At 43.9% G+C, this 144,179-nt stretch overlaps 2 protein-coding genes across 3 annotated transcripts; one reads left to right on the forward strand and one right to left on the reverse strand.

The window, feature by feature from the left end:
* Nucleotides 1-6,091: 6,091 nt before the first annotated feature.
* On the reverse strand, nucleotides 6,092-90,658 carry ANO8 (anoctamin 8). The gene is given in 19 exon segments (XM_032208397.1): nucleotides 6,092-7,387; nucleotides 7,389-7,593; nucleotides 7,596-7,746; nucleotides 14,618-14,728; nucleotides 23,706-23,837; nucleotides 26,380-26,571; nucleotides 28,349-29,095; nucleotides 31,556-31,630; nucleotides 33,148-33,203; nucleotides 36,455-36,581; nucleotides 38,361-38,513; nucleotides 39,782-39,943; nucleotides 50,284-50,411; nucleotides 52,474-52,590; nucleotides 57,103-57,199; nucleotides 59,094-59,232; nucleotides 63,461-63,593; nucleotides 76,430-76,540; nucleotides 90,237-90,658. Coding segments are annotated over 19 exon segments (3,264 nt in total). The 5' UTR covers nucleotides 90,346-90,658; the 3' UTR covers nucleotides 6,092-7,068.
* An 11,460-nt stretch (nucleotides 90,659-102,118) lies between these two features.
* On the forward strand, nucleotides 102,119-130,839 carry GTPBP3 (GTP binding protein 3, mitochondrial). Of its 2 annotated transcripts, XM_032238782.1 has the most exons (9): nucleotides 102,119-102,297; nucleotides 107,534-107,760; nucleotides 114,483-114,569; nucleotides 114,687-114,889; nucleotides 118,167-118,239; nucleotides 119,329-119,472; nucleotides 123,419-123,584; nucleotides 127,241-127,531; nucleotides 130,083-130,839. In XM_032238782.1, exons 1-9 carry the CDS (start codon nucleotides 102,230-102,232, stop codon nucleotides 130,312-130,314), a joined length of 1,491 nt encoding a protein of 496 aa, XP_032094673.1. In that variant the 5' UTR covers nucleotides 102,119-102,229; the 3' UTR covers nucleotides 130,315-130,839. The 2 variants fall into 2 exon arrangements, with proteins under 2 accessions (XP_032094673.1, XP_032094678.1); XM_032238787.1 differs by lacking the exon at nucleotides 119,329-119,472.
* The last annotated feature ends 13,340 nt before the right edge of the window (nucleotides 130,840-144,179 follow it).

Consider the following 144,179-nt stretch of genomic DNA (forward strand, 5'->3'; position numbering starts at 1 on the left):
TCAAATTATGCATGTGCAATACTTTGTAATCTAGGAAATATAATTTGGTTTAAGTGGATTCTGCCCCACTGGAGAATGTACTCTGTTTATTTCTCAATTCTAAATGTAGAAGTAAAGTAATCTTTTTACTTAATTTGATTGGAATTTTATATGTATAAGGACTTTATGTGTCCAGAAAACTCAAACGGTGCCTTTGTAGTATACCGTCAACACACTCAACTTTCTTTGTCAGCGATGGCAATATGACTGTGGAACTGGGAACGTGGCCTGCCCAATTCATAGCTGTACGATGACATAACGCAAAGCCAACCAGAGCCTAGTTTCAAATTACAGAGTGAGAACATCAGAATTGAGATGGTAGGCAGCTCATGACTTCATTTTCTTGTTTGGTTGTTGTGCATCAATTTCACCTTGTGAAATTCTTTTAGCTTCCATTTGGTAGACATCTATAACCAGAATATGAGTGGTTTGGTTTTGACTCAACAACATGCCCAACCAGGCTGTAGATTAATGGAAGAGGGGTCAGGTAAACCCAGGTGTCTGTTAAAATATGGATTTTTTATGTAAAGTGAACCCCAATGAATGAATAGGCATGAAAGGTCAATTTTAGGGCAGGACCATTCTGGAAGATTGTCTCTGTCATTGCTAAAGTCAAAGGGATTCAGTGGCTAAGACACTGAGCTTGCCTATCAGAAAGGTCAGCAGTTCGAATCCTTGGGGCCGCGTAACAGAGTGAGCTCCTGTTACTTGTCCCAGCTTCTGCCAACCTAGAAGTTTGAAAGCATGTAAAATGCAAGTAGAAAAATAGGAACCACCTTAGTAGGAAGGTAAGAGCGTAGCGTTTAGTCATGCCGGCCACATGACCACGGAGATGTCCTTGGACAGCGCTGGCTCTTCTGCTTTGAAACTGAGATGAGCACCATCCCCTAGAGTCAGGAACGACTAGCGCATATGTGTGAGGGGAACCTTACCATTATCTTTTATTCTGGAAGAGTTGTCGTTGCTAAAAGTCAATGCCAAATTGATAAGAATATAATCAAAATGGTGAATAGATTTCTTTCTGTGGCTCCCAAGATCTGAGAAATCTCTGATACCTAAGGTAGGACTGCTGAATTAAGACTGCAAACACAAGAACCAGTAGATTATAGCAAAAATTAGTGGCTGCCAAGAATTGTGGCAGTTAAGACCTAGCATCTGGCTGTATTTTAGCAAAATGATCCATGGTGTTAACTCTAGGATTGTCTGTGTACACCTAAGCACCTTTCATAGAACCCATAAAATCCCATGGGTCATCGGACATTTTAAGCAAACCCTTTAATTAAGGAAATGGGTGGTAGGCTTGCTGACTAGTAGACATGGATGGAAAATTGCATTTGCATGAAGGACTTAACATCCCTCGTGTCAACCTTTTTGTGAGCAAACAGCCTTTTCCCCCAAAGAGATTTTGTGAGAGCACGTGCCATATTCTCAAAGTTCAAAATGTACCCTAAAAGATCCCTTGCTTAGCCCAAGAGGACGAAGCCAGATAGCTTTTAGCTGGATCAGGGTCACCAAAGGCTATTTTAAGCAGTTGCAAAGTGTAACTCCCGCAACATGGAATTAACACATGGTTATATTTTTAAAAGAGCCAGTTTGGTGCAGTGGCTAAGGACTCTAGGCTAAAAAAATGGGAGACTCTTGGATGCCACCTTAGGCACAAAGCGAACTGGGCAATCTTGGGCCCATCACTCATCCCTTAAAAAGGAGGCAATAGCAACTACATCTGAAAAACCTTGCCAAGAAAACTGCAAGGACTACTCCACGCACATCAGTGGTGGGTTTCAAAAATTTTTGGAACCTCTTCTGTAGGTGTGGCCTGCTTTCCCGGGTCCACTGGTGGAACCTCTTCTAACCGGTTCGGTAGATTTGACGAACCGGTTCTATCGAACTGGTGCGAACCGGTTAGGAACCCACCTTTGACGCACATGTATATACACATTTGATTCACACATATACACATTCTAATACTCTCTGCACGCACATAATCAAATTAAGTTTCAGGAAACGTATTTTAAAGCCTCTTGGAAGCCTTACTAGTGCCTTAAAAAGTAGAATTTTCAGGCAGTGGTTGCTTTTACATACTGCACTAAGTTGTAATGTGGCTCCAATTTGGCACAGCATTTTCTGTGGACCAGCCAAAAGCCAGTGGCCCTGTTCCGACTGAGGCTTCCCAAGAGCATGAAGCAAACTCCCCACAAAAACCCCTTTATTAATTTGATGTGAATTCTGTTCATTCACATACAGCAAAGTCTTTCCAGGGAGGATTTACAGTGACAGACCTTATTGGAGGTCTGGCTTGGAGAGCTGACAAGTCTGATATCTTGGCAAGGAGTCTTGGAGTCATGAGCCAATTAATCAATCTAATTGTCTCCTGCAAACTCCACTCTCCTTTCACTCCTCTTTTATTTCCTCTGGGAGGGGCCATTCATCGTCCACCCGTGGCCTTACTCCCAAGTCAACCCTGTTCTTTAGCTGCTCCCTTCATCTGGCAACTCTGCACATGCGCACAATGGAACAGGCTCCAGCTGTTCATCTGCCTCACTGATGTCTGACTCTGAAGGCAGCTGATTACTGGCATACGCCTTTGGGCCCCTCTCTGCCTCCGACACAGAGCCCTCATCAGAGCCTTCCCCTGACTCCAGAACTGGCCCATGTTCCTCCTCACTGTCCGAATCTGCTGCCAGTTCCACTGGCTGCTGGTGGGCCACAGCAGGCCCTTATAGTCACAATTTATATAATCAATATATAGGGATATGCTGAATAAATCAAATTTGATAGGTTTCAGATTAGCCGCCCAGAGTCGCTTGGGTATGAGATGGGCGACGTATACATTAAACGAGATCCTCAAATCTCCTTATAATGTATCCTCTGAGTGCAGCAAAAGTTATGGGTTGAGTGCCTTGTGTAAATAAATGCTGAAGAAGCTGCTGGTGTCTGCCCCTCCCTACCCGACTTTTTATTCCTTTTGTTGAAATATAACTTTATTGCATTTCTGCCAAATTTACAAAAATATGACAAAAATAACTTAAAAAGAAAATTGAGATTCTCCCACCCTCCTTTGTCTCCTTGCTCAAGTCACAGAAATAAATTAGAATGCAGCAAATCAATAACTTAAAAAAAAATAGTCCCCTTTGCTTTCCTCCCATTAAAAAAAAAAAAAATCCCCTCTGGCACAGTGAATTGCTCAGGAGAGTAAGACATTAAAGAGACCAGTGCTTTTGTAGGTACTCTGAGGTCCATATCTGAGTGTGGGTCTGGGGTGCTGCAGAATTGGAAGAGGGCGTGAGAGGAGGAGAAGGAAGCTTTCCTGCCCACCTCAAATCCCATCTGGCTTGGAGGGGTCTCGGTGTGTCCAAATCGTGCCTTTCTGTGAACTGCCCCCCCGTTTTGCTAAGCTTTGGTTGGCTGGGCATGGCAAATATGAATGAACACCGGCTGGGTCACTGGGGAAAACACCTTCTGTGGTTAGGCAATGAAGAAGCACGAGAATGGATTGATTATAACCGTTCAGCAGAATGAAAGTGGCCCGTTTTGAGCTGCTAGGGAATGACACGCAAGCAGGTTAAGTCCACCAAGAGAAGAGAAATAATTCTTGGTGTCACAGCTAAGAGCTGCGAGTGGGGTCGATTCTCTTCTGCCCACTTGATAGAAGACAGAAAAGCCACGTTGAAAACAACCCACACGTGTCCCGGACGAGTCCAAGCAAGCCAGCATACCAGTCTTTCTCTCCTGGTTTTATTTCCTTGGCACCCATCGAATGGAGCTGGCATCCAGCAATGAACTTGGTAGCTGCTAGCGTTGTGTTATTGCTCTTGCGAAACAGCTTGAAAGTGATGCCACCGCAAAAAAAGAGAGAGAGAGAGAGAGAAAAAGCTTTGAGCATCAAAGCCATGCAGGTCAGTCCCCCTTTTTGCCATTCTGGCGTGGGTGAAAATACGCTGGGCCAGCACTTGGCTTCACCATCCGGCAAAGGAGTGATTCAGAGGAGGAGAGGAGGCATCGGAGCTCCTTATTGAGTCCCCCCCCCTTTTTTTCCCTTGGAGGATTTAGTGGTCGAAAATCCTCTGAGGGGCTTTTTTTCAGGAACAGGCCAGAAAGGTGGCCAGCACCTGTTGGAAATCCCTCTTCCAACCTGATCACTGCAATGGCTTGTGAGGAGCAAATGTATTAGCAGCAGTCAGTTTATGTATTGCGGTGGGTGGCAAAGTGCTCCGGAGAAGGATGGGGTTGTGTATAGAAGACAAAGAGAAATCCCTTCCTTTAGAGAGTCACTTCTTTTCCATCCTGCAAAGCGCCCGACTCCTTTGGACTGGTAAAGAAAAGACAAAGCAGTTTTCCTTTAATTTTGGGGAAGTCGACAAAAAGCTTGAGATGCTGCCTCCGTAGATCTCTGGTGCTAAGCTTGCCGTTTCCCCGCTCACTTAAGTGGGGTGGGTGGGAAGCCAGAGGCCATGCCTGCTTTCTGCAACAGCCTTCCTGCCAACAAAACTACGCTCAGAGATTCTGCAAAGCTGGAAATCGAGGGATGCTGCTATTTTTGTCCGCTGGGGGTTCAATTGCCCTTTTTTTTTTAAAGGAACAAAAAAAAAAGACAGCAGGTCTTTTGACAGTGATTTGCATATTAAAAGCAGCTGCCAGATTAGAGGATTTCTCCCCCCCCCTATCCAGACCAGTTGTGAGAAATTTAGGCCAAAAGTACAAATCGACACTGCCTGATTAAACATGTTCTGCCCCACCCCATTTCCAAAGTGTTAGAACATCCCTGAAGGTGATAACTAGCTATTATCTACTTGGGGCAGATTAATGAGAAAATTCCATTCTCCCTATTTATTTCAATATGCATCCTGGCTTTTCTATCTTTTAGCTTGGGGGGGCTCAGCAACCCACCGCTCTGGAGCCGCATGTGGCTCTTTCATCCCTCTGCTGTGGCTCCCTGTTGCCAGTCGGTGCCACAATTTTGAGAGGAGCTTCCGGGTTTGGGGGTGGGGGGGCTGAAGCACGGCGCGCCAGGAGAAAACTCTATGGGAAGGGATGGGTTTTCCACTCGGCTCCACGATTGATAGGGCTTTCGGTTAGGACAGGTAGAGGAAAAGGGACACTTGCGCTAGGAAGAGACTCTATGGTGGGGGAACCGGACTTCCAGTCGGCTCCAGAATTGCACAGGGGGCTTCCGGTTAGGAACCTTTGTGGCTTTTTGAGTGTTTAGGGTTGCTGTCGCCTGTTTTAACTCAAACTCTTCCCTCTCAACTCAGCAAGTGGGCGCACCTAAATATTTAAAAAGCCAAGCGGGGCTGAACTGGTTAATATGGTTAATACTGATAAAGAATTGAGCAGGAAACCTCTGGTGTGGAGGTTAGGCGTGGAATCTGACATGAGTTCTTTCAGAAGGCAGCAGCAGTAGTCAACTCTTCCCTATTCTGGCAAGGCCAGCTGCGTGGATTTCTCATTGAAGTCACTTAAAAAATCAGCTCAATTTACAGGTGATCCTTGCCTTACAACCATTCATTTAAGAACTGTTCAAAATTATGGCACTGGAAAAAGTGACTCGTAACCAGCCATTACACTTAGGGCTGTTGTAGCTGCCTTGTAGTCACTTGTGCACTTGGCAAAGACCATCTACTCACGACAGTTGCTGTGTCCCACAAGATTATGTGATCACTTGTGACCTTCACAGAGGGTTACCAACAGGCAAAGTTAATTGGGGGAGGGGAGACACGGGACATGCCAGATTCGCTTAGCAGTTGTGCGATTTCCTGGATGACCATGGCAAAAGGTGATAAAATAGGGCGCGACTCACTTAATGACCATATATCACTTACTGATGGAATTTCCAATCCCAATGTGACTGTAAGTTGAGGACTACTATATCTGTTTTTCCCCATTAAGCGGCAAATGGAGAAAAATTTCCTTGGCGCAGCTTGTCACAGGTCAAGGTCCTTGTTGCAAATATATATATATATATATATATATATATATATATATATATATATATATATATATATATATATATATATATATATATATATATATATATATATACTTGTCTCAAAAACAAAAAAATTTTTTGGGGGGTTGGATCGACTGATGTAGCTTCTGAATCGTGTCTCAGAAACGTGAAAGTCACTGTGGGTTTTTTTTTGTTCAGTTTTAGTGCAAGAGATGTCAATCATGCATGGACAATGGTTCCAACCTTCCCCCTCCCCTTCCAGCCTCCTGAAAATCATGTGCTTTGCTGCCCCACGAGGCTGTTCTTCAAGCAGAAATGGGGGCTGTGTGGGGATCACCTATGATTTAAATGGAAGGAGGGGAAAGTAAATGCAAAGCTTCCCCCCCATCCGATTCTAGTTATTTGTGGCTCTCTTCGAAATATTTACATCCAAGGAAAAGGCTACACTAGCTATGGCTGAAATTCTATCTAATACCTGAAGCATAACTGGAGGGAAAGTAAAAACACTCCGATGAAGATTAATGGCGTTTTCAAAAGGTTTGTGACTTCTTAAACAAGAAATTGCACCAAGGTTTGTTTTTTTTGCAGTCTTGTCCATCCCTGTTAAAGAGGGAGAAGCATCTGGGAATTATGTGGGTTCAAATTTAGAAAATTAGTTTGAGCCAGGATGCTTCCTGGCCCAAGCTCTAATAAAATGAGGGGGAAAGACACGTAACACAACCTGTTAAAGGTTAGTTGAAGTCCCCTCTACCTTCCGCTTCGTATCCTTCACTTCTAACTTGCAATGCTTTTTTTCTTATTCTTGGGGCGTTCTTGGTTGAACATCTGACTTAGATCAATAACCACCAATATCAGAACTGGATCTCCGGGTTGAAGCCATCAAAACCTCCCTCGAACCACCTTCAACTTTCTTTTCCCCAGTGTAGATCTCTGGAAGGATTGCCCTGAAATTGCTGGGAAAAGGATTGATAGACCAAGCAGAACACTCCCAACTCAACGCAGAGGCTGCCCCAATCCTGCTTGAGGAACCAACCAGCAACCCACGCCTTCCTCTTCCTCCCTCTTTCCCGGCTCTCAACACTCTAACAATCTTGGTTAGAGTTTGTGGCTCGGCCCCTCCTCCTCCACCACCATGGTTCGGATCTCCAGGTCCTCAGACACTTCCTCATCTGCCAACCCGTTGAGATGTGATCTGCTGGCCAAAGGCTTTCGCCTGCATCTGCCGAAGGGCCGGGCCGTGGCGGGGATGGTGCCCCATTGCCCCCTTCGGATTTGCTGAAGTTGAATAGTTTGCTGGGGTTGAAAGGCTTAGTGGGTGACTGCACCTTCTCAGTGTTGGCTTCCCGTTTTGTCTCTGGGGACTTAAGGAACTTGAAACTAAGGAACCCAGGTAGTTTGTATCAGTACTAGTGGGGACTGGGGTGAACGGGCCGTCCCAGTGCCAGCTGCCCCCGTGCTCCCTGATAAAAACTTGCCCTGTAGAGGGATGATCTGCTTGAGTTTCAGGACGTTGTTGGTGGCCAGGAGGGAGCTGGGCCGTTTGAGTTTCTCGGATCCGTGGCTCGACCCTCCTGAGCCCTTCCTTTGGGCTGACTCTTCTCGTGTCCAGGATCCTGCCCACCACCATTAGCCTTGCCTTCCTCCCGGCTGCTCTCACGTTCTTTCCGGGCATGATATTCGGCGTGGCGCTGACGCTCCTCTTCCTCCCGTTTACGACGCTGTTGTTGTTGGAAGTGGTGCTGGGCCTGTCGCTCGTGCTTCTGGGGAGGAATAACGATACAAGGATTAATTATCTTACCAATAGGGAACTGGAGGCTAATACATATGCAGAAACTGGGTATGTCTAGTTTAATGAAAAGAAGGACTAGGGGTGACAAGATAGCAGTGTTCCGATATCTCAGGGGTTGCCCCAAAGAAGAAGGAGTTAAACTATTCACCAAAGCACCTGAGGGCAGGACAAGAAGCAATGGGTGGAAACTGATCAAGGAGAGAAGCAACTTAGAACTGAGGAGAAATTTCCTGATCGTTAGAACAATTAATAAGTGGAACAATTGCCTCCAGAAGTTCTGAATGCTCCAACACTGGAAGTCTTTAAGAAGATATTGGATATCCATTTGTCTAAAGTGATGTAGGGTTTCCTGCCTAAGCAGGAGGTTGGACTAGAAGAGCTCCAAGGCCCCTTCCAACTCTGTTATTCTATTCTATTCTATTCTATTCTATTCTATTCTATTCTATTCTATTCTATTCTATTCCATTCCATTCCATTGTAGCTTCCCACACCTTCCCCTTTCTCCCCTGAAGAGTCTGTCCTTTTTCACACACCTTTCTCTATCACAGTGTTTCTCAACCTTGGCAACCTTCTCAACATAGCTGTCTGGGGAATTCTGGGAGTTGAAGTCCACAGGACTTAAAGTCACCAAGGTTGAGAAACACTGCTCTATCACCTTTATTTTTTAATACAGGTGGTCCTCGACTTACAGCAGTTCATTTAGTGATCTTTCAAAGTTACGATGGCACTGAAAAAGGTGACTTATGACCGTTTTTCACACTTACAACCAATTTGGCATCAAGATTTGGATGCTCAAGATTTGGATGCTCGACAACTAATTCACATTTATGACAGTTGCCGGGTTCCTGGGTCAGGATTCCCTTTTGCAACCTTCTGACAAGCAAAGTCAGTGGGGAAGCCAGATTCACTTAAGAACTGTGACAAGAAAAGTAGTAAAATGGGGCAAAATTCACTTATCCATTGTGTCAGGTGTGCCTCCTTCAAAACCCAAGAAAGGAAACTCCGAACTGCATGGTTTTAGAGAAAAGGTATTTTTACTGGATATGAAGGGATAGCAGCAAAAGAAAAGCAAGATCTGAAGCTAAAGGAACAAAAATTACCATATTTTTCAGACTATAAGATGCACCGGGGTATAAGACACACCAAGATTTCGAAGAGGTAAGGAAGGAAAAAAAAAAGCTTTTGCCTTCCCTCAGCTCCCAGCAGCACTCTGCAGGCTTCAGGAGGGCTGAGGGAAGGCAAAAAAGCCTCCGTTTTTGTGAAAAATGGCCTGTTTTTCGCCAAAATGGGGGCATTTTTGCCTTGCCCCAGCCCTGTTGAAGCCTACAGAGGGTTGCTGGGGGCTGGGGGAAGGCAAAAAAAACCCTCCATTTTTGCAAAAAACACATTGTTTTTCGCAAAAATGGGATGTGGGGACGGGGCTTCAGGAGGTCAAAAATGGCTGTATTTGGTGTATAAGATGCACCAACATTTCCATGCTCTTTTGGGGGGGAAGGTGTGTCTTATACTCCGAAAAATACGGTATATATTGAAAGTATTCCAAAATCCCTCCCCCCAAGGACCCAGGCTGACTGCCCAATCCCCAGCCCCCATGGTGTCATATTGGGCTCATCTTCAGATGGCTTCATCCATCTGGTATTCTGGGACGGTTGAATTTGACTGGGCATAAGGGCTCCTCTCCCCCCGGTTACTATGGCAGCCAATAGCAAGCAAGCAAGCCAAATAGAGGCTGATGCAATGTCTCACTTAGTGACAGAAATTTTGGGCTCAATTGTGATTGTAAGTCGAAGACTGCCTGTACGGGTCGTCTGTAGGCATGTTTGCTAAGCGAGGCAGGTTAAGTGAATTTTGCCCCATTTAATGCCTTTTCTTGTCCCAGTTGTTAAGTGAATTACTGCACTTGTCAAATTAGTAACATGGTTGTTAAGTGAAGCTGGCTTCCCCATTAACTTTGCTTGTCAGAAGGTTGCAAAAGGGGATCACGTGACACCCCCCTCCCCAAGGGAAACTGCAACCGTCATAAATAAGATTCAGTTGTTCAAGCATTTGAATTTTGATCACATGACCATGGGAATGCTACAATGGTTGTATATATGAAAAATGGTCATAAGTTACTTTTTTCAGTGCCATGAAAAGTTCAAATTGTCGCTAAATGAACTGTTGTAAATCAAGGAGTATCTGTAATAAACTATCATCCCTAAAGATGATCTGGTGGGGCAGGGATGTACACTCTGAAAAATAGCATGCACCATCCTATAAACTACCATTATGCTCTATACTTTGCTGCTTAAATCAAATGTAATGATGGGTAATTTGCAAATATGTAAATGGAATTATTGGGGAGTGGGAACAGCTAGTTGCAAAATACTACAGGAGTGGAAGAGATTCTTTTCATTTGAGACAACTGGGAGGTAATATCCCTTTGGTCTGAGCCAGTTTAAAAGAGCAAAAGGATTGTAAGCCACCACCACCCCTCCGCCGCCCTTAGCTTACTCACTAGTAAATGGAGACTTAAGTACCCATTTCCAGTTTCCAGGAACTTTTTTAAAATAACAATTTTTTCCTTTCAATAAATCTAGATTCCTTTCCAAGAATCTAGCTTTTTATTATTATTTATTTCTTTGAATTTATTATCTGCCCAACTCCAATGGACTCAGACTAGCATACAAGTAATCCTTGATTTACATTTGACCTGGGTACTTGAGAGACCGCCTGCTGCCAATTACCTCCAACAGACCTATTAGATCCCACAGATTAGGCCTCCTCCGAATTCCATCTACTGGCCAATGCCGATTGGCTACCATCAGGAGGAGGGCCTTCTCTGTGGCTGCTCCGGCCCTCTGGAACGAGCTCCCCGTGGAGATTCGGACCCTCGCCACCCTTCAGGCTTTCCGCAAAGCCCTTAAAACCTGGTTGTTCCGACAGGCCTGGGGCTGACAGGTGCCCCGCCCCCGCTCGAATTGTGTAGTTGTTGAGTGCCTTTTAAATTGTTTGTAGTTGTTTGTCCGTTGTCTTTCCCTCCTGTTTGTATTCCCCCCCCTACTTTGGTTTGTAAGCCGCCCTGAGTCCCTCTGGGAATAGGGCGGCATAGAAATGCAATAAATACAAATACAAATACAACAGTTCATAATAGTGATCTTTGAAGTTACAATGGAACAGAAAAAACATATGACTGTTTTTCACACTTACAACCATTGCAGTATCTCCATGGTCACATGATCAAAACTCAGACATTTGGCAACTGGTTCATATTTATGATGGTTGCCTTGTCCCAGAGTCATATGATCCACTGTTGTGACCTTCTGACTGGCAAAGTCAATGGGAAAGCCAGCTTCACTTAACAACCGTATTACTAACTCAACAACTGCAGTGATTCACTTAACAACTGTGGTGAGAAAGGTCATAAAATGGGGAAAAACTCACTTAACAATTGTCTCACTTAGCAACAGGAATTTTGGACTCGATTGTGGCTGTAGGTCGAGGATTACTTGAACTTGTACTTGAAAAACCATAACGAAACAGCTTAAAAACACTTAACCCCGGTCCTGCTGGAGGAGCTGATGTCACAATGACACAGCGTGCAATCTTGGAGCTCCAAGATCACAGTCGATACTTTTGCCACTGGACAGTCCTTCTGGACCTAAATTGTCCCGAAGAGCTGGAGATAGGGAAGAGTACATCCTGCTGATCTCAGGGACACCGCAAAGTCCCTGATTGATCCAGGAGAATCTCTTTTGGCCAGCGACAAAAGTGCAGCAATTGAAGCTGCTGAAGTTGGGACAGCTCCGGAATGGGAGGAAAACAGAAAGAGAAAGTGTGTCCATCTAGTGAGGAAATCTTATTATTATAAAAGAGATTTCCCCCCCAAAAAATTAAAACTAAATTAAATTTGAAAACAGAAGAGAACAAGCGGTGAAATTAAGCTACATTAGACAGTGCATTATCCTTTTTTAAAATTTTCTTTTACGGATGGAACTTTTGCAAATGTTTCCTATTCTTTAAATTGAACGGATTAATTTTTCTTCTATTACTTTTTATATTCTGTTTTTATACCTATGGAATAAAATCTTTTTCCTTATTTTTATAATTCTGGATTGGATGGTTTATTTTCTTTTGCTCCATTTAAGAATTTTGTTTTCTTTAAGCCTGGAATATAAAGAAGATATAAAAGGAATACAAAGAGGACTGTAATAACAGAGGGAAAGAAAGTAATATTGCTACTTGGAGGCTGGAGGCTTGGAAAGCTTGGAAATATTGTCTATTCTTTTTTCTCTTTGATAATTTGATTTTGCATTTCAAGGTTCCTCAGCTTGTTTACAGAGAGTGATAGTGAGAAGAGCATGGCACAACATGAAAAAGAAACTTTAACATTGCAAAAGATTATGTTTGAAATTCAAAAATTATTAGAAGTAACTAATTGAGAATTGAGAAGAGATTAGAGAACATAGATCTTAGAACAGCAAAATTTGATGGAAAAATTGAGGATGTTCATCAAATGAAAAAAGGGGAGGTCAGAGTTCTAAAAACTGAAGGAAAAAATAAAGAGACAAGAAAATTGTTGATACTGACGATACTGATGAACTGAGAGTGGTTGGAAATGGAAAGAGTGGAATATGGAAAGAGGAGATAGATGGACTGGAGCTCTACCCCAGATCTCAAAGTATAGAAGAAGAAAAGAGAGAAGAATGGATGGAACTAAGGAGAGAAATTTTGTCAGAAGCACTAGTGATAACCAAAGATAAGCTGATCGAAGAAGCAGATGGAGAGTTTTGAGCTTATACAAGATATGCAATAAGCAATAAGTTGCGAAGAGAAGTCCATACAAAACTTAACCAGAATATTAATGCCACAAATGGCAAGAGACATAAGACAGCACTATTCCTGGAAAGACACAGGTTGATATAATGAAAGCTTATAATAAAAATTAAGTCAATTTAGTTAAATTTAGAGCATCATGTATAAAATGAAGTGATAATGGATACAGTTAAATAATTGATTGATAATGAAAATAATGCATATATATATATATATATATATATATATATATATATGTGTGTGTGTGTGTGTGTGTGTGTGTGTGTGTGTGTGTGTGTTTTTATTTGTGCTGATAAATCAGCACAAATAAAAAAACACAAATATAACAAAGGCAACAGTAAAAATGTTGGGTTTCTGTCGTGATGGACTCTTGTGACGAGCCGATTGACAGATGATGGAAGCAGTTAGCTTCCTCCCATAATTGAGGCTTACCAGGGGTTGTAAAATCATATATATATATATATATATATATATATATATATATATATATATATATATATATATATATATATATATATATATATATATATATATATATGTTTGATAAGAGGAAATTTGATATAAATTGCAAATGGGGACTACGAAAGGAGGTTCAGAAACTCTGTTATTAAATATAACCAATTTTTATATAGAACATGTTATAAAGATGTAATGTTATTGGATGATACTGAGAATAGCTAATGGAATGCCATTATGTGGTCTTGCTTTAAATTTGAAATATTTTATATAAAAGGATGCAAAAACAATTATAGTCAAATGAAGGTTGAGATATGATGATACTAATATATATAAATATACTTGATTTAAAATGTATGATTAAATATGAATTGTAGGTGATGACTGTGGAAGGGATGCATGGAAGTTTCTGTAACCAATTGACACACTTTCTACAATTTGTAATGGAAGATGGTTTTGTGGTGTTTTTGTGTGTGTGTGTTTTGTCTGTGTTTATTCAAAAATAAAAAAAATTCTATTAAAAAAAACACTTAACCCAAATGGATAACCAGACTAAAGTAATCTTAAAAGTAAAAATTCCCCTCGCATATATGTCCTAGTCGTTCCCCACTCTAGGGGACGGTGTTCATCTCCGTTTCAAAGCCAAAGAGCCACAGAGCTGTCAGAAGATGTCTCCATGGTCATGTGGCCAGCATAACTAAACATCAAAGGTGCATGAAACACTGTTATTTTCCCACCAAAGGTGGTTCCTATTTTTTCTACTTGCAATTTTTAAAGTTCTTTCGAACTGCTAGGTTGGCAGAAGCTGGGACAAGTAACGGGAGCTCACTCCGTTATGCGGTGCTAGGCATTCAAACCGCTGAACTGCCAATCTTTCTGATCGACAAGCCACTGAGCCACCGCATCCCTTTAAATAACATTATGGATGACAAAAGTCAAATAGGGATCCTAGACAAACCTCAGATCTGGAGCTAAAGCTAGGCTTTCAGAGAGGGGGAGGGCAGCCCTTATTACTATAGGATGCTGCTCCAGAGGATGGGGTTTTCTTGACTGCAAGTTCCTGTTGAGGTGGGACAGCAACACTTTGCACTAAATGCAATATAAAAGCTCTAAAAAACGGAACTCAGGTTGGCCTTGTAAGATAGGCTGGTATTAAGCTTGCAAGTTACCTAATGGTGAGCCAATGTGTATTTACAATGCGTGTCCTGGACTTATGACCAAGATTTCTATTGCTAAGCCAGACAGTTAAGTGAGTTGTGCCCCATTTTACAACTTCTGCCATAGCTCTTAAGCCAATCATTGCAGCCTTAAATGCATCATGTGGTTATTAAACTTTCCCCATTGACTCTGTTTGTCAGAAGCCAGCTAGGAAGGTTACAAGTGGTGATCGTATGACTCTGGGACACTACCACTGTCGTAGGTACAGGCTAAGTGTATACACTGCTCATACTGGTTACTCCCTTCAGTTGTAACTTGGAATGGGCACTAAATGAATGGCTGTAAATTGAGGACTACCTGTATTTAAAAGAGAGAGAGAACTCCATGTTGTGCATCTCTCTTGTGAGACTCACCTTAAAGGCTTCCCGCCTCTGGTATTCAAGCTTGGCCATCTCTTCCGCAACCCAGGCCGGGACATCAGGAATTGCAACTTGGATGACATATTTGAGCAAAAGGGCAAAATGCTGCGGAGAGAAGAGAGACAGACTGTAAAGAGTAAGAAAGATGACTTTGACGGAGGTACAGAATAACAGAATAACAAGAGTGGGGAGAGACCCTGGAGGTCTTCTAGTCCAGACCCCTATTCAAGCAGGAGACCCTATACCAGGGGTCTGCAACCTTAAACATTCAAAGAGCCATTTGGATCTGTTTCCCACAGAAAACACCGGAGCCACAAACCTGGTGGGTGTGGCCAACTTGACATCACTCATTCCCAACCTGTCACATGTACCAGCCATTCCTACCCAGGTTTTGTGGCTCCTGATGTTTTCTGTACCTCTGTGTGTCTGTGGCTCCCGGTGTTTTCTGTACCTCTATGTATACATCTCCATCTCTCTCTCCCTCTCTCTCTCTCTCTCTCTCTCCCTCCCTCCCTCCCTCCCTCCCTCACACATCTCTCTCAGGCCAGGCAAGGAGTGACTGGAAGGGGAGGGTGAGGGGCGGGGCCAGCTGGTGATGGGTTCAGCCAACAGGGAGCCCAGAAGGGGGACTAAAGAGCCGCATGTGGCTCCGGAGCCACGAGTTGCCGATACCCTCCCTATAACATTCCAGACAAATGGCTGTCCAGTCTCTTTTTTAAAACCTCCAGTGATGAAACACAACTTCTGAAGGCAAGCTGTTCTACTGGTTTATTGTTCTCACTCTTACGAAGTTCTCCATATTTCCAGGTTGCTTCTCTCCTTGATTAGTTTCCATCAATTGCGTTTTCTAGTTCTGCCTTCAGGTGTTTTGGAAAATAGGCTGATCCTCCTCTTCTTGTGGCAGCCCCTCAAATATTGGAACACTGCTGTCATGTCACCCTTAGTCCTTCTTTTCATTAGGCTACACAAGGTCTGTCACCCAAATGGCCAGGGGCGAAACATAACTTATCATAGAAACTGGTGGAAAAGCCAAGAATTTTAGCTGCTAAAATACGTCCCCAAAATTTGGTTCAGCTTATCCAAAGATGGACTTATTCACAACTACCAGTATATACTGTAATTCTTTTAAAAAGTGCCTGTATATCTCTGCATTCCATATGTAATTATGATTAAAAGCTCATCTGTGGGTAACCTGGCCCTCATATTTTTAACCAAAATACTATGGGGGGGAAAGTGCCACCCATGAATAAGCCAACTTAAAAAATGTATGTATGTTTTCATCTTTATCATTGGCTTATCTACAGTTGGTATATTTTTCATGGTATGTTGGTTAAAAATGTGAGAGTTGGTTTATATGTAAACATGCATAGAAAGTCCAGCACAAACAGATCATATTTAGGCTTAGATTCTTCCCTAATTCACAGGAGTATAAGAAAGGGAGCGAGGTATAGAACCTATTTCAGTCTTGCAAAATTCTACTATAACAGTCAATCTCAACAAAGGAGTTTTAGCTTTTCTCTGGAGCTGATTACCTAGGCTGGTAGTGGAATGGACAGAAAGGGGCAGAAAGCAAGTTGTGTTCACACACACAACAATAGTAAAGGTTCCCCCGCACATATGTGCTAGTCTTTCCTGACTCTAGGGGGCAGTGCTCATTTCAGTTTCTAAGAAGGAAGAGCCAGCACTATCCGAAAACGTCTCCATAGTCATGTGGCCGGCATGACTAAATGCCGAAGATGTACGGAACACTATTACCTTCCCATCAAAGTGGTTCCTATTTTTTACATCCTTTCGAATTGCTAGGTTGGCAGAAGCTGGGACAAGTAACGGGAGCGCACTCCATTACGCGTGCTAGGTATTCGAACCGCTGAACTGCCGACCTTTCTGATCGACAAGCTCAGCGTCTTAGGCACTGAGCCACACAATACAGAACAACAGGTTCTGTCAGAAGAAATGTATTTTTGGAGGGAAGATAGAAAGTTGGAGGGTGGTGGAAGAAAGAGGTGTATGGAGAACGGAAGAGGTATATTGGGCTTTTATTTTCTGGGGCATTGTCGACAAGAGGAATTGATGCAATTACTGTTTAATACTGTATGGGGTATACATGTGAGTGTATGAAAATGAAAATAAAATATACTAAAACCTTTAGAAGAAATGTATTTTTTAAGATACTGTTACCAAACTAGAATCAAGAATTTTGTTCCATTATAAGAGAGGGTTTTTTTTTTACTTTTAACCTCATTTGTATATATAAAAATTTACATAGCAAAATGAGCTATAGGAAATAATAAAAATGCAAGGGCCCTTATGACAAAAGGTCATCAGACATTACCTGCAGATGCCATGGCCTCTGTTACACCTGTAACCAGAGAGAGTCCACATCCCTCCAAAATTGCTTCAATGGAAAATTATGTTTGTAATTTTTAATGGGCTGAAATTTGAAAGGTCTCAGACCTGACCTCTTTACATTTACCGTATTTTTTGGAGTATAAGATGCACTTCCCCCCAAAAAACAGGGTGAAAATTTGGGTGCATCATATACACCGAATGTCAACCACCCGCTGACCCCTACCCTTTGGCCTTGCCTCCCAGCAATTTGCCTCCTTGTAGCAAATAGCAAACAGCCTGCTTCAGCTTCAGCACAGCCTGATTAACACAAGCAGCTGATTGTCGGTTGGATCGGCCTCCTGACCATCAGCTGTTTCAGAATGCGGGGATTGCCATAGCCTATTGCCGCCACCATGTGCCCCATTTTTGTCCTCCACATCCCATTTTTGTCCTCTGCATGCCCCATTTTCCGCCCATTTCAATCCCTGCCACCCAGAACAGCCAGAAAATGGGGCGTGTGAAGGCCAAAAATGGGGTGTGCAGAGGCTAAAAACAGGATGTGGAGGCTGAAAATGGGGTGCGTGGAGGCAGCAAAAGGTTATGGCAATCCCTGCAGCCTGAAATAGCTGAGACCCGACAATCATCAACTTGTGCTAATCAGGCTATGCTGAAGCTGAAACTGAAATGGGGCTGTTTGTTGTTTGCCGTAAGGAGGCAAATTGATGGGCTGAAGAGGCAGATTCCCCTCCCCACGCCTTGTTTTCTTCCTCAAAAGCTAGGTGCGTCTTATACTCAGAAAAATACGGTAATTAATATCTGGTATCACTTGAGATCTTATACTAACTCAAAGTGAGACTGCTAAACTCAGATCTGGGCATAATGTGTAGTTCTGAGACAGGAAACAGATTGTTATTCAGCTGCTTCTAAGTCCTCGTGATGTAACAGATGTCACTTCAGCAGAGCTGTTCAGTAATCATTAGACTTTGAGGTCTTGTGAGATGAGTCACCAATGATGTTATTTAATCTTGCGGTCTTTTTTTGGCTTTTCTCCATTGCCTTCAATGCCTCCAGACATCATTGGATCCTTGCCAATGACTTGTCCTTTGCATGATATGTCCAAAGTATTCCCAAAGATACTTTCAGCTCCCACTTTCCAAGTTTTCTCCTAAGACCTGGCTCAGTGCCCAAGCACCAGGGTCAGGATGTCTCTGGGGATCTTGCAATGGACTGTAGTAAGGAGGTGGATCCCCAGGAGGGAGGGGAGGAGTAAGAGAGGCAATATTATGTGTGAGAGAAAGAGGATGAAGATAGCCTCTCCCTAATACAGGCAGCCCTCAACTTAAAACAGTTCATTTAGGGACCTTTCAAAGTTACATCATCATTTTTTTTAAAGTGAGTTATGACCATTTTTCACACAGCCATTGTGGCATCCCCATGGTCACATGATCAAAACTTAGCCGCTTGGCAACTGATTCATATTTATAATTATTGCAATGTCCCGGGGTTATATGATGACCTTCTGACATGCAAAGTCAATGGGGAAGTCATATTCATTGATCAGCTGTGTTCGTAACTCAACAATTGCAGTGATTCACTCAACAACTGTCGCAAGAAAGGTCATAAAATGGGGCAAAACTCAATGTCTCATTTAGCGACATAAATTTTGGGCTCAATTGTGGTCGTACAGTCGAGGACTACCTGTGGCTCACAGAGTATATTGCAGATGCAGATAGTGGAGTCTTCAGTCTGGTAAGATTTTTTTTTTGTCTATACGTGTAAAACAATAAAGAACTCAGCTTGGAAGAACTGCCTGCCATGTGTCATTCTTGGAGGTGGTGCATTGCGACGATACGACATGAGATCTTGGAGTTTCAGGATTGCTGTTGATATCTCTGCCGCTGGACGGTCCTTTTGGACCTAAACCGTCCCGTAGAGATGGTGATAGAAAAGGGCACATCCTGACGATCCCAGGGACACCGCAAAATCCCCGGTAGATCCAGAAGAAGCCCTTTTTTCAGGCCACAGAGAAGCAGCCATTGATGCTACTGAAAGTTGGGAAAGCTCCAGAATAGAAGCAAAGCGGGAGAGAATTGTGTCGAATAGGTGAGATAAATTTTATTATTAGAGAACACCCAAAAAGTTCAAAAGTAAAATTAAAATTGAAGACAGAAGAGGTTAAGTGGCGATATTAAGCCTGAGTCAAACTTAGTGTGTTATTTTTTTTCTTTTTAATCTTTTTATTGATGGAATTTTGACAAACGCTTCTTACTTTTTAAACCGGACTGGTTTATTTTCTTCTTCTTCTATTTTTCTTTTTTTAATACCTATTGATTAAGACTTTTTTTTCCCATTTTTTTCCAACGTTCTATTGCATTTTCTCCTTAAGAACTTTTCTTTTTCTCCTTAAGCCTAGAATATAAAGAGGGGAGTAAAAGTAGAAAAAAGAAGTAACACTGCCACTTAGAGGCTTGGAAACATTGTTTTTCTTTTCTTTCTTTAAACATTTGATATACATTTCAAGGTCTTTTGAGTTTGTTTATTGAAAATGATAGTGGGAGGAGCACGGATTGTTTATACAGGTGCTCCTCTGGGGTACTATCAGTAGTTGGACTGGAGTGAAAAGAAAGCCTTGACTTGAAAGAGAGAAGATTGCAGTGAATTTGTTTGGAACTTAATAAAAAAGCTTTATTCTATATAGTGGCAGTGTTTGCTATCTGGAGGAATGTTGCAGCACGGAAAAGAAAAGGAAGTGACATTATAGATGATTATGGAAGAAATTCAAAAAATACAAGTAAGAACAGAGAGCATTGAAAAGAGAATGGAGAATATTGAACAAAGAACAGAAAAAATAGATGAAAAAATTTACTTATCAAATGATGATGAAATAGGACAGATTTCAAAAAATTGAATAAAAAGATGAACAAAAAGATAAGAAAATTGGTGATATTGACAGCAGATTGAGTGTGGATGGAAAAGGCAAGAGTGGAATATTGGAATGGGAGATTGACAGATTAGAATTTTACCTCAGATTCCAGAATATAGAAGAAGGGAGAAAATTTGGCAGATGTAATGATATAAATTTTGGCAGAAGCATCAGTGATAACCAAAGGGAAGTTGATGGAAGGAACAGACGAGGGGTCTTGAGTCTTTACAAGATATGCAATGGAAAACAAGTTGCCAAGAGATGTCCATATAAGATCTACCAAAAAAGCAATTAGAATACAAATACTACAAATGGCAGGAGATATAAGATTGCACTACTATTGGAAGGATACAGGATGATGTAATGAAATGCTATAATAAAAACTAATTTAAATTTAAACTTAGAATATTATGCATAAAATGAAGTAATAATAGTTATAATCAAATAAATGATTAACAATGATAATAATGCATGCATGCATATATATATATACATATACATATACATATATATATATATATATATGAAAATACCAATGCAGGAGGAAGTTATTCATAAAATAATGGAATGTGCTGAAATAAGTAAATTGATATTTGAAATTAGAGAACAAGAAGATAAACAATTTTATAAGATATGGGATTTATTTTATTAATGGTTAGATAAAAAAATATGGAAATGAAAGATACTAGAGAATGTTATCAATACAAGAATAATAGAATGATACTGAATATAACGTAAATATATATTATAGATTGAAGATGATGTAATGAATTGTTATAATATAAATGAACCCAATATTTAGTATATCTCGTTTAAAATGAAGGAATAATAGTGATAGTCAAACAAATGAGGTATAATGATAATGTATACATATTCAATTTGATATTATGTGATTCATATAAATTGCAAGTGATGACTATGGAAAGAATGCACAAAAACCTTGCAACCAATCAACATTCTTGGTTTAAGGTCTGATATCAATCTAACCAGTAAGCAAGTTGCCCAGGGGTGGGATTCAGCCAGTTTGGGCAAACCGATAGTTCCAACGATCAGTTGAGAGCGAACCGGTTCTCTCTGACGATCAGGTGGGCCCGCCTATCCTTGTGCTTTGCTTATCTATATCCTCTCAGCTGATTAGCTCCGCTCTGCCGTGTCTCATCTGTGTTACTTCCCAAGCAGTAACGTTGAAGGTAAATTGTGGGGAAATTGTGCATGCATGCACAGCATGCGTCACACAATCAATGAACCAGTTGTTAAACCGGCCGGATCCCACCATTGAAGTTGCCTTTCTTCTCAAGAACGCACTGTCTCCCTCCTGGGTGTCCTTCCCAATTCTGAATGCAGCATTTTCATCTAATTGTTTTTGTTGTATGTATTGTTGAAGTCTGGAGCGTACAATCTTGAGCGTTAAGCTGAATAAAATGAGGGCAACCGTTATTCCTGGCTTTAATCCAGCAACATATTTATTTAAAAGAGTTATACGGCTGCTCACCTTATGCACTTCTGAGTGGCTTACCACAAACATAATAAACTACCAATAAATAAAACAATCATCTGTGGGATTCCAAATCTTTTCCTACTGGTTCTATGAGAGAGTGCTTTGCACGCACGCGCAGCACTCAAAGACCACTCTCGGTGTAAGCGGTGGTGAGCTGAGCTGTTGTTTAGCTCAGCTGAGGCATGGAAATCTGCTTACAATAATACAATACCAGAGTTGGAAGGGACCTTGGAGGTCTTCTAGTCCAACCCCCTGCGTAGGCAGGAAACTCTATACCGTTTCAGACAAATGGCTATCCAACATCTTCTTAAAGACTTCCAGTGTTGGGGCATTCACAACCTCTGGAGGCAGCTGCTCTGCCACACAAATCAGCTGAGCTAAAAAACAAGGGAATATAGGACAGGGAACGGTGGGAGGGCGGAGCCAGCCAGAGGTGGTATTTGCAGGTTCTCCAAACTACTCAAAATTTCCACTACCGGTTTACCAGAAGCAGTCTGAACCGGCTGAATACCACTCTGAAAACAATAATTAAAAACAATAAAACAAAAATCCTGCACCGTAATCATGATGTTTATTTATTTTATTATTTATTTAATTAGTTTGTATGCCGCCCACTCTTGGAAGACTCAGGGCGGCTTACAAATAAGAAGGGAAGGGGGGTATAAAAAATAAAAAACAATTAAAAATTCAACAACATTCATGACTTAGGATGAGGCTGGATAAATCCACAGCCCCAGGCCTGCCGGAACAGCCAGGTCTTGGTCGCTTTGCAGAAGGCCGGAAGGGTAGTAAGGGTCCGGATCTCAACGGGGAGATCGTTCCATAGGGCCGGAGCAGCTACAGAGAAGGCCCTCCCCCGGGGGGTCGCCAGCCGACATTGACAGGCAGATGGAATCCGGAGGAGGCCTAGTCTGTGCGATCTAATAGGTCTCTGGGAGGTAATTGGCAGGAGGCAGTCTCTCAGGTAGCCAGGTCCGATACCATGTAGGGCTTTAAAAGTAACAACTAGCACTTTGAAGTGTTTCCGGAGACCAATGGGAAGCCAGTGCAGCTCGCGGAGGATAGGTGTAATGTGGGTGTACCTAGGTGCACCCACAATCGCTCGCACGGCTGTATTCTGGACTAGCTGAAGTCTTCGAACACTCTTCAAGGGCAGCCCCATGTAGAGCGCATTACAGTAATTCAGTCTTGAGGTGACGAGGGCATGAGTGACTATCCGAAAGGCCTCCCGGTCCAGATAGGGTCGCAATTGGTGCACCAGGCGAACCTGGGCAAAGGCCCCCCTGGTCACAGCCGACAGGTGATGTTCTAGTGTCAGCTGTGGATCCAGGAGGACTCCCAAATTGCGAGCCGTCTCTGAGGGGCGTATAATTTCACCCCCCAGGCTAAGAGATGGAATAGCTGGACCATCCTTGGGAGGGAGCATCAATAGCCACTCAGTCTTGTCGGGATTGAGTGTGCAAGCTTGTTCGCTCCCATCCAGACCCTGACAGACTCCAGGCACTGGCACATCACTTCTACCGCTTCACTGAGTTCTACCGTTTCTACCGCTTCACTGTTAAGTATCAGCACGCCTTCTAATTGTCCTCTGTTCTTTCTCAATGGTTGGATGAATATGAAATAAACGGAAAATAAAGTTTGGCAAGTCCACCAAAGAAATAATACAGGTTGTTCTTGTCTTACGACCACAATTGAGCTCAAAATCTCCACTGCCAAGCGAGACTTTGAGTTTTGCCTTATTTTATTATCTCTCTTGCCACAATTGTTAAGTGAATCACTGCAGTTGTTAAGTTAATGGCTGTTCAGTGAATCTGGCTTCCCAAATGACTTGTCAGAAGGTCGCAAAAAGTGATCACACGACCCCGGGGGAATCTGCAACCATCATAGCAATAGCAATAGCAGTTAGACTTATATACCGCTTCATAGGGCTTTCCGCCCCCTCTAAGCGGTTTACAGAGTCAGCATATCGCCCCCACAGTCTGGGTCCTCATTTCACCCACCTCGGAAGGATGGAAGGCTGAGTCAACCTTGAGCTGGTGAGATTAGAACCGCTGAACTACAGATAACAGTCAGCTGAAGTGGCCTGCAGTACTGCACCCTAACCACTGCACCACCTCGGCTCTTGGAAGGAGGGAGGGAGGGAAGGAAGGAGGAGTTGCCAAGCGTCCAAATGTTAATTATGCGACCATGAGGGTGCTGCAATGTCGCAAGTGTGAAGAACGGCACTTTTTTGGTGCTGTTGTAACGTCAAATGGTCACTAAATGAATGGTTGTAATTCAAGGACTGCCCATAGAGGAAAAGAAGAAGAAGCAGAAGCCAATCACACTCTTACCTCTAGCACCACCACAGAGATTATAGCACCTTCTGGACTCAGCCATGGAAAAAGACGTTGCAGCTGCCCACATTGGCCAATCAGGTAACAGTTCACCACAATGGCCAGGACCCCCATGGCCTCCATCACTTTCTGCAGAGGTAGAGAAAAATGCCTTTTTTTAAAAAAAAAATGAAGCTCTTTCAGGAACTGACTTGAGAAGAATCCTTCTCTTCTTTTAGCAACTGGGAAAGAAAAACTCTACAATGTACAGCATAACAAAAACAAACTTGAGGGAACCCACAGAATGACAGGCAAAAGGGCATGTCCTTCAAACAATATACGGGACTCACTGCCACACGATACGGCAACGGCTACAAGCCAATGATTTTCACCAATTGTATCCAATTCCATTTTAAATTATTTTTTAATCAGATTTCAATAATAATTTGTGCCTGGAACTCTGCAATTTGATATGACGCAAGAGCTAATCAATAGAATAAACTAACCAAAAGGGAGGAAAAATAACATTCATTTGTGGAAGAGGAGCAGTGAGCTGTCAATCAACGGCTTTCAGGTAAGTAAACAGAGTTTTCCTAATCAGGTGCGATTTACCTCCAAATACAGGTAAACCTCCATTTACACCACAATTCAGATTAGAACTCTTGTTGCTAGGTAATGTCATTAAGTGAGTCATTATGTGACCGCACACGAGTGTCATGACTTTTTGCTAGTGTTGTTAAGCAGATTAAGCAGCCGTTAAGGGAATCCAGATTTTCCCATTGACTTGCTTATTGGAAACCAGTTGGAAAGATGATAGATGCTGATAGAGCCGAGGTGGCGCAGTGGTTAGAGTGCAGTACTGCAGGCCACTTCAGCTGACAGCTATCTGCAGTTTGGTGGTTCAAATCTCACCGGCTCAAGGTTGACTCAGCCTTCCATCCTTCCGAGGTGGGTGAAATGAGGACCCAGACTGTGGGGGCGATATGCTGACTCTGTAAACCGCTTAGAGAGGGCTGAAAGCCCTATGAAGCGGTATATATAAGTCTAACTGCTATTGCTATTGCTATCGTGAGAGCCCGGGACACTGCAGTTCCAAACACCGCTAGGCTGTTGGTGCAAAGCTAGTTTGCCCCCTGTGATGCAACGTGGAATAGCATGCATGTGTGAACTAACAAGGTTGCCAGAACTACTCTGTGTTAAAAAGCATGGTAGACTTTTCTGGCTATGGACGCCATATGCTTTTAAAAATAAACCTGCAGTTGTTATTAATATAGCTGGTTGCCAAGCCTCCGAATCATGTTACCATGGGGAGGGGGGCTGCCATGGTGCAGTGTGACCACCATTTTAACTTCAAATTGTTGCTAAATGAATGGTCGTAAATTGAGGACTACCTGTATCAGTTTGTCCCTGGCCCAGAAGGGAGGGACTATTGCCTTCATGAAAGTTGGAACAGAGCAGAAAAGAACAATAGAATTGGAAGGGACCTTGTTAGGATATGATAATGAAGAAAAGGGAATAGGAAAGGATAAGTATAAAATTATAACAGGGTTTGTGGGAATACCACCCCGAAAATACACCAGTTCAGAGCTGAAAAGAGACAAGCACAACAGAAAAGGAAAGGAAGAAAGTAGGGGAGGAGGAGAGGAAAGGGGAGAGAAGGAAGGAAGAGGAAAGGAGAGGAAGGAGGGAAGGGATCGAAAGAGAAGGAGGGAGGGTAGGAGGGGGAAGAGGAAGAGAGGAGTAGGGGAGAGGTAAAGGAAGTAGGAAAAGGAAAGGAGAAGAGGAAGGAAGAAAGAGAAGGAGGGAGGGTAGGAGGGGGAAGAGGAAGAGAGGAGTAGGGGAGAGGTAAAGGAAGTAGGAAAAGGAAAGGAGAAGAGGAAGGAAGAAAGAGAAGGAGGGAAGGTAGGAGGGGGAAGAGGAAGAGAGGAGTAGGGGAGAGGTAAAGGAAGTAGGAAAAGGAAAGGAAAAGGGGAAGGAAGAAAGAGAAGGGAAGGAGGGTAAAAAGAAAATTAAACATAGGGTGGTGACAATACAAAGTAGGTGTATGGGATGGTAACAAAAACAACCTGGGATATATATCTTAACTTTTTATATAGAAAAACAAACATGTAAAAGTGATAAAGATAAATAAGAACAATAATTATGTATACCTGTAACTATATATAAGAGAATGAAAATAAAAAACCTTTTACAAAAAACAAAAAAAGAATTGGAAGGGACCTTGGAGGTCTTCTAGTCCAATCCACTGCTGAAGCAGGAAACCTTATACGATTTCAGACAAAGGACTGCCCAATTTCTTCCCAAAAAGCCTCCAGTGATGGAGCCCCCACAACTTCCGAAGACAAGCCCTTCCACTGGTTAATTCAGTGGTGGGTTACGACCGGTACGCCCTGGTACGGGTATACCGATGTCTGCTGGGAGCACCAGGTGCCGTTCCAGTACGGTGCTCCGGAGGGCCCACCTGCCCGCCCACTCTTCTTACCTGTATTTGACCCAACCGGGCCATTTGCGCACGTATGGTGCTTGCACAACGCTCTGCCGAGCAGCTGGAGCATCATAGGTGGTGGGTATGCATTCACACGCTGTGCACGTGCACATGGTGGATGCCCGGCCCCGTTGAAGCGTACCAGTTGCAACGGGATCTGGAACCCACCACTATTAAATTGCAACCAGATGGAAAAATGAGGCTTACCTGCCACTCTCCAATGCTTTCCACCCGCTGCCCGAAGGGCCGTTGGAGCCCCGTACACAACTTGAAGGCATCGCTCCGGATTTCAATGATATTGTTGATGAGGGCACACATGGCAGCCAAGGGAAAAGCCGACGAGAAAAGGACCACGTAGCCAAATTGGATGAACATCTCCTGGTAATCTTGAAAAGTGTCCTGGGTTGGGACAGGATCAAAATGTTGGGATGTCTTGGGTGTGCATGCGCAAGAGAGAACTACAAAGCTCATGCAGCACTTCATTCATTTGTTCTTTTCTAAACTTCTTTTATCCCGAAGTTTAGCACTGGGTGTCTGAAGTGGCACTGTTTTCTTTGGCAGGAAGAAGCTCCGAAGATAGAAAACATGAGTCACTTTCAGAACTCACTGTCTTTTGCGGGGAATAGGTTTTTAAAAAAAGGTCCAAATACCAGTGAATTAAATGATCAATCAATAATCACACACAATAAACACACCGTTTCCCTGAAAATTAAGACCTGTCCTGAAAAAATAAGCCCTAGCTTGATTTTTCTAGCAGATTTTTTTAATTATTTTTCCCTTCTACAACACCTTGCAGTCATTATATCAACATTCTTATGTCATCATACCTGTACATGTATATAATATTTTGCTTCTATATTTACACACCTTTATACACAGTTCTATATATATATTTATATATTGTTTTTTGGCTTAATTAATTTTATTCTTGTTTTGCAGCCATTTGTACCAATTGTTCCAAATTTCATAATATTCCGACTCTTCTTTATCTTTTAATTTCAGTGTTAATTTGTCCATCTCTGCACAATCCAAAGTTTTTTAAATCACTAATTCGCCCGAGGGGGTATTATTTTGTTTCCAGCATTGGGCAAATGCTATTCTAGCTATAGTTAGCAGATGTGTTAATATGTACTTAATTTTCTTTGTATATTTCCCTTTGATTATTCCCAATAGAAAGATTTCGGGTTTGTATTTTATCTGTTCTCCTGTAATTTCTTGCACCCATTTCCAAATTTTTGTCTTTCCAGGCAGGTCCACCATATGTGATAATAGGTCCCTTGTACTTTTTTACACTTCCCTAGCTTGATTTTTACACGTGTGCCTTACCTCCAAAATAAGCCCTAGTTAAGACCTCATCCACTCTGGGTTGCACGGGGTGGGGTGAAGCACATGGGTAAAAATGAAGCTAGGGTGGGGATGGAGGGGGGTGGGTGGAGCTGCCCTGTGAGGCAGCCAGGCCTCGCACACCTCAACACCTGCCTTGCCTTGCCAGCCTACTTCTTCTGCATCTGCTTGTGCACATCACCCTCAGCCTACGTTTCGCTGTCAGAGGCCTTCAGGAAAGACTCTGAGAAATGCGGTCCGGATTTATGTGCCCCCTACCCCCTTACTTTGCCATCAGAAGTCCTTCAGGAAAGGCCTCTTAAGCTGAGAAACAAGGTCCGGATCAGAGGTGGGTTCCTACCGTTGGGCGGCGTGGGTCGCTGGAACCGGCAGCGACCCAGGCCTGCCACGCCCCCGAATCAGTTCTCCAGTCGGCACCGTCAGTGGTGCCATCTTGTTTTTAAGTTCTGTGCATGCACAGAACAATTTTAATTGAACTGCGCATGTGTGCTCACAAGCAAACCGGCAGTAAAGCGAGCCGGAACCCACCCCTGGTCCGGATTGATCTGGAGCTCTGTTATCAGCTGCACAGGCTTTTCCTGAAGGACTCTGATGGAGAAATGGAGACTGGGGGCGGCGTGCACAAGCGGCGACAAGCAGCTGCAGAAGAAGTGGGCCGGCAGCGGGCTCCTGCTGGGCGGGGCTGTCGCCGCGAGTCAGTGGAAGACATCTCCTGAAAATAAGACCTGGTGCCTTTTTTGGTGGGAAAAATATATATAAGACTGGGTCTTATTTTCAGGGAAACACAGTAATAGTCTGCTTGCCTAGTCAGAGGAGCACATCTGGATCTTACCTCATATTTTTTCATGCAGCTCTCCACTTCGGCTTGGGCAAGCTGCGTGATGTAGTTTTCCTCTGGGGGATCGATCCATGAGGATCTGGCATGTCTTCGATTCTCATACCCCTCCTCCTCTTCTTCTTCCTCGCCTTCTGTGAGGTTCTTGCCTACCCGTGGCCTCCGAGTCCGCATGGTAACAGCTGGCTCCTTAACTTCTGGTAGGGCCTTAAACGGACTCTCTGAGGCTTCATCGCTCTCATCATCATCATCGCATAGCTCAAAGACAGAGGAGGGGTCCATCCCTTTCTCCACCATGGTGGGACTACCTTCTTCCAAGAAACTCATATCCTCTAAACTGGGTTCGCCCGTCTTGCGGTCAGCTTTTTCAATGAAGCTCACTTTTTTCAGCTTCAGCCCACAATCCATGATACTCTCATCTTCTGAGTCCGATTCCTTCTTCTCCTCGTCCTCTTCTTCAGGCACACCACAGCCTCCATTGAGGCATTTCTTCTCCCCCTTGACGGCCCCCTCTGGGGCCTCGTGGATTTCTGGCGAGTCATCATGCCTGGGATGCCGAGGGTTGGTGCCACACGAAGGGGTGAATGTGTACTTCTGGGTAAGCAGGCGGAAGAAGGTGTGGGTCACCTCCCGAATGTTTTGCATACTGAAGTCACCACGCTTGAACTTGCTGTATAAGTGTGGCTGAGAGACTTCCTTAATATTCTGCAAGAACTGGCGGGTAATGAGGAGTGTAGCCAGCATCTGAAAGAGGCAGGAGGGAAGAGTAAAATATCTTGGTATTAGCCCTTCAGTACAGACAAGACTAGGAAGCAAAAGTCATGCAAGTCAATGCTAGCTTTATCGTGAGGTTATGGTAACAGAGTCTTACAAGTCTGAATGTTCTTGGCACCCCCTTCCTTCCCTCTCTTTATCTTACAGAATAACAGAATTGGGAGGGACCTTGGAGGTCTTCTAGTACAACCCCCTGCTCAGGCAGGAGACCCTATGCCATTCCAGGCAAATGGTTGTCCAATCTCTTCTTGAAAACCTCCAGTACAACTTCTGTAGGCAATTCATGCCTCTGATTAATTGTTCTAACTGTCAGGAAATTTCTCCATAGTTCTAGGTTGGTTCTCTCCTTGATTAGTTTCCACCCATTGCTTCTTGTCCTGCCCTCAGGTGCTTTGGACAATAGATTGACCCCCCTTTTCTTTGGGGCACCCTCTTAGATAATGATCTGAGGTTAAACTCCTAAGTCCGCACTACCTGGATATAATAAAAAATAAAGCAAGAACTTGACAGGAACCGAGGTGGCGCAGTGGTTAAATGCAGCACCGCAGGCTACTTCAGCTGACTGCAGTTCTGCAGTTCGGCTGTTCAAATCTCACCGGCTCAGGGTTGACTCAGCCTTCCATCCTTCCGAGGTGGGTAAAATGAGGACCCGGATTGCTGGGGGCAATATGCTGACTCTGTAAACCGCTTAGAGAGGGCTGAAAGCCCTATGAAGCGGTATATAAGTCTAACTGCTATTGCTATAGTTATTAAATAACAGGAATTAGATGGAAGTCTTAGAATAAAAATTTAGTTGAAACTAACCTGTCTTTAGAAAGTCAAAATTAATCTAATATTAAGCATGCAGTTGTGTGCAAATTTAGGAATTATCTTTCTTGCCAAGCTGTATTATTATACCGTGCAATCCTGATCTTAGTTCTGATTGTTTGGAAATAAATTAAGCTTCTGCTATCAGAAGGTGGTCATAAGACTGTAGCTTGCTATATGTGATTTCACTTGGAAGGCTGTTTAAGTCTTATGATGGAGCAGCACTTTGGATGGAAGGCAAAAAGATACTCTAGAGCACAGGTGTCACACTCGCGCAGTCATGTTGCCATCATGTGACAAATCGCGACATTTCCCCCTTCCCAGAGCTGGGGTGGGCGTGGCCTGTGTGTGACGCATCCTGTCCATAGGGCGCCAGTTTGACATCCCTGCAGAGGTGCTACTCTTTCAACCAAACCCATTTCCCTTAGTATCCTATTTCTCTGCAAAGGAGAACAACCAGGCCATTCTGCCCAAAATCAGAGTTTCTTGAAAGAATTGAAGGCAGGTGTCTTGTGAGCACCCAATTACTTCAAAACTCCTGTTTGCTTTCAATTCTGAAAACCTTTTCAGCCCCCATGCCAGTTTCATTATTTTTGGCCAATCCTAAGTAAATCTTAACAGGGTGGCTCAGTGGCTAAGACGCCGAGCTTGTCGATCAGAAAGGTCGGCAGTTCAACAGTTTGAATCCCTAGCGCCCCATAATGGAGTGAGCTCCCATTACCTGTCCCAGCTTCTGCCAACCTAGCAGCTCGAAAGCATGTAAAAATGCAAATAGAAAACTAGAGGCCACCTTTGGTGGGAAGGTAACAGCGTTCCGTGCGCCTTCAGCATTTAGTCATGCCGGCCACATGAACACGGATACGTCTTCGGACAGCGCTGGCTCTTCAGCTTTGAAACGGAGATATAGCACCGCCCCCTAGAGTTGGGAACAACTAGCACTTATGTGCGAGGGGAACCTTTACCTTTACCTTTTAAGTAAATCTTGCTCAAAGCTGTAACAGAAAATTTTTCTTTTTGGGGAGTCATGGGAAAGCAAGCCTTCTTACAATGCATTGGATAAAATAAATGGGATTAAATCTGAGGTTCTGCAGCCTGCTTATTCCTCCTCACCCCCACCCTTCCATACTCCCTCCATCATCAGGATCCTACTTTGGAGATGCCCAGATGCCAGGAAAAACTCAGCAAACTCTTAAAGGAGATGAGAAAGAGGTGAAGTTGGAGAGTGATGGAGGGAAGGACCGCGTCTTTAAGCTGACGCACAAGGCTTTGGAAGAGAGAAAAGATGAGCAGGAGCTGTGGAGGGCAATACGGACAAGACAGAGAGACAGAGACAGAGAGAGAAAGAGAATAAAAACCATGAAAAATTAAAAGAACCCATAAAAAAAAAGGATGGAAGAAAGAAAACCATGTTAGGAATGGATTCAAAGTGGCTGATAGTCCTTGGATTTCTGGAGTGCAACTTTTTTGAATACCCCGGGAACATTTTTGAACCTAAACATATCCTGATAAAAATGGCACATTTATCTGAACCAATACTGTTTCTGGTTGCAATAGAGCCCAGTGCAATTTACCCCTTTCCCATTTTCCCTTGGCTGTCGCCCTCCAAACTCACGATTGCCATACCTCCTTGAGGCGGTCCATGTCTTTGAGGTAGAATCCAATGTAGAAAAGACTTAGGTATGAATTTACAAATTGAAACTGTTTGGAGAAGAGAGAAACAGAAAGCTGTAAGAGAGAGAACTGATGTAACAAGACTAAGACTAAATGTCTATGGAGATTCTCAATCATCCAATTCATGGTTGTCTCAAAGGTGCTTTTTTCAGGAAGCAACTGGACTTTCTCGGTTTTCTTTGAAGATGTTTCGCTTCTCATCCAAGAAGCTCTGAGTGGATGGTGGGGAATGGAAGGATTTATACTCCTTGCAGACAGCTGGTCAAAAAAGAAAGCAAATGACCAGCTATCTGCAAGGAGTATAAATGCCTCCATTCTCTACTATCCTCTCAGAGCTGAAGAAGCTTCTTGGACAAGATTAAGAAGCACCTTTGGGACAAGATTAAGGCTGTCTCATTGTTTTATCTCTAGCTTTGGGCAATTTACCATGGGGCTGTTGCTGAACCATTGAACAAAAATAGCACTGCTAAAATCAAAACAAGACGAAAGTTCATTGAGAATAAACAGTCCAAATAAAGGAAGAAAAAGTGTGCATTTTTGCACACCGCATCACCATCAAAATTTTGGTGGGTAAGTATGATTAGCAGCATTAAATAGCAGCATTACAGGTAGTCTTTGAATCGTGACCATAATGGAGCTACACTGTGACGGTTGTAAAGTGAGTTGGTCACATGGTTTTATAAACTTTTTTGGCAGCAGTCCTTAAGAACATGGTGGCCATTAAGCAAACACAGTGGTTATTAAGGGAACGCTTGGTTTGCTATGGCCTAGTTTTGCCAAAAAACAGAGGTAAGGGCCGTTTGGGTTTTTTTGTAAAATAGGCTGCAAACTGCCAGATTTGTGACCATCTGCCAAGCACCTGAATTTTGGACATGTGACCCTAAAGGAGGCTGATCATCAGAATTTCAAGTCTGAGTCATAGATCGTGGCACGACAAAACCGCGCTCGACTAAGCCGCGCCCGATTAAACCGCGTCACTGACGTCATCAACAGGGCGACAACAGCGAGCGTGGAGAAAGAAGGGCGCTTTAAATAGTGCTTTGAAAGCAAGCCGGTTCAACTTAAGGTAAGGGTTAGGTTTAGGGTTAGCTTTAGGGTTAGCTTTAGGGTTAGGTTAAGGGTTAGGATTAGGTTTAGGGTTAGGTTTAGGATTAGGTTTAGGGGGGTTAGGTTTAGGTGTTAATTTTAGGTTTAGCGTTTACAGCGTGCTTCTGTCTCCACACTGTTGTCGCCCTGTTGATGATGTCAGCTACGCGGTTTCGTCGAGCGCGCTTTAGTCGAACGCGGTTTTGTGGTGGAACCATCATAGATATCTTCAGGATAGTTCCATCAGACCTTCAATTGGTCCCAAAGCAACCAGTTGTAGGTTGAAGACTACCTGTAATCTTACCAACTGAGGGACCTTCTTGCCAAGGCTCACCAAAGAAAACGGAAGCCATCGAAAGGAAGAGGTTCCTGTCTGGAGAAGCTCATTCTACTGGATTTTTGAGACTGTGTCCTACTTTTAGAATTGGAACAGAAGCCTTCAAAAAGGCTCGACTTACCAAGACCATTTTGATGATGAGGTGTTTTTCGTAGGCACTCTGCAAGCGATAGTTTTCTGCAAGGAAAAGGAATGAGGAGGAGGTAAAACGTGGCAGTTTGGAGGGGTCTTTTCTAGAACCAGAATAAACTGATTTCTCAGTGGCAGCAGTGAACCTAAGCAGGGTTCACTGTGGTAAGATGGACAGCCTATAACAGTGATGATTGGCTTATTCAGCACCGAGTGCTGAAACTGGAGCATGTGCCGATGCACCGGAACCTGGAAGAGCAACTAGTGACCATACACATGCCCACAGAGAGGGCTCTGCATGCCACCTCTGGCACAAGTGCCACGGGTTCGCCATCCCAGGCCTATAAATTTGATTTTAAAAAAAATTGATAAACAAACCTCTTTCGGTACCGTGTGTCAACAATGTACTGGCAATCCTGGAAAAGATTCTCTGAGGAGTAACCATCTTATGGCTGAGAATTTGATATGGGCCAATATCTGCTGTGTAAGCAATGGCGTCTTAAAAGTCTGATTCCCTAACACTTGGCATTTCATGGTGGCACAAGAGTGACCCTTGACAGGTACGGTCAGGCTTGCCAGGTGAGATCCAAGTGGGCTCATCCAGTACTGTATCTTACACCAGGCAAGTGCCGTTGAGAAGCTCAGAAGAAATGCATAAAGCGAGGGTCCTTTCCAGTTCAGCCTTAGCTTCAGGGGTCACCTGCAATGCTTCTCTGTCTTTCATAACTGAAGTCTCACCATTCTATCAAAGAACGTGAGCTCTACCAAGTCAGAAACAAAAATTCCACTTCTCCCCCCGCCCCTCAAGAAACAGAATTTCAAAGCACTTATTATCTTCATTGGCTACTGTAAGTTTGGCATGGCAATCAAACTGTTGAAAATCATTCCTACAGCTATACCCCTAAAACAGGGGTCTCCAAATGTGCCAAATTCTGGGAGTTGAAGTCCACAAGTCTCAAAGTTGCCAAGTTTGGAGACCCTTGCCCTAAAGCAGTGGTTCTCAACCTTCCCAATGCCGCGACCCTTTAATACAGTTCCTCATGTTGTGGTGACCCCCAACCATAAAATTATTTTCGTTGCTACTTCATAACTGTAATTTTGCTACTGTTATGAATCGTAATGGGTAATATCTGATATGCAGGATGTATTTTCCTGTCTTTTCTCCACATTGGCCTCATGGACGAACCACGGGAACGTTACAAAATTTAACATAATTAAAGCATAGTGATTAATCACAAAAACAATATGTAATTATATATTGTTAAATATTTATTTCTAATTACAAATAAATGAAATTTTGTCTTGAAGCATGATGTAGCATTGGTAACAGTCTTAATATAACAACAGTAAACTACGTTGCTACATTTTGCGACAGTATGCACAATGTGAAATAGCAGAGCATTGTTTGGTGCATCCAACTTGTTGCACAGTTGCACAAAATGTGGTGAAACTCACTTAACGACACTCATGCTTAGTAACCAAAATTTTGGGCTCAATTGTGGTCATAAGTTCTCTTTCTTTTTCTTTCTTTCTTTTTTTCTTTCATCTCTCTCTCCCACTTTCTTTTTCTTTTTTTCTTTCTTTCTTCCTTTCTTTTTCTCTCTTTCTCTTTCTGTCATTCTCTCTGTGTCTGTCTGTCTGTCTTTCTGTGTATCACTCTGTCTCTCTCTCCTCCCTCCCCCCATCTCTGTCACTCTGTGGGTATGTGTGTTTCTCACTCACTGTGTGTGTGTGTCTCTCTCTCTGTCTGTCTCTATCTCTCTCCCACTCTCTGTCTCTCTGTGTGTATCTCTCTCTGTCACTTTTTATTTGTATGTGTGCCTCCGTCTGTCTCTAACTCACTCACTTAATCAATCACTCTGTGTGTATGTCTCTCTCTCTGTGTGTCTCTCTGTCTGTCTGTCTCTCCCTTCCTCCCTCCCCCTCTCTGTCTCTGTGTGTGTGTGTGTGTCTGTCCTTCTGTCTCTGATTCCCTCCCTCTCTGTCTCTCTCTCTCTCTCTCTCACACACGCACACACAAATAGACACAGACACACATACTGTGGTCACCTTGTTGAGTGTTCCAATCACATTTGAAACACTCAACCACTGGCCTCCACTTATGATTTTTTGCAGCATTCTGCAGTCATAGGACTAAAATATATGGCTAAAAGTACCTGGCAGCAGCATTTTTCCCTGGGGGGCTCCGCAGAACATCCCAAGACCAATGCCACCACATCTCCCCTCTTCGGGGACAGGTCCTCTTCAGAAGGACGAGGCCCTGCTGGTCCCCCTCACGTTCTTCATATTCCGGCTGCAGCCCCACACCATAGAAAACATAGGCACGCACACGGGCCACACAATTACAGCCCGGAACAGGACCAAGGCCCCTCTCCCAACTGGCCCTTCCTCCCTTGGAGGGCTTTGGAGGGCTTTGGAGGGAAGCTTCTGCAGAAGCCCGGGCAAGTGAGAACAAGTTCCGGCTGTTAACGAAGACTCCGAGTCTGTAATTGTGCCGGGGGTAGTGGTGCGTGCGCCTATGTTTTCCATGGCGTGGAATCTCGCCAAGGTTCTGAGCGACCGGTGATGACTCCGGAGCCCATCTGGGAAGACGAGGAATGCGAGGGGGACCCTGCCCCCCGCAGATAGACTCCAGAGTCATCAGTGGCCGCCCAGAGCCTTGGTCTCAATTGTGGTCAGAGGTCGAGGGCTATCTGAGTGAGTGAGTGAGTGAGTGAGTGAGTGAAAGAGAGTGAGTGAGTGAGTGAGAGAGAGAGAGAGAGAGAGAGAGAGGGAGAGGGAGAGAGGGAGAGAGAGAGATGGGAAGAGAAAGTAGATACTAGCACTGCAATACCTTGCTTTATTTTGGTTCCTAATCCCACTTATTAGGTTGCTCCAATCTTAGATTTTTAGTAAGTACTGCTAGAATGCTCAGCATCCTTGGTTCACAGCATTCAGCTGGAGACTAGCTGCATTGTCCCCTTTCTCTGCTCTTCTTTCTCTTGTGGGCCTTTCCCCGATTTAGGGAGGAAAGTTGCATAGCATCTAGACCAGTGTTCCTCAACCTTAGCAACTTTAAGATGTGTGGACTTTAACTCCCAGAATTCCACAACCGGCATTCCTTGCTGGGGAATTCTGGGGGCTGAAGTTCGTACATCTTAAAGCTGCCTAGTTAAGAAATATTGATCTGGACTGCTTTTGGAAATTCCCAGATTTTGTGCATCTCTTGCGTTGGACACAATCAGAAAGTTTCCTCGGATCCATTTAAGGATTTAGCTTAGTTTTCTTTGGATCGGAAGATATGCAAGGTGGATATTTACCCATATCATTTAGCCAGTAGGCAATTTTTCTGTAGATTTCATCACAGACTGTGACGATGACGGCCAGCATGATTTTGGGCAAGAAGCGAACAAGGCGTGGCAGCTCCTTGATGCTCAGCACAAATTCCTGGTCAAGGAAGAGGAAGAAGCAGATTGGAGAGCCAGGATTAGATCACAACTGATAAATACAAATGCCATTTGATAAAGGCAGCGGGTTCCTTATTGCTACCAATTCCTATTGCTCAATTATTTCTGTTCTATGAATTTAAGCATTTTCTTTAAAAAAAACAACAATAATTCATTTGACTATCAACAAAGCAGTCCACAGATAGTCCTTGACTTACAACCAACATAGAATTGTGAATGCCCCAACACTGGAAGTATTTAAGAAGATGTTGGATAGCCATTTATTTGAAACGGTATAGGGTTTCCTGCCTAGGCAGGGAGTTGGACTAGAAGACCTCCAAGGTCCTTTCCAACTCTGCTATTGTATTGTATTGTATTGCATTGCATTGCATTGCATTGCATTGCATTGCATTGCATTGCATTGCATTGCATTGCATTGCATTGCATTGCATTGCATTGTATAGAATGACGTGATGAACATTCAAGTGCTTGGCAACCAGCATGTATTTATGATGATTACAGTATCTCAGGACCATGTGATCTCCATTTATGAACTCCCCAGCTAGCTTCAAACAAGCAAGTCAATGGGGAGAGTTGGATTCATTTAACAATCATCTGATTCACTTAATAACTGCAGGGATTCACTTAACCACCATTGCAAAAATGGTGATAAAATTGGGTGAGACTTATTTAACAACAGAAATTCTGGTCCCAGTTGTTGATTATTTCTGTCTGTCTGTCTGTCTGATCCTTCTATTCTATTCTATTCTATTCTATTCCATTCCATTCCTATCTTTTCCTATCCTATCCTATCCTTTATCCATCCATCCAATTTACATTCTGCTATTTCAATCATGATTCTTAGTTGGTGAAGAAAACACATTTAAAATATTGCCAGTAAACTGTATAAAAATAACATCTCCGATAAAGTAACCATATAAGCCAATCAGCATCAATCAATAACATCAATTACTAACACATATCCACCAAATTAATCCTGCCATCTAATTACTAATCTAATTAACTCAGATGATATCAGCTCAATCTAGAAATGCTCCACAAAAGAGCTCAACTTAAGTGTTTTCCTAAATGACAGCAGGATGGAGGCAAGTCGAATGTCAACAGGGGCTGTTCCAAAGAATGGGTGCAGCTCCTAGCTTCAGTTCCTCTCATTTCCCAGAAACAGCTCACTACTTACTGCTTTTCCTGAGCTGTGCAGGCCAGACCTGAACCACTGCAAATGAATGGTGTGAATTGCACCAAAAATTGGCTTTTTTGGCAGCTGCTGCACACTGCTGGCTGATATATTTAAATGGTTGTCCACTAGGACTCCAAGATCCCTTTCACAGTTATTACTATTGAGCAAGGTACCACCTTGCCGAGGTGGCACAGTGGTTAGAGTGCAGTACTGCAGGCCACTTCAGCTGACTGTTATCTGCAGTTCGGCGGTTCAAATCTCACCGGCTCAGGGTTGACTCAGCCTTCCATCCTTCCGAGGTGGGTAAAATGAGGACCCAGACTGTGGGGGCGATATGCTGATTCTATAAACCGCTTAGAGAGGGCTGAAAGCCCTATGAAGGGGTATATAAGTCTAACTGCTATTGCTATTGCTATACTGTACCTGTGCATTTAGGTTTTTTTGCCTAAATGTAGGCTAGGGCAAGATAAGGCCAGCCTTGCGTGATGGACAGCCAGAACGTCTGATGAAAGCAGGAAATGAGAAAAGACCCTGGGACTGGATTGTGGACCCTGTCTACCCACAATGCCAGGAACACCTCACCTGCAATTCGAAGCAGCCCAGCATGGTAAGGAAGACAAAGGAGAGGCAGAAGATACAAATGGGCAAGCTCACTAAACACTGGAAGAGCAACCGCTTCCAAGGCGGGTAGTAGAACTCTTCCGTGTTAGTCACTGGGCTGATGCGCTTCACACCCTGCAAAGAAAGGAGATACAGATTAGCAGAGTTGGAAGGGACCTTGTAGGTCATCTAGTCCAACCCAAGCAGATGCTACACCATTTCTGACAGATAGCAGTCCAGTCTCTTCTTGAAAGCTTCTAGTGATGAAACTCCCACAACTTCCGAAGGCAACTTCTGTTCCATTGGTTGATTGTTCTCACTGTCAGAAAATTTCTCCTTATTTCTAGGTTGAATCACTCCTTGGTCAGTTTCCATCCATTATTGCTCCTTCAGGTGCTTTGGAAAATAGCTTGACCTCCTCCTCTCTGTGGCAGCCATTCAAATATTGGAAGACTGCTATCATGTCTCCCCTGGTCCTTCTCTTCACTAGACTAGCCATGCCCAGTTCCTGCATTGCATATTTTAGCCTCCAGTCCCCTAATCATCCTGGTTGCTCTTCTCTGCCCTCTTTCTAGAGTCTCAACATCTTTTTTATAGTGTGGTGACCAAAACTGGATGCAGTATTCTAGGTGTGGTCTTACTAGGGCTTTATAGAGTGGTATTAGTACCTCCTTGATCTTGATTGTATCCCTCTGTTAATGCAATTTAGGATTGCGTTGGCTTTTTTAGCTGCCACTGCACCCTGCTGGCTCATGTTTAATTGGATGTCCACTAAGACTCCAAGATCCCTCACACAGTCACTGCTATTAAGCCTGGTTTCGGATGACAAGGTTGACATCGCCAAGACTTGGGGGACTCTTGGGGGATTCTTTGGGGACAGTCCTTAGCCTTGTTACAGGACCAAGAGAACAACTGCAGATAATCTCTGAGTTATAACCATAGTGGAACAGCCCACTGTGGTCCTAAGTCGTAATGTTTTTGTTACTCCTGCCATTGCGACTTGAGGTGCACCTGAGGATTTTGGTCCACTTTCCATCTGCTGGCACTCTGTATTTCCCAGTTCTCAAGTTTTTGAGGGTTAACTAGGTTAGAGGAGAGACTGGATTTAGGCCTTTAGGCAAATCTATCTCCCTAGCCTTGATGTTTTCTCACTTTTGCAAGTAATAGGTACCCAGTTAAAATCATAAGGAGTAACATGCTGGACACAACAAAGGCATATAAATTGAATTGAACAGAGCAGAGAATCCTGGGCTAAATGAGAGGTAGACAATAGGATGGCTATGAATGCTCAGATATCTGTGTGACATGCTTAGATTTTATCCATGGACCTGGGCAGCACAAGTAATTATTATTTTTCAAACTTGCATTTTCTTCTTTTCTGAGCTAGATCAGACATTACTGACCCGGAACTGCGGCCGAGGCTCTTCGATGGATTCTGCTGGTGTGTCCAAAGTTCCCCATTTGTATGCAAATTCGGCTCCTCGGCGTTTCCACTCCTCCAGGAACAGCGTGGACCAGATAACATTGAAGATGGCAAATATAACAGAGCAAATGTCCCGGCTGGTCTAATTAGGAAGGGAAGAGATGATTAATGGAGAGCAAAGAAAGAGGGGATTTCCCACTGTTTTAACAGCTTCTAAAGAAGGTTGTTTATCCCAGCTATCCATCAATCAGAAAAGTCAACTCCAACTATTCTCCCGGGATGAGAATGTCACCAATAAAGAAAAATATTGGTAGCTCAGGGTTGCTAGTCTAGCACTGATGTTAGATGTTAGTTTGGGTAGATGTTTTTTTGGGAGATGTTGGTTTTGGTGATGAAACATCTGCAAGAAAACAGCCAAGTTCAAAGATAACATTAACAACAGGGGTGGGTTTCAATTTTTTTTAACTACCGGTTCTGTGGGCGTGGCTTATTTTGTGGGCGTGGCTTGGCAAATTTATGTTTCAGATTGGAGATGGGAAATAAAATACGCTGTAAAACTTCTTTTTAAAAAGGCCGAAGAAAGCAGGAACTCGAGCCGTGCCAAGCTGAACACAGGAGAGCTGGAGGGTCTGAAGAGTGCATGGTTTTGTTTGCTGCCCGTGAGCTCCGGGGATGGGGGGCAGCAGCTGACGGAGCAAGCCAATAATCAGCCAGTTGCCAAGTACCCTGCTGATGGGTAAACTCACAAGTAAACTGCAGATTAGAGGCAGCCGGCAGATCCTAACATGCTCGCTTGGCTGCTCACCCCTCCACTGGAGCTTGCAAGCAGCAAACGAAACTGCTGCCTCCTGCCTCCGTGCATTGAGGAGGCAGGGAGGCTCAATCCCACTTAGGAGGTGGTGGTTGCGAAGCCTCGGGGCTCCCTGAGCAGCCCATGCTGCTTTCCTGTGTGTAGGCTCTAGGAGGCAGTTGTGTGGATACACATGGCAAAGACGAGGCAGGGTGAGCATTAGAACGAGCAGGTTTGGGGGCGTGGCCAGCCAGCCCTCACCACCAATTTGGTGACCCACGCCCAATTATCACTACCAGTTCTCCTGAACTGGTCCGAACTGGGAGCAATCCACCTCTGATTAACAACCAGCAATCTTGGCCTGAAGTTTAACCAAAATTTATCTTCCGATGATGGCCGGCCAGCCAGCCAGGCCTGGTAAGATAGGAAGGGAACAGCCCTTCCCTCTGCACCTTTTCAGTAGAATGCCAAGCATTTCTTTTCAAAATATTCCTAGCACAAAACGTCAGACGTGTCTCATTTCAAGTGTGAACGGTGCTGCTTTGAGCATAAGACTGGTTCTGGCTGCAAATGTAAATGGTTGCATCAATTCTGTTTTTGAGCCTGAAATCTTTGCAAAATGTTCCAGACAGTCCATTCCACTCAAAACAGGATGCTGCAGTGCACTTGAAACATTTCAGAATGGGAACATTTCACCCACTCTTTGGATTTGACATCTCAAGATGATCTCCTTTGCACAAAGAGGTTCCTTTTGTCGTTAGTTGTACTCATATCTAGTCATTAAACACACACACACACACACACACACAAACACACACAGTATATACTAGCTAGCCAATAACCCGACATTGCCCGGGTATTTATTTATAGGGGGAAAATGTCCGGACCAAATGTAATTTCTAATGTTGGATTTCCCCCCTTACCAGAGGGAGCCCCCTTGTGGAGTATGGTGGAGCTGTTACCATGGCAACTCCACTGTGCTTTACAGTAGAAGCCATTTTACGGCAGTACAGTAGAAGCCATTTTAAGGCACGGCTGTATCTTAACAGAACACACACACCGGGGTTTTTTAAGAGTGTCTTACCCTCACAGTATTTGTTTCCAGAGAGTAAGTCATCTGTGTACCAAGTTTGGTTGTAAATGCAGAGTTATTCTGGAACACATACACATACACACACACACACACACACACACACACACACACACACACACACACACAGATAGATAGACAGACAGACAGACAGACAGACAGACAATCTATTTTTCTCTTTCTCTGAAGCCAAAAAAATAGGGACTGGCTTGGTGGTAAAAATCCTTAAGGTTGGTTGGTGATCAGAAGCATTGTGGAGGATACAGGAGTTTACCCTAATAAAGGTAGACTGCCTTTGAAGCTGGAGGGTGCATTGTTAGCCATGGATACTGGTAGCCATTGACAGAGAGAGAAGATCCCTTTTCAACAGATCAAATCACCCATCTGATCCAGCATCCTATTTTTAACAATGCTCAGATGCTTCCCAGAGGTTCATCAACAGGAAGGAAAGTTACAGACTTAGGTAGCTTTCATTTACTTAATTGGTTATGATGACAGTTGGTCCTCAACTTACAATGGCAATTGGGATCAGAATTCCAGTTACTTAGCAAGGCGGTTGTTAATCCGATTTTATGACGTTCTTTGCCACAGCTGTTAAGCGAATTACTACAGTTGTTAAGTGAATCATGTGGTTGTTGTACAAATCCAGCTTCCGTTAGAGACTTTGTTTGTCAAAAGCCAGCTGGGAAGATAGCAAAAGGCTGACACATGATGGTCACAAGGCAAACCATCATATACACACATGCTGATTGCCAAGCACCCAAATATTGATCATGTGATGTGACTGTGGGGATGCTGCAATGGTTATAAAAGCAAGGACCAGTTGTAAGTCATTTTTTCCAGTGTTGTAGTAATTTCAAATGGTCATTAAAAAAATGGTTGCATATTGAGGACTATTTATAACTGATTGTAGAAAGTTAGCACCCATCCCTCTCCTAGAAGAGTGAAATATTTTAAGAAATATTCATATTATTTCCCCTAAGGAAGAAATGGAGAAACATGCTCTTAGAAAGCAATTGCCTCCTTTCTTAATAGCCCTCAGCAGATGCCAGCACTTAAGAGATCAAGAGGCAGATAGCTCTAGTCATAAGCCAATAAATACTGCAGGTAGAAATCCATCCAAGACAGGACATTTTGAAATTCCCTGAAGCAAGGTCTGAACAAAGGTAGGATTAGCCCTCAGCCACAATAGGAATACCCCAATGCTCCTTCTTTGCATCGGCAGTCCGAACCTCAACCAAACTTAGCTCAGACAAACATGACCCCTACATGACCCCATGGGAGTCTGACAACAGCCAATAGAGTAATGTTCTTGCACAGGAACAGGAAGTTCAGGTGCAAAGCCCAAGAGAAGGTATAAACAGCCCCCATTCTCAACTCCATGTGGTCAGCTATCCAGAATGACATGTGCTTGGTTTTTCTGCTTCATCAATAAATGGACCCTCTTTCCAATCAGCCTCCAGCCTCCATTTTGTCTCCAGTGCCTTTCTCCTGGCTTGGAACTAGAGCAGATGGATATTTTTTCCAAAGATGTTAGATCCATCCTCCGTTAATGTCTGATCATCATCATCATTTGGCACTGGATTTTTGTACCTGTCCATAGGGAATGGATAGGTAAAACATAGAAGAACTCATGAACTTATTATGGCATTAGCTGCCATGGGTTGAATTGGGGTTCTTTGGTTACATTTTTAAACATCGAGAAATTACAGAGAAAATGTCAAATGATCTCATTGAATACAGGCAGGTAATCTGAATAGAAGATCCTGGCAGGAATTACAAATGGCATTTATTGTTTCTGCAGTGTCTTTCTTCACAGAGAAACAAAGCTTTCTCACTGTTAGAATAGTAGAAAGTGGGACTTAGATATGACACAGTAAGCTCTAACTGATCCCAAACATTCCCTGTTCTATTTCTGCCTAGCTTTAAGTGGTTTGCCAAGTATGATTGCATTTGGAGAAGGAAGATCTTACAATCTTGCCTTAAGTGACACAAGTCTTGAGTTTACTGTAATACACACCACATAATGGTATGCTCAGAGTCTCAAGGAGTCACAACTGCACCACGTGTGCATTCCTTAGCTATCAGGTGGTTGATTAGCCTCCATGTCTATCCAGAGAGAGGCTGCTAGTTAAGAACTGAAAGAAGTCTTCACTTTAACAGCTGAAAGCCAAATTGGATTCTAAAGTGAAAGTAATCCAGCTACGAGATGCTTGTAGCTTATCTCTTCCTTTAAAAAAAAACAACAACCACCCTCACTTGGCAGAATATGACATCAAAAGATTCACAAAGAGTTCAGGGCTTGGATCATATTACACCCTTATAGCCCTTCTACATTCCTAGCCTATTTAGTTCCAGGGCCAAAGAAACATGGTTTTAACCTTTACAAGGTTAAGACGGGGCCAACCCAGGGATTAGTTGCATCCATCTCAGCCTGCCAGAATTTTGTCATCAGTTGCTCAGGCCCATTAGGATTCTTGGGGGTAAAAGGAGATGACACAGAATGTGTGGTGACATCATGCCCAAGCCACTGATTTCCATACTTGCATGCAACATCATGCAACAACTACAGGCTGTTTTAGAGTTGCCCACAACTGCCTGTTTGTGTCGCTGCAAACATGTGTTGCAAAGAGTTGGATGGGCAGGTATAGGTTGCAGGTGGCTGCAGTCGGGTCGATGCACACGCCTCCCCAATCCCAACTGTGTGTGGCATGGGGTGTGCGTCCTGCATGCTGATTGGTTGATCCAACTTCCTGTTCTGTGCTTTGCTGTTTCAGTGGCCTATGCAACCATCCCTGAGTGACAGACGCATACGTTCCCTGATGTGTAGTGCCAGGGAAAGTCAGGAAAGCCTGCCTGAGCCTTTAATATAACATGTATTCATCGTGACATCCAGAGGTGGAATTCAGCCGGTTCTGACCGGTTCTGGTGAACCGGTAGTGGAAATGTTGAGTGGATTCGGAGAACTGGCAAATAACACTTCTGAATGGCCCCTCCCCCATCTATTTGCTGCTCCCAAGTCCTAGCTGATTGGAGTCCCAGCTGATCGGCTGGATCTTCTTTAGTTGTCCTACACAGAACGGAGTTGGAAAGCAGGTTAGTGGGGTGAGGAGGGAATGGAGATTTTACAGTATCCTTCTCCTGGAGTAGGGTGGAAATGGGGATTTTGCAGTATCGTTCCCCAGCCACACCCACCAAGCCATGCCACACCTACCAAACCACGCCCACAAAACTGGTAGAATTTTTTAAAAATCCCACCACTGATGACATCACAACGCATCCTTCTAGTTCAGTGTTTCTCAACCTTGGCAACTTGAAGATGTCTGGACTTCAACTCCCAGAATTCCCCAGCCAGCATTTGCTGGCTGGGGAATTCTGGGAGTTGAAGTCCAGTCATCTTCAAGTTGCCAAGGTTGAGAAACACTGTTCTAGTTCAAACTCCTGGCCCGTGGGCCAAATGTGTCATGCGCTGGCCACACCCACGCTGAGTTTAGCGAATGGGGGAATGGTCCCGATAGGTCACGTGACATCCTCCATGACGACATGAGTTTGTCACCCCTATTCTAAGTTTGTAGCAACTGTCTATGTGCTGAGGCCCAATTCTATGCTCCTTCAGCTAGAGGTCCTATCCAAATAATCTTTGGATAGTGAGAAGGGTGGCCTATAAGTTACTATTACATTCCTGCTTTCACATCCTTGATATTTTCCCATCAAAGCACTACCTGTTGATCTACTTTCAGTTGCATGCTTTTGAACTGCTAGGTTGGCAGGGATATAAATTTCATAAATAAAATCAATAAATAAAAAATCTTGGGGTGGTGAGAACTGGCCATGGGGTCTTTTCCATTAATTTTCTAGAAATCTATTCCTGGAAAGTTATGCATGAATTCTCTGGCTTGTTTTAAGGCAACCTTAAGAATTTTTCTTTAATTATCCTAACTGGGATTTTTACAGGAGTATTTTATTCTATTTGTGGTTTTCATTAATATCTTATTTGTTATACTTTTATAGCTCTGGAATAACCAGAGTTCTATTAGGTTTTCTAAATAAAACCTAATAGTTTGTCACCCCTATTCTAAGTTTGTAGCAACTGTCTATGTGCTGAGGCCCAAAGCTGCTCTGGCAAAGATAACTCTGAAATGCAGCCAATAAAGCACTGAATAACAGCAATAAACAGTTCTAAAGAAAAAGTACTGATAATCCTCGATTTACAACTGTTTGTTTAGTGACCATTCGAAATTACAACAGCACTGAAAAACCTATGTCCATTTTTCTCACTTACGACCACTGCTGCATCTCCATGGTTATGTGGCCAAAAATTCAGATGCTTTGCAATAGACTCGTGTTTATGACCGTTGCAGTGTCCTAGGGTCATATGATACCCTTTTGCAACCTTCTGACAATGGAGAAGCCAGATTCACTTAACAACTATGTTTCTATCTTAACAACTGCAGAGATCCACTCAACAACTATGACAAGAAATGTTGTAAAATGGGGCAAAGGTCAGTTAACAAATGTCTCGCTTAACAACAGAAATTTTGGGCTCAATTGTATTTAGTATTTAGTATTTATTAATATTTGTATGCCGCCCTTTTCCCTGGGGGGACTCAGGGCAGCTCACAGTTCAAGGGAAGGGGGGGACAAACCAAGTTACATATAGGACAATACATCGTTAAAAGCACAACATTCATACTATTCGGGTACGGTGAAGGTCTTTAGCCCCAGGCCTGTCGGGACAGCCAGGTTTTAAGGGCTATGCGGAAGGTCTGGAGGGTGGTGAGGGTACGAATCTTCACGGGGAGTTCGTTCCATAGGGTCGGAGCTGCCACAGAGAAGGCCCTCCTCCGGGTAGTCGCCAGTCGACACTGGCCGGCGGATGGAACTCGGAGGAGGCCTAATCTGTGGGATCTAATTGGTCGAGTGGAGGTAATTGGCAGAAGGCGGTCTCTCAAGTACCCAGATCCAATACCATGAAGGGCTTTGTAGGTGACAACTAGCACCTTGAAGCGTATCCGGAGATCAACAGGTAGCCAGTGCAGCTCGCGGAGGATAGGTGTTATGTGGGTGAAACGAGGTGCACCCACAATCGCTCGCGCAGCCGCATTCTGGACTAGCTGAAGTCGCCGAATACTCTTCAAGGGCAGCCCCATGTAGAGCACATTGCAGTACTCCAGCCTAGAGATCACAAGGGCACGAGTGACTGTTGTGAGAGCCTCCCGGTTCAGGTAGGGGCGCAACTGGTGCACCAGGCGAACCTGGGCAAATGCCCCCCTGGTCACAGCTGACAATTGTGGCCATAAGTCGTGGACTACCTGTGTGGCCAATGATGATGATGGCAGTTATAGCTGAGCAACAATGTTAGGATCGGATTACCCTTCACAGAAAGAGGAAAAGAAAACTTCTATTTCTCTCTGCACCATCCTTGGACAAGATGGCTCCTCCTATTCAGAAGCTAATGATGCTGAAAATGCTGACGCTTCAGTCTCTTCCAGGTTCTCCTTTGCAATTCCTTGGCTAACAGGATTAAGGGCTTCTTGGCAAGAACGAAATGGAAGCATTAAATGATCATGAAGCAGGAAATAAGGTGAGCCTCCAGACAAAAACTTGTAAATGGAACGTGAGTGTTCCTATTCCTTTTTTGTTAGCATAGGAATTGGCAGCCTTTGTAGGAATCTAGAGAGGACATCTAAGTGACAGGGTGGATGGGCCTATATGTGCATAGAGCAGAGTTTGTTCATCCTGGGGACTTGAAAATGTGTGGACTTCAACTCCCAGAATTCCCTAATCACTATGCTGCTTGGGGAATTCTGGGAACTGAGGTCCAGATAGGTGTCAGACCTAGAAGCCATCTTTTACATTGGGCCTTCACGCCTTTCACGTTTTCTATTGTGGAAAAATGGGAGGGGGGATTATATAGAGTATGGGTGATATATAACCATAATAACATTATTTTCTCAGAGAGTCACCGGCAGCTGCAATGAGGTGACTGGGAGGCATCTCCAGTCTTGGATGGTGCCTGATTGGGCCATGTGATGGACATGTGGGTGCTAGGCAGGGACTTGAACTTACTTTTTGGGTGGGGAAAACTTTCAGATTCGTTTTTCCCCAGATGTGCCAATATGACATCTCTAATAAAGTGGAACTTTGAGGAAACTCAAGTCTCAGAATTTTCTTTTGCTGGGGGTGTTACTTGGAACCCTGACAACAGGTACTTCTAAACTTATGACCATTCATTTAGCAATTATTTGAAGTTACAACAGTGCTAAAAGATATATGGTCCTCACACTTAGGAGTGGTCTTCACACTCAGAATTGTCACAGCATCTCTGTGGTCATGTGACCAAAATGTGTTATTTATAATGGTTGCAGAATCCCAAGGTCACATTATCATCATTCGCCACCTTCCTAGCTATCTTCTAACAAGTAAAGGCAATGGGGAAAGCAGAATTCTATTAATGACTGTGTCATTAATAGGCCTGCAGCCATCTTTTCTTTTGGATCTTTGGCCTGCCACACTTTCTATTATTCTACTATGCATTTTCTATTGTGGGAAAATGGGAAGGGGGGTTGAGTTAGATGGTATGTAGCCATAACAAAATTCTTTCTAGAAAGCCAAGGTCATCCTTTGTCTTTGCACCTCTGCACCTGACCGGATCTGGATGGGTGGAACTGCCAGCATGGCAATGGAAGATTGGACCATGTGATGGACTTTTGGTTGTGGGGGCAAGATCTTGAACTTTCAATTGGGTGAGGAAAACCGGGAAGCTTTCAGATTTGGGTTTTCCCAGATGTGCCAACATGGCTCTCTCAATAAATTGGAACGTTGAGCAATACTTTGCCTTAGATTCTGATTTAGTTTTGAATGCTATTTGGAACCCTGACAGACTGTGTGATTCACTTAAATGATCACAGTGATTTGCTTAAGGACCACAGCAATATACACACACACACACACACACACACACACACACACGTGTGTGTGTAGTATTTGTGCTGATAAATAAATAAAGGGAGACTAGTATAGATCTATTTCAAGCTATTTAGCTCTCATCAGCTAGCCATACCCTTACTGGGATTCGAACCTGGGCTATATTATATATTAGGCAGATGTGTTAACCACTAAGCCACAGGCTCTGATCCGTTATCATATATCATAAAATTGGTTGTGACTCATTTAATGGCCATTTTGCTTAGCCACAGAAGTTCCAGTCCCATTTGTGATCATCAGTGGAGAAGTTCGAATTCGAGTTTAATAAATTTATATGCCGCCCAATCCCGAAGGACTCTGGGTGGCTTACATAAAAACAATAAAAGGAATACTAAAAAGTTTAAAAAGTAGAAGACAAGACAAGTGAAAAGAGATACAACATGCACTCAACTTAATGGGGCTGGACCTCATTCAAGAGATCAACAGCCCCAGGCCTGCCGGAAAAGCCAGGTCTTAATGGCTTTGCGGAAGGCTGCGAGAGTGGGGAGGGTCCGGATCTCTGGGGGTAGATCGTTCCATAGGGCCGGGGCAGCTACAGAGAAGGCCCTCCCTCGAGGAGGCGCCAAATGACATTGTCTAGTTGACGGCACCCGGAGAAGGCCCACCCTGTGGGATCTTATCGGACACTGGGAGGTGTGTGGCGGAAGACGGTACCGTAGATATCCAGACCCTAGGCCATGCAGGGCTTTAAAGGTGATAACCAGCACCTTGAAGCGTGTTCGGAGTCCGATCAGGAGCCAGTGCAGCTCGCGGAGGATAGGTGTAACATGGGTGTATCTTGATACACCCAATATCGCTCACGCGGCTGCATTCTGGACCAGTTGTAGTCTCCGAACGTTTTTCAGGGGCAGCCCCATGTAGAGCGCGTTACAGTAGTCAAGTCTTGAGGTGACGAGGGCATGAGTGACCATTTGAAGTGCCTCCCGGTCCAGGTAGGGCCGCAACTGGTGCACCAGGCGAACCTGGGCAAAAGCTCCCCTGGTCACAGCTGAGAAATGATGTTCTAGTGTCAGCTGTGGGTCCAGGAGGACACCCAAGTTGCAGGCCCTCTCTGAGGGGTGTAAGATTTCACCCCCAGGCTTAAGGAGAACCATTTGCATCTTCAAGTTGCCAAGACTGAGGAACCCCGGCATAGAAATAAAATAGACAGATAAAGATAAGTTCTTCTTCCACCTGTCTGCATGCGTTTGGATTCTGCCATAGGCAGGTGAATATGGCAATTTTAGGCAGCGTCAAATCTGTCAAAAGGAGCCTTTCCATTCTCACAATTTCCAGCATTCTGAACGGAACTTAAATAGTGTTTTTCTCCACCATTTACATCTGCATGGATCTCACTGATAGCAAAGAGGGAGGGGAACTGGATGTCCAAAGGTAGCAGGGGCAGTAAGAATAGTTTTAGGGACAGCTATCCACCTCTCTTGTAGATCAGCATTTTTTGGGGGGGGGTTCCTCTCTCTGCCCTTTTCCCACTAAATTCTTAAAGGGCGTTTGTTTTTCAAACTCTTCCGCATAATCTGCTCCCTTTCAGGATGCCAAAACACAAACAACCATTTCCTTTTCCACCCAGCCTTCCACTCATGCCATCATGCCATTGCTATGCCCTTCAACGCCTCACCTGATCATTCTCTGTGAAGGTGTAGAGGAGGGAGCCAAGGACAGCAGGGTATACCATGGCTGATGTGTAGAAGCCCAACCATGCGAAGTACATGGCAATCTTCACCCCAAAATAGTCACATATTTCATCTGGTGGAAGAAGAGGGATAGTTTCAGGAGAACATAAGAACAAAACTTGAAATAAAAGGCAAAATTACTCTTTCCTGAGACTGTGCTAGTACAGAAATCTCTCAGTTCAATCAAAGAGCAAATTACATTTCATTAATATGACAAAGGGGCAAGGAACAAGACTGACCTTTTTCCTCAGCTGAGGTAGTGTATACCAGATCCAAATGACTATCCAACCCATCAATCCTATCTCCATTCACTTTCCTAATTGTTTCTAATGCCCTGGGACTTTTCAGCTTGAAAACTTTTTTCTGGACAGGTACCGCGAAAGCAAATTCAGAAGTACAAGTAACCTTACATTTAGCCCATCTGGACTATTACAAGGCATCTATATGGGGCTGTCCTTGAAGATTGTTCAGAATACAGTAACCATTCTGTTGACTGCAATCACAGGTAGTCCTCAACTTACAACCGGTCACTTGGCTGCCTATAATTTTTTTGGCTTTTGTCAGTTGTTTGCTGGTTACTTGCAAAAAGGATCCATTGTGTAAAATGGATTCATTTAACGACCATCACAAAAAATGATGTAAAATAGAGTCTGGCAACATAGCAACCCACTTAACAACTGCAATGACTTACAACCAGAATTTGGGTTGTAAGTTGAAGACTACCTGCATTTATATGAAGGATGTGACTCCCACATTACGGTAGCCTCAATGGCTGCCATTCTAGTCTCTAAAACATTTCAGCCAAGTTGCCAAGGTTGAGAAATACTGGACTAAATTGATGGGAATGTGACAGCTGCTAATATCCTTCTATACTAAGGACACCTTTAGGAGACAAATGATACAGCCTAACTGGGAGTCAAGCTAAATTCTCACAACCACGGGGCAACATCCAAGCTTGTTTCATGGATACAATAGTGAAGTCCTTTGCCATCAATGTCTTCTGAAATATTTTTAGATTACCCCATCTACAGTAAATACCACCCAGCTTGCTTTTTTTGAAGTCAGCCAAGTTCAGGGAGATGCTACCACCTGCTGAGATTTTCTGACAACTTTCTCCGGGAGGCAAAGATTTCTCTCAAGAGACTACATACCATACTTCTCTGCCAGCATTTGCACTTAAAACTTCTCTACCCATTCTTTATGTTCCATATATTGGGTGACCATAGGAATTTAATAGAGAGGTAAGTATTAACTTTTTACTAACAACTACTTTTTGACATATTAGTTTGATATCTTTATATTATGCTGCTTCCCAGGCACTTCTTGTGAGATAGGTGGCCATAAAAGTAAAGAAATAAACATTTTACCAAGGTAGATTTGCTTGATTTATATAAAACTTCACATCATTCTCCCTCTTCCAAAAAACCCTCTGTATTTTCTCAGCCTCGTTTACTAATCTTTATTCTTTGACTATGTTTTTTTAACTTTTTTTTTCTCTCTGTCCATCTTTCTTCCTCATCTTTTGCAGAAATAATTCACTTCCAACCTCCCCCCCCCCACCGCATAATTCGCAGCTTTTTTCACTTCTGGTGAGTATCTTTTTTCATATTTTGTATGAAGGCAACTCCACACACTTAGAAAATGATGTACATCTTCTAGCTATCATCTAATACTGCTACTGTACAATGTTTGAATTGCAAGGTCTGCATAGCCAATAGATGGCAGCAGAGAGATCCAGAAAAAGCAATCCTTTACTGCCATCTTGTGTTTGCCTGGGTTATAGCAGATTTGGTTTTCGGAGCTTAGTGAAATCTGCATCGTAAAATGCTTATGCTGATCTGGCTCAGCATGAAATAAATTTAGTTCCTTTACCACCTTTACAGAGAAATGGTTCGGTTCAGATCATGTTAGAGAGTCAGGGGCTTTGTGCTGGGCAAACAATAGCCCTGGGTCACTTAGGCAGTTTATGATTTCAAATGGGGGGAAAATAGCATTAATTTTCAACTCTAATAAAGCAAAACAAATCTCACAAGCTACTTTAGTAGAATGTAGGGAGAAAAAAAAACCCAGAAGTACAGAGGTAGGATCCTAATCAATATTCTAGGCAGAGACCTATGCGAGACAAGGGTCCATACCCAAAGGCTGGGCTTCACAAATGGCTTGTACCCACGATTTCATCAGCCGGTTCAGAATCCGTTGCTCGTGGATGGGGAAGACTTGCTGGAGGATACCACGAGCAGCCAGCTCAGGGACTGTGAAAAGAAGAAAGGAAGAAGAACGGAGCAGAGCAACAATCCAGAAACCTCTTTTTTAGCTCTCCATACTAACCAGTTTAAATTTTTTTACTACCGGTTCTGGGGGCGTGGCATGGTATGACTTGGTAGACGTGGCAGGGGGAGAATACTGCAAAGTCCCCATTCCCTCCCCACTCCTGTGGGAAGGATACTGTAAAATCTCCATTTCCACCCCAATCCAGTGGAAGGATGATACTGTAAAATCCCCATTCCCTCCCTACCCCATTAACCTGCTTTCCAGCTCCATTCTCCTGTGCAGGGCAACAGAAGAAGACCCAGCCGATCAGCTGGGACGCTGATCAGCTGGGACTCGGAAGGCAGCAAGTAGATGGGTGCGGAGCTAGTCAGAGGTGGTATTTGCTGGTTCTCCAAACTACTCAAAATTTCTGCTACCAGTTCTCCAGAACTAGTCAGAACCTGCTGAATACCACCTCTGACACTAACCATAGCCCCCTGAGCCCCATTCCTTGGCATTAGCATGGTCAATCACATCCCTGGGCAGAGAGCTACCATGCTAGCAATAGGCCACGAAACAGACTGAATATGGAAATGCATTCCAAAACAAGAAGAGAGCCAGCCTTTTGAGGTGGAAGGCCCATTCAGACTGTTGAGGATGTTCCCTGAGCATTAATGTCAAGGAGCTACAATGGGCTGTGGGTGTTTTTGTTTATTAATAAAATAGCAGTGATTTACTAGAAGGTAAACAGTGAGGCCTTTCCTCACTGTGGTTCCTCTTCCTGCCCTCAGAGGGTTCTGGATTGTCCTGTTCTGCCTATGTTTTGTTTGCCTTACAGGTGTGAACTCTTTCAAACAAGAGACTAATCCCACTTACTCTGTTTATTTTCTAACTACGCTCAAGTCAGGCCCAGAGGCAAGCTTGGTCATATGGTGCATGAGAATAATCAATACAACTTAAGCTTGATCCAAGTTTAAATAACACAATATGTAAGAGGAACAACTGAACTCAAAATGTAAAGAGAAATAAAAGAGAAAGAGAGAGAGAGAGAGAGGGAGGGAGAGGGAGAGAGAGAGAATAATAAATATGAGATGTGTGTTATGGCCCTCAAACAGATCATATCCAAGTGTTCTGGATGTTATCCAAATTTCCTTTGTTTGTTCAGTTTATAAGCTGCCACAGTCAAGTGTGCCAATCTAGGCGTCATGCAATTTATTAGGACAATAAAACAAGCAGGAAACGTGGCAAACCGTGGGGGGGAAAATGGATATATTACTATATTGGGAAAAGAAACACCAAGAACTAAGGAATAACAGCCCATAATCAGTACGGGGTGATAAAATTGCTTTCCACCATGGCCTGCTGTATGTGATAAATTTTAAGGGATTTTCAAAACGGTAGCAGTATTAGGATTAATTGTGTGGCTTTTGGAAGGATAAGCAGGGTCCCCCCTCCTTTAATCTCTTTTAGAGGGCGACTGTTTTAAATTCAACATCATCTTCCTTTCAAGTCCATACTAATATATATATTTAGGATATATTATTCAGTGATCAGGGTGTCTGCATAGTGCGGTGAAAAAAGTCAGGATGAACAAAGCTCTCGTCTTTTTATGTATCTTGATGCTTCTGACAGCAATGATTAAGATAGACTAAAATAACATGTGTGGGACCTAATGCTTGGTCCTCTTATAACAGTGTTTCTCAACCTTGGCAACTTGAAGATGTCCGGACTTTAACTCCCAGAATTCCCCAGCCAGCAAATGCTGGCTGGGGAATTCTGGGAGTTAAAGTCCGGACATCTTCAAGTTGCCAAGGTTGAGAAACACTGTCTTATAATAACCAACGTATCTTTATTAATTCCCCCTCATATTCCTCCCTCACATTTATTCCATTTCCATTTCTGAACAAGGCACGATTCCTGTGTAATTTCTTTCTATTCCGTGCTATTTGGTTTTCTTATGTGCAAATACAGAATAGTCCTCAATCTATCATCACAATTGGGATTAGAATTTCCATTGCTAAGCCAGGCAGTTGTTAAAGTGATTTTGTGACCCTTTTTTCCAGTTGTTAAATGAATTGCTGCAGTTCTTAAGCGAATCATGTGACCATTATTGGAAGCCAGCTGGGAAGGTTGCAAATGGTGAGTCCATGACCCCAGGATGCTGTAACCGTCATAAATACATACCGGTTGCCAAGCACTCAAATTCTGATCACATGATGCTGTAGTGGTCGTAAGTGCAAGGACTGGTCATAAGTCACTTTTTTTCCAGTGCTGTTGTATCTTCAAAGAGTCGCTAAACGCATAGCTATGAGTCAAGGACTATCTGTACTGTAATCATAATTTCCAGCCATTGAAGGACAACCTTCTCTGACATTACAGCACCTTTATCTTTTTAAGACAGGGAAATCAAGCTCAAGGCCCCGGGGCTGGACGTGGCCCATAGGTGCTTAGATCTGACCCATGGGGCTGCCCTGCATGCGCGCGCCCCTGAGCTCCATTTTCACTGGCAAAGGTTTGCAGGAGGCCTTCACAGCCGAAAACGGAACTCAGAAGCCCGTTTTCACTGGCAAAGCCCTCGACCCTCCATAGGCAACCCCGACATGAGTGACATCAAGCTGGCCATGCCCCCGTGCCCCCCCCAGATCAAACACAACCCTGATGCTGCCCTCAATGAAATCGAGTTTGACACCCCTGTTCTAAGGCTGCTTTAAGCTATCCAGCACCTTATCTAGCCCTACTCCACCCCACCTACCGCACAAATTTCAGGGAAATTTGTATTACCTGGTTTCTATTAAATATTTAAGCGACACCTTAGCTGTCCAAGGGTGAAGGAAGGCGAAGACAAATGTTCTTCTGTTAACTCTCTTCATTCTCCTACGTTTGTAATTCTACACTTTGCCCTAATTAAATTTTCGCTTGATTAAAATTCTTTCCAGCATGATCAATTTGAGGGACAGCTTGAACATGGGAATTGGGGGCAGGGAAAAGTAAGGAACAAAAGCATCTAATTTGGCAAGTGAACATTAAACGTTCCTTTTAAAAATGGTCTTGATCTACGATTCAATTTACAAGGTGCCCCTTAGGAAGGAAGGAAGAAATGGTGCCTGTCTCAGACAATATGTTCGGCTAAAATTCCAATTACAGCAGTTTTGTTTCAAGGTCGACAGATGAGGATTTGAGAGTTTCCCTTCATAGGGCCAGGTTTGGCCCAACTATTCTAGCTGCTAACCCTAATTCAACCACTTTTCTGTTGAAATAAATCACTGATGAGACAATCCAAATTAATGGACATGAGAATGTCCAGATTTATGAGATTAGTTATTCTTTTAATTTGATGCAGCCCTTATGTCCCCTTCTGGCTTTTTTGCAAAGTCTCGAAGAAATGGTTTTACCAAAAAGCACGGGGAGCAGTGGCTGCACCAATTGTTTTGATGAACGGGATAGTCTTCACTTTGTGACCACAATTGGCCCCAAACATTCTGTCATTAAGTGAGGCAGTCATTATGTCAGTTGCAACCAGTTTTACAATGGTTTTTTGCTGTGTTCATTAAGCAAATCACAATGGTTATTAAACGAATCATGCAATTGTTAAGCAAATCTGCCTTCCACTATTGACTCTGCTTGTTAGAGGCTGGCTGATGATCACATAACCCTGGGATGCTGCAACCATTATAAATACCTGCCGGTTGCCAAGCTCCAAATTTGAGCTCCAAGCTCATGTGACCAGGGGGATGCTGCCCTGTAGGTGCGAGGACTGGTCATAACTTACTTTTTTTCCCCAGAACTGACATAACTTCGAAAAGCAGCAAAATGAATTTTTGCTGAGTAAAGGACTACTATGGGCTGTACATTTTATGTATTTAGTATCTATTTTATATGATTTTATATTATTTTCCTCTTGTTTACAGTGCTTGTTTTTACATTTGTTTTAAATAGAATAGAACAGAATAGCATAGAATATAGAATATAGAATATAGAATATAGAATATAGAATATAGAATATAGAATATAGAATATAGAATATAGAATATAGAATATAGAATATAGAATATAGAATATAGAATATAGAATATAGAATATAGAATATAGAATATAGAATAGATAGAATAGAATAGATAGAATAGATAGAATAGATAGAATAGAATAGAACAGTATATAATATAGAATAGAATAGAATAGAATAGAATATAGAATAGAATAGAATACATATTGTCACTTTGAATGTGCACTAATCAGCATACATTAAAATGAAATTATGTTAATTGTTGTAAGTCGTCCAATATCATACATGTGAGAAGGGTGGCTATAGAAATTTGAATAGGTAAATATTCAGTTCCAAAACTAGACTTTGCTAGCATTGAGCAAATGTAAAGTCGTGGCACAGAGAAGATTCAGCATGGCAAGGAAACGTGTGCAAACTCTCCCCCCCCCCCCAATTCTCGTTTTAACCGGCAGATGCACAGCACTGAGTACATCCCATCTGCTGCCCACCCCCCACCCCGTCCGCAACTCACTGATTGGCTGCCCTTCCAGGAAGTGGATGTTATGTAGCACTTCACCCTGCTTGGCCCGTAGGTTCTCCAGCCAATACCTGATGATGTTTTGGCGTTCCTAAAAGCAGGAAGGAAAAGCCATGAACAGTTTGGGATAACAACCTCTCATTCAAAGTCATGTCCATGACTGGACAGTGTCTCTACAGCTCTCTGGAAAACCATTAATTCTCTCCTACTGGATCACAATGTTCCAACCAGCTGTGAATTGGGACACACAACTCCAACCAAATCGAAGACAGAAGACAGACTGTTCCAGGACTGAAGAAATAACCCCGCTCAACAAAGCTGTCCATGTAGGAAATATGGCTTTGTGTGGTGCAGGTCTGATCTGATAAAGCTATTGGGAGCAGCAGAGTGCAAGTATGGGGGGCAATGGATAGGGATGAGCTATAACCCTGCTTGGCCCGTTTTGGTACACAGCACAGGAAAGATCAGGAGTCAGAAGGGGAAGTCCTAAATCAGGGGTGTTCAAAGTTGGCAACTTTAAGACTGTGGACTTCAACTCCCAGAATTCCCTAGCTACCATGGCTGGTTGAGGTATTCTGGGAGTTGAAGCCCACAATCTTAAAGTTGCCAGCTTTTGGAGACCCCTGCCCTAAATGGAAAAAAAAAAAACCATGAGCGCCTGATGCTCCCATGGGATCCCAGAAGAATGAAGAAAATTTATTGAAACCAAACACTCAAAAGTGGAGATTGTGGGGTAAGAAAGGAGAGCCAGAGGAGGGTGTGTCAGTGTGCACTCTGTGTTCAAAACGCATCCAATGACTGCAAAGTGGGTGAATTCACCTATTAGTCTGATTGAAATTTTGTGCTAATTAGGCTGCCAGATACGGAAGTCTGGATTATGACAAGCTTAGCCATGAGGCATCCTTAGCCTTGAATGACATTCGATTTCGTTTCTGCTGAATTTTATTGAATTGCACACTAAATAAATACCATCCTGTCAACATGATCCTCCCTTTTTGCCTTCAATAAACATGGCAATTTATGGGCAGTGTTCATAGCAGGGGTGGGCTGCTACCGGTTCGTCCGGGTTCAGGAGAACCCATAGCTAATGTTATGGCCAGTTCGGAGAACCTTCAAATTCCAACCCTGGATGGCCCCCCTTCTCACCCCTCCCCTTCCCTCCCAGGAGTCTCCACCCGGCCTGTTTTGGATGCAAGATAAGGGCAGGGCCCGCACGGAGGCTCAGGAAGGGGGGGAAACGGGCCTCCCAGGAGTTCTGGAAGGAAGGAAATGGGCCCATTTCCGACCTCTGGACGGCCTCGGGAGTCCAAGGGAGGCAGTTTTCGCCCTCCCAAAGGCTTGAGAAAAGCCTTGGGAGCCTGGGAAAGGCGAAAACACACACACAAACACCGCCATGGTGCAGGAGGCCGACTAGGCCATGCCCACCCAGCAACCGGGAAGAAAACCCGCTGCTGAAATTTTTGAAGCCCACCCCTGGATCATAGAGATTTCAGATGCCTTGTCCAAAGCTTTGGGGGACATGAATGCAACACATAGCCCCGGGTCTTAACCGAGTTCATGGTAGAAAGAGAAACGGAGGGCCATTAGCTATAAGGACTCTACAGAGCCTCCCTGCAGAGTGGCAAACTATTAATAAAAAACAGCTCCTTGGGGACAGATCAGAGAGGTCTCTGGCCTCCTTTCCAGAGAGCACTGAAGTAATAAGTCTTTGTGGAAACCAGAGTTTGTCTGACCCAGCAAATCTTTAAATCAGCCCAGCAGGATTGTCTGTAGAGATCTTTAACAATCAATGGATTTTCTACTGGTACCAAAAAAGAAGGGGATTTTCCTAATAAAGGAGAATATTTGTAGCTCAGGTTTGACATGAGGGTTCCTTGGTGTTCTCTGAGCCTCGCTTGTTTTCTTGCAGGCGCTTCATTACCCAAACTAGGTAACATCATCAGTGCCAGGAGATTTTCTCCTCTTCCCTGCCCCAGAGGACTCACCTGAGAAGTGAAAAAATAGAGTTCATTTTCTATGTTCTCGTAGATGTAATCTTCCTCGCAGGAGAAACTGTGCATGCCACCCCCAAATTCAGCCTTCACAGGCTTCCGCAAGCCAATCTCGTCTGCCCCCCGGAGCAAACTGCCAAGAGAGGGGGCAAACAGGAGAGTGAGAAAATAGGTTCGCCCTGGGATTTCTCATCTCTCCAGCTTTTGATTTGTAGAAAAGATGATCTTGGTAATTGAAGTCTGCAAAAAAAATGTTAGCTGGTCCTGGAATTCATGTCAGTAGTTTTTTGCTGACCAAAAGATGGGTGAAAAATATTTCAATTCAGCAATTGGGGGGGGGGGGGAAACCATACCCTTCCAGCTGCTAAACTACAGTTCCCAGAATCCCTTTTCCTTCACTACACTGGCTGGAGGTCCTAGAACCGTGATGGAGAAACTATGGCATGCATGCTAGAAGTGGCACGCAGAGCCATCTCTCTGGGCACGCCAGCTGTCGTTCGTTGCTCCTCCAGGTTTCGGCATGCACATCCATGCTGGCCAGCTGGTCTACGCACGTACAAGAGTGCCAGAACCTGGAAGAGCAGCTCCCTGGCATGTATGTGCATGTGGGAAGCTGAGCTTCCAGTTTCCAGCACATGCATGCCCTCCGACCAGCTGGTCTTCACACAGACATGCACACCAGAAAGCGGAAGACCAGGTGATCAGTGCGCATGCACCACGCCAGAAACCTGAAGCTCAGCTTCCCGTCTCGCACATTCGTGCTGGAGAACTGCTCTTCTAGTTTCCGGTGCTACACCCCCCCCCCCAACGCACATTCCTGTTTCGGCACTTGGTGCCAAAAAGGTTCACCAACTCTGTCCTAGAAGTTTAAAAGAAGGATCACAATTTCTGCTCTAACCTTGTTTTTGGTTTTCAACATTTGCCGGAATAATGTGGTTTCTCTCTGCCCAGAGGCACCTGACAGTGAGATGGGTAGCATATACATTAAATAAATAAATAAATAAATAAATAAACAAACAAACAAACAAATAAATAAATAAATAATATGTCCTGTAAAGACTGGACTACAACATTAAACATAGTAAGATCCACACCACAGTGGTGGGTTTCAAATTTTTTAGAACCTCTTGTGTAGGTGTGGCCTGCTTTGTGGGAGTTGCTTGCTGGCCATGTGATCGAGTGGGAGTGGCTTGGCAGTCATGTGACTGGGTGGGCATGGCCAACTTGTAAAATTTGGTGAAACTCACTTAACAACACTCTTGCTTAGCAACCAAAATGTTGGCTCAGAAACTCTGGCATTTAAAGCACGCAAGTCTTAAAGCTGTCAAGTTACAAGACCTTTGCACCCCTAACCCTTTAGAAAAAAAACCCAGGGGTGTTAAAACTTGGCAGCTTTAAGACTTGTGGACTTCAACTTCCATAATTCCTTCTCCAGTCATGTTGGCTCAGGAACTCTGGCATTTAAAGCATGCAGGTCTTAAAGCTGTCAGGTTACAAGACCCTTGCACCCTAACGCTTTAGAAAAAAAACCCAGGGGTGTTCAAACTTGACAGCTTTAAGACTTGTGGACTTCAACTCCCAGAATTCCTCCTCCAGTCATGTTGGCTCAGGAACTCTGGCATTGAAGTGTGCAAGTCTTAAAGCTGTCAAGTTACAAGACCCTTGTACTCCTAACCCTTTAGAAAAAAAAACCAGGGATGTTCAAACTTGACAGCTTTAAAACTTTAAGGTTTAGATAGGACTCTTAGAGGTGGGCAGGGCGATTGGTGAGCCAGCCAATCAGTGAGCGGTGGGTGGGGTAAGCGTGGTGCAGACGGGCGGGGGAAGGAAGCTGGAACCAGTTCTAAATGGCATGGTAGATTTGTGGAACCTCTTCTATAGAAGAGGTTAGAACTGGCAGGAACCCACCCCTGATCCACACCTACGGCTTTATGGAACTCAGCGAGTAGTTTTACTATTTTATGTTTACTCTGATTAAAGAGAAACTGGACTCAGCAGATGAACGTAGAGAGGCCACAAGAATGTCACAGATTATATTACCTACAGTAAGTTGCATTCTGCACTTTCCGGGTTGGAAATGCACCTGGAGGATCATTGACAACGTAGAGTTTTGGCAACATACAGCTTTCTCAGAGAAACTGTGGAGCCCCATATGGAGAGGGGGGAAGAGGTTCAAGAGCTACATGCTAAAATCTCTCAGGTTGTATCTAACAGATTAGAACAGTGATGGTTATTCTTTTTCTAAAGATGCACCAAAACTGTTTGTGTGTGCGCTATCGCGCATGCCCACCCACCTGCACATAGGCAAGCGACTCCCTCGCACAGGGGGGATTTTTGTGCTCCCCAAGCTCCAGAGGCTTCCCTGAAGCCTGGGGAGGGTGAAAACGGCCTACCCCGGCCCTCCAGAGGCCGGGGGAAGCCGTTTTCTCTCTCCCTAGGCTTCAGGAAAGTCTTTGGAGCCTGAAGAAGGCGAAAAACAGGCCCAGTGGGCCAACCGGAAGTTTGGAAATGAACTTCCGGTTCACTCGTTGGGCCTGTTTTTTGCCCTCTCTAGGCTTCGAACGGCTTTTCTTAAGCCTGGGGAGGGCAAAAAACGGCCCAACCGGAAGTTCTAAGTATAAACTTAGAAGTTTATACAGGTAGTCCTTGACTTACAACCACAATTGAGAACAGAATTTCCATTGTTAAAGTCAATGGTTAAGTGAATCACACCCGATTTGATGACTGTTTTTTTTGCCATGGTTGTTAAGCAAATCACTACATTTCTTAAGTGAATCATGTGGTCGTTAAGCAACTTTGGTTTCCCCCATTGACTTTGCTTGTTGGGAAGGTAATGAATGGTGATCACATGACCCTGGGGTGCTGCAATTATCATAAATACATGCTAGTTGCCAAGCAACCAGAATTAGATCATGTGACCATGGGAATGCTGCTACATTCGTAAGTGTGAGCACTGATCATAAGCCACTTTTTCACTTTGTCATTGTAATTTTGAATATTCATTAAATGAATGGTTTAAAATAGAAGACTACTTTATAGTTTTGTTTGGCAAGATTCTGTCCATTAGGTATAAGAACATGAAGAGTGGAACTCAATCGGATTTTGCTATGTTGTCTCTGGGCTTGGGCCTGACACTGTCCTACATTAAAAGACCAGGAAAAAATATTTTTTCAGCCATCTTTCCTGAAGGTCTCACATTTTGCCTGCCTGAGTTCTTGGGTTCAACTCCAAGCTCTTCAGATTACAAGGTGATAGCACAGAGATGGTCTCTAGAGGCCCTTGAGATTTGTTGATGTTAGAGAAGATAACCCTGGCTCAAATAGAGTATTACAGGTAGTCCTTGACTTAACAACAGTGAAGGACTACCTGTAATATGTAATATTTATGACTGTTCAAAGCTACAGGGCTGAAAAAAGGGACTTACGGCCACTTTTCACGCTTACGACCATTGCAACATTCCCATGGTTACGTGATCAAAATTCGGACAGGCGGCAACTGACTCATATTTATGACAGTTGCAGTATCCCCAGGTCAGGTGATCACCTTTTGCTACCTTCCGACAAGAAAAACCAATGGGGAAGCCATATTCACTTAACAACCGTGTTACCAACTTAACAACTGCAAGGATACGCTTAACAAATTGGGCAAGAAAGATAGTAAAGTAAAAGGGGCAAAATTCACTCAACAAATGTTTCATTTAGCAACAGAAATTTTGGGCTCAGCTGTGGTCGTAAGTCAAGAACTACCTGTAGTCAGATTCTGTATAAGCCTGCACCATGCAATACTGGAAAATATATCCATTTTCATGGTTTTGCTCCATCTCTTTAGACCAGGGGTGCCAAATTCAAGGCCCACAGGCCCTATCTGGAGGGTGCTTAAATCTGGCCCATGGGGCCAGCCGGGAAATATCAAAGGACTGGCCCGTGAGGCCTCTGCCAGCCAAAACGCACTAAGGGACGTGTGCGGGGAGGGGGGCACGGCCCATTTTTGGTTGGTAGAGTGCTGCTGGAGGTTGTGGAGGCCCAAAACGGGTTGTACGGGAGCCTCGTGGGGCCCATTTTTGGCCTAGTGCTGCAGTGGCCACCCCCACCCCACTTGGGTTCTGCAGGAGGTATCCTCCCAGCCGGCCCACAGAGGAGAACTACAATGCTGATCCAGCCCTTGAAGAAATCCAGTTTGAACTTCAACTCCCAGAATTCTCCAGCCAGCATGCTCAAAGGTTGAGAAATACTGCTTTAGATTAGCCTTCTAGTGCCTCCTCCAGCAGTAGTTAAACTACTAGGCTATCTGAGTCTTTACTGCCCATCTACTCCTGCCAACTTGCCCATCTATCCCTCTTGCCAACCTCCAAGAGGACTTACCTTTCATAAGTTGCTGTGACAAAGAATGCATAGACCCGGGTGTGCTTGTGATGCCGAATCTGGATGATGAGCTCTGGGATTCCCAAACGGATGTGGTTCAACAACCATAGTAATGTGTGGTCATCAGTTGTATCTGGTAGGATGAAACACAAATGCATGCTTTCTAATTATGCAAAAACTAGTTGCACTTGCAATCTTCCTCCAATTGGAAGTTAATCTCATTCATTCATTCATTCACATACTGCAAGCACTCACGACAAACATAAAAACGCACACCAAACACCCACATTCATGGTTCCAATGCTTTGGGAAAGAGTTGGAAACCTATTACTCTCAGGATCCCTCATTATTAGCTACGTTGCCTGGGCCTTCTGGGGATTAGAGTTCAGCTATAATTAGCAGGCACCGGTTAAGTCTGTCCCGTGTCATAAATAATGCTCAGTATGACATTGGGTAAGACTAACACTCCCAACACTTCACATAATTTGGTATACTAATATGGTGCCTCGATGTCAGTAACAAGCAACCTAATCGGCGGGCATCCATTCACGTGGCAGCCCTGCCACAAATTCTCAAATGCAGAGATGAAGATAAAAGTGCTTGACATGATACACATGCTGAACAACTTCTGAAACGACGCAGAGAACCTTCTTCCTGGTTGACATCAAACATATCTCCCGTGGATAGCCACTTCCAAGGGTCTGTGCATCAAAGTCGGCAAAATGGCAGTGTCACAATTCAAACTGGATTTTATTGTGACACTCTGTTCACCATCTTGCCAGTTTGGACACCGTAACCCAATTTTTCAGATGCTGCTGACTGCAGAGGTTGTCTTATATACTGAAAATCCTTCTGGGGTTTCAATCAGCCCAGAAACAAAGTGGCAATCAGTGAAGACTGTGGTACTGTGTTTCTCTGAAAATAAGAGCTATCCTGGAAATAAACCTTAGCATGATTTTTTACACATGCACCTAATATAAGTCCTACCCCCCAAATAAGCCCTACTTAAGCGTCTGTGAAGCTGGTTGCCTGTCTGTTATGTCTAGTTGCTCACAGTGCCGCCAACACGAGATGCAGCGAGGCAGGTGGGAGGGAGGGAGCTGCCTCACGCACCCCACACTTGAGAGACCGCCTGCTGCCAATCACCTCCACTAGACCGATTAGATCCCATAGATTAGGCCTCCTCCGAATTCCATCCGCCGGCCAGTGTCGACTGGCGACTACTCGGAGGAGAGCCTTCTCTGTGGCTGCTCCGACCCTCTGGAACGAACTCCCCGTGGAGATTCGAACCCTCACCACCCTCCAGGCCTTCCGCAAAGCCCTTAAAACCTGGCTGTTCCGACAGGCCTGGGGCTAAAGAACTGTTGCCCCCGTCTCGAATTGGTATGACTGTTGTGTTTTAATCATGCATTGTTTTTTATGTCGTTTTAAATTCTTGTTTGTATCCCCCTTCCCTGGTTGAGTTGTGAGCCGCCCTGAGTCCCCTTCGGGGGAAAAGGGCGGCATATAAATAAAATCAACAACAACAACAACAACAACCATGTCCTGCAGAAACCCATGTGGCCAGCAGCCCATTTCTTCTGCTTGCGTGTGGCTGCAACAGAACACCAGTGCAACAACTACAAGTCAAAGCAGGTGTTGGGGCATGGATGGCCTGGCTGTGGGGGCCCTAAGGTAAGCCGGTGCAGGGCATGTGGAGCAGCTGCACCGTTACCTGTCTCATGATGGCAGCACTAGCACACTGCGCAGCCTCCTACCCTGTTGGGCCCCGAGCAAGCAGAAGAAGCGAGTCTCCCTTACATGGAAAAAAGTGACATTCCCCCAAATATAAGCCCTGGTGCTTATTTATGAGACAAAAAAACCTATAAGACCGGGTCTTATTTTGGGGAAAACACAGGTATTTTAAGATAGAAGCTAGCCACCTCACTTGCTGTTGCTTGCTGCATTCACTGCAGTTTTCAAATCATGCATTAAGTAATTCCCACATCAAAACTGACACATTTATTGCATCAGGCCAATGACTCTATCCCTGTCCAGGAATAACTCGCACATCACCCCAAGTGTGGTTTAGTGTCCAATGTCAAAATCTCCTCTTTTTCATCTGGCTACACCTAAGCTAAAATCTGCCAGCACGGCCAGTGCAGAATCTTTATTGCTCACTAGAACTGAACAGTTAATTGTCTTCTGACAGTTTTAGTTGCTGCTAACATGTTATAACCTTCAATGTCACCTTTTCCTCCCTCCTTTTCCACAGCTTGCAGGATGCTCTCCTTTCTGCTTCCCATCTCGTGCAAGTCACAGTGGATTATTTACAGTGTCAGCACTCCTGTCCTAGGCGATTCCAGCTTCCCATATATTTTGCTGCGGTAAATATCCAGGATCAAACCCATCTTCACTATGAAATTCATTGATGGACTTGGGTGTTCTGACCTAGGCTTCACCAAATCACGAAATAGACTCCTTGTCCTGAAAAAAAACCCTTTTTATTTGGCTAGTGTGAATTCCTAGCATTCACATCCAGCAAAGTCCCGGCAAATAGTCTTTCAAGGGTGAATTGCAACAACAAACCTTATCAGTTCTTGGATAGTTGTCAGACGGATAGTTTCCAGGCGTAACGCTGTACAAGGAAATACTTGGCAAGGAGTCTCTCAGATAAGCAAATCTTCCAACTAATAATACGAACTAATTGTCTCCTGCAAACACCACTGCCCTTTCACTCCTATTTACTCCCTATGGGAGGGGCCATTCAGCATCCCCTTGTGCCTTTACTCATGAGTCAACCTCTTTTCCTTAATTGTTCCCTTCTCCCGACAGCTCTGCGCCTGCGAACATCGGGAACAGGCTCCAGCTGTTCTTCTGCCCCACTGATCTCCGACTCCAAAGGTAGCTTATAACTGTTAGATGGCCCTGGCCCCATCTCTGCTTCTGATGCAGAGCCCTCATCAGAGCCTTCCCCCAGACTCCAGGACTGGCCCATGTTCCTCCCCAACCTCCTCACTGTCCGAGTCTGCAACCAGTTCCGCTGGTGGGCCACAACATTGGGGTCATTCCTTGTCTCTCAGCAAAACCTGCCTCACAGAATCGTCACCGTGAGCAAGAAATGGAGAGAGAGTTAGGCACATAGACTTTCTTGAATTCTGGGAGGAATGCCAGAATATAAATCTAATAAGATTGGTAGACCAATAGTGAAAATAGTTTTAGGCTCACTCCCAAAGTATGTAGTGATAGTGAGTGAGTACAATCCAATTAATAGCAAAGTTTTATTTTCCCAGGACAGTGAAAATAATTTCCATGAATCATTCTATTTACTGGCTCCTGTTGCTGCTGTTTAAAACCTGCATGTGCTTTTCTGATGCTCTGATGTAGTAAAAAGAAAAAAAACAAACACCTGGCACATTACTTTTTACTCCAATTCTCTTGCGCAACTTTGTGTATTTCTGTCTCTCTTGAAGTTTTTAACTATCATGTGCCTATGATGCTATTTAAGTCCAATTAATTAACTGCTGGGCCACATATGATCTTGTTATGAGCATAGCTGAGATGATTGCAAGCTTATTTTAGTGAAGGCCAGCTATCAATATGAATACAAAGAAGATTAAGGTCATTAATAAGCATACAATAACGACTATGTCCTTTTAAACAGCCAGCAGTTCATGCCATTAGTCATAAATTATTGTAACGATATTCCATCTTTCTCTACTTAATGGATTTTCTGAACTATGAGGAAAACACAGGGGAGAAACAGAAGAAAACAGAGGAAAGTTACAAGAGAAGGGAGTGGTTTCTGGGCCTCATAAATTAATATAACTGCACAATATAATTTATGAATACTGACACTCTGGGCAGATTTAGATAACCTTCTAACTTAGGATAATTAAACAAGAATTGCTGTGCTCACATATTTTGACCAAATAAACCATATTATGGTACAGAAGGATCTTGACAAACTTGAACATTGGGCACTATATAATAAAATGAAATTCATTGGTGAAAAGAGTAAGGTTCTACATTTAGGTAACAAAAACGAAATGCACAGGTACAGTATAGGTGGTACCTTGCCCAACAGTAGTAACTGTGAGAGGGATCTTGGAGTCCTAGTGGACAACCATTTAAATATGAGCCAGCCGTGTGCAGCAGCTGCCAAAAAAGCCAACACAGTTCTAGGCTGCATAAACAGAGGGATAGAATCAAGATCACGTGAATGTTAATACCAATTTATAATGCCTTGGTAAGGCCATACTTGGAATACTGCATTCAGTTTTGGTCACCACGATGTAGAAAAGATGTGGAAACTCTAGAAAGAGTGCAGAGAAAAGCAACAAAGATGATTAGGGGACTGGAAACTAAAACATATGAAGAACAGTTGTAGGAACTGGGTATGTCTAGTTTAATGAAAAGAAGGACTAGGGGAGACATGATAGCAGTGTTCCAATATCTCAGGGGTTGCCCCAAAGAAGAGTTGCCCCAAACTATTCTCCAAGGGACCTGAGGGTAGAACAAGAAGCAATGGGTGGAAACTAATCAAGGAGAGAAGCAACTTAGAACTGAGGAGAAATTTCCTGACAGTTAGAACAATTAATCAGTGGAACAGCTTGCCTCCAGAGGTTGTGAATGCCCCAACACTGGAAGTCTTTAAGAAGATGTTGGATAGCCATTTGTCTGGAATGGTATAGGGTTTCCTGCCTACGCAGGGGGTTGGACTCGAAGACCTCCAAGGTCCCTTCCAACTCTGCTATTGTATTGTAATTATAAAACTATGGATTAACATAATGCCTTGGTTCCAATCAAATGTTAAGAAATGAATTCTGTTCTTGTAGCACAATAGATCCCGCATCACCAAAGCCCATTTTAGTCTGGTGCAGTGTGTCATGTGAACTCAGAGTTGCTGCGTTTTCTATCACACTGTTTGAACACATTTTATAGTGAATAACTATAACTGATCTAGTTACAGAGAGTGCAGAATTTCCCATTTCATTATGAACAGGGACATATCTCTTCTTTTATACCAGCAAATCCATGGACATAATAGCTAGTTTAGTCCTTGAATCCATACCAGCTTTGTAAATTTATGTCACGTTTTACTTCTAAATATGCATACCAGCTTCTTTTTACAATGCTTCTGTTTAGGGCTGTGATGGTGAAGCTATGGCATGCGTGCCCGAAGTGGCACGTGGAGCTATGTTGGCTGGCACGCGCAGTGTTGCTCATTCCTCTTCTGGGTTTCTGGCATGCATGCGTGCACAATGATCAGCTGGTTTTTGCGTATGCGGCAGTGTCGGAAACCGGAAGAACTAGTCTTCCAGTTTTCATTGTGTGCATGTGTGCTGGCCAGCTGATTGTCACATGCGCATGCGAGCCACTAACTGGAAGGCAAGCGGGCCGGGGTGCATGCGCACACCGGAAACCAGAAGTTAATTTCCCAGTGTGCGCATGCCCACTTGGCAGCTTCTCTTCCAGAATGTGTCCCCGCCGAGCATGCACGCACATTCCCTTTTCAGTACTTGCCAACACTGGTCTAGGATAAAACACGTACCTTGTTAATTTGTGAAAATATCAGAATACTACATATGCTTTTAAATGAAATCCGGCCCAAGATGAATGAATGTTTTTAGAGATCTATGTTAAGGCATAACATGGAGTATCTTGATTTGGTATTTAATATAAACCTGTTTGGTAGATGCTAGTCTCTGGCACCCAATATTTGGACTCCAATCTCCCCCTGCCCCATCCCCCATGAGGTTGGCCCCAAACATTGCAATTTTCCAGAAATTCCTTAAAACATGACTTTTTCAGGATCTCTGTTGATGGGCTGCATCATGTATAATATTATGATATGTTCCTTTTGTCACCTTGTTATTTTTATTTATTTTTAACTGTTTTAAACGGCTTTGGTATAATGTTTTTTGGGTAGTCCTCAACTTACAAGAATTTGTTTAGCAACTGTTCCAAGTTAGAACAACTGTCAACTCTGGCCTGACTGAGGCCATTTTGGAGGCTTCAGTGTTGCCACAATGATGCTGAGGGATGGGGAGGGGGGGACTAGAGATAGCTGCAGTTTTGTAGCCAAAACAAAATAATTTCCCCTGGGAACCAAGGACATTGCCACAGGTGGCTGAAGAGAGGAGGAGTGAAGTTTCCAAGCAACCAGACAGCACCTTGATTGGACCATGTGACTGATTGTTTGGGAAAGAGGGAAAAACTTTACTTTTAATTAGGTGGAAACTGTGGGAACTTTTAGAGTCAATTTTCACCAGTCTGTGCCAATATGATATATCCAATAAACCTGTTCTTTGAAGAACCTGCTTGCCTTGGAGTTCTGTTTGCTATGGGTGTATTACTTGGAACCCTGACAGCAACACTGAAAGAAGTGATTTACAACCAGTCCTTGCACTTACAATCATTGCAGCATCCCCACGGTCGTATTATCAAAATTTGGTTGCTTGGTAACTGACATATATTTACAACTGTTGCAGCATCCCGGAGTCGTGTGATTGCCATTTGCAACCCTGGCATCAAGTTTATGCCAAGCAAAGTCAATGGGGGAAGCCGGATACACTTAACGACTGCATGATTCACTTAACAACTGCAGTTAACAATTGCTTGTTGCAAAAAGTTCGGAAAATGAGGCAGGAGTCACTTAACAGTCACTTTGCTCAGCAAGAGTTCTGGTCCCAACTGCGATCGTAAGTCAAGGGACTACCTGCAATTATTGGTTTTGTTGCAAGCGTATGCTGCCCAGGCTCACTTTGTGTGAGATGGGTGGCCATATAAATTGGATTGATAAATAAATTAAAGATCTTCTGTGAGTGAATGCATGAGGAATTCTCTCTAGGTCCAGATGAATCCACTACCATGGATAAAGTGAAAGATGCTAGGAGTTGAGAAATCTTTGGTGCTCTCTGAGCATGGTTATTTTCTTGCAGACATTTCATTACTCCAACTAGGTAAAATCAACAATGCTCTGATGATGTTGCCTAGTTTGGGTAATGAAAGGTCTGCAAGAAAACAACAAAGCTCAGAGGACCCCTCATATCAACTCTCAGCTACAAATATTCTCCTTTGTTGGTTATTTTAAATGTCTGTTTTGTATCTGTATGTTTCCTTTCCCGTTTTGAGTTGTTCGCCGCCCTGAGTCCCTATAGGGAATAGGGCGGCATATAAATAAAATAAAACTTCAAACTTCAAACTTTATCAATGCTGGGGAGTTAGATGAATTGCAACTTCATTGGAAGAACTTCAGATCCATCACCATTGCTCTAGGACAGGGGTGTAGTTCAAGGCCCACTCTAGCTTCATGATGGTGAACCTATGGCACACATGCCACAGGTGGCACATGGAGCCACACCTGAGGGCACTCAAGCTGTGGCCCTAGGTTAGCTGCAGTGCGCATGTGTGCCAGGCAATTGATTTTCAGCTTTCAAAGGGCCTTTGGAAGGCCGGTGGGAGGCCATTTTCACTCTCCCCAGGCTCCAGGAAAGCCTCCAAAGGCTGGGGAGGGTGAAAAACGGGCCTACCGGGCCTACCTACAGGCTGTTTCCAGCCTCCGGAGGCTTCAGTCAGGCCTGCTAGGCCCAAAACAGGGCAGGAGGAGGTCGTGCGTGCGTGCGTCGGGGGGCTGAGATAGGGGAGGGGTCATGAGCACATGCACGGGGGCACGCAGGGGGTTGAATAATGGGTGTGGGCACTCACGCACACGCTATCGCACACGTGTGTGCGCTTTCAGCCCCTGAGCCAAAAAAGGTTAGCCCTCACTGCTCTAGGTCAAGGCCCGCGGGCTGCATTCAGTCCACAGGGTGCTTAGATCTGGCCTGCGGGGCCACCCTGGAAACAACGAAGGACTGGCCCGTGGTGCCTCTGCCAACAAAAATGGAGCTTGTGAGGGGCACATGTGATCCTCCCGGGCTCTGTTTTCGCTGGCAGAGGGCTGGAGGAGGCTGTCGCAGATGAAAACAGGCCTGGGAGGACAATGGATTCCCCCAGCCCCACCTGGGCCACCCTGCCTGACACAAGTGACATCGATCTGGCCATGACTCCCACCCCCCTGAGGTCAAACACAACCCTGATGCAGCCCTCAATGAAATCGAGTTTGACACTCCTGCTCTAGGTAATTCATTCTAATAATGACCCACTTGGACCAAGAATTTCTCCTGATCTTCAGCTAAAATCTTGCAGCTAAGATACACAAGACCTATCCACACAACCAATGTCACACACAGACTCATGCCTGCTTGATATTTTCCCTAAATAGCATTAAGGTTAGAAGTGATTTAACTCATGGTAAAGAACCCACGTGATAACCACATTTCTAAAAGGAAATGCTAATCACACCCTTATTCTTTTTTCACTGACGGTATCGTGTTCCTCGATCATAATTTGTTGAATTGCCCCTCTATTTGCTAGGTGCAGCATTCTTGAAAAACTGAGCGCCATCAGTTTTTAAGTTAAGGACACATTAGCAAAACACTGACTTTCAGTAGGTTATTGCTGTGACTGAAATATGCATCTGCAGCAAACCTTATGTAAAACAGCTGGATGCCTACTGCAAGATGCCTTAATGCTTATACATATGCATTGATATCAAACAGAGAAGATGCATCAATTTTCCCATTAGCAAATTAACTGCTAGAAGGATTGGAGGCCGTGCAGTGGTGAAGACATAAGGTCAAAGCTTGCAAAGTGGATGATGAAGCCCTTGCTGGAACAAAACCATCAAATAGGAGCATTGATTGTGATGGGATGTAGTAGGCTGCATTCCCAGGAGTGCATTCCATAGGAATAAGAAGCAGCTCATTCCAGATATTTAGTATGAGAGAAAGAGAGTGAAGACAGCCCCTCCCTAATTGCTTAGAATATATGCAGGTAGTAAAGTACTTAGTTGCCACAATTCTGTCTATAGGTATGGAACAATAAAGAAAATTGCTATTAGAATTAGTACCACTTTATAAAACCTTAGTAAGACCATACCTCGAATACTGCAGCCAGTTTTGGTCACCAAATTACAAAACAGATGTTAAGCTTTTGGAGACTAAAATATATGAAGAACATGAAGGATTAGGAGTGACATGACAGCAGTGTTCCAATATCTCAGGGGTTGCCATAAAGAAGAGGGAGTCAATTTATTTTCCAAAGCATCAGAAGGCAAGACAAGAAACGATGGATGGAAATTAATCAAGGAGATAATTTATTTCCCAAAGCACCAGAAAGCAAGACAAGAAACTATGGATGTGGAAAGAAGAAATGGAAAGAAGCAACCTGAAATTAAGGAGAGACTTCCTAACAGTGAAAACAATTAATCAGTGGAACGGTTAATAATTAACCAGAGGAACAGTTAATTGTGGATGCTCCAACACTGGAGGTTTTTAAGAAGAGACTGGACAACTTCTTGTCTCAAATTGTATAGCACGGTAATAGCAGTTAGACTTATATACCGCTTCATAGGGCTTTCAGCCCTCTCTAAGCGGTTTACAGAGTCAGCATATCATCCCCACAGTCTGGGTCCTCATTTCACCTACCTCGGAAGGATGGAAGGCTGAGTCAACCTTGAGACGGTGAGATTAGAACCGCTGAACTGCAGATAACAGTCAGCTGAAGTGGCCTGCAGTACTGCACCCTAACCACTGCGCCACCTCGAATGTAATGGCTAACTTCTTCAGGAGGGGATGCCCAAAGCATGCAAGAGCACCCCTGAATGTGCTTGTGCATGCCCCCAACCCCCCAAAATGCAATGTGTGTATCTCCCACACATGTGCCCACATCCCATGCATGCACACGTCCCCCTGCACGCCCTGGCCCCCTGCACATGCCCACGTGTGCATGCGGCCCCCCACGCATTTACGGCAGAGACCCGAAGACCAGCTGGCCGGTGGGAGGCGCACATGCCCTGAAGCTGAACTGGGGCGAAGGCTCACGTGCCATCAGAGAGGGTGCTGCGGGTCACCTGTGGCACGCGTGCCATAGGTTCGCCATCACGGGTATAGCGTCTCCTGCTTGAGAAGGGTTGGACCAGAAGACCTCCAAAGTCCCTTCCAGCTCTATTCTGATTCTGAGTCCCTCATGTGTAGCCAACCAATGAGATTTGGATTTCTTCCAAATTGCTTGGGAGAATCACCACGTGTCTTACTTGGTTTGGGGTGGGGGGCCGACATTAATTTATCAGTTATGAGAACTTTGGGGTTCCTCTGGACTTGTGGGTGAATCATTGCTCCTACAGAACATCCTTAAGTAGCCGAAGTGGCGCAGTAGTTAAATGCAGCACTGCAGGCTACTTCAGCTGACTGCAGTTCTGCAGTTCGGCTGTTCAAATCTCACCAGCTTAGGGTTGACTCAGCCTTCCATCCTTCCGAGGTGGGTAAAATGAGGACCCGGATTGTTGTTGGGGGCAATATGCTGACTCTGTAAACCGCTTAGAGAGGGCTGAAAGCCCTATGAAGCGGTATATAAATCTAACTGCTATTGCTATTGCTATTAAGTGTCATAACAGACCATCCTTCGCAATGGTGGCTGAAGAGCTGCAATTAGAGCTGAAGACAATGCAATTAGTCATTAGTTTTGAGCTACCTTTTTTTGAATGCCTTGGGGTGATGCAAGCTTTTTTCTCCCAAGTGATATCTGTTTGTGAATACCTCCTCACCTGGCAGGGATTCAAAAGGAATCTGAAAGCTTAAGTGCAGAAGTGTTCCTTCCCCCACCTTTCCTGCACCTCCATATTCCATTACAATTTGGCATTTGTCCTGGGTTGGTATCTCCTTTCAAGCACATATTTGGTTCTCTTCCTTCTGCTAACACAAGGAGGCAAAAAAAAAAAAAACCCAATCCCAACTTCTGATGGCCTGGCTGAGCTCACCTGTTTCCTCCATGCTTCCTTGAATTAATCATTAAATGTCTGGTTCGCATATATTGATAACTCCTAAACTAGTTTCTAAAACAGGGGTCTCCAATTTTGGCAACTTTACGACTTGTGGACTTCAACTCCCAGAATTCCTCAGCCAGCGCATGCAAAAATGTTGATGTTCCAGCTGACATCTTGCAACATTTTCCATAAGAACACAACGTGAAATTTGGCAATTTCCTGAGGTTTTAGTCACTTTGGGCACTTGCAGCTAGGTCAATCTGCAATACCTTTGCAGGTTTTCACCTTGGAAAATGTTGTTTTAGAGACAGAGCAATTTCACCCGTTCAAAGTTTGTCATTTTCAGCATTCTTCACAAGACGGGGGGGGTGGAATGCAGGAATGGCTACATAGAGGCTGTTACCGGGAGTTAATCCAAGGATAAATATTTATTTATATTTATTTATTTTGTTTTTGCTGAATCATTTACCGTATTTTTTGGACTAGAAGAAGCTCCTGAGTATAAGAGGTAAATTAAAAAAAAAAAAGAATTTGCACTCTGCAGGCCTCCCAAACTCTCTGCATGCCTTATTTTTTGCAAAAAAAAGAAAAAAAAGGCATACAGAGCTTTGGGAGGCTCTTAGAGTGCTCTGAGGGTTGGGGGGGGCAAAAACAAGCAAAAAAAAATGGCCCCTTTTCTCAAAAATGGCCTGGGTTTTTTTGCAAAAAAAAAGGGGGGGCATGCAGAGGCTTTGGGAGGCTAGTAGAGTGCTCCTAGGGTCGGGGGGGGGGGGAGAGAAAGACCCATTTTTTGCTTTTTCCTCCTCCTCAGCCCCCAGGAGCACTTTGCAAGACTCCCAAACCCCCTGCACGTCCATTTCTGCAAAGGGGGGTGGGGGGTGGTAGGCCAAAAATGCTGTATTCAGGGTATAAGACACAGATCTTATACACTGATCTCCATCCTCGTTTTTGAAGGAAAAAGGTGTGTCTTGTCCTCCTAAAAATATGGTAGTTTTTATGTCTCTTACTTGTCTACCTTATTTCTTTTATTCAAAACAAATGCTGGTCATGAGATACATTGAATAAAATTCTCCTGGATTAGTATTTTGGTTGATGCCCTCCTCCCATATAATGGATATCTATTCTCAGATAGGCACATTGTACCTTTTTTTTAAAGCTGTAAACTTTGGAGGAAGCAACAGCAAGCAAGGAATGCCAGGACAAAGCAAATTGGAGTTTAGTCATTTCATTCTGTCAGGTGACAGAGCCCTAGATAAATCATTTCCTCGGGAGTAAGGAATAGAGACACGGTGGCTCAGTGACTAAGGTCAGCAATTCGGCAGTTTGAATCCCTAGTGAGCTCCCGTTACTTGTCCCAGCTTCTGCCAACCTAGCAGTTCGAAAGCATGTAAAAATGCAAGTAGAAAAATAGGAACCACCTTTGGTGGGAAGGAAGCAGCGTTCCATGAGCCTTTGGTGTTTAGTCATGCCGGCCACATGAGAATGGAGACATCTTAGGACAGCGCTGGGTCTTTGGCTTTGAAACTGAGATAAGCACTGCCCCCTAGAGTCAGGAATTACTAGCACATATGTGCGAGGGGAACGTTTACCTTACAGGAGTAAAGATTCAACCAGCGATATTGCACAAACTTTGGCCATTGGATGGTTCACCAAGTTATGAATGTTTTATGAAAAACTTGAAATTGGATGGGTCCATTCAACTTATTAAGTTCAAAGCAATTACTTTGGTGCATTTGTTGATGAGACGTATCTAAATGTACTAACCATGTTTAAAAAAACATATAAAACCCACGGCAGCCGGGGGGGGGGGAATTATAATATTATAATATGTAAAATTCTAACATATGATCAAGTCTACACTTGATCATTTGAATCCAACTCTAATCTGATTACTGTGAATTCTGAGAATAGAAGACCCAACACCTGAAAGCCACCACATCCTACAAAATTTACCTTCAGCTACTATACTTCAGCAATCAAGACTAGACTGTAAGACTAGACTTCAGAATGTAAACTGCGGAAGTTTTTCAGGGAAAGTGGCAGAGAGAGGAAAATCAAAATCACAATTCTAATTTCATTTGGAGAGAATCAACGGCAACCACCTCTCTGATCTTACACACCTGCCAGAGTCATCAGCACATCGCAGTTTTCTGTGGGGACCGTTTTCATCCACGATTTATTGGACATGATGTAACGCCCAGCCTGCAGCAGACGTTTCCCAAACAGCTTGTCTGTGAAGAGAGAAGTACAGATGGTGAATCGCTGAGTGCTTTTGGAACCAGCATCTTTCAATTGAGCCGAGATGCATTGAAAAGAGACTTGGATGCCCTTCCCTTTCTCTCCTGGGAGGGTCCCGCCTTTCCTTTCCTCTGATTCACAGAAATGTCAGGTCCAAGGCCAGAGAAGACGCAGCAAAACCCAATCAAGTTCACCGGGCGAACAGAATCTTGCCAAGCTAAAGCAATAACTTTTGAACCTACTAGATCAGGGGTGTCAAACTCAAGGCGCGTGGGCTGGATTCGGCCCATGAGGTACTTAGATCTGGCCCATGGAGCTGCCCTGGAAACAGTGAAGGGTCGGCCTGTGGTGCCTCTTGACAGCAAAAATGGAGTTCAGGAGGGGCACCTGTGGTCCTCCCGGGGTCCATTTTCGTTGGCAGAGGGCTGGAGGAGGCCATCACAGATGAAAACGGAGCCGGGTAGGCAATGACGAAATTCAATTTTTTTACTACCGGTTCTGTGGGCGTGGCTTGGTGAGCGTGGTGTGGTTTGGTGAGTATGGCTTGGTGGTGTGGCAGGGGAAGGATACTGCAAAATCTCCATTCCCACCCTATTCTGGGGCCAGCTAGAGGTGGCATTTGCCCGTTCTCTGGATTACTCAAAATTTCCGCTACCGGTTCTCCAGAACCTGTCAGACCCTGCCGGATTTCACCCTTGCCGGTAGGACAATGCATCCCCCATCCCCGCCCAGGCCACCACAGGTACCCCGACACTAGTGACGTCCTTCTGGCCACACACACACCCCGAGGTCAAACACAACCCTAATGCAACCCTCAACGAAATCAAGTTTGACACCCTTTTTATGATATATCATGAAATATTCTAAGATGTGCCTACTGAGAAGCTCTTCCCCTTTCCCCCATCCAGTTTAGGACTACACAATCTCTGGATGCTGGCTTGTCTCTGGAGAAGTTCAAGGTTGTCAAAACTCCCCCTACTGTTCCTCCTGGTGCAGGTTCTGTCACATTAAGAGTTTGGATTGGGATCTATTGCTTCTCTACCTTAGAAAGCCACCGGAGCTTTTCATGTTCAGCGACAGTGTTTCAGAGCAACCAGTATAAGAGGAAATCACAGGGAAAGATTTTCCCCAATGAAAAATCGTTTCCCAATGAAAAATCTTTCTCATTAGGTTAGGCTACTGGTAGTCCTCGATTTACGATCACAATCCAGCCCAAAATTTATGTTGCTATTCAAGAGAATGGTTGAGTGAGTTTGCACCATTTTACAAACTTTCTTGCCACAGCTGTTAAGTGAATTGCTGCAATTGTTAAGTTAGTAACACAATTGTTAAGTGAGCCTGGCATCCCCATTGACTGCTTGTCAGAAGATCGCAAAAGGTGATCACATGCAACCTGGGACATCGCAACTGTTAAAAATATGAGGCAGTTGCCAAGCGTCCAAATTTTGATCAAGAGGCCTTGGGGATGCTGTAATGATCATAAGTCATTTTTTTTATTAACAAGGTTTTTATTAAACATAAATTAAAACATTGGACACAGTATAAACCGTCCTGGCAGAATCTATGCCATACATGGTAAGATATTCCATTATACATTGTGGCCACCCTGTTTTTTTAACATTTGATCCATATCATATTTACAAAAAGGAAAAAAGTAACCTATTTCCAGCCGTGTTGGTTTGTGTTTATCTTGTACTTTCTTGCATTTATCATTTCATACATAATTTTAGTCTCCATTCTATGAATCTTGCTCATGCCTATTTTCAGCTTTCCTTTTTATATTCCAACCATCAATAAAATTTATCCCAGATCTCATCATATTCTGATTCATCTTTATTCTTCAATTCCTACATCCATTTATCCATTTCAGCGCAGATCAAGATTTTCCTAATTATTTCCCCTTCGTGTGGAGTTTCCCTGTTTTATCCAATTTTGGGCAAAGACCATTCTTGCTGCCGTGATAATATGTATAGTTAAAAAGATAAACCCTCTTGTTGTATTTCTTGTTTATAATTTCCAAGAGAAATAGTTCCAGTGTGAATTCTATTTCCTCTTCGGTTATCTCTATCAACCACTTTTGAATATTCTGCTAGTATATTTTGGCTTTTTGGCATGACCACCACATATGGTAGTACATGCCTGGTTCTTGGTCACATTTCCAGCAATTTGGCGATGAATTTCTAAACATTTTGGCGATTCTTGCGGGTGGAAGGTGTCAACTATAAAACATGTTATATAGGTTTTCCTTATGCAGTATTGATAAGTCACCTTTTTCAGTGTTGTCGTAATTTCAAACAATCACTAAACAAATGCTTATATGCGAGGACTATCTGTACGATTATGTCCTGTTACTGTAAGAATGTTCATCCTGGCTCAGGATCATGGGTATTGCAGGCAAGAAAATCTGAAGACACATGGCTGGAGAAGTCAGCTTCTTTGTGATACCCACCTAGCCACAATTGAAAACTGATACTGAACAAGCCAGAATCTCTGTTCTTACTGTGGTAGGAAACCCTTCAACATTAAACAATGCAACATTAAATTCTGAATGAACAATGCAAATCTACTGATAGGTTGTTCAGACAAATCTATGCAAGCACACCAGTAAAAATGCATTTCTATTCATCACGTTGCTTTTTTTTAAAATGCATATCAGGAAGGACTTATGCCTTCCTGGAAACCTGAGCATTAGGGCATATTTTGAGAGGAGAAGCTGGACTCCGATGGGAAATCTCAGTTTCTCATTTTGCTGGAAAGGATCTATAAACACTTTGGTTACATAGGAGCAGAAACATTTTAGTGCAGGAGTAAGGCTAAGTAAGCGGGGCAGGAATAAGGGGGCAGGAATGGTATAAACCTTGGCGGAAAACAATATAGAATAGAATAGAAACCAGAATTGGAAGGGTCCTGAAGGTCTTCTAGTCCAACCCCCTGCTTAGACAGGAAATTCTACACCACTTCAGACAAATGGTTATCCAACATCTTCTTTGAAACTTCCAGTGTTGGAGCATTCACAACCTCTGGAAGCAAATTGTTCCACTGATTAATTGTTCTAACTGTCAGGAAATTTCTCCTTAGTTCTAAATTGCTTCTCTCCTTAATTAGTTTCCATTATATAGGTTGAACATGCTGGAGATGATTTAGATGCAGTTCTGGACAGCTAGTAATGCAGCCTCCCCCAATGTTATAATGAAAAATATTAAAAAGTAAAGACATTGTTATTTATGTACATTAGCTATATTATGTATTTTATATGCAGCCCATGACAATCCCTGTTCATTGAAAGTGAATCAGGCAAGCCAAAATGTTGGACACTCATGGATTAATTACACAGTCTGCCTTTCCTCTTTTATATCCCCAAACTGTGCCCTGGTTAAGTTTAGCTCCTTTTTCATAGGGCTGCCAATCCTGTCCTCTTCAGTATTGTGCCTATACATGCAACAGCCACACAGGCAAAAATTCAACAGGTGAAGTATTTACTACCTCAAGCTGGGCTTCACTTACAGTTGCAGCCCCGGAAGTCTATTATGATTGGAAATCCATTGCTCTGCCGTTCCAAAAAAAAAAAAAGGACAAGGGTGTTCTTAGGAAAATACATAAAAAAGCCAGAATAATTTAATAACCCATGATACGTACCAATGATTTACGTCTTCTTGCACCACCAAGAAGAACAAAGTGCTCTTTTATTTAGTGCATTCTTCTCACAGTGCAAGTCAATTCTTGCTAAATGTCATATCAGACCTGTAAACCAGCCCCTCTTCATTCAAGCTCCCACCTCTTCAAGGGACTGTTTTTTTTCTCTCTGCTTCATCTTGATGTGCACATAAACCACACACATACATGCACACACACACACCAGTTTGCACAAAAGAGTCTCTTTTATCCCGTTGCAAGATAGCCCCAGCCAGACGTCACCAATAACGCATACTTGCTACGTATACTTACTATTGGGAAATCTCCGCTGAAAAGATGGAGAAATGGGGAGGGGGAGGGAATGTTGAAACTAGACATTTCTATGGCAACCAATTCAATGATGAATTTCCCAGTAGTTTTGGCTGTTCTCAGCATATACCGAGTCCATTGATCTACAGTCTCTGCCTGCCATCCACTAACAAGCTATTAAAGGTCCAAAATTGGCAACAGGAGCAAAAACCAGAATTTGGTTTGCCTTGCATCAGAAATACTGTGCGGGAAACAAAACGTTCCCCACTGAGATGTGAAGTAACTTCAGTTCCCAGAATTTGCAGCGTGACCTATAAGTGTTGGCGGGGGAGGCTTCAGGATCCATGCATACCTGTGCAGAAACATTCGTGGCTGGCTATAACCAAAAAGCCACAATTGTATGTATTTACTTATTTATTTGATTTCTGTAGCTGCCCATCTCCACAAATGAAATGTGCCAATTGTGGCACGTGTGCATAGGCTGCAAAGCTAAAAGGTTAGAGAGAACAGGGGCCAATGACTAACTCCTTTCATGCATGAATGTCATGTGTAGTTTCCTAAGCCCACGGGCTTGACATGTAAATCCAGACAGAGAAACATATTGTAGACTTGGCTCATTTAACCACTGAAACAAATGCTAGTTAACACCAAAGGAATATAAGCTCTAAAGGTCTATAGCTTTTTAGATATTTTAGAAATATGTTTCTTAAAAATTGTTAAAAATGTAAATCTAAAAATCTAAGTGTGTTTAACTGTTTTTCTGTATGCTACCCAGAGTTATTTTTGGTGAGATGGGTAACCATATAAATTTGATTTAAATAAATAAGTTTTTCATGGCCGTGTAATCAACTTTTGCGACATTCTGATGAACAAAATCATTGGGGAAGCTAGATTCACTAAATAGTCATTTTAACAACTGTGGCGATTCACTTGACAACAGGATATCTAAAAGTCTAAATATGTTTACTGTTTTGCTGTATGCTACCCAGAGTTACTTTTGGTGAAATGGTTAACCATATACATTTGATTTAAATAAATAGGTTTTCCAGTACCATCACAACATCCCTAAGGTGCCCCCAATTCTCCCATTATTTCACCGCTGGCATATTGTGATGGGGAGCCCAGTCACAAAGTTGGCCTGGGAAGGCAGAATTATATGTGCCACGTAGCCAGGAGAAGAACCTGCTATAAAAGGCAATTAACCATTATATTCCTTTAATCATTATCTTCAGAAATGTTTTTGCCAAAATTGTCTTGTCACTCAAGAGATTTTCAGTCAGATGTTCACCTGTATATCTAAACTTTAGGACATCATTCTCCAACAAGAGTGCTTTCCCAGATTTATCAGGACACCAACTTTTAGGATGCTTAACTAGTTCTGGAACTAGTCGGATGGCATCCAACCAGGAAATTTTAGCTTATTGTTGCGAAATGTAGCAATGAGCACTAGAAGCTTGTGGGGCAAGAATCCAGCTACACTGGAAAAGGCAGCAGCAGTAGACTGGATGAGAAGGCAGAACCTGGCCCAAAGCCAACAGGCTACAAAAAGCAGCACATCTGGAAGCTAATATGTCAAAACCAGCAGGACTCGTTTCCTTAAGTAAGTAGTTAATTGAGAGAAAGGGCCCAAGGGTTCCCTGGAGTATGAATTACACCTCGCTATTTTGCAATAATTTTATCTCATCATTTTCCTGAGAAATAAAAGTTTCGCTGTTGGGCTAAAATGGGGAGAAGAGAAACGAACCCTTTTATTTTCTGGTGCCTTCCTGGAAAAATCCATGCAGTTTTCTTTCTTGACAAAATTGCAAAGTGGGTTTGCTATTAATTTCTTTCAGGAAGTGTAAAGTGGAAAAAAGGGACTGGTTAAAAATTGTCCAGGGGTGTCTGTGACTAAGAGGAAACTAGAAACTGTGTCTCCTACTCCACTACGCGATCCACTACACCAGGCTGGCTTTCATCATGCCTGATTAGCCATATCAGGGTTACCGTAATGGCCACACTGAAAAGCCACAGCAAGTCCATACAGATAGCCCTCGAATTAGCAACCATTTGTTTAGTGACTGTTCAAAGTTACAAAGGCACTGAAGAAAGTGACTGATGACCATTTTTTCACAAATAAAACTGTTGCAGCATCCCTGTGGTCACATGACCAAAATTCAGACACTTAGCAACTGATAGAATACAATAGCAGAGTTGGAGACCTTGGAGGTCTTCTAGTCCAACCCCCTGCTTAGGCAGGAAACCCTATACAAATGGCTATCCAACATCTTCTTAAAGACTTCCAGTGTTGGGGCTTTCACAATTTCTGGAGGCAAGCTGTTCCACTGATTAATTCTTGTAACTGTCAGGAAATTTCTCCTCAGTTCTAAGTTGCTTCTCTCCTTGATTAGTTTCCACCCATTGCTTCTTGTTCTACCCTTAGGTGCCTTGGATAATAGCTTGACTCCCTCTCCTTTATGGCAACCCCTGAGATATTGGAACACTGTTATCATGTCTCCCCTAGTCCTTCTTTTCATTAAACTAGACATACCCAGTTCCTGCAACCGTTCCTCCTATGTTTTAGCCTAATCATCTTTGTTGCTCTTCTCTGCACTCTTTCTAGAGTCTCCACATCTTTTCTACATCGAGGTGACCAAAACTGAATGCTGTATTCCACGTGTGGCCTTCCCAAGGCATTCTAAAGTGGTATTTATGCATTTATGACGGTTGCAGTGTCCCACGACCGTGTGATCAACTTTTGCGACATTCTGACAAACAAAATCATTGGGGCAGCTAGATTCACCAAACAACCATTTTAACAACTGTGGCGATTCACTTAGCAACAATGACAAGAAAGGTCGTAAAATAGGGAAAAACTCACTTCGCACCTGTCTTGGTTAGGAACACAAATGTTGGGTTCAATTGTGATTGTAAGTTGAGGACTATCTATAACTAAAAAAAAATTTTTTTTGAGACATCAGCCTACTTCTGCCACTTCCAGTGTATTCATTACCATTTCAAATGCAGAGTTATGGAGCCTCCGTCTATGGATGCTTTCAAATAAACGTGTCTTGTAGCTATCATCAGAACAAGTCCCTGAAGTCAAAAGGCAAAGGTCCATCTAAACTCAATTCTCCCCACTCTCTGAGTATGCTCAGAGTATGTTGCTCTCTGAGTATGTTGGATTACAACGCGCTGAATATCTAGTCAGCATGAATTTGGAATAATGGGAGTTGTAGTCCGAATTTGACTGTGGAATCCATAGATTATGGAAAGAGACCACCTAGCTACTCTTATTGAAAGTATTGTTGACTACGACAGGTAGTCCTCGACTTACAACAGTTCACTTAGTGACCATTCAAACTTACAACAGCATTGGAAAAAGTGACTTGTAACCGTTTTCCATGCTTACAACTGTTGTAGCCACCCCATTGTCATGTGATCAAAATTAAGAGGCTTGGTAACTGACTCCATATTTATGACCGTTGCAGTGTTATAAACCTTGCGAATACCTGACAAACAAAGTCAATGGGGAAGCCAGATTCACTTAACCATCGTATTACTAACTTAACTGCAGTGATTTCTTACCAACAGTTGCAAGAAAGGACGTAAAATGTGGCAAAATTTACTTATCAACTGACTCGCTTAGCAACAGAAATCTGGAGCTCAATTGTGGTCGTAAATCGAGGACTACCTGTATTTGTTTCCAAGAAAGCAAGAACAAAGTATTGGGCAATGCCTTTCCCTACACCCAAACCCCACATTGTTTGCACAATTCCTAGTATTTGTTATTCAGAGGTATACGATGTCTTCTCCAGTGTGAAGAAACTTCAGTTCCCAGAATTTGCAGCGTGGCCTATAAGTGTTGGCGGGGGAGGCTTCAGGATCCATGCGTACCTGTGCAGAAACATTCGTGGCTGGCTATAACCAAAAAGCCACAATTGTATTTATTTACTTATTTATTTGATTTCTGTAGCTGCCCATCTCCACAAGTGAAATGTGCCAATTGTGGCACATGTGCATAGGCTGCAAAGCTAAAAGGTTAGAGAGAACAGAGGCCAATAACTAACTCCTTTCATGCATGAATGTCTTGTGTAGTTCCTAAATCCACGGGCTTGACATGTAAATCCAGACAGAGAAACATATTGTAGACTTGGCTCATTTTACCATTGAAACAAATGCTAGTTAACACCAAAGGAATATAAGGTCTATAGCTTTTTAGATATTTTAGAAATATGTTTCTTAAAAATCTAAGTATGTTTAACTATTTTGTTGTATGCTACCCAGAATTATTTTAGGTGAGATGGGCAACCATATACATTTGATTCAAATAAATAATTTTTCCAGGGCCATGCGATCAACTTTTGCAACATTCTGACAAACAAAATCGTTGGGGAAGCTAGATTCACTAAACAATCATTTGAACAACTGTGGCGATTCACTTAGCAACAGTGACAAGAAAAGTCATGTATGTATGTATATATAGTGTTATATTACAAAGGTAAAAATATTGGGTTTCTGTCGTGATGGACTCTTGTGATGAGCCGATTGACAGATAATGGAAGCTGTTAGCTTCCTCCCATTCCTCCCATAATTGGGGCTTACCAGGGGTTGTGACACTAAATACATATACATATACATATACATATACATATATATATATGTATATATATGTATATGTATATATATGGGTTGACTCAGCCTTCCATCCTTCCGAGGTGGGTAAAATGAGGACCCAGATTGTTGGGGGCAATATGCTGACTCTCTGTAAACCGCTTAGAGAGGCCTGAAAGGCCTATGAAGCGGTATATAAGTCTACTGCTATTGCTATTACTGCTATTGCTATACACACACACACACACACACACACACACACATATATATGTATAGGCAGAAACCCAATATTTTTACTGTTGCCTTTTTTGTTACATTTGTTGTATTTGTGCTGATTTATTTATTTATCAGCACAAATACAACAAATATATACACACACACGTCTAAACATAGAGGTTCTGTTTAGTGATCCTTAAATAATTGATATCAACCTTTGTATGGATACAACAGCAGCCCACTTAAATTAGATGAACAGGCTTCCTAAACCAGGAGAATGTTCAGGACCAGAAAGACTGAAAACTAGACTAAGAATGTGGATTTATCTACTATATATAGTACCCATCATCACTTCTTATGGCAGAGTGTTTTGTAAATAATGTATGTGCTCCTTTAAAAAGTTACACTTCTTGGGAACTCTAGGGTGCCTCTCTCTTCAGTTTGTGGCACGCAACCAGCTGCTCTACAAAAATTCTTCTTTGTTTTACAATTTCTGTTCAGAAATTGTTATGCGGTCTAGAATTGAGATGCTAAGGGATGTGTAATTTTGTATTTCTGAGAGTCCAACACAAATATTTGATTACTGCCAATATGGACTCCGTTTCAAGGAAGGGCAAAATTCCTTTCTGATCGACTGTATAAAATTGAGCCATGTTGGAGATAAAGCTATTGGTAATCACACTGATGCTTGTAGAATAACAGCAACTCCCTGTTCAAAGGAAATCTATTCCCAGTTAATAGATTCCTGCAGGAAAATAACACAGGGAGGGTTGGGAAATTTCATGTCTTGCCGATGGGCTTCTTGAAGGCATCTGGCAAGTCATTTTGGAAACAGGATGCAAGACATCCTGTTTACAGATGGAGTAAATGTTCTTTGTGTGTTATGTAGATTTTAACTTGGCAAATCTTTTGGAATCCTTTAGGCCAGTGATGGTGAACGTTTTTCTGCTCGGGTGCCAAAAGGGTGTGTAACCATACCCATAGTGCAATTCCCCTGCCCGGTGTACGTGCGCACAACACCCCTTCCCCCAGCGCACTCCATTCCCCATGCAAGCCTCAGTAAAGCCTCCAGACTTCCAGTAGGCCCGTTGGACTGTTTTTCATCCTCTCCAGGTTTCAGGAAAGCCTCTGGAGCCTGTGGATGGTGAAAAACTGGCCCAACAGGACTAACGGAAGTTCGGAAACGAATTTCCGGTAGGCCCATTGGGCCGGTTTTTGCCATCCACAGACTCCAGAGACTTTCTTGAAGCCCGGGGAGGGTGAAAATGGCCTCCCCGCCCTTTGGAAGGCCCAAAATCAGATAGTCAGCGCACGCATGCATGCTGGAGCTGATATAAAGCAACACCTTGTGTGCCCTCAGATATGGCTCCGCGTGCCACCACGACTTTAAGCCAAACCTTCCCCATCTGGTGCCCTCCAGATGTGCTAGAAAACAAATCACTTAACTTATATTGGAATTGGAATTGTTATCCAATATATCTAGAGGACCTTGCTTTTAAAGTTGTGAAGGATGGATCCTATATTTCATTCTGGAATATCAACTATTGAGGGCAGGGGGGAATTAATTATTACCAAAAGCAGGATCTCATACTTTGGTCTGATCCATTTAATTAAGGTGTTACAGCTTTTCCTCAGGATATCTAACCCACATGGAACCCCACTATGCAAGAGTAGTCTACAGCATAATACTACAAAATAAGGGGGAAAGAAATAGGCTATAAAGATTTGCTGCATAAAATACCAACCCCCTATTTCTCCTTTCCTAATTTTCAGGGTGTCTGTCTCTTCTTCCCCACACTAACAGTTTTCTATTAGGCTACACTAAGAAGTTACACAACCTCAATGAAACAAATTCAGAACTTCAGCCTCCACTTGTTGGGAAAATTCTGGGAGAAGGATGAAATGATACAAGATTGAAAAATTATTCCCCCATCTCAGCCAATCCAAAATGAATTGGGATTCTGACAAAGGAGTCCTGTCTTTGCTGATTGTGGGCGCTGATTCCAGGCAATGAAAGAAACAGGCTGGGCATTGTGGGTGCCCAAAGTCTCCTTGGCACAGCTGTAGTGTGGGCTGAGGTTGGCACTACAGTGAGAATATATGCACGTGCACGTACTCTCATGTATGTCAGCAGACTTCAATGCAAAGCCTCTAGAGCATAGCTGGATTCATACAATGTGCTTCATCTGAATCCAGAGTTAACTCATTTTCAGGATTCACACTATATATTGAATCAAAACTGAACCAAAAGGCTAGGATTCTGACAAAACACTAAGCTGCTAAAATGTTACACAAGGTTAAAATCAGCATAGCGCGTCAGTACAGCTGCTCCACTTTATTTGACCAATTAAGCATTTTCTACTTTTAAGTAGCTAGAATCTAGGTAATGAGAGCTTTCTCCTATTTGCACCAATAGGTTTCGCCTGTGACATTAATTTATATACTAATAAGATGTATTTCTGGGCCAAATCAATCCAAAGAATTGGAGAATTCAATTAATCTGCAAGAGTGCACATACTTACAGGCACAACTGCAAAACTTATTTTTTCAAATATCGCAAGTTGTTTTTTTGTTCAAACAACCATTTTCAGGTTCAAAATCCCTGCCTAAGAGCTCATACTTCTTTTTATCTTGCTTGATTCTATACTGTTTTATTCAGGGACAATACCTAGTTTTGCAGTTCCTTCATTAACTCACAGAGCCAACTACATGCTGGGACTTCGGTGGGATGAAAAATTACTAAGGGAAAAAAATAGGGTGGGTAAGAGAAAGCTACTAATATAGCTCCCACTGAGGCTGTCCTCAGAAATAGCTATTTAGTATTGCTAGAATTTCCTTTATTTAATGGGACAGGGATAAAAAAAAATACTTTCTTAAATTGCTTAGGCAATTTAATGAAATTTGGTCACATGAAGATTCTAGACACATATTACACTAAACCATAACATAATTGTGAGGTTTTGGGTTTTCAGATATAAGGCACAATTACAGCTTGTCAACCGTAGCTTAGGGCTTAATACATTGTAAGAATCCATCCACTGTGGCTCAGGCAACTAATAATGGTTAAAACTACTAGTGGTTTAGCACACCGTTTTTAATAATTTAATGTATTGTGCAAAACCAGCCAAGTGTGTTTTATGCAATAAATTATGGCTAAAAATATGGTTTAAGTTTATGAATCCAATCCATATGCTCAGCTTTAATTATGGATTTCCGTTCAGTACAGTACTGGCTACTATTTGTGGGAGTTGAAGTCCAATACCTTAAACCCTACTAGTTGGGAATTAAGGCACAAGTTCAACCAACTTAAGGGGCAGAAGATCAGGAAAAGCTTCATTAAAACAGTGGGAATTAGCTATCCAGGAAGGTAGTGGACACACATGCCAAGTGACCCATCCAACACAAAGATCTGCCACTTGTCAAGCACTTTTCTCTTGCAGGGATTCTCAATTCATATTTGGGGAGGGGGATCATATTTCAAAGAGATAATTCCCGCAGATTTGCCCCAAGTTTTTCCACTGCTAATCTTGAAGAAAGATTAGGCCTGTGAAAAAAAAGATTTGGCCTGTGAAAGAAATAATGTCTTTTTGCTTTACTTGTTGGTTCTATATCCCGCTTATCCTCCTGGAAGAACTCTTATATAAAAACATGATGGGACAAGTGTAAGTGTGTGTGTGTGTTGTGTGTGTAAGTTGTATCTAAACTGTACCGAGGCAAAACTAGCCAAGAACACATAGGGCACATAGGGCAGGTCACTGGGACTGCAGGACCGGCGCCTAGTCTCTTTTGGAGAAATTTTAAAATATCAAGCGGTTATGTGAACTCTAGGTGCTCCAATATTCTCACATATGTGCACCCACACACTAAACTCTCCGGGTCCCTTTCTATCCAAAATGGGCCAAAAGGGGAAGAATGATGAGGGTGGAGACAACCTCACTCTGGCCAGAGGTTTCCAACAAGTACAGGGTGAGAGGAGAGGTCTCCTTCCCAAACCTAGTCCTGTCTCTCCCCCCCCCCCCCACCTACAAGAACTGGGTTTTCTCTCGGCACCAGCTCAAGAAATATTTCAGGCTCCTTCGCACCAGGCGCTCTCCAGGCACGCTCGACTACAACTCCCATCACCCGCAGCCCACGTCCAGGGCGTCTAGAAAGCCCGGGTTTGGGAGAAGCCGAGGCAGGGGGTTCGACTAGATGACCTGTAAGGTCCCTTCCAACTCTGTCCATCTGTTAATTTAGAGTCCCTCGCCGCGCGACCTTTAAGGTCCCCTCGCCACGGCCACGCCGAAAGCAGCCTCCCCCCCCCCGATGGCGGCGTCATCCAAAGCCACGGCGCGGACGGCCTCCGCCGCAGTGGACCTGCAGGGCCGGTCTCCTTCGGCCTCCGCCGGCGGGACGGAAATTTCGGAGGGGCGGAAGAGGGTCGCTCCCACCTGCACCCCGAAGACCGGCTGACCTCCGGAGGAGACGCGAGGGGCGGGGGGGGGTCAGGTCCGGACGCTCGCCTTACAATTCCACGAGGCGCCCGTATCTGAGCGGCGGGCGTCGTGTCCAGCCACTCCCGACCAGGCTTTCGAGGACGGCCTCCCTCCCCACCCCACTCCGCGCAATCTGTCGACTGAAGCCGGTGGTGGGCTCTCGGGTCGGGGGAGTCACGCCCGCTTGCCAGACAATAGACTGGCGGCGGCGCGACTGCAGCCCCTTCCACGCTCGCACAGGCGCGGCTTCCAAGCCGGCGCCCCGCAGCCGGTGTTTCTTCCACCGTGGGAGGGACGCAGCCGCCCTCCGGTCTTCCCCAACTTCGACAAAAGTCCGCGCTTGGCAACATCGGCGGAAAAGCCGCCGGTGCGATCCTTCTCTACCCACCATACCCGCCGCCATCGCCGCCCCACGGCCCGGGACAGCCGGTCCCACCGGGGGGGGGGGGCAGCGCTTACTCACCCAGGACCCCGGTGGCAGGTGGCGCGGCCGCCTCCCCATCCATCGCGCTTCCGCCTCGCTTGTTCTCCTGGCCGCTCGCCGCCGGTCCTGCCGCCCCAGTCTCTGGCATCGTGGCTCCCGAGCTCAAGGTTGAGGGCTGCGCCAGGAAAACAGCATCGCAGTGCGGCGTCGGGATGCGGGCGGCTCATTCGAGCCAAGAAAGCAGCCGGGGCTGGTCTCACAGCCGCCAGGACTGGAGGGTGGCGAGCGCAGGACCGGAGCTGGGCTGAAGCGGCAGCCGGCGCGCCATCAGGGCCGGGCTGGAGCGACGGACGCCCGAAAGGGGGCTTCCCTGCTCGGCCCAGGTGAGCGGCACCTGCCCCGGATGGCCCTTCCTAACGCATCCAGCGCCCCAAAGCGCCTCGGAGCCAGCCAGCGCGCAGACGGAGGGACAAAGGAGGGGGGGAAAGCGAAGAGCCGTTTAATAATCAGGTTGGCCTGCGACTCCCGAGCGCCATCTGTCAGCAAGGTGGCCGGGGTTGAATTGGGATCCCCTGGCAAGAACTGTTCATACTTTCCCGGTTCTCCACAACAGCACACAGGATCTGAGATGATTTCTCCCAAATATACATTGGATTTGGCCCCCTCGCGGTCTACACACACTTCATCCAGATTAACGTATTTAGTCATGGTTGGGTTTTTTTTAGCAGAGGTTGAAATAAAAGAACAGCGAAAAGAGGGTAATAGATAAAGCAGCCAGTTAAGTAAAGGAGGTTAAATTAGGACAGAGCCCAGAATCGAAATCAAACAGTAAATCCATGATGGTGATAAAATGGCAATGGCGACAAAAGAAGATATTTTTGTCACCCTATCTGAGGAGTTCAGAGATTGGCTGCCTTTGAATATGGATGTTCTACTTCCTATAAATAGCTGAGGATAGATCTGTCTACTGCAATACTGAACTTTTCATAGTCAAAATGTCCTCTATTTGTATCTGTCACACCTTGTGAGGATGAACGAAGCTTGCATGGTGGGGGCAATTTGGAGGTTTCTCTCTTCTTTAAAAATGATACTTCAGGGGCCTGTTTTTAATGGGTTTCCTAACTCGGTGGCGGGTAGTTACTTTTCAGTAAAAGATTTTGAAAAAGTGGCTGGATCCACGAAAGAGCCGGTTGAGAAAGGTGTAGTCCCAGTTTAAAATTAAAATTGGATTAGGTATCCCATTCTTTCAGGGAATTCTTTAATCTGTACCACACCTATTACCATGGTTTCCTCTAAATCCTTGCATTTCATGACCTCCATCCTTATTTCCCTGCCTTGACTTGACTTCAAATAACTTCACATCCTAAAGGTCAAGCAGTTATTTCTAGACTCCTTCCAGAACAGGTGTAACTAGAGATAAATCTTCCTTTTGCTGATTTTATAAATAAGGCAAAGGTAAAGGTTTCCCTCGCACGTAAGCGCTAGTCATTCCCAACTCTAGGGTGGGTGTGCTCATCTACATTTCAAAGCCAAAGGGTCAGCGCTGTCTGAAGACGTCTCCGTGGTCATGTGGCCGGTATGACTAAATGCCGAAGGCAAATGGAATGCTGTTACCTTCCCACCAAAGGTGGTTTCTATTTTTCTACCTGCATTTTTCATGCTTTCGAACTGCTAGGCAGAAGCGGGGACAAGTCACGGGAGCTCACTCCATTATGCGGCACTAGGGGTTCAAACCCACCGACCTGCTGACCTTTCTGATTGACAAGCTCAGTGTCTTAGCCACTGAGCCACCACATCCTTACATTTATTGTAAGGTACTTTACCTTATAAAGTACCTCACCATAAATGTGAAGGAAGTGAAGTCACCAAAGACTGACCCACTTTGAAGTTGATTTTTGGGTGGATAAGAAACTAGAAAACAGTAGTAGCTCATGGGAAAGAATGGGGAAATTCATCTGGTGTAGATATAATTTCAAAAGCCATAGAAACATGGCACTTGATGTCCTAAAGTGGATGGTTTCAAGTTCCAGCTGATCTAACTGATATCAAAAAAGGTAAGCAGGATTGAACCTAGATAGTAGTTTGATGGAAGACCACCAGGAAATCTCTAGACTAGGAAATTGAGAAAAACAGTAGCAAACTAACTCCATACAGGTAGTCCTTGAGTTACGATGACAATTGAGCAAAACAAAACAAAAAGTTGCTTGGCAAAGCAGTTGTTAATTGAGTTTTGCCCCATTTTACGATCTTTCTTCCCACAGTTGTTAAGTGCATCACTGCAGTTGTTAAGATAGTAACACAGTTGCTAAGTGAATCTGGTTTTCCCACTGACTTGTGCTTGTCAGAAGGTCACAAGAGGTGGTAATATGACTCAGGGACACTGAAACAGTCATAAATATGAGTCAGTTGCCAATGGTCTGAATTTTGAACATGTGACCAGGGGGATGCTGCAATGGTCGTAAGTGTGAAAAAAGACCATAGGTCACTTTTTTCAGTGCTATTGTAACTTTGAACCAGTGGTAGGTTGCAGGCAGTACGCCCGGTACAGGCGTACAGCACCTGTGCGACACTCCGCTGAGCAGCTGAAGCGTCACCGAGGCTTGCGGAGGCGGCAAGACGCATGCACACACCCATGTGGATCCGGAACCCACCACTGCTTTGAACGGTCATTAAATTAGCTGTTGTAAGTCAAGAACTACTGCTGCCAATGGCCATGATTATGCAGTTATCAGGAGTCAAGCATCACTCAGAAGTATTTATAGGTAGTCCTTGACTTACAACCAAGGTTGGGACCAGAATTTCCGTTGCTAAGTAAGATGCTAGGCAAATCGCACCTGGTTTTATGCCTTTTTTTTGCCATGGTCATTAAGGAAATCACTGCAGTTGTTAAGTGAATCATGCAGTCATTAAGTGCATCCAGTTTCCCCCATTGACTTTGCTTATTGAAAGATGGCGGGAAAGGCCGTAAATGGTGATCTCATGCTCTTGGAATGCTGCAGCCATCCTAAACACATGGTGGTAGCTAAGCGTCCAAATTTTAATCATGTGACCGTGAGGGATGTTATGATGGTCGTAAGTGCAAGGTCAGGTCCTAAGTCATTTTTTCCTTACGATTGTAACTTTGGTCACTAAATGAATGATTGTAAGTCAAGGGCTATCTGTACCATATAGAAATGGCTTCGCCAATATATTGTACTAGTTGGATACTCTTGCTTCGCTACAGAACTATGTGATCGGGCTTGATAAATTGACAGTTAAAGCTTGAACATTAATGAGTAGTTAAGATAGGCTTCTCCTCTCCCCTTCTCTCCCTCAGGCTTGTCCCACTGATCCTCTCCTATTCCCTTTCTCTCCCTCAGGCTGGTCCCATTGATCCTCTCCTATTCCCCTCTCCCTCAAGCTTGCCCCACAGAAGCCTCTCCTATGTTATCCCGTCCTCTCCCTTTCAGGTGGGGTGGGGAAGTAGAATGTCTAACTCCTTAGCATTAGAGCGTTTTCCAGGTGGGGAGTGGGAGTAGAGTTTAGACAAAGCCTGCAGACCAGAGGAGTCACGTGCTGGCCATGCCCATGTGCAAGTGGCAGTTGAAACAGAGTTCTTTTCAGGTGGGGAGGGAGAGTAGAACATCTAGCTCTTTAACATCCGAGTGTGTTAATAATAATATAAGAAGTACTAATGATCTGATGGTCATTCCAAACAGTCCTTTATTAGCAGGCACCTAGAAGCCAAGAGGAATATACGTGCCAAATTTCAAGTTTGTAGGTTTTACGATTCTGGAGATTTCGTGATTTCGCTTATCTATAGATAAGATTTTGTTAGTTACAGTTCATTGATGTTTAGAGTATCATATTATGCTACTATATATAATCTAATAAATGTCAAGGTAACACATATGTCTTTGTCATTTAAAACACAGGGGGGAGGTAAGGGGGGAGCCAAATGATTATTTGTCCACGACGAAGTAATAGTGTCATTCTGTTTGCTTTGCAACATAACGTTTGGCCTCAATTGTGGTCGTAAGTAAAAGGCTACCTATACTTGTATTATTCATGATCACCTCCTTGAGTTACTGAAAAAGTACAGGTAGCCCTCGACTCACAACAGTTCAAAGTTGTTGAACTGTTCTAAGTTACAACAGCACTGAAAAAAGTGACTTATGACTGGTTTTTACACTTACTCCCATTGCAGCATCCCTATGGTTACGTGATCAAAATTCAGGCACTTGGCAACCGATTCATACTTATGACGGTTGCAGCATCCCGGGGTCATGTGATCACCTTTTGTGACTTTCTGACGAGCAAAGTCAAGAGGAATCCAGATTCACTTAACAACCACGTTACTAACAACTGAAGTGATTCACTTAACAGCTGTGGCAAGAAATGTCATAAAATGGGGCAAAAATTCAATTAACACATGTCTCACTTAGTAATGGAAATTTTTGAGTGCAGTTGTACTCATAACTCGAGGACTACCTGTAATAAATGCAGGATAAACCTCTAGGACACAAATAAAGAAGTACTACAACCACATCATGTTTTTATTCATTTCCCCTGCCTACATGCAAGGGTGCCTTTCTTTTGCACACACAAAAACTATCACTAGAAAGGCTTATATTTGGTACAGAACAATTACTAAACTTGTTGCATCGTCAGTTGGCTGTGGTGAGTTGGCTGCAGCGAGTTGTTACATTCCGAATGCCTCTATATCACTGATTATTCATCTTTGAGGATTAGGAGGAAGCTAACAAAATTTCAGCCAGACTTATTTTAGTTACAAACTTTACTCCAAAGATACCAGTTGGAGAATTCTGGCTCCCAACATCAATTACACTACACATTAGATCAGTGATGGCTCACCTTTTCCAGACTGAGTGCCCAAAGTGACGCACGCGTCCCCGAACTCCCAAAATGCAATGAGTGCGCACCACGCATGCACACTGCCCCCGCACATGTGTGCCCATCCCCCACAACACTCATCCTCTGCACATGCGCACACATCCCACTGCACAAACCCCCTCCCCCCAGCACGTGCACCACCTTGCACATGCGCGACAGAGACCCGAAGACCCGCTGGCTGGTGAGAGGCGCATGTGCATGTGCAGTGGAGCTGAACTGGGGACATGGCTCACGTGTTCACAGAGAGAGCACTGCATGCCACAGGTTTGCCATCATGGCATTAGATAGTTCTATCTATAGGCACCTCACTATTCATTAAATGCCTTTATGCAACATGTGCCTTAGCTCCAGGCAGCTCCCAAAAAATATAATTAAAACAGCAAAGAATGTTTAAATGAAACCTCAAAACATTATAGATTTCATAATGGTCGTTTAATTCATTATAAACCAATAAAATGGCCCCAATCTTGTTGGGGGATTTGGGGTGTTGAAATCCAAACATCTTACATTTGCCGTTTTTTAAAAAAATACCATAGTAGAATAAAGGGCATGACTAGGCTAATCTTCCTGTTAAGAGTTACCGTGAGCATTTTATGAAGTAATGATCTCAAGCACCGCCATATTTAGGCCTGATTCAGAAACTGTGACATGTCATTCAATTCTGGCTTTGTATGGCCAATCATAATTATTTGATAACCATGATTAAACCATGAGATAGCAGAACACACTGCTCCTTCACAGGTGACGGCAAAACTATGGTGAGGTAAAAGATTTAGCTTCTTCTTTGGTAATGACCAGAAGTGGGTATTCAGCCAATTCTGACCAGTTCTGGAGAACCGCTAGCAGAAATTTTGAGTAGTTTGGAGAACCGGCAAACACCACCTCTGGCTGGCCTCGCCCCCATCTATTCACTGCCTCCCGAGTCCAGAGGTGGGTTCCTACCAGTTTGCATCTATTCGGTAGAACCAGTTCATCAAATCTACTGAACCGGTTAGAAGAGGTTCCACCAGTGGACCTGGAAAGCAGGCCACACCTACAGAAGAGGTTCCAAAATTTTTTGAAACCCACCACTAGTTATTGGATATGATTATTCTACACTATCATGCTCATATTTATAAAACTCAGTGACTCTGTGAAAGGTAAGGATGACTACTGCGTTTGTGGTGCAATCAGAACATTCTGTGTTGAAGTTGTTTTAACACAAACCAGATGCCTTTTTAAAAAACAAGTTTACATCATATTCTTATGCATGCCAGTGTTGTGTGTGAGGTAATTTAAGATGGTTCTGACAAGTTTCGTTGGCATCTTCATATCCGGTCACATGGGTGGCAAGCTACTCCCATCCGGTCACATGGGTGGCAAGCCATTCCCACAAAGGAGGCCACACCCACAGACTAGGTTCGAACAATTTTTGAAACCCACCACTGCCCGAGTCCCAGCTGATCGGTGTCCCAGCTGATCGGCTGGGTCTTCTTCTGTTGCCCTGCACAGGAGAACAAGAGCTGGAAAGCAGGTTAGCGGGTGGGGAGGGAATGAGGATTTTATAGTATCCTTCCATTGCCATGCCCACCAAGCCCCGCCCACAGAGCCAGTAGTAAAAATTGGAATCCCACCACTGGTAATGGCATTGCATTAATAAAATAAAGGGTATTTGAGAGAGGGCAACCTGCCAGCAAAACCACCAGTATTTGAGCTGCTGGGACCCTGTCCCTTAAAGACCTCCCTAGCCCGCACAGCAACTGGTGCCTATAAAAGCTGAGCAGAGGCATCTGGGTGTGGTGGTTTTGGAGTGGGAGGAAAAGTGGTTTGGTTATGGAAGTGAAGCCTGAAGCAGCAAAGGCAAATAGATTGTTCTCCAGGAGTAGGACTCAGAAGGAATACTGGTAGCCCTCAACTTACAACCACAACTGAGCCCAACATCTCTGTTGCTAAGTGAGACAGTTAAGCGGATTTTGCCCCATTTTATGACCCTCCTTCCCACAGTTGTTAAGTGAATCCCTGCAATTGTTTAGCCATTGGTTATAAAATGAATCCGGCTTTCCTTTTGACTCTGCTTCTCGGAAGGTTGCAAAAGATGAGGATCACAAGGTCCAGGGACATTGCAACTGTCATAAATACATGCCAGTTGCCCAGCTTCTGAATTTTGATCATGTGACCATGAGGATGCCGCAACAGCCTTAAGTGCTAAAAATGGTCATAAGTTCACTTTTTTCAGTGGCATTGCAACTTTGGCCACTAAATGAATTGTTGTAAATCAAGGACTATCTATAGTAGTGGAGGAGCAGCGATAGGAGCTACAGGAGAAGTAGGAAAGAGTGGAGTAGCAGGCAGTTAAGTATTAGCCTTTGAGAGACCTATGTGGTTGTTTTGGCATTCTGGGGTTTTGGAGTCCAATGACCTGAGTGTACAGGTAGTCTTCAACTTACAACCATTTGTTTAGTGACTGAAGTTACAATGACACACAAAAAAGGGACTTATGACTGGGCATTGCACTAACGGTCATAGCAACATCCCTCGTGGCCAGGCGATCGAAATTTGGATGCTTGGCAATTGAACAATATTCATGACTGTTGCAATATCCGGGGGTTCATATGCAGAGGTGGTATTCTTCCGCTTCAGGCGAACCAGTAGTGGCAGCGGCAGGAGGCTCCGCCCACCCACCCAGACATCATCACGGACGCTCTGCGCATGTGCAGAAGTGCAGCGCATGCTCCGGGTTCACAACCGGTAGTGAAAATAAGAGGATTTCATGCTTGGTCATATAATCCTCTTTTGCGACCGTCTGACAAGCGAAGTCAATGAGGAAGCCAGATTCATTTAACAACCATATTACTATGGTTTAACAACTGCAGTGATTCACTTAACAACTGTGGCATGAAAGGTCATAAAATGGGGCAGAACTCAACTGTCTTGCTTAGCAACAGACATTTAGGCCTCAATTGTGAACATAAGTCAAGGACTACCTTTAGTTTAAAAGAACCTCCGAGAGTGCTGTATACAAATAATTATCAGTACCATAGTGGCCTTGGCTGCAATTTCTATTTGATTTAAAAAGAAAAGCCGCCTCTGATTATTTGTATCTGACACTCGCTTTACACTTTCCTAAATTAGATGCATTCTTATCTCAGTTTTCATAAACCTGCATTGCCTGGACTTTCCCTTTATTCCAAGCTTTACCCTGCTCTCAAAATAATTTGGAAAGTTAAAGATAGAGACTCAATTCAAATATAAAACCTTAAAGGTAAAAGTTCCTCTCGCACACATGTGCTAGTCATTCCCAACTCCAGGGGACAGTGCTCATCTCCGTTTCAAAGCCAAAGAGTCAGCGCTGTCTGAAGACATTTCCAGGGACGTGCAATCAGGGGAGGCAGAGCCTCACCACTGTCATCATGAAAAGAAAAAAAAATGTAAAAGGAAAAAGGCAAGAGTTGAGGTCAGGCTGAGCTAGTTGCTGCCAGAGTCACCATGGATGGCTCTGCTTAGTGCTTGTTTTAAAAAGCCTCTAAAAAAGTGCCCTCTACAGGAGGTGGCAGGAGAACGACGTGCCTCATCTAGTCTGACTTTTTATGATCACTTGAGCAGAGTTAAGCAAGGGTTAAAAGCCGAAAAATTTCTGACGTAGATGAGGCACGTCATTCTCCTGCCTCCTCCTATAGAGGTTGCTTTTTTAAAGGCTTTTTTAGACAGTTAAGCAGAGTCATCCACATGGTGACTCTGGCAGCAACTAGTCCAGCCTGACCTCAGCTCTTGCCTTTTTCCTTTTACATTTTTTTTTTCTTTTCATGATGGCAGGCAAGAGCAGAGTTGAAATCCACTCTGAAACAGCTGGAAAAGGTACATGTAGGGAGGGGGAGGAATTCAAACTTCATCCTCCTGGTGCAACTGTCTGTCTGTGTGTGTGTGTGTGTGTGTGTGTTTGAGAGAGGGGGGAGGGAGCATATTGAGACAGTTCTTTAGTTTATGCACTATGTAACAATCTAATACCATGCCTTTGGGTCTTCTGAAATTTTAACTATCCAATCATAAGCAAAAACAATGTTTTCAGTAGAATGAATTTCCACTTCTACTTACACCTGCCAGCCAAAATGCTGCTAGTGGTATTGCTAACATGGGCTGAGGAGAAAAACCTAAATTTTCTGAATCCTGGTGCAACTTTGTCTGTGTGTGTGTGTGTTTGTGTGTGTGTGTTTGAGAGAGGGGTAGGGAAGGAGAGAGGGAGGAAGGAGGGGAAGGGAGAAGAAAAAGAAAAAGAAAGAAGGAAACCTATTTAGCAAAGGAGAGAAACAAATGCTGTCGCTTTAAATCGGAACTAAGCATGCCTGGCTGTGGAATTCTGGGAGCTGAAGTCCACAAGTCTAAAAAAATTGCTGCATCACCAGCCATACACCTCACCTCACGTCACTGAACATCTCTGTGGTCATGTGGCCAACATGACTAAATGTCAAAGGTGCATGGAATGCTGTTACCTTCCCACCAAAGCTGGTCCCTATTTTTCTACTTGCATTTTTACATGCTTTCAGGGACAAGTAACAGGAGCTCACTCTGTTATGCGGCACTAGGGATTCGAACCGCCAAACTGCCGACCTTTCTGCTTGACAAGCTCAGCGTTTTAGCCACTGAGCCACCCCAATAAAACCTTATGAAACATAAAACTTTCCATTCCCATTTTTCTGCAATAAGGAAATAATTGGACTATCTTCCAAGATTTTTGTTAGGTTAAAACAGGGTTTATTAACCTTGGCAGCTTTAAAATGTGTTGAGTTCAACTTCCATGGCTCTAGCTGGGGAATTCTGGGAGTTGAAGTCCACACATCTTAAAAGTTATCTAGGCTGAGAAATACTGGGTTAAAAAGGTAACATCACCCTTATAATACGCTTGATGTCTGGTGATTTTAAGGCAACAGTCAGGCTGCTTTCTTGGCAACAATATGGAAGCAGTTCACCTTTATCTTCAGCTAGTCTTTATTTGCTTGGCAACCTTCTTTGTGGCCTCCCATCCAAGCACTACAGAGATCTGATTCCGCTTACTGTAGCTTTTTAAAGATCAGCCAAGGGTGGCTACATGCTGCCACCTACTGAGAATCTTTGCTTTTAGAGATGTTGTAGTTAAGATTCTAAAAAAAAAATTCTGCTCAACTTTACTCCAGTCCTTTTCACAGAAATAATGCATTCACACAGGTAAGATCGTAGCACATTATAGGAGGATAAAAGCCAAAAGCAGGATGGAGGAGAAACCAGCAAGTTTTAAAAAGACGTGTTGGAGTAGAAAAGGGAAATTCCAGCTCAAATTTTCATGCTCGTAAATATTTTTATATATGGGCGAATCACTTTTTTCTCAGATCTAATAATCTACCTGAGGCTGTGGTTCTAAAGATAAAAAACACAGTGAGGTGGAAAAGCTGGGATGTGGCTTGAATTCCTTGGGGGCCCATAAATAAGTACATAATAAAATGAATAAGCAAAACTAAATAAGCCTGCAGATGAAAATAGTTATGATAGTCAGATGAGCTCATTTTCTCTAGTTTACCGGCTCCAGATGTTAAAGTTGGCGAGCCTAAAAAGCATGATAGGTGAATTGCATCACGTATTAGGGCCAACATAACTGTTTAAGTACCCAAACACTACAATCATCTCCTAAATCAGAGGTCTCTAACCTTGGCAACTTTAACCCTTGGTGGACTTCAACTCCCAGAATTCCCTAGCCAGCAAAGTCAACAGCTGCTTTAAGCACCCAAACACTACAATCATCCCCTAAATCGGGGGTCTCCAATCATGGCAACTTTAATTCTGGGAGTTGAAGTCCACCAGGCTTAAAGTTGCCAAGGTTGGAGACCCCTGCCCTAAATCATGATCGGCCTCATGTCTCTCCAGTTTGTATTTCTAGGAAAAAGGTCATGTCCAAATCAGGATGTTATGACTTTTGTGTTGATCAAGTGGGAGGAGGCTTTTTTGTGAAATATATAATTTTAATCACCCCCCCTCTGAAACATTCTTGGCAAATTCTAGATTAAATCCGTTTGGGGCTTTGAGTTTTAAACCTTGCCATTCCGTCTCCCTCTCGGCCACGTCCTAGTAAGCGGTCATTTCCGCGGTTTTAAGTCTGGAGGGGGGGAAAATAAAGATTCAAAGCATCCTCCTCCTGCAGCGCCAAGCGGCGGAGGAAACCTCGGATAATAAAATTTATGTTTCTCATGCCCGGCTGTTTTGCGGAAGGGCGATTTTTTTTAAATGTAGGTTTTCTTGCAGCAAACCACCAGAACTGCGGGGAAGCGGGGTGCTACAATGTGGTTTGCGCGAGCCCAAAAAAAATGTAGAAGCGTAGTATTGTAGCAACAGGTTTAAAATAAATCAGCAATAAAATTATACTGCTCTTCTATTTTAGGGCTACCCGCTCGCTGCCAGGGACCTTCCAAGAGCTTCCCACCACGCGGAGCAAGGCTGCTACGTCATCTCTCAGCTTGCGGATGCGTGCATGCCTCTTCCACCTAAGGGAGGCGATGTACAGACAGGGATTGACTTGGTCTCAGATCCACCACCTGCCCTGCAAGACTACGCCTGAGCATACGAAGAGTGCGTGTTGAATCGCCTTCTCCCCAACAGCAGCCTCGTGTCATCTCGTTTAAAAAAATCCTACTTCTAGGCTTCCTTTACTAACTCCTCCCTTTAATATTCGATCATCGTAACCATCCCGAATTGATTTTTTTAATACTGCACACTCCTCCCAAGAAGAACCTCACCTTTAAAAAAAAAGCGCTGAAGGTTATATTGAATTATGCAAGATTACTCTGCAAACGTATTGTTTATATTCCCTTTGTAAGCGGACTGAAACAAATCGATCCCCCACGCAACGAAGACGCATATAGCGCTTTGAGTTACGGAGCCCGCTATACAATAGCTATAAAAGGGAGAACGTGGCGCCCCGCCCTTTCCGAAGCCCCGCCCTCTTCCCTCTCGACCAATCACGTTGCAAAAAGGGCACGTTGCCCTCAGTTGAAGCCAAAAGCGAACGTCAGGTCGTGGTAGCAAAGGAAGCGTGGGGTTCTTGCACAGGGGAGAAAGGCTGGATAGGATGGAGCCGGGGGAGGGCGATTGGCGGGGGGAGAAAGGGACGATTTTGTTCTAATTCCTTCTGGGAAGCGATGTGGCCTTTTTTGCAGAGAAGGCTGTGGCCTGTAAGGAATCGAAGGGTCTGCAAGCTCTTCTGCAGGTGGGTGGCTCTAAATAGCTAAGTTTCGCCTTTGAAAAGACACGTGAGAAAAGGTGCTTTTCTTGGTGTGCAATTCTCTGCGGACAGGTTTAGAGTAACAGGTGGAAAAGGACCTTGGAGGTCTTCTAGTCCAGGGGTCTCCATCTTGGCAACTTTAAGACTGGAGTTGAAGTCCACAAGTCTTAAAATTGCCAAGGATGGAAACCCCTGGACTAGTCCACCCCCTGCACAAGTAGGAGACCCTATACCATTCTGGACCAAATGTCTGTCCAATCTCTCATGAACGGAGGGAAATATATTTGTGTCCCAGGATAATGTTGGAGGATCCAGTCTGGGTCGGTCATCGGGACCACAGGTTTTGTCTTCTGAGCTTTTGGATCATCAGAGAAGTTATTTGAGGATGGGCTCTAGCACAAGCCCAAAAGCTGGGAAGCAGTGGCCAACCCAGATTGGCTCTTGTCCAATCTCTTCTTTAAAACTTCCAGTGATGGAGCACCCAAAAGTTCTGGAGGCAAGGTGTTCCGCTGATCTATAATTCTAACTGCTAGGAAATTTCTCCTTAGTTCTAGGTTGGGTTCCACCACAAAACCGCATTCGACTAAAGCGCACTCGACGAAACCGCGTAGCTGACGTCATCACAGGACGACAACAGCGCGGAGACAGAAGCATGCTGTAAACGCTAAACCTAAAATTAACCCCTAAACCTAAACCTAACCCCCCTAAACCTAATCCCCCTAAACCTAATCCCCCTAAACCTAACCCTAAACCTAACCCTTAACCTAACGCTAAACCTAATCCTAACCCTTAACCTAACCCTAACCCTTAACCTAACCCTAACCCTAACCCTTAACCTAACCCCAAAGCTAACCCTAAACCTAACCCTTACCTTAACTTGAATCGGCTTGCTTTCAAAGCGCTATTTAAAGCGCCCTTCTTTCTCCGCGCTCGCTGTTGTCGCCCTGTTGATGACGTCAGCGACGCGGTTTAATTGGGCGCGCTTTAGTCGAGCGCGGTTTTGTCGTGCCACGCTAGGTTGATTCTCTCCTTGATTAGTTTCCATCCATTGTTTCTTGTCCTACCTTCGGGTGCTTCGGAAAATAAGTTGACTCCCTTTTTTGTGGCAGCCCCTCAAATATTGGAACACTCTGTTGCTCTTTCAGAGTCTCAACATCTTTTTTATATGGTGGTGACCAAAACTGGATGCAATATTCCAAATGGAATTCTGCCTGCTTCACCGTTGCCTTCTTTTCTAAAAGAGCCAGTCCTTTGTAACAATTGCATAGAAAACAGAAATCCAACAGAAGAGAAAGTTGCCTCTTTAAGTTATAAGCTTCAGGAGCATATTTCACTTTTCTCTGTTGGCCAGCTTTCTAGTTCTTAAAGATTCCAAGAGTTCCATGGAGTGACAGGATAACCCTACATGTATAAAATTGATGAGTGACCATCATATGTAGTCTAGACATACTTTTACTCTTAACTCCTCACCCATGAGGAGAAATGATATATGCTTCCCTGGAACTCCTTGCAGAAAAGTAGAGTTACAGTGTTACTGTCAGCCTTGCAAGGTAGTCCAGGCAAGAGGTATGTCCATGAGTATTGCATAGTCTTTATTGTAAGGTTACATTAACAGAATCTTGTAAGTCTAAGGATAGATCTCTCCCCTGTGACATTTGCAAACCAAGAAGGGGGTGGAGGTGTCCCTTCTGAGATGTTTGCCACACCTCTATGGCTTCAGTAGGCTCAGTAGCCTCTTATCTCACTTGCCTAATCTGCAAAAGTCACTACATATCACTACAATTGCTTATTTTATTTTACACTCTGTTAAGAATCTGAGGTTGGCATCACTGACCCTTGTATTTATTTATCAGATTAGGATTTAGACTTTTCTTATGGTGATTGTTGTTGCTGTTATTGTGAAGTCATGTCCGACCCATCATGACCTCATGGACAACATTCCTCCATGCCTTCCTGTCCTCTACCATCCTCTGGAGTCCATTTAAGCTCACACGACTGCTGTGGTGACTCCATCCAGTCACCTCATTCTCTGTTGTCCCCCTTTGCCCTCAATCATTCTCAGCATTAGGCTCTTCTCCAGTGAGTTCTTCCTTCTCATTAGGTGGCCCAAGTATTTGAGTTTCCTCTTCAGGATCTGGCCTTCTAAAGAGCAGTCAAGGTGGATCTCCTTTAGGACTGACCAGTTTGATGGCCTTGCAATCCAAGGGACTCGCAGGAGTCTTCTCCAGCACCATAATTCAAAGGCCTAAATTCTTTGGCGCTCAGCCTTCCTTATGGTCCAACTTCCACAGCCATACATTGCAACTGGGAAAACCATAGCCTTGACGTGTAATAATTGAGTATCTACTTCTCTCCACTTTATCTTCACAAGATAGGAGGAAACTTGCTGTAAATTTGGGGTTCCAGTAATTTGGGCTCACATAACATTTTTGATCAAGTGCCTGATTACTTTATCACAACACCTTTTAATTCATTCATTAAGGATGGTCAGTATTTGAATGAAGGCAAATATATGTTTCCCAGGAAAACATTGCAGGATCCAAACTGGATCTGTCACTGGGACCAAAGGTTTTGTCTTCCGAGCTTTTGGACTTGCATCCTCAGGGAACTTCTCCCTAGAAGAATGTGTGCTTTGGGCTATACAATATGTAATATTTATGTGGTGTCTGGTTGTGTGTGTTTTTTTAGTTGTCGATTGGTGTGTTGATGACCGGCTATTGGCTGTTGTTTCTTGTGCTGCCAAGTCCTTGGCTCCTAAGCACCTGATCAGCACTCCTCTTGACTGACAAGGGACCCATTTCCCAGGCTTCAATCATTTTCCTGGCTATCTTTGTACCTGCTCGGCCAACAATCTTAGTAGCTGCAAAATTGAAGGTTCTTTGTAATGTGAGGCTACCAATGAGTTTGGGTTGCCTTGTCTGACTGCTCACTTGTGTTCTTACAATGTGGTGGTAGGCTTCCTCCCCTTCTGTCCTACCCAGCCACAGGGGCAATCCATGCAGGGGATCTGGTAGATTACATTAGAAGTATCTCCTACCTCCAAGCGATCTTTGCAATGCATGATTTGGATTCATATGGTAGCATCTGGGCGGTCCGTGATCCCCACTTGCAGATCTACTGCTTCTTAAATGTTTTTGATGTATGCCAGGGTGTGTCATATACCGTAGTTGGTCTTGTAAGAGCCAAGATGGCGCAGTGGTTAGAGTGCGGTACTGCAGGCTACTTCAGCTGAATGCTAGCTGCAGTTTAAATCTCACCGGCTCGAGGATGACTCAGCCTTCCATCCCTCCGAGGTGGGTAAAATGAGGACCCAGATTGTTGGGGGCAATAGGCTGACTCTGTAAACCGCTTAGAGAGGGCTGTAAAGCACTATGAAGCGGTATATAAGTCTAACTGCTATTGCTATTGTGTCTTCTTTCTTCCTTTCTCTCTCCTGTGTGTTGCTCACGCATCTTGTAATGGATGCTATTGTGGATACTCATTCTGCTTGAATTGTTCATGTAGGTACCAGCTTTCCAGTTGTTCAACTTGCTGGGCACTACAGTGGGTGCTCACGCTGCCATATAGTATTCTGACACAACTCTTTGTGTATGACAGTGGATGGTTACTCTTGAAACTCAGAATGTCTGGGGTGTTAATGGCCTTCTATAAACCCTGATTTCTAGGCTTCCGTCTTTCTGTATGGTGAAAAGCACATCTAAAAATGGCTGTTTCTTCCTCCATTGTGAACAGTATATCTGGGAAGATGGAGTTCAGTAGGGTATGAAAGTCTTTCAGTGCATTTCTTCTTCTGATGACAAATGTGTCATCCACATGGTGGCACCAAAATCGAAGTGTGTAGTCTTAAAATGCACCGTGTTCTACCGTGATTCCCCCAAAATATGACCTACTTAGAAAGTAAGTCCTAGCTTGATTTTTACATGTGCAGCTAATATAAGCCCTACCCCCAGAGGTGGGTTGCTAATTTTTTTACTACCAGTTTGCTCATGGACGTGCTTCGCAGAACTGTCTGGGCGGGTGGGCGGAGCCTCCTCCTGCTGCTACTAGTGGTTCTCCTAATCTGGGCCAAACCAGGAGCAAGACACCTTTGCCTACCCCCAAAATAAGCCCTAGTTAAGACCCTGCCCACTCCAGGGTGCATGGGTAAAAATTAAGCTAGGGTAGGGATGGGGGTGGGGGGTGGAGCTGCCCTACTACAAGTGGTGGGTTCCTGCCAGTTCTAACCTCTTCTATAGAAGAGGTTCCACAAATCTACAGTGCCATTTAGAACCGGTTCCAGCTCCCTCCCCCCATCCGTCTGCACACCATCAAAATGAAGAGCGAGAGGAGGAATTCTGGGAGTTGAAGTCCACAAGTCTTAAAGCTGTCAGGTTTAAACACCCCTGGGGGTTTTTTCTCTAAAAGGTTAGGGGTGCAAGGATCTTGTAACTTAACAGCTTTAAGACTTGCACACTTCAAGCCAGAGTTCCTGAGTCAACATCACTGGAGGAGGAATTCTGGGAGGTGAAGTCCATAAGTCTTAAAGCTGTCAATTTTGAGCACTCATGGGGGGGGGGGGGTTCTAAAGGCTTAGGAGTGCAAGGGTCTTGTAACTTGACAGCTTTAAGACTTGTGTGCTTCAAATGCCAGAGTTTCTGAGCCAACATTTCGGTTGCTAAGCAAGAGCGCTGTTAAGTGAGTTTCACCACATTTTACAAGTTGGCCACGCCTACCCAGTCACATGGCTGGTAAGCCACGCCCTCCCAGTCACATGGCCAGCAATCCACACCCACCCAATCACATGGCCGGCAAGTCACTCCCACAAAGCAGGCCACATCGACACAAGAGGTTCTAAAAAATTTTGAAACCCACCACTGCCTACTACCTACCTTCGGATAGTTGCAGCCACACTTCGCATTCCTCGGACGATTTCTTCTGCAGCCAGCAAGGCTTTCCTGAAGGCCTCTGTAGCTGATAACAGAGCTCCAGATTGATTGCATGAGCGTCCCTTTTATTTGTTCATACATTTCTCTTTTGAATGCGAAGAAGATACGTTGACAGTATTGGAGTGGCTGCGTGATTTATGTCCCCCTTTTGGGCTGCTATGTGGATGACACGTTTGTCATCATCAAAAGAAATGCACTAATTTTCATATATGATCTCGTGTTGATCTCTTGTTTTCTAGCCTGATGCCTTAACCACTAGACCAAACTGACTCTCTTTTTCCCTTCCTGTTTTTCAGGTTATATTGCCAGGCTGCAAAGAGGGACACCATCTTTGCCTTGTCTTCCGGCCAAGGAAAATGTGGAGTGGCTGTGATTCGAACCAGTGGCCCCGCTAGCCGTTCAGCCTTGCTCTGCATGACTGGGACAAAGAAGCCACCACCTCCCAGAACAGCTACTTTACGTAGGATCTGTGATCCCAGCTCTTGTGAGATCCTGGACCAAGGCCTTGTACTCTGGTTCCCAGGTTAGAATTTTAAAGTACCTAAGCAAATTCAATTTTGTTTACTACCGGTTCTGTGGGCCTGGCTTGGTGGGCATGGTATGACTGGGGGGGGGGGGCATGGTTTGGTGGGCGTGTCAGGGGAAGGATACTGCAAAATCTCCATTCCCATTTGAGTCTGGGGCCAGCCAGTTTGCCAGTTCTCCAAATTACTCAAAGTTTTTGCTACTGGTTTTCCAGAACCCGTCAGAACCTGCTGGATTTCACCCCTGTACCTAAGCATATCTATTGTATTGATTCTTGTCCAACATTAAAGTTTATAAAGTACATAATTCTCTGTTGTATTACCAATGTCCTTCTCAACTGAATAGATCTGTGATGGCACACAGCACCCTCTCTGATGGCATGCGAACTGTTGCCCCAGTTCAGCTCTGCCGCACATGCGTCCATGCATCCCACCAGGTAGCGGGTCTTTGGGTCTCTGCCGTACATGTGCGTGGGGTGTGGGGCGGGCTGTGAGAGCATGGACAGGGGTGCAGGGTGTATGGGGTGGCACATGTCCAGGGCCTGTGGGCACATTGCATTTTGGGGGTTCAGGTCGTGCGCGCATTTACACATGCACTTTGGGCACTCATTCTAGAAAAGGTTAGCCACACTGGAGTAGATTGATATGTAAAATAATTGTAAACACCCCCCCCCCCCATGATAAGGTCAGAGTTCTAATATGAAAGCATTAGATTTTGGATACTTATTGGAGGGATCAAAGAGAGGGAAATGTTGGGTTCAGCTGTGCTAATAATTTTAAGAACTAACTGTATGTTATGGCGTTACGGTCACTTGTTATAATCAGTGAAGGCTGGACCTATCAAAATATAGAGGACTCTGAAAATATATGGAAACTATTAACAAAACATGAGCTTAATGTGGGAAATCAGGAGAGTGTGAGTAAGCAGCTCAAGATTGCCACACTTTGATGCTCTGTGGTATAAGAGTGAGAAAAAGAGAATGCTATTAGGTTTTCAGTACTATATCAGCCCTTCAAGGTAGATTAGGTATTGAAACAAATAAATGAGAAATATGGGAATTCTACTTCAGCTACATTGTGGTAAGAGAAATTAATTCTTCTCTGTTGATTTAAAAAATCCACTATGTACTAACAATTAATATGTTTCTATTAAGTATTAGGGACGCGGTGGCTCAGTGGCTAAGACACTAAGCTTGTCGATCAGAAAGGTCAGCAGTTCGGCAATTTGAATCCCTAGTGCGTGTAATGGAGTGAGCTCTCATTACTTGTTCCAGCTTCTGCCAACCTAGAAGTTCAAAAGCTCAGGCCAACCTAGCAGTGCAAGTAGAAAAATAGGAGCCACCTTTGGTGGGAAGGTAATAATGTTCCCTGCGCCTTCGGCGTTTAGTCATGCTGGCCACATGACCACGGAGATGTCTTCAGACAGCGCTGGCTCTTTGGCTTTGAAACGGAGATGAGCATCACCCCCTAGAGTCGGGAACAACTGTATATATGTGCGAGGAGAACCTTTACATTTACCTATTAAGTATTAGAGCATTAGATACTGGTTAATAGTAGAATAATCCTCTTGGAAGCCCAACTTGTTCTTCCACCAGGAGGCTCTCATGTTCCAATCAATCTCTCCACTTCTCATTCACTCAAACACAAACACACACACACACACGCACACACAGTCTGACATTGCAACACATTTGCAGTTAATTAAGCAAACCGATGAGTCTGTAATTTGTTGAATTCCCTTTTGTAAAGATGGGAATTATCATTACAAGTAAATAGGCATACAGGCATATTTATCCATAAATATAAACAGTGAAGCCAAAATTGGTGCCTACCAAGTTGAATTACTTTTAATTAACACAGGAATTGAATCATTGTGGAGCCTTTCCTGGTCTTAAATAAGCAATTAAGTTCTTATCTTCAGCAGGACCAACTGCCAAGCTTGTAGAGGTCTTTTATAAATGGCTTTTTAGAGCCAAATATTCATCTTTTCACATTTCCTTAAAATGCTTCAGGTGGAATACGGCCATTTAGAATAGAACAGAATAGAATAGAATTCTTTATTGACCAAGTGTGATTGGACACACAAGGGGATTTGTCTTTGGTGCATAAGCTCTCAGTATACATAAAGAAAAAATAAAATATATCCATCAAGAATCATAAGAGGCAACACTTAGTAATAGTCATAAAATACTAATAAGCAATCAAATCATACTAGGAGACAATAAAACAATATAAATTGTAAAGATACAAGCAACATGGTTATAGCCATGTGGGAAGAGATAGGTACTAGGAAGGAAGAGAATAATAATTGTAATATAGTCTTAGTAAATAATTTGACAGTGTTGTGGAAATTAGTCGTTTAGCAGAGTGATGGTTTTTCGGGGGGAAAACTGACTTGTGTCTAGTTGTTCTGGTGTGCAGGGCCCTATAGCATCATTTTGAGGGCAGAAGTTGAAACAATTTATGTCCAGGATGTAAGGGGTGTGTAGATATTTTCACAGCCCTCTTTTTGACTCATGCATTATACAGGCCCTCAATGGAAGGCAGATTGGTAGTAATTGTTTTTTCCGCAGTTCTAATTATCTGTTGCAGTCTGTGTCTGTCTTGTTTGCTTGCAGAGCCAAACCAGACAGTTATAGATGGAATAGTGCCGTTTTTAAAATGACCTCTGGGATATGCTAAAAAAATGAATAAGTCCATCCTTGGTTCTAACTGCTTGTATTAAAACCATCCCCCAAATCCTTCATAGCAGCATATCTCTTGTATTTTAAAAAAATGTTTATAGAGCCACACCTTCTCTGAAAGGTTCTGCAGTGGTGTTATGCTCTCATTAGCTTTGTGGGCCTTGTTATTTCTAATAAGCACTTTTTTATTTGCTGTTTATGCTCAGTTGGGTTCCCCTAGGTCAGGGGTCAGCAATCTGTGGCTCTTTCCTGCCTCTACTGTGGCTCCCTCACCAGTCCGGGCCACAATTTTGAGAGGAGCTTCCGGGAGGGGGAGGAGCACAGTGCGCCAGGAGAAGACTCTATGGCCAGGGGAGGGTTTTCCAGTTGTCTCCACAATTGATAGGGCTTTCGGTTATGACAGGGAGAGGAAAAAGTATGCTGCGCTAGGAGGAAACTCTATTTGATTTTTTTTAAAATTTGATTTATTTGGCTTGTATGCTGCCCTATTCCCGGAAGACTCAGGGCGGCTAACAATAAAAAGGGAAGGGGGGTACAAAAATAAAAAACAACAATTTAAAAATTCAACAACAGTCGTAACATCGGATAGGGCTGGATGATTCAACAGCCCCAGGCCTGCCGGAACAGCCAGGTCTTAGTTGCTTTGCGGAATGCCGGAAGGGTAGTAAGGGTCCGGATCTCAATGGGGAGATCGTTCCATAGAGCCGGAGCAGCCACAGAAAAGGCCCTCCCCCGGGGAGTCGCCAGCCGACATTGGCTGGCAGATGGAACTGAACTTCCGGGCAGCTCCAGAATTGAACAGGGGGCTTCCGGTTAGGACCTTTGTGGCTCCCGGTGTTTTCTTTTCTGTGGGAAACGGGTCCAAATAGCTCTTTGAGTGTTTAAGTTTGCCGACCCTTGCCCTAGGTCAGTGATGGCTAACCTTTTTGTCGTCACGTGCCAAAAGCATGTGCACACGCGTGACACTCCCACGTGTGCATGCACCCATAATTTAATGCTCAGGCAACACACACACCGCCCCCTGCGCATGCGCTGCAGAGACCCAAAAATCAGATGGCTGGCGGGAGGCGCACACGCATGCACAGTGGAGCTGAGCTGGGGCCACAGCTCGCGTAACTGCAGTGAGGGCTCTGTGTGCCCCCTGTGGCACGTGTGCCATACGTTCGCCATCACGGCCCTAGGGTAGTAATTTTTGTAATTCTTGCCCTAAATTGTTACAGGAATCAAACATTCAGATGGAATCTGGTAACCTATGAAGGAAGAAGGCACATGCCATGACGGTTCTGAAGAAAATTGGTGGTTGCTATCAAGCCCAGTTGAAGCAACTAGTTAATGCAACAGGATCCCCCACCCACCCCTTTGAGGGAAAACATGAAACAGAGAAAGACCTTGAACATGAGGCTACCACATGAAAGATGTCACGTTTAATTAGACTGGAAGGAGGTTGTTTCTCAGACTGAACAACAAGAAGTACAGATTCCACTAGTACAGACACTACATAATTCAGGGGTGAACTGTTGAGTTTTTGCGTCTTCTTTGAACGTGGATGTATTTCTGCAGACATTTCATTACTAGGTTAGATTATCAGGGCATGGAAGAATGATGACATCATTGAGCCTAGTAATGAAACGTCTGCAGAAGGCCACCCAAGCTCAAAGAACACCATGAACCCAGCAATTTACAAAACAGAGCAAATTACCTGCCACAATAAAGGAACAAGTAGCATTCCTTTTGGTCCTAGCTCAGTCTGGGACTGAAATTCTGCCTGGTGATCATTTTCATTGGTGCCCTTTGGAATGCATAGATTTCATTCTGTTTATTTATTTGTATTGTTGTTGTTTCTATGCTACTCCACTCCAAATGGCTTTGAGCATTCTGCAGTAAAAGTAAGGATTAAAATAACAGACCAACAAAAAACCACAATGATACAATCCAAAAGAGAGGGGGGGGAGGGAAGAGGGGGAGTGAGAAAGAGATAGAGATGGATGGATGGATGGATAGAGATGGATAGATACTCTTCCAAATCTCGATGGAGAAATTCATTTTGGAGCAGGTGATTTGCAGTATAAGCAGGTCATAAGCCATGTAGGACTTTACAAGTAAGAAATTTAGTGTCTCGAACTGCACCTGGAAAATTCAGTTCCAGATGTAGAGGCATTGTATTAGTCAAGCTAAACATGTTCATCACTGCCTGGCTACTGCATGCTAAACCACTGCAAGCTTCCAGAGGGTCTTCAAGGGCATTTGCGTTTAGACCAGTGGGGAAAATCAAAAAATCTTACTACCGGTTCTGTGGGTGTGGCTTGGTGGGCATGGCAGGGGAAGGATACTGCAAAATCCCCATTCCTACCCCACTCCAGGGAAAGGATACTGCAAAATCCCCATTCCCATCTCACTCCAGGGAAAGGATACTGCAAAAATCCCCATTCCCAACCCATTCGAGGGGAAGGATATTGCAAAATCTCCATTCCCACTCCACTCCAGGGAAAGTTTATGCAAAATCCCCATTCTCAACCCCCTCCAGGGAAAGTATACTGCAAAATCTCCATTCCCACCCCGCTCCAGGGGAAGGATACTGCAAAATCCCCATCCCCACTCCACTCCAGGGGAAGGATACTGCAAAATCCCCATTCCCTCCCCCCTCCAGGGGAAGGTTACTGCAAAATCCCCATTCCCACCTCACTCGAGGGGAAGGATACTGCAAAATCTCCATTCCCAACCCACTCAAGGGGAAGAATACTGCAAAATCCCCATCCCCACTCCACTCCAGGGGAAGGATACTGCAAAATCCTCATTCCCACCCCACTCCAGGGAAAGGATACTGCAAAATCCCCATTCCCACCTCACTCAGGCTCATGATAGCCTTCTTCTAATACCCGAAGTGCTGTCTCAGGAAAAAGGGCATTGAGGTATATTCTCCATACCACCTGAAGGCAGGATAAGAAAAAATGGGGGGAAACTCTTCAGAGGGAGATCCCACCTGGAAATAAGAAGAAATTTCCTGGCAGAACAATTAATGAATGGATCAGCTAGCATCCCTGAGTTGTGGGTGCTCCATTGCTGGAGGTTTTCAAGAAAAACATTGGAGATCCATTTGTCTGGGATGATATAAGGACTCTTGCCTTGATCAGAGGGTTGGATTAGAAGACTTCCAAGGTCCATTCCTGTTCTGACCGAGGCTTCCCAAGAGTTCTTCACCTAAGAAACTTGCTTGCTGGATCTAAATCTATTTAATTTGGGGCCTAGGACAGATGTTTGCTTGTGCCTAACCACAGCAAAAGTGTTCTGACTTTGGCTTCCCCAAACCACGAAACAACTCCTTGTCTCGACAAAAAACCCTTTTATTAATTTGCTGTAAATTCTGCTCATTCATATCCAGCAAAGTCTTTTAAGGGAGGATTTACAGTCACAGACCTTCTCTGGCTTGGAGAGCTGCCAGGCCGATATCTACAAAACTGGCCAAGGAGTCTTGGAGTGTCACGAACAAGTTAAGCGAACTAATTGTCTCCTGCAAACTCCACTCCCCTTTTGCTCCTCTTTTATTTCCTCTGGGAGGGCCATTCATCGCTGGCCTCACTCCCAAGTTGACCCCTGTTCTTTAGCTGTTCCCATCGTCTGGCAACTCTGTGCATGTGCACACTGGGAACAGGCTCCAGCTGTTTGTCTGCCTCACTGATGTCTGATGCTGAAGGCAGCTGATAGCTGACATATGCCTCTGGCCTCCTCTCTGCCTCTGACACAGAGCCCTTGTGTGAGCCTTCTGCAGCCTCCAGGACTGGCCTATGTTCCGCCCCAGCCTCCTCACTGCCCAAATCTGATGCCAGCTCCACTGCCCACTGGCTGCTGGCTGGCCACAACAGTTCCAGCCCTGTGAGTCTACATTCCTAAGTTTCTTCAGCCACCAGAAAATCTCCCTTGAACTCTGTTAAGGGATGAAGCAGAAGACTCCCTCTGAGGAACTGAATGGGTTAGGGTTAGGGTTAGGGTTAGACCTTGTGATGTATTGAGTTAATTCCAACTTTGTTATTTTTCCTCAGGACCAGGTAGTTTCACAGGCGAGGATAGTGTTGAGTTCCATGTGCATGGTGGCCCAGCTGTGGTGAGCGGCGTCTTGAATGCTTTGGGTGAGTCTTTCAATATTCTGGCTAATCCTTCTTTCCCAACCATTCTGCAAGGGAAGGTTATCTCTTTGCTGGGGAAGCAGTAAAGGATCCCAGTGGGGAGTCTCTTCCTGATTTCAGGTGTACTTCCTGAGCTGCGCTTTGCTGAACCTGGAGAATTCACCAAACGGGCCTTCCAGAATGGCAAGCTAGACCTGACGGCTGCTGAAGGCCTAGGAGACCTGATTCATGCGGAGACGGAAGGCCAGCGTCGGCAGGCCTTACGTCAGATGGACGGGGAATTGGGTCAGCTCTATCAGCGTTGGACTGACACCCTCACAAAGGCAAGGAGCAAGGCTGAGTGTATGCGTGTGTTTAGAAGTTTTAGAAACCGGAGCATCTCATTTTATTTGTGTCTTAAATTTATATGCTGCCCGTATTCAAAGCTCCTCTGGGTCAGGAGTGGGTTTCTGCCAGTTCTAACCTCTTCTATAGAAGAGGTTCCACAAATCTACAGTGCCGTTTAGAACTGGTTCCAGCTCCCTCCCTCCGCCCGTCTGCACATCATCAAAATGAAGAGCGAGAGGAGGAATTCTGGGAGTTGAAGTCCACAAGTCTTAAAGCTGTCAAGTTTGAACACCCCTGGGTTTTTTTTAAAGGGTTAGGGGTGCAAGGGTCTTGTAACTTGGCAGTTTTAAGACTTGCGTGTTTCAAATGCCAGAGTTTCTGAGCCAACATTTTGGTTGCTAAGCAAGAGCATTGTTAAGTGAGTTTCACAGCATTTTACAAGTTGGCCACTCTCACCCGGTCACATGGCCGGCAAGCCACTCCCACAAAGCAGGCCACACCTACAGAAGAGGTTCTAAAAAATTGAAACCCACCACTGCTCCGGGTGGCTTATAATGTAGTAAAAATAGAAATATAAAAACGATGATTAATACAGGCAGTCCTTGACTTACAACCACAACTGAGCCCAAAATTTCCATTGCTAACCAAGACAGTTAAATGAGTTTTGCCCCCATTTTACGACCTTCATTGCCATAGTTGTTAAGTGAACCGCTGCAGTTGTTAAATTAGTAACACGGGTTGTTAAGTGAATTTGACTTCTCCATTGACCTTGCTTGTCAGAAGGTTGCAGGAGTGGGATTCAGCCGGTACGGACCGGTTCAGGTGAACCAGATGTTAATTTTACATCTGGTTCACCAAAGTGGTAGTTGCAAGGACTGACTGGCCCTCCTCTCCCTTCCCAGGAGTCCATCACATGGTCCAATCTTCTTCTTCCACGCTGGCATCTCCACCCAGCTGATTCCAGTCAGGTGCAGAGGTGCAGAGACAAAAGATGACCTTGGGCTGCTAGAAAAGAATGACAACAACACATTCCACAATTCTACTCCTTTCTATTCCCCCCTCCCAACTACTAGACTAATGAAACAGCATAATGAAATAAGAGAGAGTGTGGCAGGCCAAAGATCCTAAAAGGGATATAACTGCAGGCCTGACAAGTAACTTGATTGTTAAGTGAATCTGGCTTCCCCATTGACTTTGCTGGTCAGAAAGTTGCAAAAGGTGATCACATGGCTCTGGGATGCTGCAACCGTCATAAATATGAACCAGTTGCCAAGCTTCTGAATTTTGATCACGTGACGATGGAGATGTTGAAAAGGTCATAACTATGGAAAATGGTAATAAGTCACATTTTTCAATGCCGTCTTAACTTTGAACAATCATGAAATGAATTGTAAGTCAAGGACTAGCTTTAGTTCTCCAGAAACCTAAGGTCCAAATTTGTTCTTTTCAGGGGAAGGAGGACATGGATTTTGCCTTCACCCTTTAAGAGTCATAAGCATGTGACAAGAGGAACTGTTGTAATTACTATTTAATACTATAGGATACTGGCTATGTATAGTATACATGTGATTGTATGTTATGAAAACGGAAAATAAAATTTAAACAAATAAAAGGGGGGAAAAAGGAAAAAAAATATAAAGAAAAGATAAATTAATCAAGAGTCATAAGCATGTGCTCTCCAAAAGGTGCATGAATTACTCCAGCCAGCCACACAACCAGGAGCTAATCATTGTTGTTGTTAGTTGCAAACTCGTGTCCGATCCATCATGACCCCATGGACAATGTTCCTCCTGGTCTTCCTGTCTTCTACCATCCTCTGGAGTCCATTTAAGCTCAGGCCGACTGCTTCAGGGACTCCATCCAGCCACCTCATTCTCTGTCGTCCCCTTCTTCTCTTGCCCTCAATCGTTCCCAGCATTAGGCTCTTCTCCAGTGAGTCCTTCCTTCTCATTAGGTGGTCAGAGTATTTGAGTTTCCTCTTCAGGATCTGGCCTTCTAAAGAGCAGACCGGGTTGATCTCCTCTAGGACTGACCGGTTTGAATCCCTTGCAGTCCAAGGGACTCACAGGAGTCTTCTCCAGCACCATAGTTCAAAGGCCTCAATTCTTTGGCACTCAGCCTTTCTTATTGTCCAACTTTGCATGCATTGCAATTGAGAAAACCTATAAGCAAACCTAGCATAGCTTACTTAAAATATGAGCCACTTGTGTGCTGCAGCTGCCAAAAAAGCTAGCACACTTCTAGGCTGCATTAACAGAGGGATAGAATCAAGATCACATGAAGTGCTAATAAGACTTTATAATGCTTTAGTAAGGCCACAATTAGAATACTGCATCCAAATATGTTGAGACTCTAGAAAGAGTGGAGAGAAGAGCAACAAAGATGATTAGGGAACGGGAGGCTAAAACATTTAAAGTACGGTTGCTGGAATTGGGTATGTCTAGTTTAATGAAAAGAAGAACTAGGAGTGACATGGTAGCCGTGGTCCAATATCTAAGGGGCTGCCACAATTTTCCAAAGCACCTGAAGGCAAAACAAGAAGCAATGGGTGGAAACAAATGGTGAAATCCAAACTTTTTTACTACCGGTTCTATGGGCGTGGCAGGAGAAGGATACTGCAAAATCTCCATTCCCTCTCCACTCCTGGAGGAAAGATATTGCAAAATCTTCATTCCAGTCCCACTCCGGGGCCAGTCAGAGGTGGCATTTGCCGGTTCTCCGAACTACTCAAAATTTCCACTATTGGTTCTCCAGAGCCTGTCAGAACCTGCTGAATTTCACCTCTGGTGGAAACTAATGAGTAGAGAAGCAATCTATAACTAAGGAGAAATTTCCTGAAAGTTAGTACAATTAATCAGTGGAGCAGCCTGCCTCCCAGAGTTGAGAGGGCTCCATCGTAGGAGGTTTTCAAGAAAAGAGTGGATAACTATTTTTCCAGGATGATATAAAGATTCCTGCCTTGGGCAGAGGGTTGGACTAGAAGACCTTCAAGGTCCTTTCCAGCCCTATCTGCTGCTATACTCATTTCATGCTTTGAGTGTCTAAGCTGATGTAGGAGGTCATACCAGCTCATAAAACTTTATGCCTTTTAATAGAATTAGCCCGTCAGAAAAGGCACTATCAGACTCATTTATTAGATTAGACTATTACTCATTTATATGGAACAATCATCAAATATTCCATAAATATTTAAACATCCTTTCTCTGCAGCCTTCTCCCCCTCCTCCTCTTTCCCCCTGAAGAAAAATAGTTCTGAGTATTTTTCTTCTGCAGACCCTGGCTCATCTGGAGGCCTACATCGACTTCAGTGAAGATGACAATATTGAGGAAGAGGTCCTTGCTCAAGGTGGGTCTTCTGTCTGCTTGGGGGTGGTGGTGAGGGGCAGGTGAGTCCTCAGGGTGTGGTCAAGAAAGGCAAGATGTCAGCCACAGTGGCACAATCCAAGCAGCATCTACCGTATTTTTCAGAGTATAAAATGCACCTTTTCCCCGCTAAGAGAGGGTGAAAATTTGGGTGCATTTTATACACCAAATGTAACCCCACGCACTCACCAGCCCCCACCCTTTGGCCTCTGCCTCCCTGCAGTTTACCTCCTTGCAGCAAATGGGGAAAATGGGGCTTGCGGAGGCTGCAATAGGCTATGGCAATCCCTGCAGCCTGAAACAGCTGATGATTGGGAGGCTCCTGCAGAAATTGATAATGAAACTTGCTGTTTGCTGCAGGAGGCAAATTCCTGGGAGGCAGAGGCATTTCCCCCCCCCCCCCCCGTTTTCCTCTCCCAAAGCTAGGTGCAGCTTATACTTCGGAGCGTCTTATACTCTGAAAAATACGGTATTTACATGACACACACACATAAAAAGTGACCAGAGCTTCAGTAGCTCAGTTGTGGCCATCCCCTTGTGTTTTTAAATCACTCCTTGCACATACCTGCTACAGTTCTTGTACACCCCTGTGATGGTTCTTTTCGTTTTCTTTGGAAATTGCTGTTAGAAACACACTGAGGCCAAGCTGCCTTTTGGGGAACACGTCCCAGGAAATCCCAGAGGTGTTTGGACTTACCTGGACTTACTTTCTTTTTCCCCCCCTTGAAGGCATTTTACTTCTCATCCAAGAAGCTTCTTCAGTTCTGGCTTTAGGATATGGAATTCTCCACCACTCAGCCAGAACCGAAGAAGCTCCTTGGATGAAGAGCAAAACATCTTCAAGGAAGAAAATGAAACAAAACAAAAAACCCAAGAAAGTCCAGTTGATTTTTGAAAAGGACCTTTGGGACAATCATGACCTGGATGATTGAGAATTTCCATAGACGCAAGCTCCAGGAAAGAAACCAGAGGATTTCTTGTAAGATCCTAGTCCTCCAAAAGAATGGCAAGGAGGGAAAGAAGCCAGGGATGGAGGAAGGGCTGGTCAAGTATGGTATTTTCCCCCCCATAGTGGAAAATGCTGTCAAGGCCTTGGAGAAGGAGCTGAGGGAGCATCTGCAAGATGGCCGCCGTGGGCAGAGGCTGCGGGATGGGGTCCATGTAGTCATTGCAGGGCCTGCTAATGCTGGGAAGAGCAGCCTTCTCAACCAGTTGTGTGAGTAGCACTGGGGGGCATGTGAAATGGTGGAGTCGGTGGGTGGGTAGCCAGAGAGTGGTCAAGGGATGAAGGCGGGAGTCTTTCAGGATTTTGCCAAAAGGTTCATCAATCACCTTTTAAGAGAAGCCTTCTCAAAACTCTGAACAACAAATCTAAGACCATCAACACAAAGGAATAGTTACCAGATGAGATGAAGCCTGTTTTAAAAATGTTGATTTTGCCATTATTTCATTAACAGAACAAACTGAAACAGAACGGAACAAAACAAATGACACTCCCCCTTGCATGCCCCGACCCCATGTGCATGTGTGCGTGATCCCCCCCTCTCCCATGCATGTGTGTGTGACACCCCCCCGCACCCCATTTTGAGCCTAGCAGGCCTCCCTGAAGCCTCCTGGGAGCAAAAAGGGGGTGTGGAGAGGCGCTGCCCCCCTACCCCCATACCCTCCACACATGCCTGTGTGATCCCTTGCACATGCGTGCGTGTCTCCCGCATGCGCCCTGCCTCCCCACGCATGTGCAGCAGAGACCCGGAAATCAGCTGACTGGCAGGAGGTGCTGGCACATGCGCGGTGGATCTGAGCTGGGGCAATGGCTCACCTGCCTGCAGGGAGGGCTCTGTGTGCCACCTGTGGCAAGCTTGCCGTAGATTCACCATCACAGGCCTAGAGAGAGCAGAAGAGAGGAAGAACTGGCGAAAAAATAATAAAATACAAAGTCCTGCAAATAGAACGACTGTGGCAGAAGAAAGCAAAGATAGTACCAATTATAATAGGTGCAATTCTAAAACAACTGATGCACCATTTGAACACCATTGGCAGTGACAAAATCCCCATTGGACCATTGCAAAGGGCAGGATTACGTGGAACAACTTACATGCTGCAATAGTACCTTTAACGCCATCAAACCACAACAGCTGCCTATCCCAGGTCCTTCAGAAAGAGTTGATAGTTGGATAAAATGCCAAATCCTCTCTGAACATCTGACTGTCTATTTCAGGAGTGTCAAATTCACGTCACTGTGGCGTCATGTGACTTATCAGGACTTTTTTCCTCTTCCCTAAACTGGGTGTGGGCATGGCCAGTGCGTGATGGCCTGCTCTATGTGACCAACCATAACAATTTTTTTCCCCATATTTTGGTCTAAAGTAAAAATCACAACATCTATCTAAATCTTCCTAATCGTCTTTTTTTTAAATCAGTTTTAATGCCTGAATTATCCCATAACACTCTTTTGCCATTGAAAAGCAATCAAAATCTAATTTCAGAAATAGTACACTACACTATATAATTGATGTAACCCTGACAGAATTGCATATCAAGGCTGCGATTTTGTTTGAATTTCCCTTTCCCTTCTTAACAATGGAAGTAATTCTAAATACTCAAATCCGTATCTTTGTATATACTGTATGTCATCTGTTCTAGTGAAGAGTTCAGGGTCCTTTCCTCCGATCTGTTAATTTTGTTCAATAATAGAGCATGTAAAAGATTCCCCCAGGAAAATAATATTGTTAAGACTATTAACAATACTACGATTTGCTCTGAAAGAATTCAAGGAAATAAAACAATAACAAGGAAGTCCATTTTAAAAACACTACTTTGTCCTTGGAGTAACAAAGAGCAATCCTAAGATAGCTTTAGCAATGTTACACAAAACTATTAAAAAAGAAGAAGAAATTGTTAAGAAAACAATGGTTAAAGCATGAAATAACAAAAAGAAAAGGACATCTCATTACAGGTATTTTACACTGATACCATTCACAGTATTTCTCTGAGATGTTGAGACTCTAGAAAAAGTGCATAGAAGAGCAACAAAGAAGATTAGAGGACTGGAGGCTAAAACATAGAAAGAATGGTTGCTGGTATGTGCAATGTAATGAAAAGAAGGACTAGGAGGGACATGATAGCAGTGTTCCAGGGTCTCAGGGGCTCCCATAGAGAAGAGGGAGTCAAGCTATTCTCCAGAGCACCTGAGGGTAGAACAAGAAGAGGGTAGAACAAGAAGCAATGGGTAGAAACTAATCAAGGAGAGAAGCAACTTAGAACCAAGGAGAAATTCTCTTACAATTAGAACAATGAATCGGTAGAACAACTTGCCCCCAGAAGTTGTAAATGCTCCAAGATTGGACATTTTAAAGAAGAGATTGGATAACCATTTGTCTGAAATAGTATAGAGTTTTCTGCCGGAGCAGGGAGTTGGACTAGAAGACTTCCAAGGTACCAATAGCAATAGCAATAGCAGTTAGACTTATATACAGCTTCATAGGGCTTTCAGCCCTCTCTAAGCGGTTTACAGAGTCAGCATATTGCCCCCAACAACAATCTGGGTCCTCATTTTACCCACCTCGGAAGGATGGAAGGCTGAGTCAACCCTGAGCTGGTAAGATTTGAACAGCCGAACTGCAGAACTGCAGTCAGCTGGAGTAGCCTGCAGTGCTGCATTTAACCACTGCGCCACCTTGGCTCCTTCTGACTCTGTTATTCTATATATTCTATGTATTCTAATTCTTTTCTACTTTTACAAACCATTCTTGCTTCCATGACAGGTACATCCTGCTTAATACACTGACTTTTATTCTTTGAGCTACTCAGCTCTTTTGAGAGTTCTACCAGGCTTAAAGTTGCCAAGTTTGGAGACCGCTGGTCTAGTGAATTATTAAAAATCATAGACAGGTAAAGGCACCCTGTCAGATAGGAAATGTATTTTTAAGAAGCTGTAATCCTCCCCGCTGCACATCAGAGGAAGATTCATTTGGACAGAATATTAAAGGTCAACATGACTACACTATGAGAATATTTACCAAACCACAAATAAACCAACACTATGCAAAGCAAATGTATTTTCACCCAAAGCGTGTGAAGCCCTTTCCCTGTTGTTACTTCTTGCCCTTTTGCGGAGACTCGTTTTAATTTTGCTTTGTGTTATTCTGTAAATAGTCAAGGAGTGTTCGCTTTCATTTGTTTAAATTGTTTTAGGGAGGTGGTTTCCAGATGCTGGAAACATTTTCAAGTGTCCTTCAGAAAAATGTTTACCCATTAGCTTTAAGGGAGATTCTAAGCTATATTGGGAGTTTTTTTTTTAATGTTATGACAACCACTTATGGTTCAGGAAACTCTTAATGGCTGGGATTCCCAATATGTGGATATTCCCTCACAGCTTATCTTTTCCCCAATGTTATTTTAAATAATAAAAAAAAACTATCTAGAAGGAAATGAGCATGCTGCAAAACAAATCAGGATAATAGAGTATTTATTTCCAACAATCACACATAAAGTCTCCACAGGGGTTTTTCGGAAGTTAAAGTTTGCACTTACGGCTTGGATTAGTTTATGTAGCTTAACCAAGATAACTAAAACCTAGCAGCCTCAGAAAAAAATGCGCTTCAGTGAATGTATTTGTTCCTTATAATTATACCCATTCTTTAGGAGTTTGTTTAAGCGATAGCTCTTTCCTCCAATTTTTCTCATTGCAATCTTGGGACAGAAGCTGGGCTGAGAAAGAGTGACTGGCCTACAATCACCCAATGAGCTTTGGTAAATGAGGGTGGATTAGACCTGGATCTCACTGGACCTGGTTCAACATTGTTACACTGCTACATCACTGGATCTCTAAAGAGAATTTTTTTTATCTTGTGTTCCGGGTGTTGGCTTAGAATGTTGGCGTATCCAGACAATTGGTCTCCAAAGTTGGCAACTTTAAGACTTGTGGATTTCAGCTCCCCAAATTTCCTAGCCAGCATGGCTGGCTGAGAAATTCTAGAATCGAAATCCACAAGTCTTAAACTTGTCAAGTTTAGGGATGCCTGGATTAGATTATGGTTCGTTGTATGGCAGGAACCGAGCAAGTGGGTTAAATTTTGTAACTAAGCTGAGCTAAGAATATCATGTGAATTCACCCACTGTCTTTCTTCCCCTTCTTGACTGATACAACCTTTTCTCTCTAGGTCAAAAGCCAACTGCTATAGTCTCTCCGGTGGCAGGGACCACACGAGATGTGGTAGAGACTGCCTTGAACATTGGTGGATTCCCTGTGGTGCTGAGCGACACGGCAGGCCTGAGAGAGACCACAGATGTGGTTGAGATGGAAGGAGTGAGCAGGGCTCGTCAGAGGTGAAAGGAACTGTGGAAGGGGAGGATCAGAATGGGAGGGTTATACATTGGGAGCCATCCTTTACCATGCAGTAAATATTACAATATAGAACATAGAAATGTAAGGAGGGAACATCCAATAGCGGTCAGCTATGCACAATGGTGCAATTCAATTTTTTTTAGTACCAGTTCTGTGGGCGTGGCTTGATGGGCGTGGCAGGGGGAGGATACTGCAGAATCTCCATTCCCACCCCACTCCAGGGGAAGGATACTGCAAAATCTCCATTCCCACCCCACTCCAGGGGAAGGATACTGCAGAATCTCCATTCCCACCCCACTCCAGGGGAAGGATACTGCAAAATCTCCATTCCCACCCCACTCCAGGGGAAGGATACTGCAGAATCTCCATTCCCACCCCACTCCAGGGGAAGGATACTGCAGAATCTCCATTCCCACCCCACTCCAGGGGAAGGATACTGCAGAATCTCCATTCCCACCCCACTCCAGGGGAAGGATACTGCAGAATCTCCATTCCCACCCCACTCCAGGGGAAGGATACTGCAAAATCTCCATTCCCACCCCACTCCAGGGGAAGGATACTGCAGAATCTCCATTCCCACCCCACTCCAGGGGAAGGATACTGCAGAATCTCCATTCCCACCCCACTCCAGGGGAAGGATACTGCAGAATCTCCATTCCCACCCCACTCCAGGGGAAGGATACTGCAGAATCTCCATTCCCACCCCACTCCAGGGGAAGGATACTGCAAAATCTCCATTCCCACCCCACTCCAGGGGAAGGATACTGCAGAATCTCCATTCCCACCCCACTCCAGGGGAAGGATACTGCAAAATCTCCATTCCCACCCCATTCTAGGGCCAGCCAGAGGTGGCATTTGCTGGTTCTCTGAACTACTCAAAATTTCCGCTATCGGTTCTCCAGAACCTGTCACAATCTGCTGGATTTCACCCCTGGCTATGCAGCTATGAAAAGTCAAAGATAAACTGTCTCTAGATATTTCACTTAAGTAGTCGTGGTTAATTGTGGTTGTCTTAAGGGCCTTTCCCCTCTGCTGAGGAAGACTGCTATCCATCCATCCTTTGAGCAAGCAAAAAAAAAAACTTTACAAGTAATCCACAACTTACAACCACAATTGACATCAGAATTTCCATCACTAAGCAAGGTTTAGAAATAAATGAGTTGCACCCAATTTTGCAACCTTTTTTTTTGCCACGATTGTAAAGTGAATTACCGCAGCTGTAAAGTAAATCATACACATGCTACACAAGTGGTTGTAAGCTGAACACTACCTGTGCTGGCATGAAATTGGCTGCCCTACTCATCCATCCTTTTCCTGCTTTGATTTGCCTCCATCCGCAGTCATTGCAGTCCCCAGTGTAATGCCTGACAGAGCCTGATAGATCTTAATGCATCTTGAAGCTGCCTTTGGAGTGTGTCAGAATGAGGAGAAAAATCTTGCTTTAACTACACTCCTATTATGGACAATCTTCCCAATCTTCCTGTCTCATGGGCTGGGTATGCGATGGAGGCAACCTCATGGGGACACAGCTGAACAAGCAGGTAGCTAGCTGTGCTTTTCTTGTGGCCCACCAGATTTGGACAGCGGGGAGGTTGGGGAGGAACATGGGCCAGTCCTGGAGTCTGGGGAAGGCTCTGATGAGGGCTCTGTGTCGGAGGCAGAGAGAGGGCCAAAGCCACATGCCAGTTATCAGCTGCCTTCAGAGTCAGACATAAGTGAGGCAGATGAACAGCTGGAGCCTGTTCCCAGTGTGCACATGTGCAGAGTGGACAGACGAAGGGAACAGTTAAGGAACAGGCGTCGATTTGGGAATAAAGCCACAGGTGGATGTTGAATGGCCCTCCCAGAGGAAATAAAAGAGCGAAAGGGGAGTGGAGTTTCCAGAATGCAATTAGTTCCCTTAATTTGTTCATGACTCTCCAAGGCTCCTTGCCAAATTTTTGTCAGCTCTTCAAGCCAGATAAGGTCTGTGACTGTAAATCCTCCCTTGAAAGACTTTGCTAGATGTGAATGAGCAGAAGTCACAGTAACTTAATAAAAAGGGGTTTTTGTCAGGAGGAGTTGTTTCATGGTTTGGGGAAGCTAAAGTCAGAACACTTTTGCTGTGGTTAGGCACAAGCAAACATCTGGCCTAAGTCCCAAATTAAATAGATTTAGATCCAGCAAGCAAGTTTCTTCATGACTTCATCTTCTACTCGTCCCTGCCCTCCCCCCATCCCTCCCACGAAGGCCACCTTTTCCTGCTACACATTAAACTAGCATTTCTGTGTTAATTCAAGCAATGGTGTCTGGATGCCTGCAGCACTTAATTTCATTGTAGGCAAACGTGTTTATTACAGGTAGACCTCAACTTACAACCATTCATTTAGTGGCCATTTGAAGATACAACAGCACTGAAAAATACTATTCTGTTCTTGTTCTGTTCTGTTCTATTCTATTCTATTCTATTCTATGACAGTTGCACTGTCCAGGGGTCATTTGATTAGCATTTGAAACTTTCCCAGAGTGATTCTGATAAGCAAAGCCAGTGGGGGAAGGCAGATCCACTTAATGACCACATGATTCATTTAACAACTGTAGTGATTCGCTTAACAACTGTGGCAAAAGGGCTGTAAAATGGGGCAAAACTCACTTAATAGCCCCCTTGCTTAGCCCCCAGAAATTTTGGGCTCAATTGTGATCATATGTTAAGGACTACTTGTACAACTATAGCTAGTCCTTGACTTACAACAGTTCGTTTAGCGACCGTTCAAAGTTACAACAGCACTGAAAAAAGTGACCTGTGACCATCTTTCACAGTTACGACCTTTGCCGCAGCCCCAAGGTCATGTGACCAAAATTCAGACGCTTGGCAACTGGTTCACATTTATGACGGTTGCAGTGTCCCGGGGTCATGGGATCTCCTTTTGGGATCTTCTGACAAGCAAAGTCAATGGGGAAGCCAGATTCATTTAACAACCATGTTACTAACTTAACAACTGCAGTGATTCACTTAACAATTCCAACAAGAAAAGTTGTAAAATGGGACAAATCTCACTTAACAACAGCAGAAACTTTGGGCTCAATTGCGGCCATACGTTGAGGATTACCAGCAACTACAGTGTACTGTAGCCGGAATGCACCCATCCAGAAGATGGGAGCTTTATTTAAGGCAGTATTTTTCGAACTTGGCAAATTCAAGATGTGTGGATTCAGAACTCCCCAGCATACTGGACATGGCCTCAAACACCCACCAAAGAAAAGGGAGTGATGCTTGCTTTCCTAGCGCAAAGTGCAGGGTAAGCATGTAGGAGAAAAATGCTTTGGTTTGGAGCCATGATAAATGTGGTCCAGACAGAACATCTGGCTATCATCACGTTCAAAACAGAGGAAGGGGAGGAATCCAGAGAGGAATTTCTTAAGCGCCTTTCCTTCCCACCCTGTTTTTATATGTGTACTAATTAAGGCTGCATTATGGGGAAAGCTTCAGTTTCTTTATGATCTGCATCTTTTCATTGGGAACGTCTCTTAAAATAAACCTTAAGATGCCTCTCAGAGCGGAAGTTTATAATTAGGAAATGAACGACGATTTTTGAGGATGTAGCTTAAGGGAGAATTAAGGTTTGGGGTTTTTTAAAAAAAAATTATTTCCTTGTAGGGTCTGCGATGCTGACCTTGTTCTGGTCATTTTGGATGGGAAAGTAGCAGCTGAACAGCCTGGCCACTTAACTATGTCCATGGTAGATGTCCTGCCTGCCAGCGAGTCAAATGAGACGCAGCCTTACCTTCTGGTTCTGAACAAAATGGACCTACTCGGAGAAGAAGACCAAGCAGATCTCCTGAAGACCTGCAACAGACTTGGTGTAGGCCCCGCCTGCTTGTTGTCCTGCAGAACTGGAGATGGGATTGTGGCCTTCCTGAATGCATTGCAGGAACAGCTGGCACGCATGTGAGAACAGAGGGGAAAAAGGCAGTGGGAAGAATTGAGGGTGGATGTGTAACATACATTATATTGCCAAAAGTATTCGCTCACCCATCCAAATAATCAGAATCAGGTGTTCCAATCACTTCCATGGCCACAGGGGTATAAAATCAAGTACCTAGGCATGCTGACTGTTTTTACAAACCTTGGTGAAAGAATGGGCCGCTCTCAGGAGCTCAGTGAACTCCAGCGTGGAACTGTGATAGGATGCCACCTGTGCAACAAATCCAGTCGTGAAATTTTCTCGCTCCTAAATATTCCACAGTCAACTGTATTATAAGAACGTGGAAGTGTTTGGGAACGACAGCAACTCAGCCACGAAGTGGTAGGCCTCGTAAACTCGTCCAACATCATTGTGGGCCTCACAAATGCGCTTCTGGAAGAATGGTCAAAAATTCCCATAAACACCTTAACCCTAACCCTGAACCTTGTGGACAGTTTTCCCAGAAGAGTTGAAGCTGTTATAGCTGCAACGGGTGGACCGACATCATATTGGACCCTATGGGTTAGGAATGGGATGTCACTTACAGTAAGTTCATATGCGAGTAAAGGCAGGTGAGCGAATACTTATGGCAATATAGTGTACGTTTAAAAACCCCATGACCTGCATTTTTTACATGGTGGATGATGTTGGGCGGCGGCTGAACCATCCCATGAGGGAACTGCCAATCATGTTCCTTAGAATGCTGTACAGAGAACCGTGCAGCCTGGGCATGTTGGGGGTACATATCATCTTTCCCTGAAAATACAACCTACCCCAAGGTAAAAAATTAAGTTAGGGTGGGTTGTGGGTTGGAGCTGCCCTACTACTTACCTTCAGACAGATGCAGCCAGGCCTCGCACCCCCTGACTCCCTGCCTTGCCAGCCCATTCCTTCTGCAGCTGGCAAGCCTTTACCGAGGGTCTCTGCAGCCGATAACAGAGTTCCAAATCAATCCAGAGCTCTGTTATCAACTGCAGAGGGCGTCAGGAAAGCCTTATCAGCCTTGCTGGCTGCTGAAGAAGTGACAGTGAAAGGGAGGCCGGGGGCAACGCGCGCAAATGAGGTGAGTCAGTGGACAACGTCCCCCCAAAATAAGACCTGGTGCCTTTTTTGGTGGCAAAAAATAAATAAGACAGGGTCTTATTTTCAGGGAAACATGGTAGTAAGTGGAATAGTGTGATAGCTACAGAATAAAGGGCAATATTTCATACCGGCCCCACGATGAGAGTGGAGCACATCAGAGAAGTTGTGTGGATGTGACCTGAGATAATATCTTAATTTAAGCTGTTGGGAATTGGAGATAGAACCTTCAACGTTAGGCGTACATACAGGTAGGCCTTGCTTAACAAGCAGTCACTTAGCAACCATTTGAAGGTTTAAAGGTTTATTAAAGGTTTATTGCATTTATATGCTGCCCTATTCCCGGAGGGACCAGGGGTGGGTTTCAACCGGTTCGCGGCGGTCCCTGCGAACCAGTTGGTCGCCGAACCCGGAAGTAAGTAACTTCCGGGAACGGCGAAGGGCGCGCCCACCCGCCCGCGGTCCTTACCCGGTTTTGATGAGTTCTGCGCTTCCACGCATGTGCAGGACGCATACAGCGCCTGCACGATCGTCCAGGAGCAGCTGGAGCATCACGCAGATGCTAGTACGCATGCGTGCACCGTGCACGTGCACGAGGACGACGCCGGCCCTGTTCCAACCGAACCGGTTGGAACGGGGCGAGAAACCCACCCCTGGGAGGGACTCAGGGCGGCTAACAAACCCAGGAAGATATGATGGACCTGCCCACTTCTGGAGTTCTAATAGTGTCACTTTCCCCCCCCCCCCCCTGCCCGCCCGTCCAATGTGATTGTATTTTGGATGTTTTGATGACCAGCTCACATTTATCACTGTGATATTCAATGTTTTTTGCCGATCTCTGGTGTTTACTCCCAGTTTCTGGCAAAAAAAGACGCCCATTGAATAAAACGGGTTTGCTTAATGACCTCTGCAAAACAGGTTGCAAAATCAGGCATGGCCATATGGATGACCTGATCAATGACCACCACAACTTATCACTGTGATTCTGGATCACTTATGGTCACAAGTCAAAGACTACCTATACATATTGATCAGATGTTGCATCTTGTTGATGTTGCATCTTGTTGAGCCGAGGTGGCGCGGTGGTTAGGGTGCAGTACTGCAGGCCACTTCAGCTGACTATCTGCAGTTCAGCGGTTCTAATCTCACCGGCTCAAGGTTGACTCAGCCTTCCATCCTTCCGAGGTGGGTGAAATGAGGACCCAGATTGTTGTTGGGGGCAATATGCTGACTCTGTAAACCGCTTAGAGAGGGCTGAAAGCCCTATGAAGCGGTATATAAGTCTAACTGCTATTGCTATTGCTATTGCTATTGCATTCTTCTGTGTATCTCAACTGTAGATGCTCAGATGCTGCCCGTTTCCTATGAATGCAGGTAACAAACCCAGCATAATTCATACATGCCGATAAATCATCTGCTTAAGAACTGCAAATCTTAAATGTTCTCACTCTGCAGGTGCGGAGATCCCCGAACTGGTTCCCCCAGTCCAACGCAGGCACGTCACCAGCTCAGCTTGCAGAAGTGCTTGGAGGCCCTCGGATGCTTTGCTGAGTACCAGCTTACGGATCTGGTGTTGGCTGCAGAGCAGCTGCGACTGGCACGGCGACAACTAGGGCGGCTGACAGGCCAAGTGGGCACCGAAGAGCTCTTGGCAATCATCTTCAAGGACTTTTGTATTGGCAAGTGAAGGAGACCCACCAGCTATGAACTAGTCAGCACATGGCGCCATCCAGAGGCTGAAGGTGGTTCTGCACTCATAACACTTGTGGAAGATGGTAACTTTATTTAAGGCAGTATTTTTCGAAATTGGCAATTTAAGATGCGGGGACCAACTCCCAGAATTCCAAAGCCAAGTTTGAAAAAAACACTGATTTAAGTTTAGAAGCTGCACTGGTGATAAAGAGGATTTTTGCAGAAGGATAGAAGACATGTTGAAGTGGTCCCTCCGAATGTAATAATCAGCCTCTCCCACTAAACTTAAGTGGCTCCCGCCAACTTTACAGTCTAATATCTTCTGGGTTAAAGTTCTCAGCAATTATCTGAAGCCTAAGGAAGAACTGAATTGTATTCAGGAAAAATAGTCACAAAAGGGGATCAGGCAAATTCATGGAAAAAGTTGAGTTTATTATTAAGTTTTCTTTCGGTAGCAAAAAAACAGCCTCGCTCAGCAGCATTGTATTGATGAATATTAAATGCTGGGGATGAAAGAAAAGTTATTGTCTTCAGATCCTGCATATGAAATTTTTGGGTGGGTGAATGGGAATCTGGGTGACTATTACAGAAACCAGGATGCTAGACCACACACACACACACACACACACACACACACACACACACCAGAAACACTCCTTACTTTGTAGGGAGCAGGGGTGGGTGGCTGCTGGCATTACTGCCGGTTCGCTGCGTGCACGCATGCCACACATTGCTTGCGCACGCACAGTTGCCTATAAATTGTTCTGTGCATGCGCAGGACATTATAAAATGACTTAAAAAACAAGCCGGCAACAGCATGGGCAACCGGGAACCAGTCTGGGGACGTACCAAGCCTGCTGTCCGGTTCGGCGACCCAGTCCAAATTTCCACTACCGGTTCACCTGAACCGATGCGAACTGGTAGCAACCCACCTTTGGTATGGAGATTCTGTGTCATCCACATCATGGTTGTCCAAAACTTCTTGAAGAAGCTTCTGGGATAAGAAGCGAAACGTCTCCAAAGAAAAACCAGAAAGTCCAATTGTCTCTTGAAAAAAAAGCACCTTTGGGGTCTCCTTACTGATTGTTTCCCATATCTTAAAATAGTCCACTAACCCACCCACCCAGCCATTGTGACTTTAAAAAGATTTTCTAGCACAATCTATGAAGCCAGCCGGTTGTGTTTTATTCAATAACATTAGCATAGATTCTCTTTGGTGAAGCTCTGGTTGGGGGGGGGGGTAAGGGGGGGCTGAAAGGGTTTTGAACAAGGCATGGGTGGAGTGTTGTTTCTTCCGTTCTATTTTCATTCTATAAATTGGGGATCCCGCACGATTGGTCTGGGGAAAAAGAAAGGGCATGGCCCACCAAACACTCCCCAGTCTCTCTCTCCTTCCTGGCAGTCCCGTCTGCATGAAGGCTTCACACTGGGAAAACAGCCACATTTCCTGCTGCGGGACGCTGAGCGGAAAATCAATTCAGGAAGTGGCTGGCTGGAGTTTCCCTTCTCAGGCGGCTCTCGGCCCATCTGTAATCATAAAGACAGCTGGGAAGCAGATATTTCCTGGGGAGCGATCGCCATCTCCCTCCAGAGGCAGCCTTGAGAGTGGTGGAGTCAGGCGTCTGCCACAGCAGCTTTCCCTAAGCTGCCTCCTTCCAGATGTGCTAAGGATTTTGTGAGTTGGGACCTCAATGCAACCCTCCCTGACCAGGTTGGGGAATCCACAGCAGAACTGCACGATTCACGCGGAATCCACACATCCCGCGTGCTTCTGGAGACCGTTTTAAAACTAGATGCTTCATGCTGGGTGTGTCCCTTATTAATCTGAATGAGGCGGTGATCCTGTTTTGTAGTCACAATTGCTACAGGTAGTCCTCAATTTATAACCCTAAACGATCCCCAAATTTTCTTTATTTTTTAAAAAAAATTTAAAGTTTTTATTAAGTAAACATTAAAAATGTTGGATATAGTATTTTGGCATAGTCAGTTCCATTGAGTTTTTTTGACCTTACAACAATAACAATTTATATCCATTTATATTACCTACCCATTAATCCCTTTCATTGTATAGTTACTATCACTACATATACATATCCAATTCCTACCTTTCCTACAATATTAATACCATATTTTCTAATTCTGAGCCCCAAATTTTCATTGCTAAGCAAGACAGTTGTTAAGTGAGTTTTGCCCTCTTCTACCATGTTTCTTGCTATAGTTGTCAAATGAATCTGGCTTCCTCGTTGACGTGACTTGCCAGAAGGCCGCAAAAGGTGATCACATGACCCCAGGACAGTGAACAATCATAAATACGTACCAGTTGCCAAGCATCTGAATTTTGCTCACATGACGACAGGTGAAATTATTGTGTGAAAAACAGTCGTCCATCTCTCTTTTCAGCCCCGGCTGAACCGGCACTCACACGGCTTGCCGATACCCCTAGATCAGTGAATGGCACTGTGCCCGACTGGAAAGGGGGTTTGCCGGGTGGCTGCTCATGAGTGTGGTCGCTTCATGGCTGCTGTGCTGCGCTGCTGCGACAGCGCAACACAGCCATTCGCCCATGAGACTGTACCCGGCTCTTTGGGAGCCCGCTCGCAAGAGAGCAGCTGCCTGGCAACCCCCCTCTTCAACTGGGCACAGAGCCACTCACTAACTTGCGGTATCCCAAAGGCGCTAAGCAACGCAATTACCTTTGCCTCCCCCCTGGTTCCCGCGGCTTGACCCCTTTGGGATACCGCTAGATTGGTGAGCAGCGCTCTGCCTGGTTGGAGGTGGGGGGTTGTCCAGGGGGCTTATTTGTAGGGGAGGGCTTATATTTTTGCCCACCAGAGAAATGTGGCATGGCCTTATTATCAGGACGTCATAATTTCGGGAAAACACGGTATTAACATTTCACTTAGATCCAGGATGGTGAACCTGTGGCACGCATGGTGGCACGCAGAGCCCTCTCTGTGGGCACGCACACCATTTCCAGCTGCTCTTCCGGGTTCCCTTGCACACATGCACACCAGCCAGCTGCTCTCTTCCAGGTTCCGGCGCTCCAGTGTATAGGCATGCGCACACATGTGTGCTCCAGTTTCAGCACTTGATATCGAAAAGGTTAACCATCACTGATACAGTCCCGTTATCATAGCTTTCTGGTATTATACCTAACAAAAATATTTCTGGCTTTAAATCTATATGCTGCTTTATCATCTGTGTTATGGCTGTCAGTAGAAGCAGCTAAACCATTGTGCCATTCTTTGAGTAGCTAGCCAAAGCTGTACATGGACATGCTACATTCCTCTTCCTGTTGCTTGTATGCAGCCCTGGGGAGTCTGTGGCTAGAGTTTTAAAAAAATCAAGATGGCAGTCGGATTTGATCGGATGGTTGTGGCCACCATCTTAATTTTGTTGACACCTTCCCCATAGTCCCTTCTCCCAGTAGTTCTGCAGATGCTGTGCTCCCATTGAGCTTCCTGGATGCCTAAGATCTATAGCAGTGTTAATTTCAGGCCCTGACTGCATTCACCCAATGGGTGGGTGCCTTGTGGGCACAGTGCATTGGGTGATTCCAGCCCTCCCGCACCAATCTACTTCCCATCTTGAAACACTCTTCCTCCAGGCAAATAGTAACCAAATGGCCCTTTCCTTCTCCTTGACTTTCAACCCATTTGACTACCCAGACCTTGTTTCCTGCTTGAGCAGGGGGTTGGACTAGATGACCTCCAAGGCCTATCCAGTTCTGTTACTCTGTTATTCTGATGAGAGTTTGAAAAATCCCTCAGAGAGGAATCCAAATTCAAAGCAAAGTCAGGGTTGACAGAAGGACAGAAGCCAAAATGTATAGAGTAGGACACAACCTGCATGTTGAAAAGGGAAAGGTTCCCCTCATACATATCTGTTAGTCATTCCCGACTCTAGGGGGCGGTGCTCATCTCTGTTTCAAAGCCGAAGAGCCAGCGCTGTCCGAAGATGTTTCCGTGGTCATGACTAAACACTGAAGACGCTGCTACCTTCCCACCAAAGGTGGTCCCTATTTTTCTACTTGCATTTTATGTGCTTTTGAACTGCTAGGTTGGCAGAAGCTGGGACAAGTAACGGGAGCTCACTCCGTTATGTGGTGCTAGAGATTCGAACCGCCAAACTGCCAATGTTTCTGATCAACAAGCTCAGCGTCTTAGCCACTGAGCCACCGCATCCCACCTGCATGTTACCAGTACATAAACCATTTGTTTGAGAAGGCCTGATCCTGCCTAATTTTTTCTCCTGGTTTTCTGTCTTTCCTTTAGTAGCTCCAATTGCCTTCAGGAGAAGGTACCAGATACTGAGTATCTCCATCTGTATCCTGGTTTGAATTGGTTGCTTCTAGCTCTCCAGAAGTTTATGCCCCTTGAAAATTCTGATTCCGAAGAGGTCTCCTCCTCTGGAAGAGACGTTCAGTTTAGGTTGTTGCTGAGTGATGTGTCTCACAAAACTTTCAAGGATTTTAGTCTTTTCTTCTCAAGGTGAAGAGGAAGGAAATCTCCAAAAAGCAGCTTTATTTAGAAAGTAAATATAAGACTAGCCCTTTTCTTTATCCTTTGATCATAAAGAAATAAAAACAAGGTTGGTTGTCTTTCTAACATTCCTATAACAATGGAGCAAACTATCCATAAAATACTTAAGGGCATACAAGAGAAAATAGCTTCCCCAAATGCATGCACACAGAGTTGAGAACAGTTGGAGCAACTCCTGTGCAGGTCTTGCAAAAGGCATGACTGTTTTAACAAATTATTAAAAGAGCCATAGTTTTTGTGAGGATTCCCTTGTAGTGTAGAGCAGTGTTTCCTAACCTTGGCCGTTTTAAGATGAATGGATTTCATCTCCCAAAATTCTGTAACCGGCATGCTGGGAGTTGAAGTCCACCCGTCTCAAAATTGTCAAGATTGAGAAACACTGGTGTAAATCATTTATTCTGGATGCTTTGCACTTTTACATTATTATTATACAATTGTATCACAGCGGCCAGTTGTTTCACCGGATTTGGCATTGGTTACTAGTCGGGCCCCACCCAGGGGCCTAGGGACGTCGTAACGTATTTTCGTAATATGCGTGCAGATCCAAGCAGTGCGGCTTTTTGCATTTGACTGATGATGATTTTGTCAATTTTTAACTGTTTTAAATGTAATTCCAGTGCTTTTGGAATAGCACCCAGTGTGCCAATTACCACTGGAATTACCACTGCTGGTTTGTGCCATAGTCGTTGAATTTCAATTTTTAAGTCCTGGTATTTTGCGATTTTTTCAGGTTCCTTCTCGGTGACCCTGCTATCACCTGGTATTGCGATGTCTATGATTGTGACCTTACTTTTCTCAACCAGTGTGATGTCTGGTGTATTATGCGCCAGTATTTTGTCCGTTTGTATGCGAAAATCCCACAAGATCTTGTCCATCTGATTTTCGGTGACTTTTTCAGGGTGATGTTCCCACCAGTTTGTTGCTGTTTTAATATTATAATTTTTGCACAAATTCCAATGGATCATTTGTGCTACTGAATTGTGCCGCAATTTATAATCAGTCTGTGCGATTTTTTTACAGCATCTGATCTGTAAACTGTGATCAACAGTTTCATCAGCTTCTTTGCAAAGTCTGCATTTGGTATCATCAGAGGATTTTTCTATTTTGGCCTTAATGGCATTTGTGCGAATAGCTTGTTCTTGCACAGCCAGGATTAGTGACTCTGTTTCTTTGTTTAATGTACCTGCTGTTAAGCATAACCAAGTTTTTTCACTGTCCACTTTGTCTTTTATGTTTTCCAGAAATTGGCCATGCAATGCTTTGTTCTGCCAACTCTCCATTTTTTATTTTATCACATCTTTTCTGTATTCTTATTTCGTCTGTTGGACCTTCAATAGATTTTTGTTCTTTACTTCGATTAATAGATATTCTTGACTTTCTTTTAAATAATTAGCCAGTGCATGTTTTTCTTCTTCAACTATTTGCTTCACTTGTAATAATCCTCTGCCACCTGATTTTCGGGGCAGGTATAATCTATCAGTATTCACCACGTGGATGTAAACTGTAGTGCATTGTCATTAGTTTCCTGGTTTTTCGGTCCAAAATGTCCAAATCAGCTTGTGTCCAGTTAACTATACCAGCTGTGTATCTTATAACTGGTATTGCCCAGGTATTTATGGCCTTGATTGCATTTCCACCATTCAATTTAGATTTCAAAATTTTCCTAACTCTATTGGTGTACTCTCGCCTGACAATAGTTTTTACTTCTCCATGCTTGATGTTATCCAGCTGCAGAACGCCTAAGTATTTGTAGGCTTCATTTTCATTGCATTTAATTAGTTGGCCATTGGGCATTTCAATTCCCTCACATGCAGTGATTTTGCCCCTTTTTATGGATACAGTGGCACATTTTCCCATGCCAAACTGCACTGAAATATCGGTGCTGAATACTCGGACTGTGTTTGTCAATGATTGGATTTCTATTTCTGACTTTCCATAGAGTTTCAAATCATCCATATATAGTAAATGCGAAATTTTTTCAGCTTCTTTGGCTGTTTGGTAGCCTAATTTCATTTTTTTAAGGATTACTGATAGTGGGATCATTGCGATGATGAAGAGAAGAGGTGAAAGTGAATCACCCTGGAAAATTCCTCGCTTGATATTAACCATTCCGTAGATCTCATTCCCTACTGCCAACTCAGTTCTCCATTGTTTCATCACCTTTTCAGTAAAGGATGTAATATTTTTGCTAATGCCAGTTGTTTCTAAGCATTTTATGATCCAACTATGTGGCAGTGAGTCAAATGCCTTTTTGTAATCAATCCAGACCATATTCAAGTTCGTTTTTCTGTTCTTACAATTTTCTAATATCATTTTATCAATTAGGAGCTGATCTTTTGTGCCCCTGCTCCTTCTTTTGTTGCCTTTTTGCTCTACTGGCAAGATGTTGTTTGTTTCCAAATAATCCATCATGTTATCTGCAATAATGTCTGTGAGTAATTTGAAGGTTGTTGGCAAGCATGTTATTGGTCTGTAGTTTTCAGGTGTTGTTCCTTTAGTTGCATCTTTCTGAATCAAGTATGTTTTTCCAGTTGTCAACCATTCATCAATTTGGCCCTTTTGTAAAATTTCATTCAGTTGCCTGGCCAATATTGCATGTAAACTGGTCAGATATTTGAGCCAGAAACCATGTAATTGGTCCTTTCCAGGTGATGTCCAATTCTTTACCTTTTTTACTCGATTTTTGACCATCTCAGTTGTTATTTATAATACTTGCATTTGTTTGTTGCCAATGCTTTTCTCAAAGTCATGTAATATAGCAATAGCAGTAGACTTATATACCGCTTCATAGGCCTTTCAGGCCTCTCTAAGCGGTTTACAGAGAGTCAGCATATTGCCCCCAACAATCTGGGTCCTCATTTTACCCACCTCGGAAGGATGGAAGGCTGAGTCAACCCTGAGCCGGTGAGATTTGAACCGCTGACCTGCTGATCTAGCAGTAGCCTGCAGTGCTGCATTTAACCACTGCGCCACCTTGGCTCTGTGTATCCACTTTGCTTCCTTATTGTAGTCCTTTGCATTTTCCCACAATTCTTTCCAGAATTCAACTGTGGCCTGCTTTTCTGGTTTTTCACTTTTGGTGTCACCATTCACATTAAGACTTTGATAAAAACACCGTTGGTCTGATCAAAATTGCTGATTTTGTTTATATTGGATGATTCGTGCCTCATATCTTTCAATTTTTCTAGCTGTTGCTGTTATCCGCTGTTTTACAATCTCTACAGCTTCATTGATGTTTCTTGTATCCAATCTATATCTTCTGATTAGCCGATCTATGGTTTTGTTGTTTTTAAGCCGTTGCTCATGCATGTTCTTTAAGTTACTAGCATCTGCCTTTAATTTTTTGACTTTTTGTTCTAATTGGATTTTCCACTTTGGCTTTGATGATTTTTCTGTTGTGTGACTAGGTACTTTGATTTTAATGCCTAGTTCATTAGTGACTATTACAGCTGCGCTGTACATTAACTGGTTCGTTTCCAAGATGGATCCCGATTCAATTGTTGAAAACACTGTATTAACCATTTTCATGATAGGGGCCAAAATTTTCTTAGGCACAGTTTTTAGTGATGGTAAACCGTTGCCTTTCCTCATTAAGCAGAAAATGCTCCATGATCTTATCCTTCAATTCTCTTTGTTTTTGAGTTAGTTCATCAGTTGGTTCAGTGATAACTGGTTCTAGTGGTGGTGGTGTTATTTCCTCCCCGAGAGCTTCTTCTGGGAGTTCTACTATAATGTCTTTAGTTGTGTCTTGAATATCAGTTATTTCCGCTTGTGATATTGTTTTTTGGGTTTTGCAATTTGCCTGAATTTCCTCATGTTCAACTTCACTAAACACTTTATTCCGTATAATAAATCGCCTTTGATCTGCTAATCGTTGTTAACTAACATTTGAATCTGAATATTGTTGTTTCCATAATTCATACATTCGCTTTAAATAGCGTCTTTTTTCTGGCTCTGAGTTGTAGTAACAGGCCATTATGGCACGGTTTTCATCTGCACTATATTTTTGTCGTTTTGTTGGCTGGTCCACTTGTAGCCCACTTGTCGACGGATGTCCAGGGACCCCAACATCCGCCGCAGCTCTTGTTAACCCGCGCGACGACCGATGCGGTATGGAATTCTTATTTGTTTTTTTCACCATATTGTATGGGTTGGCGGGTTTTTTTTTACGGGACCAGATGCCAACCTGACCCCAACCCTCCTCCTTTCTCATCTGGGCTTGGGACCGGCAACGGCGGAGTTGTTGTTGTTGTTGTTGTTGTTGTTGTTGTTGTTATTATTATTATTATTATACAATTGTATCACAGCGGCCAGTTGTTTCGCCGGATTTGGCATTGGTTACTAGTCGGGCCCCACCCAGGGGCCTAGGACGTCATAACGTATTTTCGTAATATGCGTGCAGATCCAAGCAGTGCGGCTTTTTGCATTTGACTGATGGTGATTTTGTCAATTTTTAACTGTTTTAAATGTAATTCCAGTGCTTTTGGAATAGCACCCAGTGTGCCAATTACCACTGGAATTACCACTGCTGGTTTGTGCCATAGTCGTTGAATTTCGATTTTTAAGTCCTGGTATCTTGCGATTTTTTCATGTTCCTTCTCGGCGACCCTGCTATCACCTGGTATTGCGATGTCTATGATTGTGACCTTATTTTTCTCAACCAGTGTGATGTCTGGTGTATTATGCGCCAGTATTTTGTCGGTTTGTATACGGAAATCCCACAAGATCTTGACCATCTGATTTTCGGTGACTTTTTCAGGCTGATGTTCCCACCAGTTTGTTGCTGTTTTAATATTATAATTTTTGCACAAATTCCAATGGATCATTTGTGCTACTGAATTGTGCCGTAATTTATAATCAGTCTGCGTGATTTTTTTACAGCAGCTGAGTATGTGATCAACAGTTTCATCAGCTTCTTTGCAAAGTCTGCATTTGGCATCATCAGAGGATTTTTCGATTTTGGCCTTAATGGCATTTGTGCGGATAGCTTGTTCTTGCGCAGCCAGGATTAGTGACTCTGTTTCTTTCTTTAATGTATCTGTTTTTAACCATAACCAAGTTTGTTCACTGTCCACTTTATCTTTTATTTTTTCCAGAAATTGACCATGCAGTGCTTTGTTCTGCCAACTCTCCATTCTTGATTTTATCACATCTTTTCTGTATTCTTGTTTTGTCTGTTGGGCCTTCAGTAGATTTTTGTTCTTTACTTCGATTAATAGATGTTCTTGACTTTCTTTTAAATAATCAGCCAGTGCATGTTTTTCTTCTTCAACTGTTTGCTTCACTTGTAATAATCCTCTGCCACCTGATTTTCGGGGCAGATATAGTCTATCAGTATCACCACGTGGATGTAAACTGTAGTGCATTGTCATTAGTTTTCTGGTTTTTCGGTCCAAAAGGTCCAAATCAGCTTGTGTCCAGTTAACTATGCCAGCTGTGTATCTTATAACTGGTATTGCCCAGGTATTTATGGCCTTGATTGTATTTCCACCATTCAATTTAGATTTCAAAATTTTCCTAACTCTGTTGGTGTACTCTCGCCTGACAATAGTTTTTACTTCTCCATGCTTGATGTTATCCAGCTGCAGAATGCCTAAGTATTTGTAGGCTTCATTTTCGTTGCATTTAATTAGTTGGCCATTGGGCATTTCAATTCCCTCAGATGAAGTGATTTTGCCCCTTTTTATGGATACAGTGGCGCATTTTTCCATGCCAAACTGCATTGAAATATCGGTGCTGAATACTCGGACTGTGTTTGTCAGTGATTGGATTTCTATTTCTGACTTTCCATAGAGTTTCAAATCATCCATATATAGTAAATGCGAAATTTTTTCAGCTTTTTTGGCTGTTTGGTAGCCTAATTTCATTTTTTTTAAGATTACTGATAGTGGGATCATTGCGATGATGAAGAGAAGAGGTGAAAGTGAATCACCCTGGAAAATTCCTCGCTTGATATTAACCATTCCGTAGCTCTCATTCCCTACTGCCAACTCAGTTCTCCATTGTTTCATCGCCTTTTCAGTAAAGGATGTAATATTTTTGCTAATGCCAGTTGTTTTTAAGCATTTTATGATCCAACTATGTGGCAGTGAGTCAAATGCCTTTTTGTAATCAATCCAGACCATTATTATTATTATTATTATTATTATTATTATTATTATTATTATTATCTCGATATAAGCAGGCAAGAAAAGCAAAGGGTTTTTTCCCTACCCATATCCAGAGATATTCAGCAGGTTCTGACCAGTTCTGGAGAACTGGTAGCGGAAATTTTGAATAGTTTGGAGAACTGGTAAATACTGCCTCTGACTGGCCCTGCCTGCCGCCCATCTATTCTCTGCCTCCTGAGTCCCAGCTGATTGGGAGGGAATGGAGATTTTACAGTATCCTTCCCCTGCCACGCCCACCAAGCCACACGCACCAAGTCATGCCACGCCTACCAAGCCATGCCCACAGAACCGGTAGTAAAAAATGTTGCATCCCACCATTGCCCATATCCTTCTATTCCTATTTTTTTCCCTTTATCAAAAGCCCATCGCACACCAACATTTGACAGTGAGACTCAGACTTATTCTGAAGTGAACATTTAATGTTTTGATTAAGCAAGACTGGCTCTATCCTAGTTTATAGCTTGAAGGAGTTGGCTTTCTCTCCAGCTAGATCATGACATGAGGACATGGAAACTGGTGCTATATTCCGTTCTTGGTGGAGTTTGTGTCATTTCCACTTTCCCTGAAATAGTTTACATAATACCCAAGGGAACCAACATATCTTAAGGGCGCCTGTCCGGTCCCCTTGTCTCTTTTGAATTTATTGGTATTATTTTATATTGTTTTAATCAAAGAAAATAAACAAATGAGAATCTGTCGTATTGCAAAACTTCCATATTTATTTCCGAGAATGGTCTTTAGTACAAGTACTAAAAATGGAACTGGCTAAGGTCTTAATAATTAAAAGGGATCTACAAACAACAAAACAAGAGAGGAAACTAGATAACTTTCCTAGTGGCGCCTTAGCCGCTGAGCCACCGCGTCCCAAATTATTGGGTAATACTCCTGCTAGAGTCTTTCATCCCATTCAATGAAGGAACAAGGAGAGCAAGAAGGGGTTCCTGGAAGCATTGCAGCAGCTTTCGTGAAAGCCGGTGTGCTTTGACTTGGGGCATTTGAAGCCCCTCTGAAATGGAAGACCAAGCAGACATTTCCCGCTTCCCATCACTGCAAACTCTGGGGAGGAAACAGAGACTTCTAAAGTATTATTTATAGTGGCTCGGATAGGATATTTGCCATAAGTGAGCCACTTCTCAATTTTTGTCTGGGAGTGCGTGAGCATGTGCCTCGTTAAATACATCCTGGTTTTTGTTCCCTTCCATTCCATTATTTTTATCTCGGGACATCACAGGGCGAGCCAGATATCGCTACGATTTATGAGTCACTGGAAAGGAAAAAGGTGGAGGTGCCAAGCAGACCCACCACCTCCATTTCAGTATGTCACAACCCAAGCCACGTACGTATACACGGAGATGACAGAAGTTCAAACAAACAGGAAAGGCTCATCGTGGCTCGATGAATAACAAATGAAGGATTTCCAGCATCACTTAAAGCTCTGCCAGGACACAACTAAGAAAGCGCGGGGTGTGTGTGTGTGTTTGTGTGTGTGTGTGTGTGTGTTTCCACCATGGCAAAGTAATTAATTTACTCAACTGATGCCTCCGCCATTGATTGGTTTCACAATCTTTGGTCCCAAACAATGCAAAAGGAAATATGGTGGGGAGAGAGTCTGGTGGGAACGTTCCCTCTTTCATGGTTTTACGAACATAACAAGAGTCCTGGAGGTTCAGCCAACAATTGGCCAGCCTGCTTTCTTTAGCAGCTGTCAGGAGGAAGGAGGAACGTCAAGTGTATGATTATGTCAGAGGTGGAAAAACACAAGAGCTGCTTTCTTTTTTTCTGTCAGACTACCCATATTATGAACCCAATGGTGGTGTCATCCAGCAAAGGAGAATGGTGGAGAAATTCAGCACAGTTAAAAGAAAAGGTTAAAAACCAATGCAATCCTAGGTTGCATTAACAGTGGGATAGAATCACGAGCATGTGAAGTACTAGTGACGCTTTATAAAGCCTTAGTAAGACCACACTTAGAGTACTGCATCCAGTTTTGGTCACCGTAACATAAAAAAGATGCTGAGATTCTGTAAAGAGTGCAGAGAAGAGCAACAAAGATGATTAGGCAGCTGGAGGCTAAAATATATGAAGAGCAGTTGCAGGGATTGGGTATGTCTACTTTGAGGAAATTACTCATTTCATTTTTTAATTTTAATATTTTAATGACTAGGGGTGACATCATATCAGTATTCCAACATCTGAGTGGCTGCCACAAAGAAGAGGGAGTCAAGTTACTGTACTTCCCAAAGCACCAGAAAGCAAGACAAGAAACAGTAGATGGAAATTAATCAAGGAGAGAAGCAACCTAGAACTAAGGGAGAAATTTCCTAACAATAAGAACAATCAACCAGTGGAACCGTTTGCCTTCAGAGGTTGTGGGTGCTCCATCACTGGAGGCTTTTAAGAAGAGACTGTACAGCTGCTTGTCTGGAATGGTATAGGTTCTTCTGCTTGAGCAGGGATTGGACTAGAAGACCTCCAAGGCCCCTTCCAACTCCATTATTCTGTTATGCTGTTTTTGATAATATCTTTAACCTGTGGAGTGAAACTTGCAGTAAATGTAGCGGTGGCCACCCAAACAGGAAGATGGAGAGAAATTCATAAAGACGACTTAAGACCACCCATGATGTGTGGCCACTTCAAGGAATGGATGATTGGGTGGCTGGTAGTGGTCTGGTTTTCATTATTGCAGTGGTTCCCAAACTTGGCAACTTTAAGACTTGTGGACTTCAACTCCCAGAATTCTCCAGCTAGCTCTTCTGGCTGGAGAACTCTGGGAGTTGAAGTCCACAAGTCTTAAAGTTGCCAAGTTTGGGAACCACTGCATTATTGCATGGCTACTGCCAGTGGAGGGGGTGAAATTTTCTCCCTCTTGTCTGCGCAGCCTCCAGTTTGAGTTGACTGAGATGGCAGGAGTGGAAAGTTGTCTGCGATCCAATGTGGAATTAAGGAGGAATTTCTTGACAGCGAGAGCCATTAATCAATGGAACAGCTTGTTTCCTGGAGCTGTGCGTCACTGAAGGTTTTGAAGAGAAGATTGGAAAACAATTTGTACAGGATGGTATAAGAACCTGCCTTGGGTGGGGAGTTGGACTAAAACAGGTGTCACCAACATTTCAGACCTCAGGGACTACTAAATTCATAGTTTTAAATCC

Source organism: Thamnophis elegans, chromosome 1, assembly GCF_009769535.1.
Source record: "Thamnophis elegans isolate rThaEle1 chromosome 1, rThaEle1.pri, whole genome shotgun sequence".
NCBI classification, from domain to species: domain Eukaryota; kingdom Metazoa; phylum Chordata; class Lepidosauria; order Squamata; family Colubridae; genus Thamnophis; species Thamnophis elegans.

Coding starts and splice junctions, on each gene's coding strand:
- GTPBP3 (XM_032238782.1), top strand. CDS start 102,230: ATGTGGCCTTTTTTGCAGAGAAGGCTGTGGCCTGTAAGGAATCGAAGG. Junction 114,570..114,686: donor CGGCGTCTTGAATGCTTTGG/GTGAGTCTTTCA, acceptor TCCTGATTTCAG/GTGTACTTCCTGAGCTGCGC. Junction 127,532..130,082: donor CAGGAACAGCTGGCACGCAT/GTGAGAACAGAG, acceptor CTCACTCTGCAG/GTGCGGAGATCCCCGAACTG.